Source organism: Parasteatoda tepidariorum, chromosome 2 (genome assembly GCF_982258835.1).
Source record: "Parasteatoda tepidariorum strain Cologne lab strain chromosome 2, Ptep-v5.0, whole genome shotgun sequence".
In the NCBI taxonomy this organism is placed as follows: domain Eukaryota; kingdom Metazoa; phylum Arthropoda; class Arachnida; order Araneae; family Theridiidae; genus Parasteatoda; species Parasteatoda tepidariorum.
Window position 1 is genome coordinate 96409349 of NC_141756.1, and position 144179 is coordinate 96553527.

The 144179-nt window shown below is 27.8% G+C and overlaps 4 protein-coding genes across 25 annotated transcripts in view; 2 read left to right on the plus strand and 2 right to left on the minus strand.

The window, feature by feature from the left end:
• Window positions 1-219: 219 nt before the first annotated feature.
• Window positions 220-49974, minus strand: LOC107438159 (cyclic AMP-dependent transcription factor ATF-1). Of its 9 annotated transcripts, none has more exons than XM_087157792.1 (10): window positions 49833-49928; window positions 40070-40212; window positions 28514-28615; window positions 15519-15704; window positions 12598-12762; window positions 11064-11156; window positions 8937-9225; window positions 6413-6544; window positions 3130-3295; window positions 220-716 (listed from the first exon to the last, which is right to left on the minus strand). In XM_087157792.1, the coding sequence occupies exons 3-10, from the start codon at window positions 28523-28525 to the stop codon at window positions 572-574; spliced, it is 1188 nt and encodes a 395-aa protein (XP_087013918.1). In that variant the 5' UTR covers window positions 28526-28615; window positions 40070-40212; window positions 49833-49928; the 3' UTR covers window positions 220-571. The 9 variants fall into 9 exon arrangements, with proteins under 9 accessions (XP_087013918.1, XP_087013916.1, XP_087013917.1 ...); XM_087157790.1 differs by lacking the exon at window positions 49833-49928 and adding an exon at window positions 49526-49801; XM_087157791.1 differs by lacking the exon at window positions 40070-40212 and having other exon boundaries at window positions 49833-49968.
• Window positions 49975-53867: 3893 nt separating this feature from the next.
• On the minus strand, window positions 53868-77866 carry LOC107438158 (glutathione S-transferase LANCL1). 12 transcript variants are annotated; one of them, XR_015431464.1, is made up of 12 exons: window positions 77578-77717; window positions 75304-75385; window positions 74311-74431; window positions 70512-70728; window positions 69367-69508; window positions 67531-67677; window positions 64227-64409; window positions 61776-61952; window positions 58272-58344; window positions 57460-57542; window positions 55620-56420; window positions 53868-54922 (listed from the first exon to the last, which is right to left on the minus strand). XR_015431464.1 is itself a non-coding variant. In XM_087157798.1 (11 exons), exons 2-10 carry the CDS (start codon window positions 75379-75381, stop codon window positions 57463-57465), a joined length of 1218 nt encoding a protein of 405 aa, XP_087013924.1. In that variant the 5' UTR covers window positions 75382-75385; window positions 77592-77794; the 3' UTR covers window positions 55883-56420; window positions 57460-57462. The 12 variants fall into 12 exon arrangements, 11 of the variants coding, with proteins under 11 accessions (XP_087013924.1, XP_087013925.1, XP_015905852.1 ...); XM_087157798.1 differs by lacking the exon at window positions 53868-54922 and having other exon boundaries at window positions 55883-56420; window positions 77592-77794; XM_087157799.1 differs by lacking the exon at window positions 53868-54922 and having other exon boundaries at window positions 55883-56420; window positions 77611-77792.
• Sec5 (exocyst complex component secretory 5) lies at window positions 77862-120786 on the plus strand. 3 transcript variants are annotated; one of them, XM_043044961.3, is made up of 27 exons: window positions 77862-77996; window positions 79595-79721; window positions 82505-82681; window positions 85099-85216; window positions 87081-87124; window positions 87199-87268; window positions 88481-88605; window positions 88689-88766; window positions 89756-89901; window positions 91215-91296; window positions 91647-91749; window positions 93164-93276; window positions 94139-94302; window positions 95909-95959; window positions 96048-96211; window positions 97243-97364; window positions 98981-99054; window positions 99397-99480; window positions 101072-101187; window positions 110178-110250; window positions 111738-111854; window positions 114319-114460; window positions 114545-114600; window positions 115846-115968; window positions 117033-117094; window positions 120394-120453; window positions 120538-120786. In XM_043044961.3, the coding sequence occupies exons 2-27, from the start codon at window positions 79598-79600 to the stop codon at window positions 120620-120622; spliced, it is 2673 nt and encodes an 890-aa protein (XP_042900895.2). In that variant the 5' UTR covers window positions 77862-77996; window positions 79595-79597; the 3' UTR covers window positions 120623-120786. The 3 variants fall into 3 exon arrangements, with proteins under 3 accessions (XP_042900895.2, XP_042900898.2, XP_087013920.1); XM_087157794.1 differs by having other exon boundaries at window positions 77953-78402; XM_043044964.3 differs by lacking the exon at window positions 82505-82681.
• Window positions 120787-137373: 16587 nt separating this feature from the next.
• LOC107438156 (apolipoprotein D) overlaps window positions 137374-144179 on the plus strand; it is a 7021-nt gene continuing 215 nt past the window's right edge. The window contains exons 1-4 of the mRNA XM_043044989.3: window positions 137374-137677; window positions 139347-139474; window positions 140252-140337; window positions 142910-143005. Coding sequence (XP_042900923.2) covers window positions 137558-137677; window positions 139347-139474; window positions 140252-140337; window positions 142910-143005 — 430 coding nt within the window. The 5' untranslated portion in view covers window positions 137374-137557. The remainder of the gene's footprint in view (window positions 137678-139346; window positions 139475-140251; window positions 140338-142909; window positions 143006-144179) is intronic.

A 144179-nucleotide genomic window follows, 5' to 3' on the forward strand; every position in this document is an offset into this window, starting at 1 on the left:
ATTAACATAAAAATTGTGCAAAATGTAAATACATTATGTAAACATTTATTTAAAAAAGAAGAAAATTTTTTTTTTCGAGGTAATAATAAAATTATACACTATTTAACAACAAACATTTATGAAATATCAAAACAAGCACACATTTTTTATTTTTGTCCAAAAGAAAGAAAAAAAAACATTTTAATTTTTCACTTATCCAACTATCGAATGATGCAATAATGAAAAAAAAATCATTTATACAAATAAAATACACTCTTAGTTCAGACTTAAAATAATAATCCACAAATACATTGCAAGTATACGTCTTGAGAAAGCAAAACAAAAGTGTCATCAGTCATTTCCCTAGTCTTCAAAAAGTGTTTATAAAGTAAATAAATGGAACATTCTTCATGATTTCTTTGGAAAATATCTTCTTTTTGGCACAGTGCAAAAATAATTCCTCAGACTTTATCAACACACATGCGGGTCGATGGTTAAAAGTGTTATACAAACCACTCCTTTAAATAGGCTAATGCACAAGGAGCAGTTCAGAAAAAGGCATGAACTTTCAAGATTGTTCCAGTTCCATTTATCAATCAGTCTTTTGACAATAGAGTTCTTTTAAGGATTTTAATTCTTCAATCAAAGCTTTATTTTGATTTTCCAGCACAGCAACTCTGTTTTCTAAACATTTGATGTACTCTTTTTTCTTCCTTCGACATTCTTTAGCTGCCTCTCTATAGAAACAACAAAACCACATTAAGTAACTAAAATAAAATCCAAAAAGACTCAAGAAAAATCTAAAGAGCATGTTTATATTGGGTACCTCATTAAAAAGAAATAATTCAGCACTAGTTTATGAGCTATTTTATTTTATAACCATTGTTGAACAGCCAACCCAATTTTGAGCTTACAACTACCAATGTTCAAGCTTGCAACCTTGTAATTCTGAACACCATTCAGAAGACAAGGGAACTCCTGGATCAAGTATTGGAAAAATTTGGCCTTCTTGTCACACTTTTTGATGGAACTAACCAAAATTTTTGTTACATGGAGAGGAAAACCACGGAAACCTTTTATGATTAGCTAGACTGCAAAGGGATGCTAACCCATGATCAGAGCTGCCAACTTTCTATGCATTTTGTAAAAATTTATTAAAGTGGTAGAGTATGTTTTAATGTATTATTTTTTATTCATTCATGGTGAGGTAGTCGGAAAGCTTTGGTTTTTAAATATCTGCCATTCAATAAAATATTTTGCAAAAAGCTTAGTAGTTGGCAGGAGGAATATCTACACCGGCACTGTGGTGCGTACAAGAAGGGTGTGGCATTATTATTGGCCAGCCATCGCTTTTATACGAACCAGGGTCACCTAACTGGGGGCTTTTTTTAAAATTTTATAACCGTCGTTGAACAGCCGACCCAATTTTATGGGTTTTACGACTACTAATGTTCAACTCCATAGCCCTGTAGTTTTGAACCCAATCCAGAAGACAAGGGAACTCCTGGAATGAGTATTGAGAGAAATTTTGCCTTTGTGGAGGACTTTTTGATGGAGCTAACCCGCATTTGCGTTACATGGAGTGGAAGACAACGAGAACCTCCCACGGTTAACCTGACAGCAAGGGGACCAACCCATGATTCGTCTACCACTGAGGATATTTCACATCAGCACTGTGGTCGGTGCAAGCCGGATTCGAACCCGGTTCATGCTCTATCCCCTGAATATTAAGAAACTAAGAGGGTTAGCCCCCTGATCCCTAATGTTCACCAATCCCTGGAACTGTGAAAGTACATACAGGAAGAAGGGGTTTGTCCGGGCTTTTGAATCCGACCTTACTTCACTCATTCAATGGATAGTCAATCTTTGTATACTTTTATGAAGACCAAAGTATTGAATAAATAGTCCATATAACTTTTCTCTGTACAAAATTATAAATATATATATTTTGATATTAATTTGAAATTGCAAACAGTTTACATATTTTTCTTAACTTCACAATTCTAAATTTAGGTGTTCAAAAGCACAAGAGATATAAGTAAGTCATTTATTTTATCACAGAGCTGTAAAATATATAAGAACCAAAGAAGAGTAAGTAAAATAAGTAAAGTCCTAAAAAAAGGTTAAAATTTAAGTTATGATTGAAATAACACTTTATGTTGAATCCAATGCTAACAATTCAAATTTCTCTGAGGCAATTCTTAACCACTCAATTTCATTTTTCTTACGGACACATTTCTAAATTTCAGTGTGCAGACACACAGCAAAAATTTGAAACTGTATAGAAAATCTTACGTCTCTACAAAAATGCACAGAATGAAAAAAGTTTTGGAGCACGAAAAATAAACTTTCGGCAATCTTATCTTTATACAAAACTTATTACTGAAATGAAGCAAAAACTTGTACAGAGAAGTATTGTACATTCAGAGAAGTATTTCATTCCTACATGCTATAAGTAAACTAGTTTTACTTGATATAATAGTACCAAAATAAACAAAAATATAACAGAGACACTAAATTATAACCGTAGATTGTCCACTATCCCAATCTTCAGTATCAACAGACTGTTTCTCTAAAGTGTTAACTTATAATTTGGCTTGTTTCAGATTTTCGTAGCCCATTCGATATAATGTAAAGTTACTTTTTAAATATTTTCTCTTATTTGTCACTAATGTATGAGCCTAGTATTAGTTAATTAGTTACTCTGTTACTATAATTAGAATACAAATACATTAAATAAAAGCATATTTTAAATCACATTTTTTATTATTATATCAGGTTATTGCAATTTTAATATCAAACAATTAACATTTATTGATTACATTCCACACAATGCACAGATATATAGTCATAAACAGTTTCTTACATTTTATTACTTAAAAGTGTAATGTGTAGTGTCTGTAATTACAGGCTACAAAATATGCTGCTTTAAAAAATTTATGAAATGCCCCTTAAATATATTTTAACTTTCACATGTTACAAAATTTGTTTTATAAATTAAATTCGTGTCTGAGTTGGAGTTTACCTTGTAAAAAATTAGTGTAATTTAACTTTGTATATTAAAGTCACCTCTTCCAAAATTAATACTTTTATAAGACTGAAGATTTGTAATTCAAATAAGAAAAACTAGTTTTATGATAATTCATTTACCTGTTTTTTAAAAGTCGGAGTTCACGTTTTCGAGATGCTTCTTCAGCTAATTGTTGGGGATTCTGAATGGTCTGAATGTTGGAAACCACGTTCTGTGTGAGACCAGAAGTCGGTGAAGCTCCAGTCCTTATTTGATATGCCTGAAGATCGGCAGCAGATACTGTCACTAATTTGAAGGAAAAAGTATATAACATCAGATAATTGTCAATCATAAAAACTAATCTATAATGTAGGACAGATTAGTGTTTTTATATAAATTATCTCAAATATTTATTCTATTTTCTTCAGCCTAACTGACAATCTGAGAATTAACAAATTTTATCAAACTATAAAGAAAGAAAAATTAGCACAAAATAACAACACCTATTGTTAGTAAAAAGAGAAGCATATTTTTTTCTGGTCAAATATTTATTTGTATCCATTATAGAGCATAATAATCGATCAGTATATAATTTCTGTCACTTTTTAAGACAAGGACCTTGGTGCCTCTCTAAAAAAAATTTCAAGACAGAACTTATTTTTTACCAACTAATACGATCTAGCGCTGTTTACCAGAATTTTCAGAATTCTCAGAAATTTTCCTTTCATTTTCTTAATTTATTTTTTCACAGCAAACAAGATAAAAATATTAGTTAACCTTGTAGATCTTTTTGCACCAATCATTGGATAATAAACCACAAATTTTTTATGAAGTTATTCATATTTACTTTTCTTCCCTTTCATCATTATTTATTCCTTGTCCTATCTCTATACATTTAAAAAAATAAATAATCTTAACTTTGTTCAGCATTTCAAAACGTAAGGTAAAAATGAAAACTTAAAGAAATTTAGATACAATAATAGAACAAATTTTTCTTTAAACAAGCAGGCAGTAAAGTTCAATAAACCTCATTCTTTCATTGCAGAGCGACATCATTACTGGATCACTTAGCAATAATTATGAAAAATAACAGTTTTCATTAAAATGTAATATTTGTATAAAATTAACTAGAAAAATAATAGAAAATGTTTGTACAAAATTAATATTTTTTTAAGGAAAGGACATTTTAATTTTAAGAACAAATAGAAAAAGAGATTAATTGATAAAATTTAGTCTCATAATTTTTTTTTTCTAGACTTATTTTCTAGACTTTTTTTCTAGACCCAGGGAAAAGGCAAGCCTATCCCAGCTTTTACAAATGCGCTGTTATTACTTATTCATTGTTTTTTAAAAAGAGGCTAAGAAATTAATCTATATGATTCTAATCCTTCTTTTTTAACATTTTAGATAATAAAATAAATATAATCTTTTAAAAAACAGAAAGAAAATACATAAAATATAAAAATGGGAATTTAAATACAAAACACCTAATTAACATAATTAAAAATAAGAACATTTACTAATGTAACTCAACAAAAGTAAATTAGGGACAGATCCCTTAGTAAGCAACTTAGTAAATTCCTTATTGTCAGCATCTAATCCTAATCTTTGTCAGTTAAGAGATTTAAATTTTATCAATTATCAAAGCATGTAAATATAGTGCTTACCTCATAAAATATTAATATAAATGTACTAAAAATTTTCTATAAAAGAACAATTAAAAAGGAAGCAAATATAAAATAAATTAGCCAAAGATTAAATTGTTTAAAAATTCAAATTCCCAGACCTTATTCTTTTTTAATCAACAGATTTAAAGTTTTATTTGACTCAAACATTTGCTTAGTTATTAATAAAAATTCAGAAATGTCATTATTTTTTAGCATTCTTAGACATACACAAGAAAGACTTCAATAATAATAAATAATTGAAAATTATAAAATGTTAAAAATAATTAATAAAGCTATGATAAGAAGACGCATGAATAACAGTAACAATAAGGATATAGAGAAGCAAAATATTCTCCCTAGATATAAATAAAACTAAACTAAATTCAGTGGCGCGACAGCTCATAGAGGGCCAAGGTCTACTGTGCTCATCTCAGTTTTCTTGACCTTGGGCTATAGGGTGCAGGAGTAGATGTTCCGGAGGTCAGCCGAACGCGGAACCCCCAGTGTTTAGTTCCCAAGTATGCTTGGTACTCATTTATCGACCCACTGAAGGGATGAAAGGCTGAGTCAACCTTGCCTGGCCCGAGGATCGAACCAGGGACCTGTGGCACGACAGCGCTACCGCTCAGTCACCGGGCGTAGATATAAATAAACGGTTCAATATTTTATACTAATGTCTTTTTCCTACTTTTAAAACAGTTAGTTGTAAATTTCTTAAAAAATTAAAGCTAAATATAACTTAAGATCAAAATTTGATTTTGGCATTTATGATAATGCTAATCTATATCATTGAAGATAACTGCCAGGCGGAGGCAGGCCTGGAGGAAGTTGATTGAGAAGGCCAGGGCCCACCCAGGGCTGTCGTGCCATTGAGGAAGGAAGGATATCATTAAAATAGCTATGCACCTAATGAATATTTTCACCAGGGGTGTAAAATATGTCCGATCACCTGAACGAGGTTTCAGGGAAAATTTGAATGGTCCTGGGGAAGTTTTTGGCCTAAACAAGTAAAATTGAATCAGCTGCAATTTGTTTTTGTACAAAAAATTGTCATTTTGAAAATTATAAATGATTACTTTCTGAATACACTTAGATTTCTATTACTTTTTATACATACGCAAGTTTATTCTAGAATTGTTTAAAATCATAGAAAATTTTCTTCTTTGTTCAAAAAATAAACAATACAAAGTTTAAATTCTAAATACGTTTGGAAAAAGATATTATTGCTGAAATAGAAGAAAAAAAATTCGCCATAATTTAGGAGGAAATTTCAAATCAAGAATTGTGTTCAATAAAAAAGATAAGGTTTTGAGAATTTTCTGCATCTTTGTCTTTCACCTACCAATTTTTAGTGATCTTTACAGCTTTATAGGCATAGTAAGTTTTATAAATCCTGAATACTGATATTACACACTATAATACTTATACACTTCTTTCTCTATATTGAACATTTTAATAAAGATTCTAAATAAATTATATGTTTTCATTCGACATAATTATCATACAATAATATCTTATTATAAAATTTGACGCAATAAAAATATTATCTTTAAATAAAACTATCACAATAAAATTATTTTCATACAATATAAATCATTTCATTACAAAGTTTAACAGAAATATTCATTTTTTCAAAACAAAAAATTGCAGTGATAATAACAAATTCATAATTAGTACTTTGTGTAAAATATAATACATGGTTATTTAATGACAATAAACAATAACAAATAATATCAAAGATTAATAAAATAAGTACCTGGAACAAAAAACTGTCCATCTTGCCCTTGAGTATACTGTACAATAGCACTTCCACTTCCAGTATTTGTCATAGTTAGCGTTTGCAAGCCTTGTATTCCACTATCTTGTGTAGCGGTAGCTAATTGGATGGCTGAAAATAAATGTTATCTTAACATTAATAAAAGTATACAAAAATTTGTAAAAGGGGAAAAAAAAAAAAAAAAAAAAACTAAATTTCTCATCAGTTGGAAATTGAGACAAAATTTCATAATCAAATAAAAATTTCACCGCAAATTTAAATAATAAATTATTTAAAGATAATCCACAAATCTAATAATTATCAAATCTAGATATACAGGGTGGTCGCAAACACTCAAGAAAAATATTTTCTGTTTTATTTTAAGTTTCATTCGTATGCATTAAATAGATAACAAAAAACTCAAACATGCCATTAAGGTTGAAAAGACATATTTTAGAAAAATAAAATTATTGCAAGAATACTTGTTTGGGAAAAAAATTATTGGACTTTTAGATACTACCTTAAACTCAAAGCAATTCATTTTTCAAACCTTTTTGCATGTTTTAGTAAATTCTTTAATTTTTCCAAATTGATTTCAAATAATTCACTTTTCCTTGCTCTGTACTGTACCAAACTGATACAGGTGCGTAGCCAAATCTTTCAACAAAAAATAAGCAACTTTTAAGTACTTTTTAAGCACTATATACATTAACAAAATGAAAAATAGATTTCAAACACTTTTTAGGATCATGATAAAATAACTTGTTTCTGATAAAGAATTTTTTTTTCTTTATTACATTAGCCACCATAAAAAGATTGAGAGATTTTTCAGCTCTATTTATGAGGGTGAGAAATGAAACCTGAAATTAAGAATATCTTGCAAAATGCAGCAGAGTTGCTCATGAGAGTGCAAGAATCTTACCAAACCCAGCTCAGTATATGTACATGCGGACCTGCAAGTATTTCATAAAACATGCAAAATGATAGGTGTTTTCATATGCTATGAACCGAAGGTACGACAAAATGCATCATGTATGAATGAATCGCGAAAAAGTTTAATAAAACAATGTGAAAACCACGCTTTTGCTTAATATATTGCGAAAATTGATATGGTGAAGAAAAAAATCTCATTTTCGAAAAGCGAAAATTAAGAGCTTTGTGATATTATATCAGACTCAGACAATTAGAAATTTTAAATATGTTAAATGAAAAAAAAAAAAAAAAAACATAGAAATTATATAAAATTTGTGTATTGCACATTATTAAATGATCAGATCAAAACATATAAGTGTATCAGTGTTTTATTTTCAGTTTTAAAAAATAGCTCATCACATTAAAAATGGAAATCGGATGAAGATTCCTAATGTCAAAGGAAAAAAAAAAAACTCAATAACCTGTAATCATTTCATTATCTGAATTTTGTTTACGGTGAAGGTGTCTAGTTAGTGTTTGTAGTGAATTATTACTTCAATATATGTAATTTCAAATTACTATACACAATACTTCAGTTTTGTATTCTGAATAATAGTAAAAGTTAAATTAGTGAAAAAAAAAAGTTTACATTTTTTCTTAGTGCATCAATAAATTTATTGTAAGAATGATATTTTTTAGATGTTGTGCAGGGTTGCAAAAAACCCACCTGCCCAATAAAACCCGCCCAGGTTTTACTGGGTAAAATCCACTCTGAAAAACCCACCCTAAAGTGGGTTTTTCTAAGATTGATTTCTTTTTTCATCCTCTGTTATATTAAAGAGCTATTCTATTGAAATATATATGTAGTCTAGCCTAAAAAAAATTAACCTACAGTGAAGAAACTAATTGTGTTGGAGACTGAAGAGTCACCTTGCTGGCTAGATTTGACTGTATGGCCATTGATTCGCTTTCTATGCAAATAAAAAATTTTCCTCAAACATTTTTTAAGATTAAAATATAAATAAAAAGTAAACCTGTGTTAAAATAAGTTTCAAATGTGTGATGTATGTGAGTACATATAACATTTTGTATTGTGATATCAGAAGAAACTTTTTTCAGACTTTCACATCAATTTATTTGTATTAATTATCTATATGAAGTCAATTTATAAAATTAAACTTAATTATTAATATTAAAATAAGCTTTTTTAAAATAAGGTACTTATCCCTGCCCTCTCTTTTGAAAAAGCCCCCCCCCCATAAAAACATGAAAAACCCAGAAAAGCCCAATAAAACCCACCTGGGTTGGTTTAATTTTTTTTTTTTTTTTACAAAAACCCGGGTTTTTGCAACCCTGATGTTGTGTCAACACAATTCAGAAATGGGTTAAACCTCTCTGCTAATATACTTTTTAATCACAAATCAATTATAAAAATCTATATTAAAAGGCTTCTTAAACAAAAATCTACAATCTCTAACCCTTGACAACGTTTAGAAAGTTCACCTTTCGGCAGTCAGATGGCATACATACATGTGCAAAAAAAGTCATTTATATAGTTAACACACAAGAAATTAGAAAGTTACGATTACAGAGTCAATACAACTTATAGTACCTTTAAGCAATCCTGTTGTGGAGTACTGTGTGCCACCAACAGTGATTGTACTAGCACCACTGTCCTGTTCTTGACTAGAGTCTGTCATAGTGTGGTCTGAGGATTCTTCTTTTAGTACAGCAGTAGGTGCACCTGTTAGGGTTGCTCCATGAGCTTCTGTCGCAGAAAGCTCGTTTAAGATTTTGCGGTAGGAGGGTCTTCGGGCAAGAATTTCACGTCTTTTCTTTGGATCTTCAGAGGATACTAAAGTAACGGTGCCACCATCCTCATCCTTTGCAGTTGTTATTAACTATAAAAAAATTTAACTCAAATGTGAATAAATTACTAAATAAAAGGAAGAAAAAAATACAGAAGGCTAAAAAAGACTATACTCCATGTTATTCTTTTCTCAAAAATAACAAATTAACTTTTTAACATAACTGAATAACACATGATGCTATATACTATATCCAATTATCAGGAAAAAGCATTGAATATTATCTACATTAGATCTAGTACTAATTAACATGGATAAGTATTCTAATTTAAAAAAATGCGAACATGCAGCTAGAGTATGAAACATAAGAGATAAATATCATTAAGTATAAAATTTTCTACTGAAATAAGAACTACCATCTCACAATTATATCAAAAACTTACAATATACAGCCCAGGGCTCGAAAAAACTCAGAAATTTTACCCGTCCCCGAGAACGGCTAGTCCAACAATATTAACCTTTGAAACTAACCCGTCGCTTCTAAATAAGTAAAAATATAATTTTCTCTTATTTGTTGCAAACATTTATATAATTGCACAATGAATTAGTAGACAATTACAAACACTAGGATTACATTATACAGTAATAAAAGATGTACTAGGTTACTAATAGTAACCTAGTATTTCTTTTATGAAATAATTTATTTCTTTTAAGAAATAATTTAAATGACAAAGGTCAAGTTATCTGGAATGTCAATTTATTCGATTTTACTGCGTTTTTGAAATTAATCAAATATGACGTTTGCCAGTCCGCAATCAAGCCAATGATTTACAGAGATTTCTGCACAGAAATCTGAAAGGGGTTTTCCATTTAGGTAGATGTTCATAATTGCGTTTAACGCTTCTTGTTTATGACCAGTACGTAATGTGTTTTTTTTAACACAGACGTCAAAAGCTGGGCAGTACGTGATCAGAGGAATTGAACTAGTAACAATATAAAATTACTTAAAAATGATTTAAAATTTTTTTTAAAAATATTGTAAAAATAATTTGAAGGAATTGTTAATTCCTTCGTTAGATGTCCAAATGCACATGCACAGAGCAACTTTTCTTCTGTTTACCGACTATGTGAGCATGCGCATTTGGTCTGACGAAAGAAGTAACGAGATTTCTAGATTAGAGGGTCATTTTAGAAGTGAGGCACTAGAGTTTTGTAAGATAACAAAAATTGAAAATGTATCACGAGCATTAACGGGAAAACAGGCGGACGTCGGATTCGAGAAATTCGTTGTCCGCGGGGAATTTTTGACCGCCGAGGACGGGCGGACATACTGTTTTTCGAGCCCTGATACAGCCAAACACATGAGTTCATGGACAACTCCTTAATTGTCAAGTAACATTGAACTAGTTTAAACAAAAATTTCTCTGCATAACATTGCTTTTTAATTAAATGTAATATAGTTACAGGATAAGGTTGAGTCCTGGAACATAAAGATCTGATTAATAGTTGCTTTTTTTGTGTACTGAAAATTTAGCTACTCAGGAAACTGAAATTTTCCTCAGCTTTAAAAATACTTATTTCTGTAGCAGCCAAGTATAATTGTGATATTTTCATTACCAAAGCTGATAAAGGTGGGCAGATCAGTATTTCTCAACAAATCTGATTACCATAATTTTGTTGAGAAAACGTTAGCCTCTGGCCATAACAATATTTTAAAGCCTGGCCCTACACTTTCTCTTTCTACTGCAATTAAGAAAAAAATAAAAAAATTCTTGTATTCTTTCGGACCACACTAAACGTAATGACATTTCTTTTATTCCAATTATATTACTTTAAATTGTATACTGATTAATTCAAACTAGATTGATAGCAATGAGATTCCAAAAACTAAAATTCTGTTTGTCTCTAACCGTGATAATATAGGATATTACCTGTACAGGATGAACACTAGCATCACCGTCAGTACTGTGTATCACTGATCCAGTTCCAGTCAATTTATTGAGTAAAATGACATTTTTTGGTAGCTAAAAATTGAAAATAATAATTAATTAAGCACATGAAAATTCAAAGAAACTGTCTTAACAATAATAGTTTATAATAAAAAAAGAGTTAATATAATACTGTTAGGGCAAAACAGACTAACAGAACTAAAATATCAATATACTGTTTGTACAGTATAATCCAATAATAAAATGTTTATGTTAACCTTTGATTTGCTTTTTATTAGTCAACTAGCATATTTATACAAGATTATGATTTTTTTATGTTTTACATAAATTTTTAATTTTAAAAACTTGAAAATGTAAGAAAAGATAACCTGTTGACTAGAGGAAGATGGAAGTATTTAAATACTCAATTGTAGCGTCAACAATATAACTAATTTTTTATTTATTTAAAAAGTAAAATGCATTTCAAGACTGAACTTGCTTTTTGACCAACTAACACAGTGTCAAGCTATTTTGAATTGTTCAGAAATATATAGCTCACTTTCCATGAGAATGGCCCACTATTATAGCAAAAATAGATTATTTTTTTCTTAAATAAAAAATATTATTTTTTTTACATCAATTGCTAAAGCCCACTACAATTTTTTTTCTTGGAGCCGTGCATATTTTTACTCATTTTACACTTCATCATTAATGCTTTGTCTTAGATCAATAAATTTGATATTTTTTTAAAAAAAATTTAAATTTAACTTTGCCCACTGTCTCAAAATGTTGGGGAAAAAATACAAACTCAAGCAGATTTAGATTCAACAATATTTTGTTTAGACAAGCATATGTTGAAAGTCAATCAATCCCATTCTTTCATTGCGATGTGACATTATTACTAAGGGATTTTGTTGGAGATCTGCTGCTTTTTAGCACATTTTTTTCAAAGAAGTCTTTTCAATTTAGAATTAAAAATATTTGTGTTTTCTTTTAGTAGTATTGTAATTTTCAAATTTGGTTTTTGCTGCATTTTGCGCTTTTTCTTACTTGAAAAATTTAAATTGATTAAATTTCTAGCTTTAGGTGTTTTCTAAATATTTTAAAACGTCAAAGGGGTTTTGTTGAAGATCTGCTGCTTTTTAGCGCATTTTTTTCAAAGAAGTTTTTTCTATTTAGAATTAAAAATATTTGTGTTTTCTTTTAGTATAGCGACATTATTACTTAATCATTTTGCAATAATTATAAAAAGAAAAGAAAAAAACATTTTCATAAATAGCAATAATTTATTTCAATTATTATTGCATTTTTAAAGAAAAAGTTAAACTTGCAAATGAAAACTTAATTTGGAGAACAAATTAAAAATAAACATTTAATGGGGGACAGAAAATCATTCCATTGCTTACTTTTCTTAAGACTGATTTCAGTCCTCAAGACTGAAGAGGGGTACTTATGTTTTTAGGTTCAGAATTTCATTTTGTATGCCATAAAATGCAACTGTTTCAAACATTTTCAAGATTGACCCCTGCTACTATACCTGAACGGACTGAAGAGTTGTTCCACCCGGGGCTTGTATCACAGATTGTTGGTTAGGACCAGGTTGAATCACTGACTGCACATGGACAGGTTGGTTCTGAAGGGCAACATGGACAATGGAAACACCTCCACCTGCCTGGGGGACAGCTATAGCCTGCGTATTTTGCTAGAAAAAATAGAAGTACATATTAGCATCATGGAATAAAAATGAGATATCTTCATAATATATATATATAAAATCAATTAAAATAACGACTTAATATATAACAGGAATTAATAAGCAAAGCATTTTCAGAAGAACATGATCACATTGAAATGATTAATATATTAATTTTGCAAGCTAAATAAAAAATGTGGTATGCTAAGCTTTAAAATTTGACACAATCTACAAACTATATAGCTGTAAAATTATTTATCCCTCACAAAGACTTATGAGATATATTTTATTTTATTACACATCAATCTGAATAATCACAGTTTAAGTGATTCTAATTCTAGATTTGAAGTTGCAACCTTTGTTGTTCCACTTGATGGACCCACTTAAGGCATGCAGATTAATTACTTACTATAAATATGTTTTTCGCATAAATTTTAAACTTTTTTGATGCTATGATCTTAATACCATGCTTTAATCTAATCCAATTTGTGTTGTGAATATTGGTAAAAGTAAAAAAAAGTATATAGATAAAAGGTTCTTTGACTAAGTTTGAAAAATAAAACATAAATCTAAAAATAATTCGAAATAAAAGGATTGAGCAATATTCACAGAGGATCCATCGTACTAAAAATAGGGCAATGCCCATCATAAGGCGCTGATCATTGGACCTCTTCCTGTTTGTTTGTTCAAAATAAAAACATTCAATAAGAAAAATAACTTTGAATACATAATAATCAAGTCCTTAATACATAAAACCATTTCAAGTTAGTGTAAACCTTTATGGAATTAAGAGGTCAGGCTAAGATCTAATACCTATTAGCTGTAATCAAATCTCAGACATGTAATAACAATACTTTACATTAAACCAATTTGACACTACTGTACATGCAAAAGAATTTATTATTTTATAATCCGCTGCATAAAATGCTAAGGTAGGTTAGATTAAATTATATTTGAATTAAATTGCTGGTCAAAGATTTATAACAATTTAGTACATTTAATTATTTTAACAAAATAATAAGAATAAAATTAGTCATAATTGTAGAAATAATTTATAAGCCTAATTTAGTTAAAACGGGGGTAAAGAGTGTTTAAAAAAAAAATTTCTTCAACAAGCCAAGAAAAATAATAATAAAAAAGGACAAACCTTAAAAACAAAGTGAAGCTTTTATTTCAACTAGGCACTATATTCTGTTGAAAACAATTGTTTGAACTTCAAAATGGACAAATAGCTTAAATATTTGTAATTTTTTTAAAAATGTTTTCAAAAAAAATTGCTAATTTGGCAAGATTTTTACACCCAATAAAAAATCATTAAAACAAAGAATAATTCTCAATTTTTGCATATTTTCATGTTCCCAAATAAAGCCACAAAGAAAATTTTTAATAAAGAAAAAAATATATCTTAAGCATTTTTCATTTCCATAAAAATATCCTTTTTTTCCTTCATGAACACAGCAGCCCTTTACAAGCTTTAGTAACAGCAACTACACGCAATTTTCAACATTTCCTGTCCTCGGTGGTGACTCTTCTCCAATTTATTACTTTCAAGACCCCTAGGTCTTTTACAATGTTGTCTAGCCATCTAGTTGGAGGTTTTCCTCTGGCCCGAGATCCCATAAAATTTTTAAAAGTATTGATTTTAAGTGCTTTACTTTTTCTCCAGGAATGGCTAAGCCATCATAACCTATTACTCAGAATGAACTATAGTCCAAAACTATTGCTTTCTCATAATGAGTGACATTTTACATTAGTTTGATAATAAGCATAGGAAAGTGGGCAAAACACAACAATACCTAACTGATTGTCAAGAATAACTGTTACAAATGCACAGCAGTTATAAAAATAGCATATTATTTTGCTGAAAAGCATTATTTTATACTACCACAGAGTCTCAAAACAGTCTTAATCCAAAATTAAAGACAATTTTGTGTTTCATAATGAAAAATTAAGACTATCTTAAAACATCTTCAACGCGCGGTGGCTGAGCGGTAGCGCTTCGCACTGTCGTGCCACAGATCCCTGGTTCGATCCTCGGGCCGGGCAAGGTTGACTCAGCCTTTCATCCCTTCAATGGGTCGATAAATGAGTACCAAGCATGCTTGGGAGCTAAACACTGGGGGTTTCAGGGTTCGGCTGACCAACTCACCGAAACATTTGCTCCTGCACCCCAGAGCCCAAAGGTTAAGAAAACTGAGATGGGCACAGTAGGCCTTGGCCCTCTATGGGCTGTCGCGCCGCTGAATTTAGTTTTTTTAAAAACATCTTCTCATTAACTAGACACAACATGTCACAAATCAAAAAATAAGAAGCATAAATGTAATATACCATGATTAACCATTGAGAGGCAACAAATTAGGGTGCATAATAATTTTTTAAAAATCAAAGTTAGTCAATCTGGTCACACCCTATCTTTTCAAGATATAATTGAGAATTAACCACTATAACACCTGATGACTGCCCGCTTGAAGCTTTGCCTCAATGTATACTCTTTTTACTTTTCATTTATTTTTTGCCATAAAAGAGGCAATACCGGATAGCAGGACAAGTCAAGAAAGCACATAAAATTTTTTAGCCACACTTGACTTCATTTATTCACACGAAAACACAAAATTGCCTTTGTATACATTACAGAACTTTAATGGCTCATTATTTAACTAAATGTCAAACAAGCATGCAAGAGAAACAGAAAAGCAATGACACAAAAAGCAGAAAGGGCAAAAGAGGAAAGAAAGCAGGCAAGTTAGCAAAAATGGAATACCCACATGCTTGACCTGTGCAGGGGCAGCAAGAACCACAGTTCCGTTGGCCCTCACCTGAGCTGTTGTGCCGGATGTCCGGTTTCCACCGTCATTCTGGCCAACGGTGCCACTGCCTACATTGGAGGATTGGTCCGCTTGTGATGTCTCAACCGTGGCACTTTGGTCGGCCACCAACGTCTCCATAGCATGCTGCAGAAAAGATAGAGGGAGAGAAGCTTCAAAGCGATGATCAAGCAAAAGAATTTTTTTTTTTCAATTATAGCAGGCAAATGAAGGGGTGATATTTTTTTTGCACATAAAATAAAAGTGTATCATGTAAAAAACCCAAAAGACAGGATATACAGGAAAAACTAGAGCACAGTGCAATATTCATAAATGTTTATTGTTCAAGAAACAAGAGGTCTTAATTAAATTGACTGTTATAAACAATTGACTAATTCCTAATATAAAATACAAGTATTTAACTGTTTTGTTTATGCCTAGCTCAACTTTTTTTTTTAAACAAAAAAAGTACGACATTGTCTTAGAGAATTTGTCGTTTTTTGTTTCCTTGACAAATAGATAATTGCAATTGTTTTGTATGATTATAATAGCCATTTTAAATTGTATAAACAATTATTTCTGAAACAATTGGGTAAACATAAAAGCGCAATATTAAAATTTGCCAAACTTAAATTTTAAAATGCGGAAAACTATCAAAATTATTAAATCTAATAATTTTATACAGTCATAAGGTTCTATGGTTACATGTAACAGCAAATATTCTGGGATGTAAATATAGAAAAGATTTATTTTTGGTATTTGAAAAAGCTAATATACTATAACTTTCAATATATATAGATATTTATGTTGAGTGAAAATGTGGAAAATAATAAAGAAAAGAAAAAAAAATTAAAAAATACTTAAAAAAAAATATTTTAAAAGAAAAATATATAATTAAAAATCAGAAAACAAAATAATGCAATTAAAAAAAAATATTGTTTTTGTCTATTTTCATTAATTTTTATTATTTTCCATGTTTTCTCTATATTTTTAACTTATTTTATGAGTTCTATATAGGTGCAGCTTGTGCACAGTAAATTAAACTTAGTAATTTTCTTTCTTTTTATCCTTCTTGTGTATATTATATATATATAAACTGAAGTCGAGATTATATATTTTCCTTTATTTCATTTTCTGGCTTTTTAATTTTATTATTTCTTTTAAAAAATTTAAAATATTTTTTAAAGTAATTTTTATTAATAATTTTTCCCATTTTTAAAAAATTTGTACATTTTTTCCCCACGTTTTTTTTCGGATTTTTAATTTATTTTATGGGTTCTATGAATTTGCAGCTTGTGCATAGTAAATAAAACTTAACATTATTTTTCTCTATAATCTATCTTCCTCAAAAATTATTTAGAGAATCATTTTATAAATTTAATAATGTTTCGATTAAGAGATTTCTCCTTTATATACAATGATGGTTAAAATTTTTAAAGGGTTTGAATAAATTAAAATGACAATAAATTAAAAACGGGGGAAAAAAGTATTTTTGATCAGCGTACGACAAAAAAAAAAAAAAATTTAGCAATTAATTTGCAACTTGTCATAGCTATTTTGGTTATTACATGCAACAATTGCACAAAATTCGTAAACTTAGCTTAAATATTTATGGAGTTACGGACATTTTTATAAAAAGCTGATATTTTTGGAGCAATTTTAAATTAATTACAAAATTATTGCCTAAAAATTTGCGAAAAAGTAGTTTAAAACTACGCAAGATATGAGCAATTAAAGTAGATATTTTATACTGCTCATACGCGAGGAAAACTAAAAGATATTTTGTCGTAATTTCGTAGAGAATCGTATTAACAACTAATAATAATAAAAAAAATTTTGACTTGAATATCTTAAAAATTTATTAAGTTTCAAGCAATTTTCTAAGCAGTTTTTGTAATTTTTTTTTTAAAAAAAAAGCTCAAAATGATAAGGGGTTTTTCACATAATTTATTTTATACTATAAAACAAGATTTATTAAAAAAGATAACGGCATTGTTAGGGATCATCCCCACAAAAGTTTCTTTTCTTTCCTTATTAAATCATACTTTGGTGCATGAATGTTTATTTTGAGGTATTATCATTTGTTTATAAATTTTGTCTTACGATACAAAATAATATTTGTAGAAATCCCCTTATCATTTTTAGCTTTCTTTTAGAAAATTGCTTGCAGCTTTTTAAATTTTTAGAAATTCAAATCGGAATTTTTTCACTTGTTGCTAAATACCATTCACTACAAAATTATGGAAAAAAAATTACTTTATTTTTTTATGGTGCATGCGCAGTATAAAAGAACTACTTTAATTACTTATATATATCACAGTTTTCAATAATTTATTTTAAAAATTTTAAAGCAAAATATTTGTAATTAATTTTAAATTGCTCTGAAAGTTTATTATTTTTATTATCATTTTTCTTCTTCTTTTTTACAAAAATGTCAATATTTTTCATAAATATTTAAGCCAAGATTATGAAATTTTGTGCTATTATTGCATATAACAACCTAAATAACTGTCACAAGTTAGAAATACATTGATACATTTTTTGGCATAAGTGTTCAAAAACTTTATTTTCCGTCTGTGATTTATTGTCGTTCCTTCAAATTTTGTTTGTTCCAATATTTCTTTCCATCTCCTTTTTAGAACTAATTTAAATAGATAAAAAAAATATATATATATATATATATATTAACTTGGTAACTGTTTAGAACTTACGTAATTTAACATGAATTTGCATGGTATAGTGCAATTTCCCTAGCTGGATAAATAAGTACACATTCAGTTTAAATTTTCCAATAAAGAGATGAATTATTACATAAGCACTTGAAAATAGGGATGCAACGAATAGTGTTGGCCGAATACCGAATATTCGACCAAAAAAATCGGCCGAATACCGAATGTTCGACAGTCGAAAGCAACATTTGTTCTTTTAAAAATTATCAATGAATATTTTTTATATAAATAAATTTAGTCATCATTGAAAAATAATCAAAACTTAGCTATATTATTGGTATGGGAAAAAGAGAAAAACTACAATAGAAATATTTAAAGATAAATAAAATAGCTGACTCACAGCTATTGAAAAAAAAAAAACTTTTCCTCTTAATTCAAAAAACAAAACATTAACGGTAAAAATAATATTTTCTGAGGAAAAAAAAAATCAACCATAAAACGTTAAAAGAGAGATAGTTTATCATAAAAGATCTTAAAAATGCCGCGCTATCATAAAAAATTAGAAGCAAAAGCAAATCAGACAAAATAAAAATCGATCTTAATTTTTGAAAGAAAATTTAAAGCTAAAGATCTCAGTTTTCCACTAATTATATTTTCAAGAAAAAGTGAAGAAAAAATAATAGTCTAATAGAAACCATCTTAATTGCTGTGTCATAATAAAAACCTCTATAAAAAAAATTTAAAAGAAAAAGTAAAATTGGAACTAAAACAAAAATCATTTTTAGAAAAAAGTGTCCATAAAAGAATAATGTTCATTAGAAACGCTCTTAAAAAATTCTGTGTCATTTAAAAATCGCGAATGAAAAGAAAAGTTAGAAAGCAAAAGTGAAACAGAATTTTTTTTTTTCTTAGTTCAAAAACATAACTAACTTTGAGAATCACAGTTTTTTAAGTCATTGGCTATCTGTTTTACCCGAATGGAAAAATATGACAATGAAACAAAGATCAGTACAAAGAAATCTTGTTCCAATTCTTCAAATTTTGCTTTACAGAACATAAACTAATAAGTTTTAGAACAGCATGTATGTATAAAAACTATTTCTAATAATGTGAATGCATAGTAAAATATACGATTTTAAATTATTTATTAAATGTATACAAATTCTTAAAAAAAAACTACTTTGCCGCATATCTGGCCGAACCCTTGGTCAAATATTCGTTCAATAAAATATTCGGCAAAAAGGCCGAATACCGAATATTTGTTACTTCTCAACTTAAAAAATCGGTTGTGAATTGCTTCTGTTACTATTAATAGGGAAGAGGAGTCAAGAGTAAGGCTAAAGTTAGATACTAAATTGCAAGGACAAATTTTCTATTGAAAAAAAAAAAAAATCTTACGGAAGGACAGTGGCTCACTCGCAAAAAATATTTTTACTTTATATTTTTACTTGTTTTAAAAACAATTTGAAAGATTTCGATTTTGTGATATCCACTAATAAGCCAATAAGGTAGCTAAAACAAGAATCTTCTGATTTATTTTTTAGAAATCAGTTTTAAAATATTTATTACATCTAAGGAAGTAAAATTTAGAGTTTTGAAAAGAATTTTTTCTTTTTGTTTAGTTTTCGATACTTCATAAAAAACCATGATTTTCTCTCTTTATTTTTCATTTTTATTCATTTTCAATAAATGTTTATTCAGCCAACGTATTAAAAACGGATCTAGCAGGAAGAGGTAGGAAGTTGAGTTTGAGTCACAGCCCAGAGAACCACGCCGACAGGACTGACGTCATATTTTGGTCATGTGATTTTCCTTATTTGGTGATCGCGTCACTGCCTGCGTCATCAAGAGGAAAAGAATGATAAAGGAGTGGTTCTAACAGAAATATTGTTTTAAGAAATTTAGGGAAATTAATATAATGGGAGCTTGTTCTGTTAATTAAGATAAAAGCAAAGCAATTTTGTAGATTTAAAATAATTTCAAACATACTTTTCGTAAAGAATACAAAGAATTTATATTTGCTATTATTTTATACACAACAAACTTAGATAAACAGTTTGCCTTTAAAATTTATTATAGAATAACAGTGCATAACTTTCGACCTATGAATAATCAATGCACTACCCCCAGTTTTTCGAACAAGAATAAGTATTATTAATTATGACTAAAAATGACATTACATGCTTAAAAAATTTATAACCGTCTTTCAAACTAACTTCAATAAATTAATAAAAAAAAAATATTAAAAATCCGCAATGTAGAGGTACTAATTCAAAGTGTAAAGAGATTTAAATCTTGTTACATTTTAATTTTTTTTCAAAATAAATATTTTTAGCCATACACAAGTTTAAAATAAATGCAGCTCAAAAATTAATTTACAGGAACAAAAATGCAAAAAGATTTAAATATAATATAGATTTTAATATTGATAAAATTAATTTTTCAATAGAGAAAGTTAATATTTTTTTATTTTAATGCGTTTCTAACACGGCAGCGGGCGCTGCAGATTATTTTCTACCTCATATTGATAAAAAAAAAAAAAAGAACAACCAAAAATTATAGATAAAATAAAAAGAAAAGATTTTTCTATCTTCATTTATGAAAACTAAGGAATAGTTTTTGCTTTTTTTTTTATTTTTAAATTATAAATAGCCAATGATCATTTTTGTGATTATTGTTTCATTTGTCTACAAAATATCTGAAATGTTATGGTATGTCGATGAAAAGATTTTATATTAATATTATCATTTGCAAGTTCATCTTTTCGTTCTGATTTCTTTGTTGGGCTTAGTATACGAGTCTGTCTTTTTATTCTTCTTTTTTTCTTTTCGGCAAAGCTAAAGTATTATTATATGAAATTCAAATTATACAACATAGACTGTTTGCGTGTAACTTTATTATATTAACCATTTGTTGATTAAACTAAACATATTTTTTAAAATAATAATCTTCGCATAATTTCGTTGAAGTAGCAGACAAATTTGAATTTTTACAGATAGCACTGCTGATTGAAGAATTAAATTCTGCCGCCTACCATGTGTGCATATATATACATTATATATATACTCACAGAGTTCTCCTTAGGAATATAAAAAAGGGCAGGGTGCTTTCTCCCAGAGAAAGACGCTATGAAAGGGGACTCACATAACACCGTAAAAATGCATCAAATTGTGTTATATTATGCAACAACTGAATTTAATAAGCAAAAATTTTTAAATTACCCTCGTATAATATTTTATGTGTATATTTCAAAAAGTAATTCTCCCTCATTATCAAAATAAGATAAAAAAAATAGTAGTTTATAAAAATAATTATAGACCTGTTAAAAGGCAATCTCTGTGCATATTTTTTATTTCAAATAAATAAATAAATAGATAAACTAACAAGAAATGATTATACCAACTTGAAAGCTTTTTTCTATAATTTAAACTGAAAATAATGAGAAAATTAACATTAAAAGATGCATTTAAAAAAAAAAAGTATTTACCACCTGAAAAAAGGTATCTATAAAAATTTAACAAGTTAAAAATAATCCTAATAAAGTAAATATTTGTAATCGTAATCAGAATTAAACCTATAAAAACAGATAATTTTATTAGTGTGTAACTATTATTTAAACAGTGAAGTTATTTTTTTTTTTTTTTTTCAAAACGGAATATGAATGTAAAGGCAGTGTTATTAAGGGCGGCTTACTTTTACAAAAAGGGCGCATTCATTGAGATAAAAAGGCAAGCAGGGCGTGCCGCCTTTCAAAAAACGCTTAGAGAGAACACTGATATATATATATATATAAACATACACTTAGTCTTTAATTTTTTAAAAACACATATTGATATTGTTCTTATTTCATCGATTAATAATGAAATCAATGCGGGCCGTGAGGACATTCTTTTATCCCCCGTGGCCTCTCTTCAAGAAAAAAAGTGCGGGCAATGAATTGCAAGAAATTTTGTAAAATAATCATTAAAATATTTTTAATAAAATATTCTAACGATTTTGGTTCATAAATACGACCTTTTGAATTGAAATGAATTTCCTGTATGTCCAATTTCTCTTCCTTCAGAATAATTAATAGGAAACTGCTGCAACATTTTCTGTGCTCCTAGTTTATGCAGTGCAACTTACAACAATATATCATTTATATGTTACAAAATGGTAAAACGACACCAAGATCGTATTTACAGAGGGATTTATTTAAATATGCGTCATAACAAAAATGTTAGAGATTAAAATGTTTATTATGAGGAAAATGACTGACTACACAGATTCATCTTATTTTAATAATACTGTCTATTTTAAAAAAAATATTGTTTTTTTTTCATTGAAACAGACAGTATAGCTGAAAATTTCACTCAATCATTGTGAAGCTAAATTAAAAGAATTATTGTCAAAGTTTCCTATTGCCTCACTTTTTCCTAATAACAAAGTAGAGTTCGCAACTAATAATGATAAGGAAGGAAAAAAGAATTACTCCAATAATAATAATTTTAGTTTCAGTTCAGTGGTAGAGGCAGAGTTAACCAGTACCTCCAAAAATCATCCGCACGAATTAAATCACTGGCTGGTCGATTAAAAAATAAATTTTATATTCATAAAAAACCATATCACAGCAATAGAAAATAGCAAAATAATAGTATTAGCATAATGCAATTACTAAAATTTTTCTCATAAATATTACAGTAAAAAAAAGGTAATACGTTCATGTATTACTAAAATAGAAAAGGAATAAGTGAAAAGAGAAAAATGATATTTTTTTAAGCAGTTAGGTCAATTATGTATAATGAAAGAAAAAGTTTAAAATAAAGATAAAAGATCGAATTTTAATTAAAATGAAAGTAAATTATAAGTAATAAACCTCATTTTGAACATATCTTTTGAACTTTTTTTAAAACAAATTTGAAATTGGTAAGTTTTTGTCCATGCTATGATCTTCACCCTTGCTTATTAATTTCTAGATGTTTCTTGCGCCATTAAATCCCATTAGGCTTACATTTTATTTTTTTAAATAAACACGGGATGCACAATCTTTGATGGTCTACGACCAGGTCATCCCTTAACAATCTTTATTTGTACATCTTTATGGCAGACATAGTTTCTAGCACAGTTTGCTTTGTTAATTTAAACACGCGTTATCGTCATTTATTATTATGAGTCAGTGCGCGGTCTTTGTCCAGTCCTATTTAAACACATTAAACTATAAAATATAATAAATGCATCCAACCAAATATATTTTTTCAAACAAATTGCAAAAAAAAAAAAAAAAAAAATTCTAACTCGAACAATTAAATTAAAACGCTAAAAGATAGAGCTGTAAGGTACACTGCGTTCTACCAATAAAATTAGAATAATCTCACACAGCATTCAAGTTAGATTTCTAGTTCATCGACAGATGGCACTAATTACTGGAAAAACTTTCGGTCTAATTTTCACATTTCTATGACAGACCGTTTCAACTAAAATATTTGGACAGGGATCTTAATTTTGACTTTGCACCAACGTAATTAAGAGCATTTTTAAATCATTGCAAAAGATATAGTCTTTAAAAACTTAAAAAAAATTTTGTTAAAAATTTTTTATACTACGAAAGTTTACTCCTATAAATAGGCCATACAGTCAAGATGTTTCTCGCCAATAAGAATAAAAAAAAAAAAAAAAAAAAAACTTTTTTTAATGAACATGCACAATTTATAAAATAAAAACTTTATGCTTAGTAAGTTCAATTAATAAGTAGTAATTAATAAGCTAATTATTTTTTATGAGACGGAAATACATATTGAGGTCTACGGTAGAGGCAGAAAGCCGGATGGTAAGAGATAAGATTAGGACTCGCGGAATTACTAATTCTACTTCCATCCCGTATTAATAGAAATTGTAACTTATCTGAACACAAAAAGAGATAATATATAGTTAGATATTTAAATAAAAGGAAATAAGCATATTTTTTGAATAGTTGTAATCAATGAGTCGGTTGGAAAAATATTTAAATTTTATTATTAACAATCGTTTTTTTAAGTTCTCAACCATTTTCACTTGTACGAATCAGAAAATTTTCTTGCCTCCTCTAGCTGAAATTCTTTCAAAACCAAAGCTCATTTTGAATTGAGTGATAACTAAGTAGTCAATTTAATTTGAATATTTACAACTGTAAAATGTTTAAAATATCAATAAAATATCTATTGATTATTGCAAAATAAAAGTTTGATCAAATGATTAAAATTTAAATTTTTGAAAAATTTAAACGGGAAAAAAAACGGTATATCCTCAGTTTGTTTTGCAGGAAAACACCCGTGTTCATAAGTCTATAGGTAAATTTCATTGAGTTATTTTAAAGTAAAAAAAAGAAAAGAAAAAAAAAAGCAATATCATACAGATAATTTGAGCAAGAAGGAAATCACATTTTAAAGCTTGTGATTTATATTAGAATACAACAAAATATTTTTCGTTTCAGTCAAAAATCGTAAAATTCAAAGTTCACACAGCTGGTTAAAAGCAATGACTGCAGTGCATAAGAAAAAATTAACGTAAGCGATACAAAATAAAAAATTTTATGTTCATAAATTTGAAATTTTTATATCAGCTATGTATATATATATATATATATATATATATATATATATATATATATATATATATATATATATATATATATATATATATTAGCGTTTATAGTATACTTAAGGAAAAGAAAGTAGCTGGAGCCTTTCTAGAAATCAATTGGGGAGCTATGTTGTTTTTTCTATTGCACTTGTATTGTATAGGACAGGTTTGTTTCCACAGTAACGATTCATATAGTTTAGACTCCACTATTAAACTCATAGCTAAAAATAAAACTATGCAGCAAATTAATAATATTTTCCAAAATTATAATTTTTTTGGACAGTTTTTAAATGGCAGGATTAGAATAAAAATTAGTTTTTAGTTGGGAGGGGGACATGAAGTTAATAGATTATAGATGACGAAATTTTATGCCTGTATGTTCAATATATAACCAGGGGTCTGTCCATGCCAAATTTAATAACTTTAGGAAATCACAAAATACTTTTTCTTAAAATTTTATTTTTGTGTTGATTTTCACAAAATAGGTACCTCTCAGAAAAACCTAGACAGACATACCCCTGATAATGTCTTTCGCATTTCTTCACCGTGTACGAAAAATTGCATTAAAATCGATTTACATTTTTTTTTTAAATATGCCTTTTTCTGATAGGTTTAACTGGAAACTTTAGATGGTTGGTATCCAGTTACCCTAAGAAAGTTTTTAAAAACTTTAATGAAAAATGCAAAAATAAAAAAATGATGTAAGCGGAAGATGTCTAACTGCATAACAGGCAGTCATCAGTTAATTATTAAAACTGGGGGAAAACAGAACGACTAAAGAAAGTGACAATTATAAACACCTGTTACTATGGGAGAAATAAATATGTCGAGTTGAAGGATGTTTTCGATTGTTAAAGATACCATTATAGAGAATAGACTTCCGTCAAATTAACTTACGGAAAACTTCATAAACGCAAATTTCCTTAAAAAAAATAATAATAATATTTTTAAATAGCTTTTCTTCCAAGGGATGAATCGAGTTACCAAACTTCAAAGTTGTTAATATTTTTAAAAAATAATTTAGAAAAAACTTACATTATAATTACTTTAAATTATTTACTTAATAAAAAATTTGAGTTCATATAAATCTCAGTAGATCTACAAGGGGGGGGGGGCGAAGAATTCATTTTCTGTATGAAGGAAACTCTTAAAATACAGATAACTGAATAATTTATTCTCATTACTCATTGAAAATGCTTTCTAATTAAGTCAGATAAGTTTTTAAATTATGTACAAGATGCTGCCTTATACATACCTCATTTTACAATCCAAAAAGTGATTATTTTATCGATCGTAATTTAATCTAAACAAGATTTTACAATTTAAGATCAAATTAAAAATAATATAAAAAAAGGGAAAAGATAATGGTCTTTAGATTGAATTATTTAATTCAGTAATTAAACTGATTCGCCCATTTACTGTTTCACTTCAATTTCTCTCTACTTTTTTTCTGGTAATTAGAAAATGTAAGTTTATAGTAATTATGTAGAGAGAAATATCTTTTAAATACCAAAAGAGATTACTTTCGCAGTTAGTTCGTAAATTCTAAATAGAGAGAGATCGCACATTGAATATTTCTTATCTTTTTGACGCGATAAATTTATTATTCATTTGTTTTTAACTTCGGCGGAAAAAGTGATTTAATTTGAAGCAAATGGTTAAAAAAAGCGGGAATAAAAAATGTGAACGTAGAAAATCCGTATACTTAGTGACTCAAATATTTAACGATTAAAAAAAAAATCGAAAGTGAGTGTTTTGACTCAATATCTGCAAACACAATAAATAAATAATAATACAGTAAAACCTCACTACAACAATATTTTGGGAACCAAATAAATATATTGTTGTAGGGGGATATATTATTATATCGCGGGTCTACATACTTTAGGGACACAATAAGATTTTTTTAATGTTATAGATGCATTAAATATAAATCTATTTATATATTATACAGGGGTGATTGTGAGCCCAAATCGAAATTCCGGAAATTTCTTGAGTTAAAAAAAAAACAAAAAAAAAAAAAAAAAAAACAGTTTAAATTGAAAAGTTAGCAAAAAAAAATTTAAACAAGGTTTATCTCCTTTTCTCAATATTTCTTAGTTTACTTGAAACATATTTAAAATTTTACACACACCTATACCATTTACACATATCTATGATGACCAGAAAAAGTAATTAAAATTTACAAATATGTCTTTCTTTCTTGATTTTATGATCATAACAACTATTTACTGATAAAAAATGAATATTAATCAGGAATGTAAGCTTATAAAGTATCTCTCTGGCTCTCCCTTACAAACAAATAAAATAAACTGTGTTTTTTAGTTCCACTTTCGAAAATTTGATTTTCGGAAACTTCCGGATCACTGTTAGCGAAAAATCCGGAAATCCGGATTTCTTCCGAAGCACAATCAGTCCTGTATTATATAAAAATTTAATTTGCAGAGTGGTAATTATGGTTAAATATGAAATCAGATAGGTATGTTACATCTGGGAAACAATTCTAAGAATGGAAGGTCTTGGGGTGGTCTAAGAACATCAAGGATAGGGTATTGAAATCTGAATACAAAAGCCATTCATAGCGGTGAGACTTCTCTTGTCAGAAAAGACTGAACAAAATGGCAAAATAGGATTGAAATTTGAAGGAAAAAAATCATTTTACAGGGGCTTATTGCTTCAGAGAATATCACAATATTGAAAGGTGGATAACATTAATTCATACGCAAGTTCGTCGCGACTACAAAACATTATTGATATAGCGAGAGTTCATTGTAATAATAAATAAATAAAACTTATGGCTGGAAACAAATGTTTTTTTTTAAAGAAATTAATAATAATCAATGATGGGTTTTTATTAAGATAAAAAATAAGATAAATATTTATCCACCGAGCGGATAATTAAAAAATAGAAAAATAATAAGTACGAAAACAAGACTTGAGCAATAGAACAGCTCTCTAAATAAATGTACACTGCATATTGCAAAAGACAAGCTCTCCTCGGTTGCAGATAAAATAAAGCGAGTTCTCAGGGTCACCGAGCGGCCCTGGAATGAATTTATAAATAGGTATAAAATATTTAACATTCTTATAAGCTTTATAATTTTGAACTTCAACAATCAGTTGAGACTAGTTTGATACTTCGGCAATTTCAACGTTTTCGATAACACCTGCTTGTTAAATACCTGTTTCAATTGTTAAGCGTGATTTTAATTTTATTCACTATACCTAATTTGTAATTTCTCGAACAACAGGTCATATTTGGCGTAACTATGGTTTCTTTATGTTTAAATTCAGGCTTGTATTTTTTTTAAATTCTCACATCAGCCGAAAATCTTGCATTTCTTCAACAGCAGCGAACAAACTCAGTTTTTGCGTCTTCTTATAATTTGGTGCAGGACTAAAAATGGGACTTTTGAGGTCTATTTTATGTTTTAGATAGTTTCAACTTTTGATTGAATAAAAATTTTCTTAAAGACATTTTTCAGTCAATATGTCGCCAATTTGGAAAATATATATATATATATATATATATATATATATATATATATATATGACTTTATAAAAAAAAATATGATATTCTGGAGGGAGGGTGTTCAATCATAACGTAAATTATAAACATATTTGAAAAAGTTATGGAACAATTAATTAGGAGAAGAAACTTAAGATAATTAAAAGTGAACAACATTTTACCCAAGAATTCATTTTTTCATAAGTTTGGTGCCCCTCTAAAGCTGCGCCCTGGTACAGATGCTCCCTCTGGCTCCCCGGCAGCTACATCAGTGGATTTCTTTTCTGTGTTTGAAATTACATAAAAAAAAATAACTTGAAATTTTCCTAACGACACGTCATATTGTGAAAAAAAAATTTGTCAAAAAATGACATATTTTGACAAAGTGTATACTTCTACAAAAAAAGAACAACAACATTAATATTAAATTATAGAAACATCTAAATAGGAAAAATTCTAATAACTAAATTCTACTATTAATGGTTAAACATCTTTTTTTTATTCGTTGCGGATTGCGTGCAGCGCATGATAGTCACTTAAGTTGGATGCTTCATTGGTACAGGATAGGTTAAATGCGGTTTTATTAATAATTCTTAAAGGAAAGGCGTAACATGGGTTAGAGTCCCCTTAGCCGTCAGGCTAACAATGGGAAGTTCTCGTGGTTTTCCTTTCCACGTAACGCTAATGAGAGTCAGTTTCATATAAGAAAGTCCTCTACGAAGGCAAATTTCCCCCAATACTTGATCCAAGAGTTCCCTTGGCCTCTGGATCGGGTTCAAAATTACAGGGCTAGAAAGATGAACATAGGTAGCCGCAAACTCAAAATTGGGTCGGTTGTTTAACGACGGTAAAAAAATATAAAATCAATTAGCACTTGTGTCACACCCAAATTTACGGCAGCGAAATTGAAAAAACAACATGCTTGCTTCACTGGAGATCTGCACCTACATTGTTTTTTTCCGTTAGTCTAGGATTATTTGCAGTTAAAATGATCTGTAACGATCAATGAGGTTTATATTAGTACTGAAAATATTTTTAAAAAATCTATGAACGCTAAGTAGATGATGATAAATAGTTGTGAATTTAAAAAAAAAATCTGTTCTAACATGAAACTAAATCCTACGCAGAAAGGATACTGTCCCAATAAGTCAAGAGCTGCCCACGACGCCCATCTCAAAAGAAACTTAAGTGAAAAACTGATTTTGCGTCATTTCCAAATCCAGTGACGCTGAGATCGGTTTTAAAAGCAAGAAGGCAGTGGACCGCGCTCAGGCTATATTGGAAGCCGTATATATTTAGACTGGCAAGAATTCTACAGTACTCTTGAATAAAGAGCTCCCTTTTTTTTTCTGTCTATTTTCTCGTTCTCCGTAGAGCAGCCGGCAGAGACACGTTTAAGTGGAAGAGAAAGTTACAGCTGTTGAAAAAGCTAAAGGATAGAATATATTCGTTCGAAAGTTATATTCTATCCATTCTATTCTAAAACAGGGGTTTCTAAATTACATGAGGCCGGGGGCCGCAATTAAAAATACCCAGTCAAATACCAGCCATTTTACATAGGACTCTTTAATGTTTGTATATTACTGTCAGATTTTTATCAAGTTGGACGAAACAAAAATATTGAATTACAAATAATAATAAATATTTTCTTGGATGAGAAATTTTTTTTCTGTACCGTTGGTATATTAAATTTCACAGAAACGAAGAAATAAGGTTTTTTTTTCTTTCTCTTTTTAACGAAGGAAAGTATTTTAAACCCATATAGATTTTTTAGGAAGATTGTCAGCAAAAAATGACAACTAATATATTTTAGTTCACGGGCCACAAAAAAAAGGCATCGCGGGCCGTTTATGCATTACTTTTACAGTGTTTGTTTTATAAAATTAAGAATAACATCATAAATATTTACACCATAATATGTACAATATGTTATGTTAAACATTTCCCATATTCTACCTCATCAAAAATAAAGTAATCTTATGTTTGTGTACCTTATTATGTTATCTGCTTTATTAGATAAAATTAGTTATAATGAAGTGTAGAGTATTGAGAGAAAATTGTTAGGAAATTAAATCAATCCCATAATAACCAGTATTAAGGGAGCGTGAAACATTGCATAGTTTTTACAAAACTTATTATGAAATAAATGAAGAAGTTGGGTCTTTTGAACCCTTTGAGTCGATGAGACTTGAAATTTTGTTTAGTTATGAAGGTCCAATTTAAAGCTTACTTATCTATTATACGAATTCAACTATTTTCTACATAATGACTAAAAATGGGCGAGAATTCAACTATTTTTGCTATTTCTTATCATTTTCAACAAGATAAGACACCCATTATAAACAAAAATAAGTAAATTTAGAAAGAAAAAAAAAATGATATCGGATTATTTTTCTTTCGCCCATTTAGTATCACACATTGGAATTACCTTTTCCCAGAAAAGAATTAGTAATATTTGAACGAATGAGATATCGATTGATAATCAGATAAAAAATTCAGCTACCTCTTAGAATAAGAAACATTGAAAACATACGATCTGCATTTAGGCATAAGGAAGAAAAAAAAAAAAAAAAAATGACAGCGATACAACTTGTAACTGAGATAATTATCTCTGTGATTCAGATTACTACTTAATTATAAGAACATACGAGGTTAAAATTTAATAATAAAACGCCTATCCCCCCCTCTAGTTTAAATTAATTTATTTTAAATTTATAAAATACTCGTTAGTTATTATAGATTCCTAAAACTGCTTTAGTTTCGAGGGAAAGAATCATGATCGTAGTCAACGTCATTAAATATCTATCGTTATTATGACGATTATTCATTTTTTTTTTTTTTTTATACAATTTTTTTTCATACTATAATCCAGTGTTTCCCAAAGTGGGGTACGCGTGCCCCCAGGGGTAAGGGAACAGTTTAGTGGGGGTATGCGTTCATATTCGAAATATCTCGCAACAAAAGCAAATTTCAAAAAAATTTATTTAAAAACAAAGCTAGTCATGAAAATTTATGATTCCGTATTTTTCTTTTGGCTATTTCTTGCAGAGTTAACAGTTAATAATTAGTGGTATCAACAGCCAGTTGTGATTTTTAACTTCAGTGCAATTTTTTTTATAGTAAAAAATACGTATAAATTTTTTTTTACGAGTGGTACACAGCGTTACGAAAAAATTTAGAAAGGGTACACAAAAGTCATACGTTTGGGAAACACTATTTAACTATCATCAATATCAAGATGATTCAATAGATATTTTACACCTGTTCATTTTATATGCATTAAAGCGAATTAATGCGAGTACACAATTCGGGGTATTAGTGAATGTGCGAATCAGCGTATTAGCAGGTGTGCCAATCAAAATAGTAAAAAGTTCCTTAATTTTTAATATTGCTGTTAAATTGCCAATTCTTATTACTCAATGCAAACTGCGAGGTTCTGGAATCGCAATCAATTTTGAACTACTTTTATAATTTTTTTTTGAGAGAGTGCTGTGTATTTTAAAAGAATAAGCGACTATGATAAATCAAGTCTTTTTCAAATTAATGTAAAAATCAATGCCCCTAAAAATGTATTTCTAAAAATATTCGACAGTGGAAAGATGAAAAGTGCAAGATGCAAATCAGTTTCTTTCCCTTATCCTTACAGCTCGTAGCTATAGAATTGCTAACGCACTGAAAATTTATAAAATACTCTTTTCATTATCTCCGCCTAACGCCGCTGTTTTTCAAGTCAAATCTTTTAAATTCCGTTTTCAGTTTTTAACTATGATTAAGTTTCCATTCATTTGAAAATTTTCAAATCCTATCACCGTAACCGTAAGAGCTGGAAAATTATTTTTAATATTTATTGTTGAGCACTATGTCTAAAAACAATTACATTCTTTTGAATGCTAGGCTTTCGAGGTGATCATATTTTGACTAGGTTATTTTATAATCACCATGCATTACGAGTTCAATTTAAATTAGGACAAAAGGTCGAACTTCAAAAATGTGTTTCGAAAATTGATATTAGTGAACTAAAAATAACGCAATTGCCACCAACTCTAAGAAATTTTTGTTAGCAAACAATTTTTTTCCCCGTCGTTATCGTAGGGCTGAAAAAAAAACTAAATAAATAAATGAGAGAAATGAAAGACTGCTGTTAGTTATCAAACAAAAGATAAAACGAGCTAATATCAGATATGCAAGGGTTTTTTATCAATTTAAACTGTTTTTGCAGGTACGTAGTCCTTCAGAAATTTTTTTCAGCTGTCTCAGCCTCAAATGTGTGTAATAAAAAAACGAAGATTGTATTTATGCCCTAAAGTTTTATGGCAACAATATATTAAGCACGGAGTGATTCAAATTTTAAAGTATGAATCATTGTTGGAATAACTATAAAAAAATACCAACTGGTTTTTCTTTCGGTCTTCAATGATCTAAAATTTAGATTTAAAAGCTTGGTATAAATATATATAGAGAGAGACAGACATAAAAAGTCAACATGGATAGAGAAAAATCCATTAGGTTCTACGAAATAATATAAATTTCTTGATAATTGTTACAACATGTACTAAATATTTCACACTTAAGGAATTTGAGAGATCAAAATAAAAGAACTGCAATATTTTCCAGTTATAGTTAACATTAAATGAACTTAAAATGTTATGTATTATCAGGGGTCTGTTTAGAAGAAATTTGGGTCCGTTAACGGACCCTTCACAAAATATCTTTTCATAAAAACGGACCCTTCACAAATTTGTTTATATTCATTATTGTTTTGTTAATCGAATATACTCTTACCAGGAAGGGGGGGGGGGGAAGAAAGATAGACGTAAACGAACTAAATTTTGTTTTCGGCAGACGCTTCTTCCTTTATTCGTCCGAAATGAATAATCAGCGTTCAGCAGTATAGGCTAAATACCAAATATTTGTATGTTGCATCTCTTAATTTAGTAGCAGCAATTGCTGTTTATTTTTTAAAATTTAATTTTTTTAATTATAATTTTACAGTGTTGAGCATAATCTTGTATGTCTTTACAATTTAAAAACTCCTTGAAAAAGTTTTTTTTGCAATAAGTGACCCTATTTGCACAAATTCACAAAAGCAGAACCCTGGTAGTAAGGTGACTTAACGTTTATATTATGTTCACAAATTATGAGTAATTTTTTCACAATTTTACAAGAACGAATCTTTCACAAAATGTCTGGACAGACCCCTGATTATGTTTACTCTTAATTTTGAATAGTAATAGGTATTTAATTCATAAAAGTTAGTTAACTGATTTTAATAAATGCGGCTCACTTCATTATATATTGGTAACACTAATTTAAATATTCCAGCAAGCAATAATCTGTGCAAAAATTTTATTTTAATAGGGATTTCTTAAGGAAACTCAAGTTTAGGGGATTTTCTGAAGTGTACAAAAACCAGGAGAATTTTTATTAAACTAGTAGAATTTGGCAAAATCAAGTAGTCTTACTTGAAAATCCCGTAGAGTAGGCAGGACATTAAAAAAAAAATTTACTGCAAAAAAGAATAAAAAATATATGCTATTTTTAATATTAAAATTACTTTGCTAAGTTGTAACAGTTTCTAGCATAATGCTATTAAGGGAGCACTGTTTGAGATTAAAATATAAGAAATTTTTATAGTACTGTTGTACTAAAAAAATTTATAAATAACTAGTACCGATTAGAAACATTTCTTCATATCAATATTTAATTAAAATCTGCCAGTTTAAAACTTCCTCAAACAAATAATTTTAAAATAGGGTTATTGCTATATCGAAATGAAAACACAGTAAACATATCACTTAATATTTTTGCAAAAAAGTAATACAGTGGACGACTCTTCAATTCACCATTTAAAAATTCACTATCACTGGAATGTTGATTGGAATTTTTTTTAAAATGATCAAAGAAACGAATTGTGAAAATTACAAAACCCCACACTATAAAGATTTGATACGGCATGTTCCTCGTAAAATTAATAATGAATTTCTACTAAAATGTCAAAATAATTCCAAAAAAGTTTGAAACAACGATTCAAGTCTGCAAAATGTGTATATAAACTGATGGATGATCCCTAAATTTGAATAAATCGAAATCCAGATCTTTTGATTCTTCAAATCAATTTCAATTATTTTATAGTCCGCATTTATAATAGTAAAAAATATGACGTTCTGAACACACGTTAAAATAAAAAAAAAAAAAACATCCGGAAGAAAAAGCTAAAAATCTATACAATATATTTTGCATCAGGAAAATCAGGACAGCTACGAACTTTGAAAATTAGGAGGGATCGAACGTTGAGAATTCAAGTTATAAAGCGTTCATGAATGCTTTATTGGAAATGGGTTGGAAGAAACCTTGGCCTGGTTTTAGATATATATATATTTTTAAGGTTTTGTTTAAACAGGACCCAATACAAATATCTTTTTTCCACTCGAAAAATGGGCTTACCCACCCCATAAAACTGTCTTTTTTTAAAACAATTTAATTGAAAAAGAAAGTAGAATTAAGTAAAAATCAAGAAAGCATTGCCAACTAACGTAAAGGAATCGGATGACAAGTGAAAAATAAATTTGACTTGTGAAACAATTCCCTTTTATGCCCGTTTAAAAGTTCACGAAATAAATAAATGCAAATAAATTTATGGAAGAAAAAAAAAGTCGGAATAAGCGAAAGTGTTAAGAATAAGCAATGAAGTGGCACATATTCTCATTTTCCTTCTGGTAATGAAAATGAGGTCATAGTTAAAAAAGTAAGAGCACGTGACGCTTTAGGAGGAAATTTTGCTGACGTCACGCAAAGCTCTGCCTCTACAAAAACAATGAATCACTTAAAGAGCACAGAAGCGAGTTTTTCTTTCCTTGATTCACTTTCTTTGAAGTTAAAATACAGACTTTTCTAAGCAGCAACTCGAATGCGCAATCAGAGACTAAACAGAAAACGATTACAATTATCTCAATTGAAGTATTAGACTGTTGCCAGGATTAAAATAGGTTAACAAGTACAATCGTTCTTTAATAAGGGGCGGGAAAAATTTAATCAGAAAACTATAAAGGAGAAAGTTATAATGCAATTGAATGATTTTTAAAATCTATTTTATTGAATAAGTTGAAATTCCTTACACGAGGACGGCCTTGTTAAGACACAATACTATTTATTTCATAGTAATCTTTTATTAAAAAGGATAACTCCGGATTTCAAAAAATGCCTTTAGGGAAACGGTAAAAGAAAACATTTTCCGTCTATAAAATTTGGGGGGGGGGAGGCGAATGCTTCGTAACTGATTAAAGCATGTTCGATTTATATGCTGGACTGAGAAACGAATTTGGAGAACTGATTTCTGAAAAGAAAAAATAATAATTAAATCAAAAATTTCTGTTGACGAGCGTTGAATAGATTTAGTTTGTTAGCGTTTTTTATTGGAGGGGGGGGGGCTGCAGCACTGGACGAGTTGAAAAGCAGTGCTTTAAAAAAAGGAGGAAAGCGGTCGGTTTCAAGCCTTCTCGGAGACTAAGGCTTATACATAAAGAATATCCTTTATCCTTGTAATAGAATATACAAAACTATTTTTAGAAACAACTTGTTTAAAAAGAAACAGAGAAAGGAACAGCTTATAAAACTGTCTAACAACCGACTAACTAATCAGTGAATGAGTTTGAAGCCTCAACATCATTTTTTTAAAACGATAATTGCTCAGCTGAATAGAACAAAAAAATGAATATTTTATATTTAGAAAATCAGAAATCTAAGAAAATTGAAAAATAATAACTTGTAAAGAATCCGCATGGACCGGGTTATTAATACGCTAATTCAAAAAAGTGTTACAAGCCTTAATAATATATTTTTAAACAATTTAAAAATCATTTGTTTTCGTAAAAGAAAGTAGCTTTCCCTTGTCCATTGGACTTCGTTACGTCATGAAACCAATAATTTCTAAAACAATCCGTGTTTTGAAACAGAAGGATCACTTGTAATTAATTTGTTAAAGTTCTCAATTTTTAACTAATGAAAGAATACCAAGCCACCATCTACATTCTGCTCGTTCTTGTTAAAAGAAAAGCAAATTTTGGAAGTTCAGTTAGAACACTTGCCTTCCATTTGGAGAGCACCTGTCGCCAATTGCAAATAAATGCGGGAACATGCGTTATCTCAGCTGATTTAATCAACTTATACTACCCACTTCATCTTAAAAGTAAATTCTCTCAAGGCGAAATTCATGAAAAATAGTCTTGATTAGTGGAAAAACAGCAAAAAATTAAAGCAAGCATAAAATGTAGTATGGAAAATCATTTCCGTTACAAGATTCGATGATATAAACAATTATCTAGACTAGGTGGATACTTGCAAATGCAAAAATTAAATAACTCAGCGACAGAGCTTTGATTTAATGAATATAAATTAGAAGCTGCGTTGATTAACGTTATTATAAATAACGAATAGAATCATTTGTAAAAATGTGTCATACTACAATGTTAAACACAAAGAAATTTAAAATCAACCGTCTGGATGATACCTACATCAATAAAATTGCTCCTACACCCGCGTTTAACGTGTTAACGAATAACTAACTTCTGTTATCCCCCCCCCCTTAAAAAATTATTGAGAAAAGTTCAAATCAAAATAGTTTTCAAAAAATTCGTCATAATTATTCAGCTGAATTCTCAGAAATAATGCCTATTTCATGGTTTCTAGGATTTATTTTATTTTTAGGCTCATTATATTTAATAAAAAAAAAGAAGCTCACAGTGAGCGAAAAACAACAACCATATGTCTATTTAATATGAGTTCAAAGTCAAGTGTTGCCACAAAAAGGAAAAAAAAAATAAAATATTAAATTGCACTCTTTTTTCAGGAAACAGAATTACATGCTAGATAATTTAAACAATTTTAAGCACAAAAAATTGATGAAACTTGTTTACAACAAATTTAGTGTTTACTGGTTTTCAGCAGATTTTTTTTTTTTTTTTTTAAAATTTTAAATCAATTTTTCGAAATAAGTCACGAGTTTGCTAGAATACTCATAAAAACTACATACTAAAGGATAAAATAAGCAGACAGTTTTTTATACACTTCAATCTTATAAGAGGTTTGAAAAGTATATTTATAAGAAGCATATTTAATTGAAAAAAAAATGCAAATGCTTTAGCAAACAATTTGAAAGAAATAATTAAGGAAAAATACAAATATTCGATGTTTTCGCAATAATAAAAAATTATAGCAAAAACTTATTTTCTTTATGATTGATTTCAAAGATTTACTTTCTTTTCTTAAGAACTTATGATCTTTAGAACAAAGGAGGAAAAAAGTACAACCAATTTACATATATATTATTAAGTTCAGAAAAAATTGCCTCTAACGAATTTGAATATTAAATAAAAAGGTAAATAATCTGAGATAAATTAAAACGAGGACTAATACAGGTATTTTTTTAACTCTTCAATGTAAAGGGACAGACATAAATTAAAACTGCAATCAGCAATTTTGAAAAATAAAAAATTGTATTCCAATGAACGTGACCAATATGAGTGACCATTACTTTTTGATTTATCAAGTTGTAAAAAACTGAGAAATCTATATCAAACGAGCCCCGTTTTTATTGCTTTAACAGAAAAATTTCAGTTTATTTTTTTAAATAGATTTTTAGACATATGTCACGAGTCTATACCGTGACAGATTGGCAAAATTTAAGAAAAATTCACTAAATGAGAGAAATAAATTATTCTTACTTTAACTTATTTTTAACTAGGTTTTAAAAGAGAATAAATAAGAAAAAATAGTCTCATTTTAGGAAATGATTTTAAGTAAATAATTACTAGAAAATTAAATATGCGTTAATGTTTTTATGATTAAAAAAAAAATTAGCACTATATTATTTTCTTTTTTTTTTTAAAAAAAGAGCCTGTTTGGATTTAATTTAATTGGGAATTTTTCTTCTTTTATGCATTTAAGAGTAGGTTTTTAATCAAGACTAATAAGAAACAAAAAATTAAAACATTAATTTTATTTTTTTAATCTGGGGCCGTGGAAAATAAAATAAAAAAAGTAATTTCATCGATGCTTTTTTTTTTTTTTCCATAAATAAAGAAAAGAATGTTAATTTAAAAAATAATTATAAAAATGAAAACCGCGTCTGATATTTAGCCTCAAGCAACCAAACTTGACTTTCATAGTCTGTAAGCATGGACAAAAATTTAATAGCTAAATACTCTGTAGTACAACTTAATTATTGATTGATTTTCAGTCTTAAATTAAGTTTTTCAGGCAAAAAAAAAAAAAAAAAAAAAAAAAAAAAAAAAAAAAACTAACAAAATATTGAAAGTACATTATTTGTGAATCTTTTTCTCCCCCTATTTTAAATGTATCTTTGTAATATATAGAAAAGTCAAGATATATATTTCTTTTAAAACAACAAACCGGATTTATTAATTTATAAAATTAAGTCATTTCAATTTGTCTCACATTAGCCCTCTATAAGGCGCAAAGACTATTTTAAACACGATTTTTGGGTAAAAAACAATCGAAAAATTTGCCGTTTTATAGAAGGGCTGAAATATATCTGCTTTCAGGAAAGCAGTATCTTTCTATTTTCCACTCAAAAAAGTTAAGTCTACACCCTTCATATTATCATTATAAAGAAATAAGGATGGACTTTCTTAATTAGTAACTAATCATATTTTTATTCTATTTTATTTATAGGAAAGTGTTCTATTTTTCATAGTGTTAATAACGATTTATTATTTACTTTTGATTTTATCTCGGACGTCAAAACGGGTAGTTTGGTATAACCATTTCCTATAAAGACATCTGAAGTCTACACCTTATTTATTATGCAGTTGTAAATATTATTTAGGAACGCTTTTTATTCTAATCGCTTAAAAAATTTCGACTTTTTTTATAATTAAATGTCAATTCGTTGTTTATGCCAATGTGTTCGGCCTAGGTTAAAACGATTATTTTAAAATGTTTCGCGTTCAAAGGGAAACAAAATTAAGATGCTAGTTAAAATTAAGATGCCTCTAAATTTGATTCATTTTTCTCATTTATAAAACGTTCCTTTTTTAAACCAAATTAATCATATAACAATGAAGTGTTTTTCAATAAACATATTTTAAAGAAATAAAAAATTTAATATTAAAAAAATTAACAAATAACTATTATTAGACTGTCTTTTTAATTGTGGTTGAAAACATGAGCAAGTCAGTATAAACTAAGCATATTGGTCTTAACAATAAAAAATAATTTTAAAAATGAGATAAAGATAATTATTTTTAAGGTTAATTTTGCAGTACTTGACACTGGTGTTTGAAAAACTATTGAAAGAAAATTGCGATAAAAATATTGAGTTTGTAGAAATCTTTAAAATCTTAAGATAGTTACTAATGTGTAACTCTACCCCATTTTAAAAAGTGTTCATTCCGCCGCTTTGCTAGTCTTTCGCCTCTTTGTTAGATTTTTATCCTTGATTATAATAGTAAATTTTTCACACAAGAAAATGTATTGCATATAACATTAATAAACATTAAAAAATTAATTTACTGATATGAAATATTACTTTCAACTTTAACAAAGGGGGAAATGTTATTTTTATACCATATAAATACATTATGAACAAATATTAGAAAGCAAATTAAAATAAGGAGATTACTTAAAATTTGAATATTAAAATATAATACTTTTTAAAAATAAATATTTATTTATTCTAATAAAGAATTTAAAAGCAAATAAAAAATCTGATCATTACATGCCTCTAAATAATACTTGGCCTTAGTTACAGTCATTTCACCAGCAGAATCCAGATTGGAAAAAATGCCAATGATTTCTTGGTTTCGACAGGCAACCAAAATTTAACGCATTTAACCTCCTTTTGGAACAGATTTAATTAGGGTACCTAGTTAAAAATCAACTAATTACTATGCAAATAACAAAACACTTAAAAATGAGATTTTTATTTTTGATTTCAATAATTAGTAAAATCGTTTAACACAATCAGAAAATAGTTTTTTTTAATGATATTTAAGATCTTTAGCAGTAAAAGCATTAGCAATAATGTGTCAAATTATAATATTAAAAGAATGTTTTAACCAATATAATTTTAATTCCGAGTGAAGTTGGATTTTTTTCAATTTTAATTGTGATAAGCCTAAATAAGGCCTGGTTTGAAATAATTATAAATATTGAGAATACAAAGAAAGAACCAAAAAATTATTGAGTAGTTTAAAGAAAGTCCATTGACCCATACCAGTATCCACACAGAATAACTATTAACTTACATCTACCAAATTTGCTAAGAATTATTATTTTTCCCTTTGTAAAGCAAACAGTTCAAAACTTGCTCATTAAACAGAAAAAAAAAAAAAAAAAAAAATTAAGTATAAAATATACAAGAGTGGTTGGCAAATATTTATATATTCATGATGGCATGAAAATACTGTATAATTAGGATATTAAAAATGCAAGATCTAATAGCAGATTATTATAGGTATACTGTTAACAAATTTTTTTGATTAAAGATGCAAAATATTATGTTATTACAAATGCTTACTATTCTTAATTTGATTATTAAATGAGATAATTATTAATTAAAACATATAAAACTGATGCAATTCAGCATATTGTAAAAAACAAATATTAATTTTTTAAAAATAATATAACGCACATGCAACATATCCTTTGAAATCTGTAGCACTTCTTTATGTTACACTAATTAATTTTTCTTAGGCTCCTTTTAAATTTTCCTAAATGAAAGTTTTATAAGGATAAATTTTTACATTTGAATAATTTTCAAGATTTAATTTTGGAAATAATTAACTAAATATTTAAATATTTTGTATTAGCTATTTTTATTTTTTAATGAACTTAATAATTTTGAAATCAATAATCAATTGAAAATCTTATTGATTTAGGTTTAAACAATATAAATGTTTAATTTATGAAATGACAAAATACTTTAACTCATTTTTATTTGTTCACAAAGCAAAAAAAAAAAGCAATTTTTTATTAAATAATTAATTTAATAACTACTGTAAATAAATTCCATAACTTTCTTCAAAATATTGGAATGTCTGAAAACTCAGCTCTTTTGACCTCGTAAATAATACCTCCATATTTTGCATTTTTAAAGTTATAAATTCAATTTCCTGTTTCAAATATTATTGAAATTAAAAAGTTAACTGAATTATAAAATTCCCTCTCCTTTATCTGTAGGCTTTTCCAATGAATTTTTGCCTGAAAGGTATGGGAGCATAAATTGGCATTTCAAGGGTTGCAGATTGTGTACCATTACTGCAAGTGAGAATTTATGCAACAAAAATTATTTTTACTTCCAGTAAAGATGCAGACTCATGTGTAAAGTCTAAACAGAAATAATGAAAGTTTTGTAATTAGACAACTCTTATTTTTTCAAAATTTTCATATCTTATACCATGATTCTTGGCATAAATGTTGCTCAACTACTTTTAAAGTTACTGTAACTGTTTTTAATACAATAAACCTGCATAAATTAAAATACAGTGAAATCTATAGGAAAGACCATCTGTGTTGCGACCCACTCTATTTACAACCACTTTTGGAAGGGACAGAATTTTTTCCAGGGATTTCGGATTGAAGAAAACACGAAAAAATATCGAAATAAAAAATATTCACAAAAGAAATTGGATTCACATGTAATCAGAATGTTTGTGAATGATTCTTAGTTAGAGAGCTCTTTTTGACAATTGCTGAAAGAGAACTCTCATGTTACAGTCAGACTACACTAAAGACAATGTTATCAGTGATTTAGTTTTAGAGTTAGAAGCAAAATTAAAACTAAAAGTTAATTTAGAAAAAACTATTTAACACAATCTAACAACAATCAGCCATTGGTCCCTTTTCAGCAAAATTAAAAAGAATTAGTTTCATAAGCTCTATTATTTTCTCAGGCAAGGAAGGGGCAAATATATAATATATCCTAAAAATAATGAAATAATTTTATTACTTAATCTATAACAGCATACAGAATTATTATTGGAAGATATGTTTAAAATAAAATTATTGTAAAAAGCTAACAATTCCCTAAGCATCATACTTATTATTAGATAAGAACTTTTTTCTCAATGTCAATTAATTTAATCTCTTTTATATAGAATTTTGAAATAGTTTGGTGATAACTGCATAAAAGACAGTTCTTTCAAGGAAAATATATGTATATTTTCCCTTCTTCTTTCAACTCAGTAACTCTTATTTCTTTTCATTTTAGTTTTGACCATTATCAGTAAACACAAAATGAGATGGCCTTTAACATTTACTTATCAGCTACACCTGCAATTAGAAAATTAATGCTAGCTAGCTTGGGAGATATAGAATGCATGTGCTCAAAATGTGGACTTTTTAGTTCCAAATTGAGAAACAGTTTCTGTCTCAAAAAAGAAGTCAAGAAGCTTGTTTAAGTTTATAGATATTTAAAAAGTCAATCAGAACCAAAAGGGACTATTAACTGTAACGAAATGTAGCATTCACTTTAACATTTACTTATCAGCTACACCTGCAATTAGAAAATTAATTCTAGCTAGTTTGGGAGTTACTAAATGCTTGTGCTCAACATGTGGACTTTTTAGGTCCAAATTGAGAAACAGTTTCTGTCTCAAAAAAGAAGTCAAGAAGCTTGTTTAAGTTTATAGATATTTAAAAAGTCAATCAGAACCAAAAGGGACTATTAACTGTAACGAAATGTAGCATTCACTTTAACATTTACTTATCAGCTACACCTGCAATTAGAAAATTAATTCTAGCTAGTTTGGGAGTTACTAAATGCTTGTGCTCAACATGTGGACTTTTTAGTTCCAAATTGAGAAACAGTTTCTGTCTCAAAAAAGAAGTCAAGAAGCTTGTTTAAGTTTATAGATATTTAAAAAGTCAATCAGAACCAAAAGGGACTATTAACTGTAACGAAATGTAGCATTCACTTTAACATTTACTTATCAGCTACACCTGCAATTAGAAAATTAATTCTAGCTAGTTTGGGAGTTACTAAATCAGGGATGAGATTAGCCAAAAGGCAAAAAAGCTGAATTTCTACACTAGTAAATTTTACGCAAGCGCAACCCTTTAATAATAAATTCCAGACAGTTTAAGATAATAAATAATGTGTTGACATACAATTGTGTACTAATCTATTATTATATAAATGATTACATTGATACTTAACATTTAGTGAAAATAAAAACTACCAATTGAAAAAATAAAGCTGGAAATTATATTTTTCCTCAGTTCACATAAGAGACTTATTACTTGAAAAACTACCTGGTTTAGCAAATTAAAACTACTGAGTATATACATAAATATTTCATTTCTTTTAATAAATACTGTTATGTGATTTATAGCAAATGTATCAGTAATATTACTTTTTAAATTATTTTGGGGCAAAAAAAACTACAATGGGCAGAATCATTATGTTCATATTATAGTCTAATCTAACTAGAGCCCTGTGAAACATATCAATAACAGTGAAGTAGAAATATATAGTAACTCCTTAACATACAAAATTGCTATTGGGCCATTCTCCACTGTAAACTCTCTAAACCTCAATTTTTATCTTACTTGTACATATTTTTAATTTATTCAATAATAAAGTACATAGGTCAAATCTTAAAAAATGAGATACAATAATAGTTATATTTAAATTTTTATTATAGAATCAATTCTTAAAATTTAACATTGTACTTTTTAAGTTTTCTTGTTATAATCAACATATTTACATTTATTTCCTTAGCTGAAAAAATATTATAGCATTTCAATTTTCTACTTTTTTTTCCATATATCTATATAATGCTCTTATTTAAAAATAAATTAAAAATTTAAAAATCATATTAAAATTATGTAAAAAATAAAAATTTATTAGAGCAAAAATTGGTTGTCCCGTGCATAACACAAAAACATGATAATTTTTATTTTTCTCATTTATTTTTAGGGCAAAATAAAAACTGCTTCAATTTTACTTCCTTTCTCTTAGTACTGACTTATATTACAAAGGAAGTTCCTCTAAGTTTAATATTAGATAAAAAAAATTAGCACTTGCTTTCATGTCCCGTGCATAACTTAGATTTCTCTAAAAATCGGGAAAATCAAAAACTCCAAGAGCATTTATAACTGTAGGTGGCTGAGTAACTATAATAACTTCCTCATGTTGTAAAACACTTTATCTTCTCGTTTAGGCCATTTCCAATATTTTCCAGGCTTTACCATGGCAGAAACTTCAATATCATTTCCCAGCACTTGCGTAACTTCTCCAGCATATAAACTATTATCATATTTCACAACAACCCAATTTCCTCCAATACTTTTTGTGGTGTTAATTGCCCTGGTATTAAGATTTCTTTTTATTGGTGCTACAGCATTTTTATAAAATTTTAAACCAGAAGGCGAAATGTAATTCCATGCATTTTAGAAATTCCTGGTATTACTCTTGCGTTGGCGCACACATTATTATTTCTGTTTATATCTTTATCTAAAAATAGCATCACTGTAATAAGTGGCATAGCTTTTTTTACAACATTTGCAAAATCTTCTGCAGACTGCACAATTGGAACTGTCTTAGCTGCCTAAAACTGTCCTAAACTGTTTTAAAGTGTCCAAAACCTTAAACATTGGTAAAAGATAAAAATTCTATATGTGAAACTATTAAACACATAATAATTACATACATTAATAAATATTTTATATTTTTTATACAATTTACTTTAACTTATTAAAGGAAAATAATTTAATAGGAAAAGATCAATAACTTTTGAAGCTGCACAATTCATTGAATAACAAAAGTGAGTACCTTATCCTTTAAATATGCTTTTAGTACTGATAAATTATGTTTTTGCATAAGGATAAATAATGCAATATTTAAAGTAATAATAAATTTTTTAACAAAACAAAAACTTGTCTTCATTTTGTTCCTTGTTCAAAAATTAACCTTTTATTTTTCGCATAATTTTTTTAAAATTTTAATATAATTTGATCCATAGAGTTTTGGACAGGACAGTTTAAACCGTTGATTAATCCTTTCTTTTTTAAACCTTGCCAACTCTGATGCTTCATTCAGATATGTTACCAAATAATATTTTCTTAATTTAATTTTCTTACCATTCTTCCAAACTGTAACATCATCTTTCATTCCTGGTACTGTAAAAAAAAAATATCTGGACGGAAAAAAAATTATCGTACTAAATTAGGTGACTCTTCATCACTAATAGTATTTTTCTGACTAGCTTGCATGTTTAAGCCAAAATTTGTTGCAATTACAGAAACTACTGTTTTTTTTTTTTTTTTTTGGTTGGAGATTTAGGTAAAGATTTTAATGATTTTCTCATTGCTTTTCCGACAGCTTGATAAATCTTGTAGGCATTTTCAATTTGGCTTCTTGATGGTGTATTATTCCTAAACTCTGTTTTCTTTCTTTGGCGATACAGTTGTAATTATCCTTTATAATGATTTATAAAGCTTCTAATTCAGATCACCAAACTAAATTCAAAGTATGAATTAATGTTGCCACTTCAAAATATACATAATTAAATCAAGTGTATGCTTCCGTGTGTAATGAATTGCAGACATGTCCCGTGCATAACATTAGGTATGTCCCGTGCATAACACAAATAAAATAAATTTAGAATTTTATCAAATAATGTATTTGGAAAACATCCAGCATAATTTAATAGAAGTAATATTTATCAGCTAAGAAAAAAATACAATGACAATATACAAGTTTTAAATTCACAGAGTTTATGAAAAATAGAAGTCAGGGTAGAAATTAATCTTTTTTCTGAGTCCCGTGCATAACGACTATATTAAATCCCTTTTCAAATATTTAAACTTTAATTTTTTATTTGTTTTCTATGCAGTCTTTAAGAAACAGACTTGTTTTGAATTGAATTGTAAAAAAAAAATTAATTACCCCATTATTTTACTATTTTTATAAATTTCAAAGGCCTGCAAATGTCCCGTGCATAACAGGAGAATGGCCCTATTTTAGTTTGAAAAATTACATGACAATCAGCAACTGTTTAGATAATTATTTTCATTTGATAAGAATTTTGCATTTTATAGCATAAATAACAGCAATTATAATTTAAAATTTTGATGATGAGTTAATTAACTCCTTTTCCAAAAAAAAAAAAATTAATCACTTTTTAAGTGATTGCTTTTGTTCGCTATATCTTTTATGTTTGCTATATTTCGTCGTTAGTCCATCTTCAAACATTTTGTGACAAATCTTACTTTTTCTTCCTTGCAAGCACAGAATGTTAGTTTTGAATATATTCCCTTCCAGTTTCTCAGATGTTGATACTAATAATCGTCGTTAGAAAAACAGTCACCTTTATAGCAACTAATTTTTAAAAAATTTTTTACTTCTTACAAGAATCACGATAGTTGATCTTAAAATTGCGTGAAGATGAATAACAATTATGGATTTTGAAATCACATGAATATGAAACTAGATATACGATTTTGAAAATGAGAAAATACAAACTGGGATATAGAATTTTCAAAACGTGTAAATACAAATCACGATTCATAATTTTTAGATCGCGTAAATACAAATCTTGATGCGTAATTTTTATATTGCATAAATAAGAATTATGATGCATAATTTTTAGAATGTGAATTTTAATGTCTTATTTTTAAATCACATGTAAATACAAAAATTAATGTTTGATATTATAACCGCATGAGCAAATCAAGACATTGAATTTTAAACTCGCGTGAATACGAATCGCTACATTGGTCTTAGAAAGGCGTAAATACAAATCACAATATCGGATTTTTAAACCTCGTATATAAGAATCGCAACGTACAATATTCAAATCGAGTGAACAAGAATCGCAACATGCAACTTTTATATCACGCAAATCTGAAAAGCTATGCTTGATATTAAAATCGTGCCGGCCGATGGTCGAGTAATTAGCGTGCCTGACTGCAGGCCATTGGCTGCTGGTTCGAATCCGGCGCAGGGCATGGATGTTACATTCTGTGTTTTGTTTTCTATTGTGTGAATGTGGCCCGCTCTGTAAAACAGGTATGTGGCAGTGTGGCGTGGGTAATGTCGCTCGCCTCCGTGACTTAGGTTCACAGGTGCCCACTGGATAACGTTAAATGAGTAACATTTCTGGCATCTTCCCTGGTGAAAAACGTTAAAGTTCAGTGCCTGCCGTTAGGAAAATAATAAATAAATATTAAAATCGTGTGAATAAGAATCGGGATATCAGCAGATTCCAGGCTTGGGACCTCTAAAAGGCTTGTCAGAAGCAGCGTCGTTTGAACTACGAAAATCGGAGCTATCTGGCGGGCGGGTAAAAATGCGGAAAATCTCATTTGCTGCATGTAAAAGGGGAGAAAATAGCTAAAATAAGTAAAAATGAGGAAGGATTGGTAACTATGTAGTTTGAATTTTCTGTTTCTCTTTGAAAATCGGTGAATTTTCTGAAAAAGCGGAATATTTATTAAAAAATGTGAAATTTTTAAAAAATCTGAATTTTTGATAAAAAGCTGAAATTCAAGAGATAAAAGTGAAAAAGGCGGAAATCCGCTAAAAAGCGGAAAAATCTCATCCCTGCTAAATGCTTGTGCTCAACATGTGGACTTTTTAGGTCCAAATTGAGAAACAGTTTCTGTCTCAAAAAAGAAGTCAAGAAGCTTGTTAAAGTTTATAGATATTTAAAAAGTCAATCAGAACCAAAAGGGACTATTAACTGTAACGAAATGTAGCATTCACTTTAACATTTACTTATCAGCTACACCTGCAATTAGAAAATTAATTCTAGCTAGTTTGGGAGTTACTAAATGCTTGTGCTCAACATGTGGACTTTTTAGGTCCAAATTGAGAAACAGTTTCTGTCTCAAAAAAGAAGTCAAGAAGCTTGTTAAAGTTTATAGATATTTAAAAAGTCAATCAGAATCAAAAGGGACTATTAACTGTAACGAAATGTAGCATTCGCTTTAACATTTACTTATCAGCTACACCTGCAATTAGAAAATTAATTCTAGCTAGTTTGGGAGTTACTAAATGCTTGTGCTCAACATGTGGACTTTTTAGGTCTAAATTGAGAAACAGTTTCTGTCTCAAAAAAGAAGCCAAGAAGCTTGTTCAAGTTTATAGATATTTAAAAAGTGAATCAGAACCAATAGATTTAACTGTAACGAAATGTAGCATTCACTTTATATTTAGTTAACTGATGCATCACCAATAACAAAATGTGAATTATAGAATTTTATCATAAAATGAATATGCGATTAAAATATTCTAGTAAAACACCGAGTACAATGCGTTCTATTTCTGCTATGTTGAAATATTTTTTAAAACTTAACAAGTTTTCCAATAGTGAAATTTCAAAAATAAATTAAAAATGCTTTGATCAACAACTTTTTAAAAAGTAATAAAGATTATTAGCTTAAAAATAGAATAATTTGAGAAAAATATAAAAAATGTGGAAAATTATAATCGCTGTAGTAATAACAGAAAAAAAGGTTGCAAACCATTTTTTTTTTTTTTTAAATTTAGGATTTAAAAAAAACGCTTATACATGGGGTTATTTTAGATGAGTTTTTTCAAAGAAACCCACCCAGTTATTTTTGGCAGGTGGGTGGGTAGTAAAAAAGGCATTAAGAAAATACAAAATAAATATACAAAAAATAACAATCAAAGGTTTTGCTTTAAAATTAAATTACTTTGTAACATTATTTTCTAAGAATTTCCCAAAATTTTTTTAAAACACCACATATTTTAATTTTCTGTTGTTTATTGTAATTCATTGCTTAAATTCCAAAACTATCATTCATAACATGGTTTCAAAATATTAGGCTCGCACTAAACATTATGTGAATCACTTCTGATAACAATATCACACAATCATATTTTAATAATGAAATTCACACAATACAAAACATTTACGATGAAACACTTGTATGAAACGTTCATATGTTAGGGCTTAGCCCACTCTGGAATGCTGGAGTAAATAGCTTAAAAGCGCATATACCTGAAAAAACATCGATATCGCTACAAGACTGGATAAATCGATAAAATTACATTCATAAGAGCTGATTAAACAACCATTATTTCAGCTACGAGTGATATTAAAGTGTTTTATTCCAATATTTGATGTTTTGGAACAGAACATATTAAACATATTTTATTCACTATGGTGATTTTTCGAATACTCCAACATGTATAAAATTAGGCTTACGCATTGGTATTAAATTCCAAGAACATTTTCCGCTTTGAATTGTGCTATATATGTGATTTTATTAATAATGTCTTTTAAAAACTTCACTCAAAATTTTTTTTTCATAACATATGCAACACATTTTAGAGTAAACCATTTTATTAGTCAGAGCTCTCAAAGCCATTTTTCAAAGTGGAACATTATCAACTAATATAAAAGGTTTAATTAGAATTAATTGCAATCATATATGAAAATTATAATGAAAAAAATAGCCTGACCCACGTTTAGACCATGTGTGATTGTTATTATTGCTCAGCTGAGTACTTACCAGTTACGTATTTCTCGTCACAAACTTTGCCGCAACCCGACTGGATAAATTGGCAGAAACGTAGCAGCCACGTCAAGATGCCTCGACTTCGTCACTGAAAAACGTCTCGTCACTTGCATAGAAAATGTATTACTGCGCGAATCAAGGCTTCTTCGGCTCGTCCAATTGGTTCTCTTTCATATTACGTAATCGAACCGCTTTTCTCAATCTCTTCATTGGTTACAGCGCTAACGCCAGATGAGTAAATAGTAATGAAAAAGAATGGCGAAATTTCGTCACCACTTTTTTGATTTACTATTTTCCATATCACGTTTTATCCTATGAAAAGCTGAGCAAAAAATTGAAACGATTATTTATGACTTAATGAAGCGCGGATTTTATTTTAAATTTTATTGAAGATATAAAAAGAAATGAATTTTTTTGAAATCATTTTTACACAGATTTTTTGTAATCCAAAACTTTTCCCAAATAATAGTTCCTTTTTCAAAACATTTCAATTTTTTAAAAAAATAAATACGGAGTATAACCTTTTTCATATGCAACATTAATCTATTGTACTTTCGATATTTTGTTTCTAAAAAAAAAGTTATAAATTTATTTAACTGAAACTTTAAATGAGAAACTTTTGTAAATACATTAACTCAAGTAATCATTTATAAATATCACTTGGATATAAAAATATTATGAAAAAAAAGGAAAATTAATTCTTCTTGAAAATTTTTAAACTGACTGTTGCTTCTTTGTTTTCAATCTCATAATCACATAGAAATAGAAAATTTTAATCCCTTATTGTTATTAAAATAACTGTTTAAACACTTTAAAAAGCATGCATTAATGGATAAATTTTATTTCAGAATAAAAAAGGTGTATCAACTCTCTTTTAGCAGCAATTAATTTAACAGAATTTTTCAAAGCTGGAGAGTTAATTACAACATATTTCTTATCGAAACAAATTACGAACGTTTAACTATCAAAAGAATCACCCTCCACCAAATTTTTCAAGATCAAAAATTATATTATTATAGATAAATGTATGTTCAGAAACTTTATAAAATCATAGCTGCCAACATGGATAGGAAACAATCTAGTAGATTTTACAAAATAATATAAATTTCATGAAAATTGTTGCATCATGTACTAAATATTTTACACATAGGAAATTTTAAGGTTTTTTATAGACATCAAAACACAAAAACTGGAATATTTTTCGTTGATAATTGGCTTTTAATTCGCAAGAAATAAATTAAGATTTTTTATTTTTTTAAAAAAGGAGTTCTGAATAAAAATAAACTGAGCATTTTAGAATTGATTTCCATAAATGCAGCTCGCTTCATTATATATTAATAATACTTATTTGAATATTCAAGCATGCAATAACCTGAGCAAAAATTCTATTTCAATAGGGATTTTTTTAGGACACTTACTCAATTTTAGGGAATTTTCTAAAATGCACAAAAACAAGAATTTTTATTAAACTAGTAGAAACTAGAAAAATCCAGTAGAGTTGGCAGCTATGTAAAATATATTTGAACCCTATTCCCCAAATATTGTCACCTAGCTATGAGCTTGCTGATATTTAATTGGATAATTCAGAGATTTTGGTATAGATAAATAAATAGCAGTGGTTTAAATTTTTTTCTGTACAAGAAAAGGTAGTTTCTAATGGAAAAAAAAATTTGTACAAATAGTTTGTAGACATTACAGAACCAAGCTAGATTACCCTTCCCCTTTAGATTTCAATTCTTTCATTTTTAAGATTTTTCTGTTATTTTTTCGTAAATGCAATCTTAAACTTGTATTTTTACTAAGTTCTTTGATTGGAAAAACCTTAATTTCATAAAATTTCACAAATAATCTATTTCGTATTAAGAATTTAAGCAGATGAATAATTAAGCAAGGTGGGATGATTAGTATTTAATATTTATGCATCACCAAAAAAAAAAAAAAAAATGGTTCAATAGAAGAAAACTGCAAATAATTAATTACCACTTACATAAGACATTATCAAGACAGTGAAAATATAATTTTCCAAAAATCAAAAAGGAATATTGAAATGAGAAATAACTTTTATCAGAACTCGAATATTTTACTTTCAAAATAAGAGCAATAAAAAAAGATTTTTTAAACTGCACGGAATTATTTTTGTCAAAACTTTTTTTCATTTGAATCATCTATTTCAAAGCCCTTTTTAAGAAAACAATTACAACAATTTTTTCTTACAACAAAATACATAATTTTGTACCAAAAATCATTTTTACAGTTTTAAATCAGCATAAAAAACTATTTTTATATTAAATTAAGCAAAAGAAAAAAATATGTTTTTTTTTCATTTGTGCCTTTTTTAACATTAATTCAGGAAAAAAAATTTGAACTACTTAATTACAATTTTTCTAGTGAACTTATTATATTGTGAACAGTATAGAGATTTGCTAAATGTATAGAGAAATATACTTTGATAAAAGCTTTAAGAACGGTATCACCTGTTTTCTTTTAAAAAAAAAATAATAAAAACTTTTCTCCTGTTAGGGTAAAATAAGGGTCAAAATTAAAGTATAAAAATAGAAGCTCGTTTTTAAGATACAGAGTTGAACTTTTTCAGGATGCATGAACTCATAATACATTGTGACTCATAAAATAAAAGCCATTGTTAGAAAAATTACTAAAAAAAATAATTAAAATATTTTTTTCTCAAAAATACATTTTCTTTTCCTAATTGAAATATTAAAAACTGTTTCTCACTTTATATTTGGGTAACAGAAAAAAGTATAAGTTTTAGTAACATCTGAATAGTTTCTGAAGAAATATTGAAACATGTCTCATTAAATCATTTATAAGAAATATATTTCTTTAAACTTTTAATTATTTAAGATTTTTTTTATCAAATTCTAATCAGTAAATTATAGTAGAATCACGATGGATGTTATTTTAAAGCAAAATTACAGTAAAACAAAAAACTGATTAATTTTATAAAAATGATCAAAAGAAAATCTTAGAAAAACAATCCTTCAAAAAAGATATAATAACAAAAAGATTTTGAAAGTAAGCGTCATAGTTTCCTCAAAAACATCAATGCGGTTTGACTTTCTCAGTGCATTCACAAAAACATGTCATTGAGGTATAGAAAATAAGCTTAGCGCTTTATGGTTAACATAAAATAAAAATAAAGCCTATGTAAAATCTCTTGATTAGAAATGTATTTCCAATTAATAAGAAGCTTAAGAAGTTCTTGAACTATGTTTGAGCAGTATAAAACTATGTTTGCAGATGAAATCTGCGGAAATTAAAAAACATACTGGACACTTGTTAATATAAATTCAAAACTCACATTTAGTGAAAATAAATATTTTGCTTACAAATATATTCTTAGAAATTTTATTCCAAGGGGGTAATTGTGAGCCCAAGTCAAAAATCTTAAAATTTCTTGAGTAAAATCATTAACGACGCATTTGAAAAAATTAATGTCTTTATAAATTTAAATCATTGATATTTTTTCCAACATGAAATTCTAAAGAAATTATATGCAGCAAAATTCAAATTAATGTTTAAGTTTACTTTTATCTTTAATCACATTTATTATTCTACCAGAAAAAAATATTTACAAATGAAAGAGATGCTAAGTATAAATTCTAGTTCTAATATTTTTAAATAAAATATACAAGAATTTTTATATATAAAAGTGATAGATGATTTCTTGAAACTTCTGGACCTTCAAGAAATCCAGATTTTTTCCGGAGCACAATCATCTCTGATTCCATGAAAACTACTATACTGAAATATTTAAAAATAACTAATCTTCTTAAAACATTTATAACTGATATTCCCTCAAAAATATTTAGGTAAGAATCTGATCTCCACCTCTTTTCTTTTTAAAATTATTTTTGTGTTTGCTAGAAACAGTCCATGATAAACTTTATTTTCACTCTTGAATACGTTTGGGAAATTAACAATTTCATATTTATATAGATTTAATGCATATCACACAGTTAAAGAATAAAATAGTTTTAGAAATTTTTGCTTAAATAACACTTGGAGTTTACACTTATTAGAATTCTTATCAACTTATAAAAAATTAAAATTCATCTAAGACTAAAAAAAACTGGCTCTTACAAACACAACACATTGTGTGAAGTCCTTAACACACAGTTTTTAATTTCTAAAAAAATCTAATAGTTAATAAAAATTGGAATAAGTGTAAATATTGGGAAAAAAAAACTAAAGATATTGGAACGTCTTAGTTTTTTTCTGTTGAAAGTGAGCTATAAACTTATAAAGTCAGCACGTATGACATTTCGCAAGTGGTGAAATTGAAAATTTGCAAATTACATAACTGTCTTGTCTGTTCTTAACAACATTTTACGCAGTAAAAAGATACTTTCTTATGGAAAAAGTGAACTATGAAAGAAATGAGCTGGATGCTGTGATTTTCTCTAAATTATATTTTCATCAATAAATAAATGATTTCAATTAGTAACACAATATTGGTTCAGTTAAGTTTTGAGTAAAATCATAATAAAATACACATATTAGAATAGTAGACATTTTTTCATATTTTGTTTTTAATTTTAAATAAAAGTTCGGATTAAATTATGATAAGTTTTTTTTATGTATAATTTTTATATTTAAAAATATTTTTTCCAACAAATGTTAAAATAAAGTTATTTAGTATTTGAAATAAAATCAGAAAAATTTCAATGTCTCCATATAATTAAGAAAAATTTCATAAAGAACTGAAAATTATTTTTAAATCATTGGAAAACCAATAATAGAAAAAAAAAAAAAACAGTCCAAGGAAAAAAGAATTATTGATGAAGAATTTCACAATACCGAAATGCAATTGAAATAAACAATGAGTTTTGCAGTAGATTTTGAGAAAAGTGGTTTGGCAACTATTTTTTTACATTGCTAACGTTATCAACTCTAAAATAGAATTTCAGTAAATTAACGGGAAAAAAAATTATTCTCTTTAAATTTGCAATATATATTGCACAAAATAAACATTCAAATAAACAAAAATGACAAATATATAAAAATATAAATTTTGAGTTTTTTTCGTAACTTAAGTTGATTTTTCTATTGCACAGCAGAATAGGCTTTTTTTTCTTCTTTCCTCCAGACGTGGACACGTACCTAGGTTTGCAAAACCCTTACCCGTATAGTCCACGTCTGGCTTCCAGTCCAGCTCGCCACAACCCGGCGAGCTAGCCTGATCAGTGGGAGTTTATTTAAAAAAATTTCATATTACAAAATAAATATAAACATTTTTACAATGAAAAAACAACATTGGAAGTCCTGCAGAAGACAATGAAGTGCAACACATTTGCTTAAGAAAAAACAATGACTGAAGCAAAAAAAAGAACATGAACAATAAAAAAAATGAATTTTGTTATATACATAAAAATTAAAAAAAAGAGAAATAAAAAGAATTAAGAAAGTGTACATAAATATAATGTATCATGTTAGACAAAAAAACATATTTTAAATATATGAATATATATATTTTATATTAAGACGATTTTTTTTTGTAGGCAGACCATAATCTTAATGAGGTTAACATTAAAATTTTATTAATTTATCATTAATGGATAAAAAATGCATTGTGTTTTTAAGTTTAGTATTTAAAGTCTTGTTAGTTAGGAAGTTTTTCTGCCATTTGTATAGGTTAGATTCATTTGGCGGACGGGTATGCCAAGAGGCAGTGTAAATACATTCAGTAAGATAATGCTCTGGAGTGCCCAGTTGGCCGCATGTACATTGATCAGTGTCAGTTATGTTTAGAGCAGAATAGGCTTTGGGAAAATTGTTTAGTAATACAGAATTGCTTTAATTTTATTTTTAAATTAAGTAGAATTAAAAAAGAGCTACGTAAAATATCTGCCAGCAATAACTTTAAAGATGACTAAAGTTTTAATATGGCAAATTACATTAATTTCGCAAGTACTTCACTCATATACAAATAAAAATTACAAAAAAAAAAACTATTTAAAAAAATGAATTTTTTTAAAACTATCCATAAAAAGACTTCAAAAGTTTAGATAGTAATTTGACATCCATTAAAAAGTATAATAACTCTAATATTACCATCAGTAAAAATTACAGTAGTTATAATTTAAATTAAGTGAAAATGTATGTCAATATAAAACAAACTTTTTATGTAAAATTCCATATTAGTTAACGACATAAATTTTTTTTAAAAAAAGGCCATTAAAAGGAAAAGAAATGAAATGTTTGTTTTAATTCAAATAAATATAAAAGTTAACATTTATAGCAGGTTTAAAATGACAATGTAAGAATACCTTATAATTCAATTTTGATAACACATTCATAAACAAGTTTGTAAAAATAAAAATCTTGTTTATGCAATAAGTACAATTTTAATTTTTACATGAAAATAAGTTTGAATAACTCAAATATAAAACGAATATGGTGATTTTTTAAAACTACACTAGAACCTTCTTATACCTTCTCTGGATATAAAAAGCTATTATTTTTTTTTTATAGCAGCAGTATATTTCTTTGATTTTTTTAAAAAAGCACCATATATATGTAGAAAACAAACATCCTTATTATCAGACACGAATCTTCGAAATCCTGAAATTAACAGATTACAATTACTAGAATCTCAAACATACATACCACCAATTTTACACATTTGTAAAATCCTCAAACACATCCGAGAAGTTAATTAGGGAATTAAAAATTCATTACAAATTAAACTGTAAGCATATTAGCAAAATGAAGATTTTAATGACAAATGAATGAGTTGTAATGACTTGAACTGCCTGAAACCAGAGGAGTATGTCAGAACCTAAGCTTCGTGCTATAGTTGTGACTTACAACTTAGACAGCAAATTGGTCCTACAATGGAAATTTAGTAATTGCTACCGTAGCTAACTGGGATTACTAAACATTTCAAGTAAGACCTTTTCTATTGTTTCATTGGTACTGCAGTGGACTTATCGTAAAGACACGGCTCCCAGTAGAACACTGAAGTCAAGCATCACTGGCTAGTCAGTAAGCGGGTGAGTGACCACTTTGATCAGCCTGTGTAGGGACTGAGGGTGCACAGTATTGGTCCTCGTTAAACTGTTCTACCATAAAATGCTCGACTTGTGCTCAGGTTGTCGAGCTACCGAAGCAGGAGAGCCTCTGCAGAGGATCAAAAATTGCGATGGCATGTCTTTGGATTATCTTCAGAGATGGTTCTCTGACCATCACCAATAGCCCATTATGTAGCTCTAGTGAGATGTAAATAAATTACCTGCCTAACAATTGTTTCAGTGCTGCTTGGGTGAGATCCGTGTATTTTTGGGTTAGGAGTTTGTTTACTGCTGATGATTAGCACTTCAAAACATTGTTTACATTTAGTGTAATGAAAGGTTATGTTGTGTATGAATTTTGTCTTAGGTTTACTAGTAATAGGACTTTTGAGCGCTTTAAAATGCCTAAAAATAATTACGAAAATAATGAGAAATAAGAAAGAAAAAAAACAACAGAATCTTGAGATAATTGTCTTAATTAAACATCATATTAGCAAATGATGATTTTCAAGAAAAATGAATGAGAATGATGAATGAGGGAGCATTTTTATTGATAAATATACAAATGAAAGGGGTAAATACAAACAGACCATCTAAAACAGCTGGAATGCAGGAAAAGCTGCATTAAGAGGCTCAAGGAGATCAAGAAGATAATAAATTGTACCAGCAAATCCTAAAAAAGCAAAGAATAGTTTAAATAAATAAAAATGAAGTAACAAAAAAAACTTAGTTTAGAATAATAAAGTCACTTTTTATTAAAATGTAGTTAATGAAGGAACTAAAAGATTATCTTCAACATTCCCTACAGATATAGGACAAAATTAGGACATTTTGGTACTGACCAAAAACTAGTTTTAGCACTTTTAGCAGTGACCACTTTTTCAGAAATTAAAATTTTTTAAATGATTTAAAAAAACTTTCGACATTAACAATAAGGCAATTTTTATAAAATTTTTAAAATATGGTAAACATTACCAAGGTATATTTTTAAAATGAAGAAAATTTTTAAAAAACAAGTGTGAAACAAAGTAATTTTTAAAATATCATAAAGTATTCATAATTTATTGAAGACAGTATATATTTATTGAATAGAATAAAAATAAAATGCATATGAGGTACATTTTTGACAAAAAAAGTGCTGATTGGTTGGAAGTTTTCAAACTATTTTTTTTTAAAATCTCCATTTGTTCATACTGTGGGTGGAGGTGATCATTAATTTTAATCCCTTCATCATTTATTTTGTTCCTTAAGGACAAGGCATCAAATTTTCAAAGAATTTTCATTCTCCATTAAATAATTTTAACTCTGTATTAAGTTGATATCAATTTTATATGAAGTAAATGAATTTTCTCTTTAGTTTCTATTTTCATTAAATATTATGAAAGTTTTTAAGAAGAATTACCTTCAAAAAGTGACAAAGGTCGATCAGGAGTTCTGCATCCATGTTTTCCATAGTCAAAGCACCATTCAGCAAACTGAAAAATATAAATAAATATATTTTGTTGTTTACAGTTAAGACAAAAAATCTCCCGCAATTAAATTTTAATTCAGAAACACGATTTTTAAGCAATAATAATTTAAATTTGAACAGAATTACAAAAAAGTATAATTACATCAAAACAGAATTTCAATGCAAAACATAGAAAATTATATTTAACCAATTGTAAGAAATGGATGAAGTGAAGGGAAAAATTACATTTAACTATAAAAAACCCACAAATATTTCTCATTAGTTTGAAACAGACTTAAATCAATGGTTTTAGAAATTTTATGACATATAAATAATAATTTTTATTAATAAATTATTATAATTTAAAAAAAATATATAATTATAATTTTTAACAATAAAAAAAATATTTTTTAAGCTGCATTAAAATGAAGATTACAAGAAATAATAATAATAGTACAATTTTTACTAATATATGAAAACATTTGCTGAAATTTTTTCATAAAATTTTTTTTAATGGGGTAACAAAGCTTTTAAATTAAGTACGCATTAGAGATGAGCATTTTTAGAGACCCAAATCCAAAGGAAAAAATTACATTAAACTATAAAAAACCCACAAATATTTCTCATTGGTTTGAAACAGACTTAAATCAATGGTTTTAGAAATTTTATAACATAAAAATAATAATTCTTAATAATAAATTATTTATAATACAATAATATTTTTAAAAAAAATCACAATAAATTATTATAATTTAAAAAAATATATATATAATTATAATTTTTAACAATAAAAAAAAAAAGAAATATTTTTTTATCTGCATTAAAATGAAGATTATAAGAAATAATAATAAAATTTTTACTTTTCATAAATTTTTACTAATATACAAAAAAATTTTGTTGAAATTTTTTCATAAAATAAATTTTAATAGGGTAACTAAGCTCTTAAATTAAGTATGCATTAGAGATGAAAATTTTCAGAGGCCCAAGTCCACCTGAGCCTGAAGACTAAAAATGGCAGCCCGTCCACGTCTGACATTTAACAAGCTCAATAAATGCCAAAATTTGCTAAGATTTAAAGCCGAAAATTGTTGACAGGAAATTCAAAATAAAATATTTTGCTGAGACTAACTTATTTACAGATATAAAGTAATATTTCAGAAATTTTTACAGTTGATGATTTTATTTGAAATTAATAAAAAAGTGTATGAAATTTTAATCATGATCATGTTCAAATATTTATTTTAATAATTGGATACATCTCATGTGTAGCATGCATGTATAAATAAAATTATCCGAAATGCATAATGATAAGTAGCGGTAACTAACCAGTTATTCTGAAACTAAGAGAAAGTATTTTGCTATGAATTATAAATAAATAAAATTGTATTTTCGTAGAATCAAAACAGTGATTAATCAAAGTTTTTAATTCATTAAATTCTAATACGTTATGAATTTAGATGTGATGATGTTGCAACATTATGCACTGTTCAGAAGAAACTAATAGGGAATGAGTGGAAGTAAATATAACGGTTTGCTGTTTATTGCCACCATTAAGTCAGTTCTTCATCAGTTGGTAAATCTCTTCTTATTGACCACGATTCAGAATATCATTGTTTGTCGTGACTTTGGTGCCAATCAGCCAAATTTAGTGTCAAGAGTCAGGTTGTTTGAATTATTTTTGTTGTCATTTTTTTCCCAGCAGAGAATGAACTTATTTTTTCTTTTAAATAAAGAATAAATTTGTCTAATTTAATATCAGAAGAAAGATTGACTTTTTTTAACATCATAGAAAATATTAAATCCGCAAGTAGATAATATTTTACTGTAATATTAATAAAACAAAAAAATAATTAAAAGAACAAATGAATAAGAAAGTATTGCATTGTAAGGCACCTATTGAAAATGGTGAAACCTATAATTATTTGTCTTAATGTTATAATAGAATAGTAAAAAATGTAACAAACCTATTAAAGGTTAAACCTAATAATAAAAATTAAAAAAATGAAGAAATGTATTAAAAAAATTAAGTAACAAATTAAAAAAATATTAACACATAAAAAAATATATTTATACATTTGAAAGAGAAAATAATATTTTAAACACAAAGAAAATTCTTGAAAATGAGTAAAAAATGCAATAAAATAATATGTGTCAAAACTACAAATTTCCTCATTTCAAGCATAATCAATAAAATCTCCAGGGATGAGATTGGTCAAAAGGCAAAAAAGCTGAATTTTCACACGAGTACATCTTACGTGATTTATAGCAAAAATATCAATAACATATTCTCATCCAGTTTTGCTGATGTTGTAATGCCTATATATAGCAATAATCGCCGATAAAAGAACTGCCACATTTATAGTAACTAATTTTAAAAAAAACTTGCTTTTTACACGAATGGCGCAATAATTAATTTTAAAATCGTGTGAATATAAATCACGATATTGATATAAGTGAATGAAACTCGATATTAAATTTCAAAAATGTGAAAATACAAATCATGATGCGTAACTTTCAGATCACGTAAATACTAATTACGATACATAATTTCTAAATGGCGTTAATACGTATCCAAAGCCTAATTTTTAAATCAAGTGTAAATACGAAAATAGAAGTTGGATATTTCAACTGCAAAAACTCGCTGGATAAACTCGCATGAATACGAAATCGTTACATAGAACTTTAAAAACGCCTGTATACAAATCGCGATATTGGATTTTTAAATTTCGTAAAGAAGAATTGCAATGAACGATATTGAAATCGCGAGACTAGGAATCGCAACGCGCAACTTTTAAATCAGGTAAATACGAAAATCGATGATTGATATTAAAATGCAGCGACGTCTGAATTACGAAAATACGAGCCATCTAGCGGACGGGTAAAAATGAGGAAAATCTTACTTTCTGCTTCTAGAAGCTAATAACTAAATTAAGTAGATATGCCAAAGGGTTGGCAGCTACAAAGTTTGAATTTTCCATACATCTTTCGATATATGATATCTATATATCAAATCGGAGGAAATAAACATAATTATATTATTTCAATGGCTGAATTTTCAGAAAAAACCGGAATATTAACTAAAAAAACTGAAACTTTTAGAGAATCTGAGTCTTTAATAAAAAGTCTGAAATTCGAGAGACAAAAGCGAAAAAGGCGGAAATCCGCTAAAAAAGCGGATATATCTCATCCTTGAATCTCTAAAAACACACATAAAAAAAATCATGTGTAGTTAAAAGTATTAAAATAACGTGTTTAAAAAAATTATTAATTAAAGACTCTTCTTAGGTATAAATTATAATTTTGCATTTAACATCATGTTGCCTATCAGGAGAAAATTACATTAATTACAATTAAATAACTGTAATGCATAAAAAAATTTAATTAGATTCTTATTATCCTTTAAACATATTAAAAATTTCAATCTCACATTAATTTGTATTTTAAAAATAATCTAACCTTAACAGCACGCCATAAGTATTTGACATCTTTTGTGACTTGAAAGAGCCTCAAATGAGTATATCCATTGCCTGCAACACCGTGGCAAATACCATATCCTTTTCTGAGCAATCCTCTTTTCCAAACAACATCACTACACTGTTTTGAAGCTTCTAAATACTTTTCCTCATGGAATGTCTAAAAAAAAAAAACTTTTTTAAACCATCGATAAATATTTTTATAAATAATGATAATTTTTTTTCAAAATATTTCTTTATAAAAAATAAATGACAAACTTTAAGGCATAATAAATAAGATTTTATTTTATAACCGTCATTGAACAGCCGACCCAATTTTTGCGTTTACGACTACCAATGTTCGACTTCGCAGCTTCGTAATTTTGAACCCAATCCAGAAGACAAGGGAACTCCTGGATCAAGTATTGGGAGAAATTTGCCTTCTTGGAGGACTTTCTGATGGAACTAACATGCATTTGCGTTACATGAAGTGGGAGACCACGAGAACCTCCCACGGTTAGCTTGATGGCAAGGGGACTCTAACCCATGATCTGTCTACCACTTAGGATATTTCACGTCAGCACTGTGGTCAGTGCAAGCCGGATGCGGAATTTGCATCGACCATCCATTGCCGGGATCGAACCCGGTTCACCTCATTGAAAGGCAGTAAATAAGATTTCAAAAATTTGGAATAACTCTCTCGATACATAATGAGAAACATTTTAACATCTCCCTAAACCAATTTTTTATATATATATTTATAAGCAAAAGGCTTGTATACACAAGCTTTATATATATAAGCCAAAGTTCAGGGTAGAAATGGGCAAAATAAAACAAGAATTACAATTTTTTGTAATATCTTCCATCCAGATTAATGTTGATAGAAAATTAGAGTAGGTGTTATGTAAAGAATAAAATTAAAGCTTTTAGTTAACTATCAGAAAGAAATCACGCTTAAAATTTTCAGATTGAGTTGTAAATCAACAGATTTGTTGTCTTAAGATAGGTGCTTTTTAACGTAAAATATCTAAAAACAATTTATTCTTTCTTAAGAGGCCCTTCCTATTCTGATCAAACTGCCGAAGGAGTGGAAACAAGGAGAGAAAATTCTAAACATATTGTTAATCCTCTATATTTAATTTTTTCAAATAAACTGATGATGTAGAGTTACTCAATTTGGCAGTATCTTTCTATGCATACAAGTACGTACAAGACCATCACCCAATCACAATTTGAGATATAAAGCATGTGGTATTTCGGATTCTTTATTAACTTTTTATGACAAAATTATGTCAATATAGTTTTGCAATCAACAATTTAAGGTAGTTAAATAATTTACAGTAGCCAAGTTTCTAATTTCTGATAAGAATACTTATCTTTATACAATTAAAGATAAAAGAGTTTTTCAGCATGATCCAAATCGTTTTTTTTAAAGCTGTAATGAAATTCAATTTTAAAAAGAACTAAAAACTTGAAGATTTAAATTACTTACTCAAAACCACAAATCGCACCATTTCATTGCTTTAAAGTTTTGAGAAAACATTCATAAAATTATCAAGCGTTATTTCGCCTAATTTAATAAAGTGATCCCTTTATTTTTTACCTACTTTGAAAAGTATTGTGTTGTCTATAGCATCAAAAGTTGGTTAAAAACAAAAACTATTTTAAAAAAAATGTGAATTAAAAATTAAACCTAAATTCGAAGATGCCCAGGGTAGAGGATGACACTGATTATAGCAAATACAGTGGATACTTCTCCTTAATTTAAATCATGATTTCATATTGACCAAGTTTAGGACAAAGCACAGCTTTTTTTAGTTTTTGTGCCAGGAAACGAAAACTAACTAGCTACATTAATAAAACATATAAGTTAAAAGAGTTTGGACAGCTTAAAACCATTGCAGTAAAATACCTTTTTTTACTCAAAATTTGTCTTATTACAATTTAATTTCAAATAATAATGAAATAAGAGCCGTGTGACAAACAGCACTAATGTTAGTGAAAACTGCAACACTATAAAGAAATTGTCAAACATTAGTGAAATTTATTCCACATATTTATTGATAGTGGTACAATTGAATATCCACAATAGTGACACAGGCTATGTAATTCTAATTATTTAATTGTCTAACTTCACTATTCAAGTAAGTTAGGGTCAATCAGCATAATTTCTTTATGGAGTTGTAATTTTCACAATCATTTACACTTTGTGATCAAAAATTTCAAATCTAATTTAACATGTCTTGCATACATGTAAGGACAGTTTTTCTATCCTTTAACAAAATATGACAATTTGTTTAAGCTATAATCTATCAAACACTAGAATGATATGAATGTATAAATTTTTATAACAATGATAATAAACACACACATGAAGAAATTAGCTGTTTATAAACAGTGACAATAGAATTAAGGTTAAAGAAATTAAAAACAAACAAAACAAAACTCAACTAACTTCATAAGCCAGTAGAAGAAGATGTACAACTCCAGGAGCACCATGGCACCAGTGAATAAGTTTATCAGTTTTGCTTCCAAGTGATGAGGGAAAATTTCCAGAAGGATACTGAAGGCTTAAAATCCAATCAATACTTGGTTTCACCAAATCAGTTATTTGTTCAGATGTTAAGTACTCTTTGGCCTAAAAATGAGTCATAGCAACCTTATTATATTTCATTAAAAATAAAATCAAAGACTTTTTTTGGAACAATGGCAATTCAAATAGCAAAAGTCTTTTTATATTTAACTAAAAATAAAATCAAAGACTTTTTTTGGAACAATGGTAATGCAAATGGCAAAAACCTTATTATATTTCATTAAAAATCAAAGACTCTTTTTTTTTGGAACAATGCAAATAGAACTTTTTTTTCTTTTTGCTCACTATGAGGATAAGTATACATAAGGACAATCAAATATTCAAATCATTCAAAAACGGGCACACTAACAATATTTCTTAAAAAAGAGAAAAATAATGAAATATAAAATGAATTATTCATTTGTTTCAATAGAAAATGAATTATTAATTAAAATAAATGGATATTATTCATTTATTAATTTTTTTAACATTTCTAAATAACTTTTTGTTTATAAACATGTGAAATTTCAAGAATTCATAAATTGTTTCACACAAACTTGGCAGAGAGAAAGAAGCTTGAGAAGGGCATCTTAGATATTTCTAAAATATTTTTGCATAATTTCTAAACATTTTTTTATTAATATAAATATTTTCAAAGAAAAACATAGTTATATTAGAGAACAGCATTACTCGATCAGCTGTTAAATATAAACTTATGCTGAAAAATTTAGTTTTTATCAAAATTAAAGGAGATAAAAAATTCTAAAAGCTAGGAAAAAAAACACAGTTGTTTTAACAGTAATAAATTATTTCTACTAGGGAATAAAAAGGGTTCATTGATTTAAATCAGCTTGATATAAATTACAACTTGAATCAAAATTTTTTTAAAGATTCAAATCAATGCAAAAATTAGAAAGCATTTTAATGTGAAACTATTTTTGTAAAAATGATTTTCACATTTTTAAAGTTTATTACAAACGGGTTGGTCGCTATGGCCTCCGGTCACGCTCCAACCAACCAAAATCACCATAGTGATATTTTTCCTCCTCTCTGCTCTTGTTGCTGTTTTGTTCTTGTTTTAAAATGTTACTAAGTAGTGTGTTGTTAGAAGGGAGATTAAAAAAACTATCTCCTATAATTGTATGATGTATAAATTGTGTTTTAACATTTTTAATAAAGTCTTATAACTGAAGCTTTTAAAAGTGTTATAAGTTTACAAATATTGCTGCCCTATTCTGATTTTCTTTTCTCATAGTGTGATTTTTTTTCTTTTCGTATTAGATTTGTGAGTCAAATTATTCCATACTGCAATATTTTGACAACTTATCATCTAACTATTATAAGGCATCACAATTCATCAATTTGTTGTCATAGCAATTATTTATACTTAAAAAAAGAGAGGTTTGTGACAGGGTTGGCAGGTTTTTGACATGTGACAGTTTTTGACAGTTTAAACCATGGTTTAAACCGTCACGTCAAAAACCTCACTGTCAAAAATGTCAAAAACCTATATTCATATGTGAAATTTAATTAATACATAAAATTTATATAAAGGATAGTGTTTCTAAATATGTTCTAGAAAAAATAAATTTAAAATTTTGAAGAAACACTTATATTTTGAATAGTAACCAAAATCTTGTACTTTTGAAAGCTCACATCTTTTGTAATATTATGTATTCATTTTCATGTGTTATTGAAAATCTGCAGTGATATTATTAAGAAATTTATGTATAACCAAATTTAGTGTATAGTATAGATTATACTAAAAATTAGACATTTTTAAAGATAAACATTAGCAGTTTTGTACATTAGACATCTTTTAAAGAAAAATCTTTTTAATATTCTTTTAAATTTTCTTAATAATCTTTTTAACATAAGACAATACAAATTTAAGTGCTTTCTGTTAAATACACAGAGTAGTTAGTGTCGATTTACAGTATATTCAGCCTATTCATTTACTATGCTGAAAATTTAGTTTATCCAAATACTTGTGAATTTCATTTTGCTGAATACTATATACATAGTTTTGTTGAATATCTAAATATTCAGCTGTTGAATAATTACTTCTTGCTTTCAAGATATGCATTATTTGTATTCTTAATACAAGTGGGGGAAAAATTAAGAGGTAAAAATTGTTTCAAAATGATAAGTGTAATAATTATAAATAAATATAATAAACAATATGAATTATATTTATCATTATTCACAAATATAACTACTTTTAAATTCAAATTAACATACTGGATAATAAAGGTATTCGGTATAACATTAAATTTTTTTTTCATACACTTGTATCAAGTTTGTATTTATACAACATAACTTGTAAGTTCCTTATAAATATTAGTTATATGTTCCTTATATGTCAAAAATGCATAGTAATAAACTTTTAATTTTCTTAAGTATCAAAAAAAAAAATATTTTTTTTCAAAATATAAATATTTAAAAAATTTTGTGCAAAATTTTTCTGCATATGCATTTGAATATAAATTTCTGAGATTTTAAATCTGTTATTTTACCTTAATTTTAATTAAAAAAATATTTTAAAACCTGCTGATTACCTATAGTATAATTAAATTTCAATATGATGCATGGCAACTGTTGGTAGTTTTGAAGTTTATATATTTTTTTGGCAAACTTTAGTTTTTGACATTTTTGACGGGTTTTTGACGGTTTAAACCAGTATTATACCCTTGTCATGTCAAAAACCACTTTTTGACGTCAAAAACCCAACCCTGGTTTGTGATTTCTTTTTAACCTGTTTTTTTTCAGTAGCTAATAATGATAAATTTTGATTCCATTTTCATTAATTTTAGTTTTGTATTTGCATACATTATGCATTGCTGTAAAACAATTTTCAATTCAGCATTGCTTGAAATGTATTGTTAGAATTTACTTTAATAATATTTCACTTTTAATTACACTTATAAAATTTAGTTTACTGTAAAATAAATATTCTCAACGTACTTTTCTCAAATCTGATTTAAATTTTTAAAAACTTTGAATCTAGGGAGTTAAGTGAAATCATAACTGGGTGATTGAATTTGAAACATTAAGAATACTTTTAACATGAAAATAAAAAGATAACAAACTTCTCAAATATTGTAGATTAAATAGCATTATTACAAAACATTAGGAGAATTACTTTACATTTAATTATTATAAATAAATTAAATGATAAAAAATGTACCTGCAAAAGCATGTATAAAATACCAGCGAATCCATGAGCAGCTCCAACATATGGTGATCCATGCCACTCATAAAATAAGGGAGCCTTATCTGTATTGCTAAACTTCTTTGCCAACCTTTGTCCAGATTCGAAAATTGTTTTAATCACCTTAAACAAAACAACCATTATAGATTTCAGAAATAAAAATGCAAAGTAATAAAATAAAAATAAGCGCAAAACAAAACATTAAATCTACAAAGTGTTAAATGCATTACATTCTTTCGTTGTTAGAAAAAACACACAATAGATTGTTAGTTTAAAGGAATAAGATTTTATATTTGCAAAAGTACTAAGGTTTTTTTTTCCTTTTAGAGAGCGATTTCTTTTACAAAAAACTATAACTTCCATTAGTATTCGATTTTAAGGATCCCAGTTGTCAAAAAATCAACTAAATCAAAAGAGCCTTTTTTGCTAAATTGCGTAAATTATGGGAAAATATATCCGTGCATGATTAAATAAGTTCAGTCGATCTAATTTAAAATGAAAAGGCCATGGCAGATTGTTTATTACAATATTGTTGATCGAAATTATCAATAATAAATGCTGTAATCACAAAAAGAAGACACAGAAATATATGCATTTTCTTTACGATTAAACTTAGTAACTTTCTTCAGCATTTTTCCATATGCAACACTCGGCATTAAATATATTATCACTAATACCTGCTTGGGACACAGCAAATGCAGTACTATGCTGAGCACAAATCAATTTTATCAATACTCTTTTCTCTAGTACTCTTTCAACATTTTAAACCATGTTTTCTACCATAAAAAGATTTCTAATGTTTCTATAAAGTTGAAACTATATTATGAACTAAGTCACACTGTTAACTAGAGTGTTTAAACTGGCATAAAATTTCCACTTTTATTTATTCCTTTTTTTTTTTTTGTATGAAGAACATTGAATTTATGTCTCATTAACTATGTAGATTTTGATAAAATGAAGCCCTCTAAAATGTAAGAGTATTTCTGAAATATTTGGTCAAGAAAATACAAACAGACACAGGAGCAACAAGAGGTAAAAACTATTTAAAGATTTGCATTGCAACATCTCCTGTTAGTCATAGTGATAACCATCCATGGTTTTTTATACATCTTTTGTAGAGCTGTCTATCATTGCTATCAAGCAGTCTATTTCATTATTACAGATTTCAGCTGTTTTATTATCATTATTAAAACTGTCAGTGGTTATCCTTCTTTTTACAAATAATCAGAAGAAAAAATATCTTGAGTTCATTTAACTTAAAAAACACATGAATAAAGCACAAATAAAGATACAAAAACTGATATATTATAGTTCTAATAACCATCCATGGTTTTTTATACATCTCTTGCAGAGTTGTCTATCATTACTATCAAGCAGTCTATTTCATTATTACAGATTTCAGCTGTTTTATTATCATTATTAAAACTGTCAGTGGTTATCCTTCTTTTAACAAATAATCAGAAGAAAAAATATCTTCAGTTCATTTAACTTAAAAAACACATGAATAAAGCACAAATAAAGATACAAAAACTGATATATTATAGTTCTAATTCTGTAAACAAAAATCTTCCTTGGTATTGAGACACAGAATGACATCAATCCAAATAACATCAATATCTCACGAGTATTAATAATTACTAACAATCAATATTTCATTTAAAAGACTGTTATATAATTTAAAAAAAAAATAAACACATTTCTCAGTTTCTTTAGAGATAGCGCACTTAGAAGATCACAAAATAAAACATACTGCAATAAAACATGTACTAATTTAAACAGGAAAAAATATTTAAATTGGTAACTTCATAATACCTCTTTGATTATATTATCTCGGAATTCATCTGCTCCAAGATGTTTATTTAAGAAAAGTAAAGAATACAGAAAACCCACTCGGCCATATAGAAGTTCATCAGGGCACTCAGAAGCACATGCTTCACGCTCCAAATTTTCAAGCCTATATAAAATAGGATAACTATTTTCACAGAATAATACTTTGGGTAATATTTAACTAAATATAATAGATCAGGAACCATTTAAACTTACTCCAATTTTAAAAAATTAAAAAACTGGCTGTCATGTATTTAACATATTGTGTTACATACCTAACACCAAGCTTTTAATTTTTATACTTATGTAAGTTACAAGAAATTAGAATAAGAGTAAATGACATCAAGATTTTTTTTTGCAAGAGCTATTATAACTGCTTGATTATTATTATCATTATTTTTTAACTGAGTTACAAGTTTTTAAAATTCGCAAGATACAATATTTGAAAATGGAGGAATTGCTCTCTTGTAAAAGTTTCCAACTCACTCAACAATCTGTAATCAAAAGCTACCTACTCTAGACATAGATATTTTGAATAAAAATAGCTGCTCAAAATAAAAGGGAAAAAAATGAATGGGCTTATTTTATTTTTCAGATATTTTAAAAATAAATATGCGTGTTTGACAAGCTTACTATAATGACAATTTTACCTGATATTGTGATTATAATAGACTTTAACTGCATTATTTTACAAATATACTGATAAACTAAGCATTTTTATGGAACTTTATGAAAACTATAATAACTTAACGAGTTCTGCTGGTTGTGGAACTAATTCAAATCCCTGTTAAGTATTTTCTGTTTATATAACTTAAATAGAATATTAAGATTTCGTAAAAAAATTGCTTCTTTCGTTCCTTTTTTAACAAATCAGTGCAACTTATAAATTATCAAAAGTTATACACTTCTCTTTATTAATTTTCTCAGGTATTTTTTTTTCAAATGGAAAGTATGATTTCCTTCTTTCTTTGCTTGTTATAAATCACCCATTAAATATTAAATGAATTTTATTATAATTTAAAACAATTCAAGATTTATGAAGTGATTTTCTTTTTAAAAATATTTCTATCTTTTAAATATAGGTTATTTTCAATACATACATTAAAAAAACCTCATTGCATATACTGTACCTTCTAGCCAGGTCCATACTTTCTCTTGTCATTCCTTTACGATGGAAAAGGGCAGAAGCAATAGCCATGGGACCTGAGACTCCACACAAAAAAGTCACATCCCTTTTTCTCAAAAAAGTAATGTAAGGTTCAACGTATGACAGAGCATCTTTTAAGAAATCTTTCTTTCCTGAACATAACTTTATATCCATAAATCGCATGTAAAGAAGTGCAATACCTAAATAATTCAAAGAAAATATAAAAAGAACATGTGAAAAAAAAACTTATCATATTATTTTAAATAAAGAAAAATCTCAACGTATAATAAATAACAAAACTAACTATTCATGATAATTACAATTAAAAAAATAAGTGGTTCAAAATTTAAAAGAGCAGTAAAGGTACTAAATTCTAAAAAACTGATATATATATATATATATATATATATATGCTGATACTTTCTACAAAAATTTAAAATTCGACATCACAAAATCAGCATTAAATTTTAAACATAACTGAAAACTAACAATTGTTAAAATAATATCAGACGTGCCAACCTAGCAAAATTAACATTCAGGAGTTTCCCTAACAAGAATTCAGGAGATTTCAGGAGGGGTAAAAAAAGGTGCATGGTATGCAACATTTAGCACTTCTAAGGAATTTTAAGTAAAAAATTTATTAAATATAAGAATGCAAGAAATTTTACACACTAATAGAGCAATAATTGTTTAAAAATATTAAATGGAAATAAAATAATTAAACACAGATTTAGCAACACAAAACTATATTAGGTAGATACTCTTTAAATAAATACCATTTCCTTAATAAAACATTATTCAAAAACTCTTGACACTGTAATAAAAATGCACAAAAACTTCTAAAAAATAAACAAATTGAATAACTATTTTATTTTAAAAAACCAATTCAATACTAATGTATAAAAATACTAATGTCTGTACAATAAAGAACCAATTATCCGGGATGCTCGGGACCATCGCTATCCCGGATGTCTTAATTTCCCGGTTTCCTGGATCGACAAAAAAGTGTCGTTAATTGATGTTTTATCAAACCCAAATTACAAGGAAAAAATTTAAACACATTTTAAAGTAAGAGAAAAAAGAAAAGCACTCCTAAATCTAAAAAGGAAAAAAATTGTAGTAAAATAAAATTTAAAAGAATAAAAAAATTTGCAAGTTTAGACAAGAAAAACAAGTTTAAAAAATAATTACGATTCCTAAATCAACTAATAAACAAAATCAATGATTAAATAACGCAATATATTTCATGGGGGGCGAAAATAAAAGGAAAACCTATTAATCTAAATAAAAACACTTGAAAATTATCGAACCGAAACGATAGTTAAAAAACGGCACTAGCATAAATATTAAAACCTAGAACAAGGCAAGATCAACGGACTTTAAAAAAAAAAAACTAATGAAAAAATTTGGTAATACAAATAATTTTATTGAGTGCAAAATTTATCATGAAAAAGAAAAAAAAGAAAGTGGAATCAGAAAAACGAAACTGCAATCTGCTTCATAAAATAATTGTATGCTTAAATTAATAAACAATTGTCCTTTTTCTTATTTTTATAAAAACGCGATTTTTAATTAAAGTAGGTGTGATTCCACATCAAGAAAAACTTGCGAATGATACCGCACTTCAAAAGAAAAACATTTTATTTTCATTAATCGATGTCAAATAGATAAATATATTTTTCTCTATCATCTTCTGTTCACTGATATGCATGTGCAATGCATTTCCCCCACCCCCTCGTAAATCAAACAGCAAACGAAATCATCATGCCACTCCTTTGAGTTTAACGACCTAAAAGAGAATAAAGATCTAAAATCTTCAAGGTCGCGGAAGAAATGACGTTTCTCTGGGTAAACGGGGAAAAAAATTCTTCCCTTCCTCACATTTTCCTCTACTCAACTTCAAGGATTAGTCCAGTTTCCGCTTTTTTTTTCATATCGTTATAGTTCAAAATGGCGGGAGAACCGAGCAAATTTTTTTTCCGGATTATCTGGATACCAGATAAATGGTTCTCTACTGTATGCATGAAAAAAAGAGTTGCAGACTTAGCTCTCCGCTATTAAGTCTTGCTTAAGTCATTGGTACATGATTTGTTGAAATTGATCTATACTTCCGTTTCGACTTAAGACATCCTGGAAAAAAAAATTTTTTTTTTTTTTAAATATACGAAGACTAAACGAATAATTGATATCACGTTGCTAGTTTACGAGCTTGTTGCCAACCGTGGAAAAATATGCATTAAAAACTATAAAAACAGCAAGATACTATATCAATTCCAACTATCGAGAGTACGAGTTTCCCCTCTCCTGAACGGACGTCACTCGATAACGACATGTGACGTCATTGCATTCAACTCCACACGAAAGAAGAGGAAGATTTCACCCGCCCCCAGTGTAAGGGGGCGGGTGAAATAGGAGTGTTAAGAGGTAACGTTGAAGAGGGGGGGAAATAAAGCATGTTCAGCTACGCTTCAGGCAGATGGTAGTTTGATAAGAGGGGATGGAATTCAAGCTGAAAGAAAAACTTACTTTCGCGGAAAAATTAGGTAATTTTGAGTTTGGCCGTCGATTGCAGTAAAATTCGGGAGTTTTTCAAATCAATTCCGGAGGGCGGGAGAATAACTCAAAATTCAGGAGACTCCCGCAAAATGCGGGAGAGTTGGCACGTCTGTAATATCAATTTAAATATTTTCTTTTTGAATCTTGTAAGAAATCAAAGCCCATATTGTCATTGGAGATAGAATAATAATCTTTAAATTATGTGAAACACTAGCTTGAATTATTTTACCAATAACATATTTTAACATTAAAGATTAATACATAACAGGAACCCATTAAAAATATGAACAGCCATTTTTATTCCATATTTTCGACAGTTAACATTTGAAAACTTTGGAGTATCAAGAAAACTTTTGCATGAATAAACAATAAAGAACAAATTATAGATACAAAAATTTAATCAGTTAAGATGGGAGAGCAGTTAAAGACTGAAGAATCTCTTATGCTTCAGCTGGTTAAAATTAAGACTAAAAATCTCTTAAGCTTGAAGCCAATATTAAATGTTATACAGGCAATGGCACTTTACCTTTTTTTTTTTTTTTAAAAAAAGTTAAGAGTTTGGGACACAACGACATACCAAACAATGTCCTTTAAAGTAAAAAAAAAAAAAAAAAAACTTAAGCGCAAGAAGGACTAAGCAATGTCCATTAGACATAAGTGTAGTAAATCCTAATATCTATGAGACTCGTAGGTATGGAGGGAAATTATAAATCGACTATGTCAACCTTCATCTATCAAAAGGTACCTCCAGTTAAAATCAAGTTAACATGTCTTATATACTAGTGATTTGGTATTCAATATTTATAGTGGTAGTTACACTACAGTACCACCTGAGGAAAGGTTAATTAAGTATTAATGTATTGCTTTATTAATATATAAACTTGTGCTTAAACTGAAAAAAAAAATTGGTTGACCTTGTTTTACCTAGATTAATAATAGAGATTTTAAGATAGGTTTACCAAGATTGGATTAAACTGTGTGGTAGCCATTTAAAGATAAACATATTGGAGATTCTTTCAGGGGTAACCAACTAGAAAATGGAACTTTAACTCATCAAATGTAGATATATCTTTAATTCTTACTTTATAGGTAACATATAGAAGCAAATAAATTTTATTCTTAATTTTTTTTCTTCAGTGAACTGGTTACAATAGCTTTTCAGCATTTATTTTTATGAAATATATTTACATACATATTACATACATTTAAAAAAAGAAAAAAATTACCTGATGTGCCTGTATAGACACTTGTGTCAGATGTAGTCGATTCTGCAGCTAAATGCTTTTCCAGAGTTTGGAGAAGTACAAAAACATTTTCTTTTAAAGGTCCTTCAATTTGATCAATGAGCTACAAAAAATAACAATAATAAGTAATTTTTTGTTATTTTATTAAAATGCATTTAAGTAATTAAAAAAACAATAAATTCATATACATATTTGAATCGAAGTTCAAAATAATGAAAATTATTTATATCATTCAAAGGACAGGGAAATTGGGACAGATTATTTTTATATCAGACACAAGGGTTTTTCAATTTGAAAATGAATATTTTGAACAAAATCTGATTTTCATAGAATTTCTTTTAGACTTGAACATGAAAATTTAAATTCAATTTTTTTAGTTAATTTTAAATATGATACAAGAAAATTAAGTTCATTTTTAAATTTATAAGGTATCGCTTTTCTTGTTAAGTAATAGGTTAAAAGCTAAGCAAGTTTATATAAATATTTTTTTTTTTTTAGAAAAAACTAATCAAACAACAGAGTGGGTGATAAATGGATCTGGCTGTAGTGATGTAATGCTTTTTTCTATTAAGAGGCCCTTGATTAAAGTCAACTCTAAATACTGATTTTTACCTTTTTCTCCATTTCATAAGCGTGGATTAAATTTGACAAAATATTTTTAATTTTATTTTTACAATAGTAGCAAATTTGTTATTTCAAATTATGTCTAAACAAGGAAGAATTGAACATGACAAACAGAAAATTTACACTTTGAAATGCACCCTGTTTAATTTCACAGAGTTTAATCAAAATATTTATTTAAAATACCATAATTAGCAACTTGAAAAATGTGCTAATTTTATCATTTTCAAACATTTAAAACAAAACTATGAGTACAAATTTCTTAAAAAGCAACATAAGAAATACATTTGATTACAATAGGTTAATCTAGTTGGAAAAGACATGAAAACAACATGAATTATTTAGCAATATTACCCTATTTGTTTCAAAATCAAAAACCTCCAAACTCTCATCATAATCCTGAAATGGATTTTTAAATTCTCTGTCACTCATATTTCTGAAATTAAAAAGTGAAAATGTATAAAGACAGCTCAAATTAATTACAAACATTTAAAATCAAACATTATGATAAAATGTAATTTGTAAAGGAATCTTAATAACAAATTATCAACACAATGAAATTTTTTAATAAAAAATACTGCAGCTAAATATCCATAACCTTTAACAGTCATTAATGAGAAGGGCCTATATCAACAGCAAGAGGCAAAGATTATTTTCATGACAAGTAACATGGTTTCCCCATTAACAAAGTAAGAATTGCTCAATATTCACAATGTGATCAGTTTCAATTACCGTAATATTAAATAAATTTTAATTTTATAAATAATTATTAAACATTGAGGCTTATATAATTAGTTAATTCTAAACAGTTCTTAATTCCAAACAGAAATAAATAATTTTATCATTAGTTAACTATGATTTACTAATTAAATCATATTTTAATTAATCAAATAATTTAGTTATTAGTATATTGAAAAATTTTAGAATTTAATTTGACAGTTTTTAATAATATTCAGAGATTGGTGTTCAATTTAAGGGCATTGCAGACAGCAAATTAGATCACTCCGAATTAAATTTATATAACTATATTATAAATAAATTAACAAACATAACAACAACATGTAATGTAATAATTATTTGAATAACCATTAACTTTAAAATGGTTGAAACCGAAATAAACAGCATATGTATTCTTTGCCTTTAAAATACATCACCAAATTCATCTTGCTGTAATATTGGAATTTAAAAAAACTATTAAGGAAATTAATTGCATTAACTGCAAAAGTAAAAAAAAAGATCAAAACATGGATTTACGATGGTATTGAGTGGGTTAAAAAGTGATTATTTAAATGCATGATTCAAAATTTCCATGCGAAATGATCATATTAAAAACTTATTCAACCTGATTGTAGGCAAATAAAAAAAGTGAAAAATATATCACATTGATAAAATAATTTTTCTGTTACAAATTGGAATTGGCACCAAAAATTGCTACTCATTGAAATATAAGCTTAAGAAAAATAGGGGAATTTTTTTTTTTTTTTTTAACAAAAAACCTTTTAATTAATTTTTTGTCATTAATTCTTAACATTAAATTTCTTTGCTATTTTAGAATTACTTTTTAAATTATCAATTTTAAACATTTGTGCTTGCCTCAGTAGTTCATTAATTCAGCCGAAGTTGTAATATAATTTATTTCTTCAGTCTAGTCTTTTGAAGTTTATAAAAAAAGTAGTTAGTCAAGAGAATGAGAATTTAAGAATAAAAAAAAGGGGTGCTGGTACAGGAAGAATAAATGTCTCGTGAACGAGATTTAATAGAAGTAACGAAATTTAAATTTTTGTCTGAAATATAAATTATATTGAGGGGAGAATTCCGTATCCTAATCTGTAGCAGAATGATCGCCAAGTCTTGGAAACATCCAGGCGGCGGCCCGCAAGAAACTAAAAAAAAAAAAAAAACATCTCAGAAAGGGACCAACTTCAAAAGGTATAACTAGTAACCACCCCCGGGCAAACATCTACATGTTCTTTTTTTAAAAAAATGTGCAAGTTTAAAATCTATTTGGCACCTTGGCGATTGTAGTTGGCGTGACAAATCAATATATGGAAACTTGTTATTGATTCATGGAAGAATCACATATGCCTAAAGAGTGATAAAAACAACAATGGTGTATCATGTGCTTTAGTGTTGATGATAAAATATTTATCTATCCTGAAAACGAAATATACATATCTTTAACTTTTATACAGAGAAATCCTTGTCTGACACAGAAAAAAACCCCAGGCATTAGGTGCTGGACAATGTAGAAAAAAGATCTTGGCCTGTTAGGTGTCCGAAATTGGAGAACAGTGGCTTAGGATAGACAGCTATTGCGGAAACTGACCGGGTACGGCCTAGGCCTGTTCTAGGCTTTAGTGCCGAAAATATTTAAAAAACTAAAAATATTACAAATGATTTTATTTTAAAATTTTAATTAATATCGAAGATTAATTTTTTTTTCTCCATTTTACTTGTAGTCTTAGAATATTTATTGCTACTGGGAAAATAAGATTGGCCTTAATAATAATACAGTACTATATCAAAAATTTGAAACAAAAGTGACTTCAAATTTAAAATGCACCACATGAAATGACTCAGACACAATAGGAATGAAATAGAAATAAAAGAGAGCAATTTTATACCTACAAAAGAATTCTTACTAATATACGTTTTGTTTACATTAACGGTTAGCGGTGTCGCGAAATTAATCTTTAGATTTTATTTCCAGACAAACCAGCAAGATTTAAACCAGTTGTCGTTCGCAAATATTTCAAATCTATCGAAATAATCGGGTTAAATAAACCGAAAAGTATGAAAAAGTCGAAACAGCTTCAGTTTCAGTGTTTCGATTAAACCCTAGTACGCTGTTGATTGCTTAATTTTGCTTTATTTTTCATTAGACAAAGCAAGTTGCAGCCCAAATAATTCTGCTTCTATTAAATGATGCAGTCAATTATGTAAACTCGTTTACTTGGTAAAATGATTATCAATCGAATAATTGATGTAAATAGAAAATTGTTTGGTTCCGGTATCCGCCTTGAAATATGGTTCATTTTAAAATACTTGTAAATATTATTCATATTTACTCTGTTAATTTTATTACTTATTCTAATTTAATTTATGCATCTTCTACTATTTCTTAACTCTGTGAACGAATTTTGAGAGAACTGAATGGTTTATTTTTCAAAATTTCTTGATCTCAGTTTATTATTGCAATGCGTTCTTTCGTAAAATGTCATACTATTGTGGAAAATAAAATAAAAATCTGATATTTTCTATAATGTCTGTTGACACTTCAGAGAGCGGGATGTAGATTATGCTTTTATTTTTGTTATGTTGGTTTTTCATGATTTGTGCTTCTCATCACAAATTTGATATTTTTCGGAGCAGAAAAACCTACTAAATAAAAATCCCCATTGCATGTATTAAAAAAATTCACCTTTTACAAAAAAAAAAAAAAAAATGCCCGAGGTCAGATATTGTACTATATTTATATATATATAATTGCAGGTGCTTAATTATTAAAGATGCTAAATTAAGAGGTGCTTAATGGGGGCATAATATGGTTTTCTCCACAAACCACGAAAATTACTTCTAAAGCTTGGTATGAGCTAAAAATATAGCAACATAAATAAAATATTCCTATACTTATATACTTAGATTGTGTTTGTAATAAAAGCGATAGAAATTAGAGCATTTATACTTATGTATATATCATGCCGCATATTTCCCCGTAATATTATTGAAACTCGGTCAGATGTTATAGTATAATATAAGATGTTTCTTTACCAAGCAAAATAATTATAGACTCAAGGGGTGCACAGGGGGGCATAAATATGGTTCCCTTGGCAAACTGCAGAAATTACTTAAAAACCCATTGCTCCCACCTTATAATCTCTTAATATTTAATTTTTGAAGTGAAGTTTTTAATCAAATTTCTTAGTCAACATACACGATAAGACGTTTGTTATTTTCTAGAAATACTAATCATTTCTGTCAAAGCGTAAATTTGCAAAAAATTAAGTTAACATAATGTTTTTTTTATTCTCTTGTTTAATAATTTGAAATGCATAAGAATATTAGTTAAGTAATTACACTTTGAACAAAATAAAAGATAATATATTTGAGGTCAAATTGATTATAAGTTTTAAATTATAATTTTATTTAATTAATAGTTTTTCAAATTATGTATTGTTACACATTATTTGAAGGCTACTCAGTGGTTGGAACCAATATACTACAAATAATAAAGCAACTGTAGTTGCTACTTTTTTTTTTTTTTAATTTAATTGTGTGATTCAAAAGATCCCTAGTTTGTTTAAATTCCTGGCATCTTCTGATGATATTAGTTTAGTTTTCAAACAATGCTCAAATGCAACGAATTTTTCAAATCTGATAAGCAACAAAATCAAGCAATAATAAAGGTGATGTAAACATGAAATAAACTACCATAATAAAATAATTTCATAAATATTGTAAAACATTTTAAAATTTTAAATAAAATTTTTCGATAATGAACTAAAATAGAAGACAACCATATTTCACATTTTTTATTTATTTTTTCTATCAAAAAGAAAAGTTAAAAATTTTTATTTTTGCCCTTCTATAATGTTCTTAGTTTCCTTATAAATTATTATAGTAATTTGTATCTTTTTAATTTCAGTAAATGCCGATAAAATTCGATATGGATCCCCCTAAAGTTACAGGACTTTCTCCAAAGGAAGGAGAACCAGGAACTAAAGTAGTTTTAAGAGGAGAAAATTTAGGAGTTTCTCAACGTGATCTTTTAAGTATGAGAAATTTTACTTTTCATAAATATAGTTTTTTTAAATTTTATTTAATTTTTATATTACTATATATATTTTTAAGTATTTTAGTACCTCTTGCAATTTTTTGAATTTAATGTTACATTTAGAAACCTTGAATTTTTAAATATTGTAATTTTTAAATATTATTATCAAAAATTAAATTTTCTGTATTCATTAAAAATTTATTTTTTGTAAATTTCCAGATTTTATTTCGAGTAAAATTTTTAAAATTGTTGTTTAATTTTTAGTTTTTTTTTAACCCTTTTAAAAGGACAGTTACTTTATTCAAAAAAGAGAGAAAGTGGTAAGACAATTGCTAGGATTTATTTTACAGAAACAAGGAAGTTTAGTCTACCATGTTGTAATGTTAGCATAAATGGACTTGCAGTAAGTTACACTACTTTTTTAAAGTGGCAGGTAACAGAAAAAAATGTCCACTTGGTATAAACAAATATGATCTGCCACTTTTTTCAGATAGTAATTTTTCATATATGTAGACTTGGGCATATTGGTTAAATTTCATACATATTCTGATTTTATTTATCTATTTTTAATCTGCTTACGTTAACTGTTTTTTTTTTAAATATTATTAATAGGAAGGTTTGCTTTTGCTTACATTAAGTCTTAGTATCCTTTAAAAATCAAAAATCAAGTTACAAACCCTGTTTGAAAATATTCTGATTCCTTTCCTTGTTAAAACCCTGTCCATAAGGATGTTTTTTGAAGCTCTTTTGCTTAGCAAACTAAATTTGAGAGCATTTAACTATTCATATACTTTGAATCAATTTAAACTATTCATATACTATATACTTAGTTTTAAATTCAACAAATATTTAAGATTTTATTAAACTTTTTAAGAAATCTCATTGACAAATTTTAAATTTTTGCATTATTTTATGAGCATTAAAAAAACAGCTGTTGAAGCAGCTGTTCAAATATTAAAAAATTTGGTCACTAACTTTTTTCATTTTCTAAAAACTTTAATATTCTCTCTTTAAATTGATATTTTGCACTTTTTTCATATTCAACAAAGACTAAAGAGGGCCGAAATACAACATAACATTTATGAACAGGGCTAACATATTGATAATAATTTTTTTATTGAGCATTCATTTTTTTTCTTTAATTTTTTAGATGTTTTTCTTTTTTTAATCATTATTTTATGAATTTGGAATAATATTTTTCAGTGTAGAAGTATTTTATTTGTGAATTAAAATTTGAAAATTTCAAATATATGTAAGGTTTGCATTGAATCTTGTTATTTTAAATTTAATAACAATAATTTAATAATTTGCACTTTAATAACAGTTGTTGATGTTGAACAAATTTTTTCACGATACGGGAATTTTCTTTTGGGTGTGGGCAATCTTTCAGTTTCAAAAATATCAAAAAAAATATCTAATAATAACAATGCAATTCTGATGTTCTAGATCAGAGATGGTGAACATATGCCACATGTGCCACTAGGTGGTATGTGACATGTCTTTTGTGGCATATAAGAAGTACTTATTAAATTGCCCCATAGATAAATTCAGAAGCAAATACGACTTTGAGTGCCATTGTGACTTTTTTCAAAATGTATGTAACAGGCTGTAAAAAACTGTCTGGTTTCAGATTTAAATAAATCTTGCGAGTGTTGTTACATACGAAAAGCTATGGTCCAAAGATAAATGACATTGCTGAAAAGGTTCTGCAACAAGTGTCACACTAAATGTAATTAATTGTATGAAGTTTTTGAATATGATAGAGTATGATACACATAAAAATAAAGGTAATAAATAATATATTTCGTATTGTATTGATTCCTCTAATTTTTCATGCTATAAGATATTTAAAATATTTGCAATTAAATACCTTTATTTTATTGCCACACATGCCTTACCACAAATATCTTACCTTAAATACCTTGCGACAAAGAGTGCCCACTTTAGAATATTTTATATTAGCTTGGTATTAAACTGAAAATTTTAAAATAGTGTTTAATCAATTTCCATTTAAAACAAGTTAATAACTAAGCAGCAAATATACTTTAAAATTTTAGTGCAACAGTTTGTTTAAAGATTATTATTTATAAGAAAGGAGTGACACACAATACACCTGAAAATAAAAAATCATATTTTATCTGGTACTCTAATCAAAAAGGTTTGCCATTTCTGTTCTAGATAAATATTATTAAAATTTAATAAATCCTTTTTTAAATTTATAATTTTTTTTTGCATTTTATTTTATTCATAAATTTCATATTTATTTTAATTGTTACTTATTTTTATTAAATTTATAAATACAATTTGTGATTTGGTATATATATTTTAAACAGAATGCCAATATAAAACATGTTTTCAAAAATTTTTAAGGGCATTTTTCATTTAAGATAATTTTTGATGTTTTTTAAAGGCATTTTTAAGAACTTTCCATCCTAGACTTGGCATTGTCAGCATCCTAACCATGGTTATGAATAATGTTTTTTTTTTTTTTTTTTTTTTTTTTTTTTTTTTTTTTTTTTTTCGAAATTACAACAATTATAAAAGCCTTCAAAGAACAACCTTAATATAAAATCCTTATTTATAACCACTAATATCCTAATCCTTTATATCCTAAATCCTTATACAAATCAGTCTTAATTCCTTTTGAAACCCACCTGAATCATGGTTCTTTGTAAAATTCCACTCAGTCATATTGTGAATCCCAAAATATTTGTGTTATTGAAATATATGTCATGTTCTCTACCTTTGTTTTCATCCTTTATCTACAATTTATGTAATTAGGTCTGACCATTTGTGGCATAGAATGTTTAATGTATGCGGAATGGCATTCACCTAGCAAAATTGTTGCTCGGTGTGGAGCTGCTCGAGTTGCACAGTTTGGTGATGTTATAGTTACCACCAAATCTGGTGGTAGAGGAACCTGCACAGTTCAGTTTAAAGTATTAGTCAGATGCATTGGTAAGTATATATTCCCTTTTGTTTCTTTTTATCTATCTGAATCTTTTTGTTTTGTCCTTGTTCAGTTAAAATGTTTGATAACCTAATTACCATCCGACATTTTTTCCCCTTATCACTGTTATTCCTTTCTGATTTGCCATTTAATATACCCAACATCAACTTTGAAATTATCTAAGTTACTTTATAATCATCAAAGTAAAAAAAAATATATGTGTATATAATAATCAGGGGTCTGTCCAGGCCGAATTTACTACCGTTCAGCGGTACCTTCACAAATTCAATTTTAGGTAAAACGGTGGTTTCACAAATTCAACTTTAGGAAAAACGGTAGTTTCACAAAATACTTCTTCTTAAAATTTTATTTCTGTATCCCTTAAGAAACGATAAATCTATATTTTTACCATGTTTTTGTGTTGACTTATTAATATAATTTTTAATTTTTCACAAATTATGTCAAAATTTTCACAAAATAGGTACCTTTCAGAAAAACTTAGACAGACCCCTGATAATGGTTTTATTATTGTCTTTCACATTGGATTTTTTGGGTAAATTATTTTCATAATGACATCACATTTGTGTTTTAAATGTGATACAATGAATTTTTGTTTGTTGTGTTTGTAAAGTAAAAGTTTCAATATTCAAAGATTAAAGTGGGCAGTACACCTCATCATAATGGAAGAAAATAAAAATGTGAAAAAAAGTTTTTATGGTCAAACCATATGATGTACAAGCTAGAGGAAGACCAAGACTATGATATATTGATTGCCTTGAACAGGATTTTAAAGTAGCACTTAAAATTAAAAATTGGGAAACAAGGGCATCAGATAGGTCAAAATGGAGATCTGTTCTAGTGAAGACCATGATCCATGCAGAATTGCTGTGCAATCGAAGAACAAGAAGAAAATAAGCTTCAATATTTCGACCCTGCTATGTCTAAAAATCCATCAATCCATTTTATATTATTTATAAATCATATTCCAGGAATATATTTTTAGGAATAGCTTATATGGAAAAAATTCAAAATCTGTGTAGAGAAGTATTCTAAAAATGTGTAAAACTTTTTAGCGATAGAGTTGTAGATAATGATGGAAAATATATAATTTGTGAATGTTTTTTTTTTTATAAAAATATATATGGAAAACATATATATGGAAATATATGTGAAAAAAATTTAAAATGTTTACTCAAAATCTGTGTAGAGAAGTTATCCAAAAATGTGTAAAACTTTTTATAGATAGAATTATAGATAATGATAGAAAATGCATAATTTGTGAATGTTTTTTTATAAAAATATTTTATAATTCAATTGGTTTAAAATGGGGCATTATATAAGAGAATTAGCATAATTTCAAAAAGCAAGGAAACCTCTAACAACCAATATTTGTACACTTTTTCTTGTTTGCAAATTTGCAAAATAGAAAACTAGAGTTTTTAACACATTTAATAGATGCTACAGACTTTTTTTTTCTTTAGAAGAGACAAAATTAAAAAAAAAAAAAAATTCACGATACTTCTCTAAATTTTAAGCATGAAAAAAAATGAAATTTTTTTCTTCTACCTTCTAAAGATCTGAGAAAAGGCAGGCTAATTACTTTTATTTCTTTTACTCATTTTAAATTCAGTTAAATTTAAATCAATAATGTTTCATTAAAGTTCTTTCGATATATTGAGGAGGTTACATATTGTGGAGGTTTCTGAAATATTGAGGAGGTTACATATTATGAGCAACTTATACCCTTTGTCCCTGTTGCCCTATTTGTAAGACATATTTTTCTTTTTGTTTTAAAAACTGATCATAGGTTTTAAGATGTTTAAATTACTCTTTTAATTCATTTTTTAGATTTATTTTGACCTTAGCAACGCATTTAATTTTATGCGAGAAATATTAATCTACGCATGGTATTTTTTATAATGATAAGTCTTATGTTAAATAAATGCTTGAATATTATTGATCAATTTATACAGATTTCATTATAAAATCTGTATTGCTTTTATGTATAATTTTATGTTTGAAGTATAATTTTCATGTTTGATTAAATTTAACCAAATGCAAAATTTACTTTAATACTAAATTTACCATAATATTTAATATTAAAGTTCATTATATTTTTTTTCTTTGTTTATTTAGTGTTTTTCTGACATTGAAAGCTTATGATATTTCTTCAAATTTAATATTATGTAATTTAGCTGTATTAATGTTTAAATAGTACGTTGGTTTATTGATTGTTGGTTGCTTCCTAGAATGAAGGAATTTTTGTTTAATTTCAATAAAAAGTCTCAGAGTGATCCAATATTTTATTCTGTTTCTTACTGTTAAAACTATGATGAAATAATTTTGTCTGCATCAACAATATGAAAGCTTTATCACTGTTTTTGTACTATGTCAAGTCTTTAATGTAGTTTCTTAAATGCTTTAGGTCTTACTGATGAATCAGCTGTTTGGGTTGATGAATCATGGTTTGGAAAGAACAGGCCAACTTCACCTTCTCAATTATACCCTGATGATCCTCTTCGTCTCTCAGATGAATCTAGCGTGTAAGAAAAATGTACCCTATATGCCTGTAACTTTTAATCTATTAAAATATAAACAATAAAATGTTTTTAATTTATTTGCATAACGAGCATTTCAATGAAATTATTTCTTAGATTTTATATTATTGGTTTAATAAGTCATATGTTTACTGACTTAGCACAAAGTCTATTTAAATTTAATTATCCAGTTCAAATTAAATTTTCCGATTTTAAAAAATGGATTTAATTTTTATTCTTCATTAGATTAACTTATTGACGATTGACTCTTAATTTTCTTAAAAATGACAATTTTTGTATAGGACAGTTTTTGTTTTGTATATATATCTTCAAATTTTTGGGTTGTAAATGAAGCACTGCTTGTATTTTTGAAAGAGGTCCTTTTTTGGTAAATTTCCAGAACAATGAATTAAAAATTATTTAGTTTATTACATTTTTTGCTCTAAATAATCACTAGCTTTTTTGCATGTTTGACCTATTTATTTCTTAATGGAACTAATTGTGCTTATAATGAATTGTAATTTGAAATTGTTTTTAAATTAACTGTAATTTGAAATTGTGCTTAGGGGCCATTCTAAAAGTACGTACATCCTGAAGGGGGGAGGGGATTTGCTATTTTGTACGTTTTTGTACGATGGGGAGGTATTATACAAAGTGCGTACATTATAATCATACACCAAATTTAAATTTGACTTTTTCCTACACACTCCTGAAATAAATATTTAATTTTATTTAAAACATAATTATTTTAATTTTTATGAAAAAAGGTGGGTAGACTAATAAAATGTAAGTACTCTAAGGGGGGGGGGTAGTAAGACCTTATGTACGGTAATGTACGAAAGGGGGGAGGGTTTAAAATTTCTCCATTTTTGTGTTCATACTCTTTGAACGGTCCCTTAAACTAACTGTATTGTGCTTTTAAAGTGAAAAAGTCTGTTGGCAATAATGTCTGAGGATCGTATGAATAATTTATTTTGTTATGCGTAATTAACCATTCTTAAACCAAAAAATCTAATTTTTTATGAAAAGATGTTTTTGATATTATAGTTATAATAGTGATTAACAGTCTGTGACTTTGGAGACTTAATATGGATAATCTAATGATCAGTATACACACCTACCTTGTGGCCACAACTAATTGGAACAACTTACATGTTATACATCTAATAAATTTCAAATAACTTTTACAAAATACTTAAATTGTAACATCAATATTCCAAAATGTGATGGTGCTTATTCAATGTTTCAAATGATTTTTATCTTCAAACCTCCCTTTCATTATTATTTTTATTATTTTTTTAAGAAATTTATGAATTATTTTTATTAATTGTTATTTTTATTGTTATCATTTTATTTTTATTTAAACCAGAATATATTCATAACAAATGCAGTTTTCAAAGATTTATTTTAAAGTTAAAGAGCTGCTATAAACTCATTAAAAAAATAAGTTTTTAAAACCTTTAAAATGTTTTTTATTTCTAAAACAAATATTATGCTTTGTACATATTATGTATATAATTTGCAGAACTTGTCTTTCAATTTAAGTTTTTTATGACACAAATTGATTTTCATATTACGTTAGCAGATCAGGAAATTATTATAAAATAAAGTAAAGAAAGTTGCGTTCATTGTTACCTCTAAAAGGTTCTACAACCAGAAAAAATTTTGCTTCTCTTACTATAAAAGTTTGATTATCATTAATAACTATTTTAATTCTAAAACTAAAACACTAAAATATAATAAAGCAGTTAATGTTAGCATCAGTTTTATGTTTTACATAAATCTACGTATATTTGAATGTTTTAAAACTATGCGTAAATGTTTTTAAAACTATGTTAATATGTAAATTATTTTTTTATTCTGAAAACAGGGAGAGATTTCCTGTTGATGATTTGCAAGAAATATTTCCAGAAGGTTAGTTTTTCTCCATTTCTTATTAACAGAAATGATTTTGCAAATTATCTGCTAAATTAATTTTTCTATTTTAGGTTCTGGCAACATATTGTCTCATAACTTTGAACCAACTTGGTATCTTTTAGAGAATCATCATGGTGCTCGGTACAGATCTTTTTTTTTTCTTCCGTACTTTTTTCTGTATTTAAGTTTTTTTTCTTTTTTTAAATTTGAAATTACAAAAAAAAGCTGAAAATATTTTTAGTTGTTACTCCTGGTTTAGGGGCTAGAAATGTTGAAGTATTTTTGATTGCAAAATTTTCTATTGTGTGAGTTTTCTTTGGAGAGTAACAAAAGCAGTAACCTCTGTTAGTTAACACATAATTATTTAGCTCTAATAAATCAGAGACAACTTTCTAGTGCACATGCTCTGGTATAAACATTTGGCAACAAAACAGCCTTTTTTTCTAAAGTAGAGTATAACTAAGAACTGGTGGTTTAGAATTTAACACATTTTTCAAAAGACTTGAAGGTTCTTTGACATTTATTCACCCTTGATGCCCAGTTTTTATTAAACATATTTTTCACACTTTTTTCATTATTTTGTTTTAATTAAGGTCAAAATAGGTAAAAAATATTTTATTTAGCATTTTAATAATTTATGGTTGTGAAATACAGCATGAAACAGTTGTGTCTTTTTCTGCAAAGACAAAATCTTCTAAACAGTAATTTTTCAAATTTGCAGTTATTTAGATCTAAGAGAAACAGTTATTTATCATATAAATTTTTTTAATTTACAAAATAAACTTGTGAATATGTATGAAAGTTTTATTTCTTATTTTTTTAATCATACTACTTTTTTGGATTTTATATTTTAGTATGAATATAATTCTAACAGATTTTTTTAGTAACCATTAGACTGTTTTTTAATAATTTAAAAGAACCAAAAAATATTTTTGATTCTAGGTAAAACTATATAAGGGACACCAATGTCCCATTCGTGCCAAGGGTTAAATCCCTTTAGTTTAAATGTTTTTATAAATTGTATCAATTTTTCTTATACATATTTTTAAATAGCTTTAGAGATTTAAATATTAAACTTGAATTTTTATGTAAAAGAAAAGAAGAAAAAAAAGTTGAAACTTATGTTGAAGATTGTTTAGCCATGAAGCCCCCTTGATCATATTCAAAATGTTTTCATTGCCTAATTTCTTTATGTTAAAGTTGTTTTTAAACATATTTTTCGAAAGTTTTGAATTCTTGAATTATAGTTTTACAGACAAAAACTGAAACCCTTTGGGATGCTATTTAAAAATTATATCTTATTGTGTGTAATTTTTTATTTCAAGTTAGTTATATTTACATATTTTTGAATAGCTTTGATGATTTAAAAACTGGACTTGCATTCTTACGAAGAAAAGTTGAAACTCACGATGAAGGTCCTTTGGCATTTATGAAATCTAATGTTAGCTCTGTTATGTCCTGTTTAGATGCTCTTGATAGTGAGTTTATATTATATTATTAAAACATACTTCGTATTATAAAGTTTAATCAAATATGTATATCTGTAACTCTTTATTTTCAGATTTAAAGTCTGGCTTAGAAAAAGATGTTCAAGCTTTGGGTAACAATCTTGCTGTACCTGCAGATCAGGCTATACAAAGTAATTCTTTTTTAATGCTGTTTATGCTATAGAGTTTATTAAAGAGATAAACTGATTTCTCTCAAAAGTAAAACATAAAAGTAATATCTTTTTCTTTGAAATGATTGAACATCTAAATGGATGCATGTTTGAAAGGGACATTTTATTTAATTATTTGATTGTATACTTTAATAATAGGAAACATAAACTATGCCATACCTTTATTTTTTATCCTCTGAATTATTTGAAAATTTATACTCTGATAAAAGGAAAAATTAATGCTTTAAGCTTATTTTTTATCCTCAGAATTGTTTCAAAGTGTCTAACTTTGATAACAGGAAACAAAATTTATGCCTTAGTATCTTTATTTTTTTATTCTCTGAATTATTTAAAGTGTATACTTTGATAACAGGACGCAAAAGTTATGCCTTACTTTTATTTTTTATTGACAACTTCCAATTGCCTAAATCTTACAATTCCTAACACACATTTCAATTACTTATATTGTAGGGTTTACACACTTAAAATTTATTTTTATAACTAAATTGCTTGTTATTAGTTTGATTATATTGAACTATTGTATTAATAAACTTTAGTAATCATGAGAATATTGAAAAAGAAAAAAAAAACATGATTGCTTTAAAGATTTATTAAAAGGGGTGTCAAATAATATTCTGTATTTAGTTTAAATTAAGATATAATATATTTTTTTTCTCCAGAATATTATGCTTAGTAGAAAATTTTATTTTTGGGAGAAAAAAAAAAGAATTAACAATTCTCAAAATCTGATGTTTCAAAATGATATCCATTTAATTTTCGTATCTTTTACTTCAATTTATCAAAAATCATCAGTATATGTACATTCATAACTATTTATACATCTTAAATTGGTATGTTTACTTATGTGTCTACTTTTATTAAATATGTATGTGTTTATCTTTAAAAGGGAGGGTTTATATAAACCGTTAATAAAAAAGTTTTTATTAAAATTTTAAATTATATGTTTTTAGAAGCAAAAGAGGAAGCTTTTGATCTTTTTGAAGAAATGTTATCTCGTAAAGAAAAGGCTGACTCTACAAGAAACGCTTTGAGTGTTTTACAGAGGTTCAGATTTCTATTTAACTTGCCTGCCAACATTGAGAAAAACATCAGAAAGGTAAATCCATACGTTTATATTGCTCTTCAAACTTTAATCCTTAAAAAATTAATTTTTTTCATCAGTTATTTACTGCTTGTTAATTTGTAACTTTTTAATTTCTGTTATAGAATAAAAGGGCACCATTACTTTTTTTATTTATAAAAAAAATGGTTGAGAATTTATAACTTCACCATTAATAACATCCTATTTTACAAAATTAGTAAAATATAAAATGTATTGTCAAACAATTTACTGTTATTATTATTTTCATTTGAACTAATAATGCCTATGGATTTTGAGAAATTGGTTGATATGATAAAAAAAATTGGAGTAGATAAAAAGAGTATTGCTTTTTTTCACAAAAAAAGTTAAATATAAACAAGTTCTTGTATTTCTTTCTCCAAGTTTTCTTTCACTCTTATTTTTCTGGAAAATTTAATCCAAAGTTTTTGCTCAAAAAAAATTTTTCTTTCAAAAGAAGAATTAAAAGTTAAAAAAAATATATGTATAAACTCATGATATTTTTATTTTTATTTTTTAAGAAGGAAAGGAGGCTTTTAAAATGAACTAAAATTTCTATAGTAATTTAACTTTTTACTTTGTATTTTTTTCTATTTCTTTTGGAAGCTTAATTTGTGTGAATAAAATTTACTTAAATTTTTTAATCATTTGTTTCGTTGTTTTCTTTTTTATTAATTATTTTCGTAATTTAAAAATTAAATTGTATAAGAATTAAATTGCACAAAAATTATATAAAAACTGTGTTATTATTATGTTTTATTTAAAAAAATGATATTCGTATATTGTTTCTTTATTTATTTTTACCTTAGAAGTTTATAATTCTGCCTTCATTCAAGTATTTAACTTGAAATTTTGTTCATTCTTTTGTTATCTTATTTTTGTATCAAAATGTTTCGTTTAAATTTAGATTTTTTTAAAAATTTATCAACTACTTCTGGGAAATTTAAAGTAGTACTGTTTAAGTCCTTATCTTCTTCAAATAAAAAAGTATTGAAATTAAATTTCAAATTGGTTTTTGAACTTATTTGCTAATATCCTTGAAAATCTAGAACTTACATTAAGTTCTTGTTTCATCTTTTCATTATCATATCTTCAGATAGAATATTTGTTTTTAAAAAGTGTCTATTTCTGAAATAATATTAGTGTTGTAATTAAAAAGTTAATAACATTCTTTCTTCATAATTCTTTTTCTTTTATATAACAGAGTACTGTAGTTTTTAGAATTAATTATTTTAAAGGAGTTTTTTTTATGGTTAATTAGCATATAATTTAATGAAAAAAATTAAGGCCAAATATTCTGTTATTTTTAGGGAGATTATGAGATGGTCATTAATGACTATGCTAGAGCTAAGTCCTTATTTCACGATACAGAAGTTGCAGTGTTTAAAAAAGGTATTATTCTGATAATTTGAATATTTTCAATTTGATGACATGTTTATGTCTAATCTATTTTTCTAATACATTATTTTATTATGTTTTGTTTAAATGATATTTTTTTGGATAATTAAAAAGTTTGTTTCATTTTTAATGCAAATAATCATTTCACTCTTTATGAATTCTTTCTTTATCTTTGTAATCACATTACATTGATACTGCTAGTACATCTCAGTTTTGTGCAAATTTGTATACTTTATACATGTTTTATTGATTTTATCTTATTCATTTTCACTAATTAGTTAATATTCATCGCTTATCAAATAATCTAATTATTCTTATAAATCATCAAATTGTTTGTATTTTAGTTTATTCAGAGGTGGAACAGAGAATTGAACACTTTCGAGCAATGTTGCTAGAAAAATTAAAGGACCAGCCTTCAACTGTTGAAGAGCAAAAGCGATTAGTAAAGTAAGACTGACTTGACTATAGCTATAGTTTTATATATTATATTAAACTAAACACAATTGTTGTATTTTTGTATCTACATTGCTTAAAAAGTGCAAAATTACCGTCAAAAATATTTTATCAAAACTAAGTTATATAAAATATTATTACCCCAAAAAATATCTTGATTCTATTTTATTGACGAAAAAATATTCTGTAGTGAGAAAAATATTTCAAAATATTTATTAAAATGAAGTATTGCATTTTTGAAAACTTTTTCTACTTTTCAATTTTAAACTTTTGCTTTTGCAAAAAAACATCAAAATTATGTTGGATGCAAAAAAAATAAAAGCTATTTTATCTATATAGTGATTTTTAGAGCAAGGGAGGAAAAAAGACAATAATTAGCAATTAAACTTAACAAATTAGCAATTAAACTTAACAAATTAAACTTTTAAAATTAAATTTAATAAAAAAAAGTATAACAGCGACATCAGTAGCAGAAAACTGTCTACACACAACGTTGCAAGACAAAGACTGAATACAATTTCTTAAAAAACATTATAAGTCAAGGAAAATATAACTCTGGAGTTTTCCCTTTACGACTCTCAAGTGCCATTGAATCAGGAAGTTGATGGTTGCAAGATGAGCAATGATGGAACGAATTATATATATAATATCAGAGCTACATCCCTGTTATCCTGGGTTGTTTTTAGCTCAAATAATTAAGTCGTGAACCAAATACTTCTTCACAAATTTTATTTAAAAGTAGGCTGGCGACTGTAGCAGTTCACACCCACTCTCCACTCTGGAGGGGGATGGACAACACTCCGGATAATTCTGGTACAGCTTACATGGAAAACATCATATAGCAAAAGTCATGCAAAAACTGTTGTTCTTGCATTAAATGCTGCAACCAAAAGGGGTAAAAAGGCCAGTCGTGTGCATTCCTTGTATCCCTACGTATCATCCAAAATCACTTAAAACTTCCTTTTATGGAAGTGAAAGAAGGAAAGATTTTAAAATAACTCCTCCTTTGAAATATAAATCTAATTTGTAATTCATTGGTATGTTTTCAGCCTTGAAGTCCCAAAATAGAATATCTCTACACCTATTCTTTAACCAAGACATTTTATGAAAACGAAAGAGTTTCAATGCTACTATTAATACAAAAATATTTTTTATAATTTTTATATATATATATATATATATATATATATATATATATATATATATATATATATATATATATATATATTAATTATTTAAAGCATGCTTATACTTTATTAACATTTTCAGTTTCAGAGTGATAAATGAAAGTACAAAAACTCATTGTTTGGATTTATAATTTGCATATTACTATTTTTTACAAATTATCAGAAATTAATATGTTTATAATGCATCTGTAAAGCAAAACATTATCACCAATTATTTCCAGATTTTTAGTGAATTTAGAGACACCCAGCGATCCTGCTTGGCAGTGTGTCATTCACACTAAGATGTGGCTCCTGAATGTTCTGAATGAGTTGAAAGATACTCACATTACATTAGGTATAGTGATTTCTTAGATTTCACTTTTCATACTTAATATTCATATGTTAAAATTTAATAGCTCTGAAAATATTTAACTGAAAGTCTTTTTTTAAAAAAAATATTGTATCATTGAAAAAGATTTAGTATTTTCAAGTTATGAGATTGATGCAGAAGTTAGTTTTGATTTTTCCTGTAGCTCACAATCTGATTTAAAGATAACTTTTTTTTTAACTAAACAGACCTAAATATACAGATAAATGTTCAAAAATAAATATGCAGATAAATATACATATAGACCTAAATATCAGAGATGCCAACTTGCTCCAGACAGCAAATAAATATTTTAAAGTGGTAATTTATCAATTGTGATTCTTGGCTTCATAAATTCAATTTAGTAGATTTTTATCCACCACTATTTCTAGATAATTCGTAGGCTTATATGATTCACCACTTTATAGTAATTATGTTATGCTATACCTTTTAAAAACAAAGCAAAAATAGTCAAATATTTGCAAAATTTACTTTGTAGTTATTTGCCGTTTTTTAAATTATTTTGGTGTGTCCGGAGTAGTTGACATCTCCGAAATATACAAAGCATGTTTTAACTAGTATGAGTAATATGTCCAATTTAAAAAGCGTTCCAAATTTCTGTTTTTCTTGTAATATTCACAGTCAATTAGATCGAGATACCATTTGATTAAAGGGATAAAAAATTTTTTATTTATTTATTTCTAATTCAGTTTTTTTTATTAATCTAATGTTATTAAAGGAATGATTCTCCTAATATATTTTTTAATTGCTTAAATTCTATTTGTACATTACATTGTTATTTTCTTTGATTAATTATTTTTAATACTCAATGTCTCAAAATATTTTTCAGCTTCCTCTCATGAAAAACGGGAAGCAGGAAATAGTCTGTCTCAGCTGGATATGCCACAGTTAGTCAAATTCATAGTTGAAATTACAGAAAGATTTAGTGAGCACTTCCCAAATTTGTGGAAACTTGGACAAGCATATCTTGGAGGGCAATTGCATATTAGAGAGGTTATATGTTTAAATTTTATTCGTGAAAATTATTCTTTTGTTATTATAAACTTATACTTTTTTGTTTTTATAAACTTATACTCTTTTGTTTTTATACAATATAAGTATTGTTATTGAGAGAACACGCATCTGGTGTGCCTATTGGAACCCAAGTTTTATTATTTAAATTCTTCAAAATACTGTTTAATTCATCAAAATTAGCTGTCAACTTTTCTTTTGAAGCAGAGGAATCAGTTGGATCTAAAATCATCTTTTAATTTATGGCTGAAATTGTATTAAATGTCACAATTGATCATCTGCACACATTATTCAGTCAGAATCAAAAATTTTGTCTGTTTTTCTGGGCTGTATCATTTGACAGACAGCTACTCACAGCTTTTTAGGAGTGGCAGTCCTTAACCCGCCACACTACTGGTACCCTTTTGCACCTGTACATAACTCACGTGGTGGAATAGTCATGAGTTCTTTTAGAATATTTTGATCTCTGATTTCTTCTTATACCCGTTGGTTTGTCAATCAGGCTGCCATTGTGTTTCAAGGAAAGCAGACTTATGCACATTTTCCTATCTTTGGCTCACAGATAACTGCAACTGTATAAATGGTGTGTGAGATCTAGATATACTCTCACACATTACAACTCTTTTGTTACAAAATAAACAGTGACCTTTGAGACTTTCTGGCAATTAGTAATACAGTCAATAATGAACTCCTGAATATAGTGAACAAAACGTTCACTCCCGTGCCTTGCTATACACACATAATGTTATTTTTTGTGGATGTAGTGAACCAAAAAGAGAGAGGAAGATGGATATTAATAACTTTTTTCTGCCTTCGGCTGATTTATTTTCTTCATTTATTTATAGAATTTTTGAGATTTCTACTTCAAAATAAATACATATGCCAATTTTTAAAACCATCTATAGCATTATTGTATTGGTTGAACATTTAAAGAAGTCGCAATCTTCCAGTATCTGGACAAATGCTTCAAGTCAAAGCCAATGAATTTGCTAAGCTATTTGGTGAGACTACTTTTATCTGATTGAATCGCTGATTAGACAGGTTTAAAAAGCGGAATAATATAAATTCAGGAAAAATTATCGGAGAGTCGGGAAGTGTTTCCATATCTGTTGATGAGGATTGCTTATCAGCTAAAGATTACAATTTTTTTTTGTAAGCAAGACAAAGAGTAGTAAAAAATAGAAGTTAAGAAATTTTTGTTACTGTGTTTTATGTTTCATTCATTTCTGTATTTCATTTTATTGGTCATTTATTTAAATAATGTGTAATAAAAGGGGAGGAGTTTGGAACCGTTTGTTAAAATTGTTTGCAGAACGGATATAGTGAAGTCCCAGTTTTAGTGAACCGAAATTTTGGTCCCTTGAAGGTTCACTATAGCATGGTTTGACTGTATATATAAAGTTTTATATCTTGATTATGGAAAAGAAAGACATTTCAAGTCCATTTATATGAAAAGAATTATATTTTAAAATTATTTAGGGTCCATTATAGACCTGTAAAATTTTTAATACTTCATCAGTTGTAATTCTAATTATGTATTCATATAAATATGCAGCAATATTATCTCACCTGGACTTTAATGTTTTAGAATTCTGATGCTTCTGATAAAGTAGGTCTTCCAAAGAATATTCAATTTAAAGTATGTAACATTTAACATTAAAATTTTTAATATTAGCTTTCGTGAAATTGATGTTTGCTATATTTTTATGGTGTAACTATTTGCTTAGAATATGGTTCTGGAGGTATCTCAAAAAGTGTGTTGCCTTATTCGTATGGGGATTCTTCCTGATAGCCTTCATGCCCTCTCAGTGCAACAACTTCAAGCTTTGGGATCTTGGCCTAAAACTGAAAATCTCACTCCCTGGCTACCACATTGCTTACGTTGCATCAGGTACTGTAATAGTCAATGATGGTTTATGTAGTCTTTTGAAGTTTTAAACTCATAGTTTTATATTTAAATGCCTGTGTAGTTGGATTTTTTTTTACATTTGCTCAACAATTTGAGCATTGTTACCAGGGCCAAATGTAGAAATGTGGGGCCTCTAGGCATATAATTGTCACTCCCTCAGGTTGTTACTTTAAACAAAAAATAAAATGTACATGAAAGCTGTTGTCTCTTGTAATGTGTATTGTCTTTATTGTATTATGCCTATCATCACTGTACTTCGAAACTATAAACTACCAACTAAAAATAAACTGTTTGGTCATTTTCTTAAATCTCTGCTAGACTAAATGCCTGTTACAGGGTGCATCGCCAAAACTTTCAGCAGAAAATAAGCACATTTTAAGTACTTTTCAAGCACTCCAAAAATATTTTTAAGCACTATATCCATTAACAAAATGCAAAATAATTTTCAAAGACCATGGTTATGATAAAACAACTGATTTTGGACAAAAAAACCTCTTTTCTGGATTATATTAGCCATTGTAAAATAACGAAATAAATAACAAAAATCGAAAATAAGCACCTTTAAGCACTTTTTAAAAATACTACGCACCATGTGTTATATAAATGTCTAATGTCTGTTAGACTGGCAAAATTTAATCGTTTGCCTTTTATTGAAATAAATGCATATAAATCTATTATGCATGAAATAAAGATAAACTTAACTGTTGAATAAAACAAACCAAGATGAATATGAGCTTTATTCATATTTTGCTTTTCATAGATGGTGCAAAATATTACGCTCTCTTTTTTTTGACATAATGCTCTATTACTAGTAGTTACAAAATTCTATTTATGTTTACAATATTTTTAAACAAAATGTTTGAAAGTCTAATTAAAATTATTGCTTACCTAGCCCAACTAAATTTTTGTTCAGTATTTAGCAAAATAAAACTTGCATGAAATGCATCAAACTGAAATTCTGTTATCTAATTACATAATAATATATTCTCGATACACTTTTTTTTCTGATTTAGGAATTGCTACTCTGCTCTGTTAAAACTTGAAATGCCGGATGATATGCTCAACTCAATTCAGATGTTAATATTTGACTTGAAAGTGCATGCAATGAAAACTCTATTCCAGCAAGCTTCCCATGGTTAGCTTAATTTTATTCTTATTGAAAAATAAGTATTCAATTTTTTTTTATTGCTGAATTTTTAGCAACGAAACAATGATTATTTTTTGTGTTTGAAATTTTATTAAATATTGTAATAGAAATTTTTTGTTTCATCAGTATAAAATACTTAAAGTTCTTCTTAAGCAAAGCATAATAATTTAAACAAAGGTGACAGATTCAGTTGAAGAAATGTATCCTTTAAGTCAGTCAACATAGAGGCAAGAATTTGGCTGATTTTATTGCTTTTGAAACTAGATACACTATGTGTAAGGGTTTAGTTCTTATGGTGTGTTTAAGATACATTTTAACTGTTCTGTCATCTATTACTTTATTTATTTATGAATTGAATGCTAATAATAATTTTTGAGTAAAAATATAATTTAAGTTAGTATAGTATTTGATTTAGCAGTTGAAATAGTTTTCTTCTTATTATTTCATTAAACATCATAAAAAAAAGATGGCCATAAATAATTTAAAGTTATAAAAAAAAATCATAAAAAAAAACCTTTTTAAAGTCAATTCCTACTTAGGTAAACAATCCTGCTAAATATCTTTTTCTCCCATATAAAACTAAAATTAATTAATTAAATTTAATTAATGAATTAAGATTTGAAAAAACTGTATTAAAATCTAGTGTCATTTACTACAAGTTTAAGAAAATGTATTTGTACTAGAGTGGATGAATAAAAAGTATTTTATTAATGATTGAAAATTTGAACAAGATATATAAATATAAGTAGGGAGAGCGTGAACTAATAGTAGGAATTGAAAAAAAAAATGTGAATAACACACAAATGAGAGTATAATAAGTACACCGAGCATTACTTGCATTTTCAAGAACTTATTGAAGCCAGATGCCTTATTGTCAGGTATTGCCACAGTCTTTGTAATACATATTATGTTTTGGGGAGTTATTTCTGATTATGAATGGAAATCCTAATCATTCATTTGTAACTAATATATAAAATTTTCGCCAGTAATTCAAATATGATTATTTGATGGAAAAAAAAAACATAATTTGAGATATCATGTTACTAACATAAAATTCTGATTAAATGGGATAAACGTTTTCGTTTTGCTTTTACTTCTTTTAGATATATGTAAGAAAATAGTTCAAAAGGAGATATTTGTTTGGGAATAATTGCATTACCTAAAATTTTGTTTGCCACTTATTTTATATAGCTGTAGATAATTGTTTTTTATAGTTGGAATTTTTAATCTGAAACTATTTTGAGAGGATTGTAAGAAATAGTTGAAAATTTCAGTTTAATTGTTTAGCTGGTTCTAACTGTGCATATATTTATGTTTTAAATCCACTTAATTAAAGCTCTATTAGATCTCATTAAATGGCTTTAAATATGTAATGAAATAATGGAATTAAAAGTTAGAAATGCAAATTTTTCGCATAGATTTCAACTCTTTATCATCGGTCTGAAGGTTGAATTATTTATAAAGACAATTATTTAATCCAAAAATACTTACAAAATTCTCACCTTCATCTATTATTTATTTTCAGCAAAAATTGAAATCTAATTTTATAAACCAAACAGACAATAATTTTGTTTTATGTCATTTTTATATTAATTACTTTACAGATATTCAACATTTGAATGAACGTGAAACTTGGATTGTTGAAATCGATGATACAAATGGAGGAACAACACAATTGGTGAGCCTCAAATGTATTAATCAATTTTAAAACATGAATGAGTAGTGATTATCTTAATATGTGACAATTAGTGTGGCTAGTTAAAATCTTGTTAGGTATAATAAATTTTTTTTTACCTGCAAAAATACTACACAGCAAATAACTGTAAATTGTTTGCAGTTGTGTATAGCACCTATGCAGTTTTGTATATGAAGATATCGTAATTTTGAGTGGTTGTTAACGTTAGTAAATTAAATTTAACAATTTTATTATTTATATTATAAGATTCACTATATTGCATCATCGTGCTTGAAAAGCTAAATGCTGTTGAAATGAGTTATAGTAATGTTTCTTTTCTCTTAGCCTTTGCTTTTTGAGAATAGGGTTGTAGAAACACTGCAACTGGTGCGTGAGAATGTACTACAACATGGACCAAAAGAAAATGATGTAAGTGTGTCTTGCTGTATTTCCCTGTATTAGGCCTATTACAAAGAAATATTTTTTAAGGAGACTTTCTTAGTTAATTTAATATGAAAAAAAAGTTTTATTATTTTTTTTAAAATACAAGTTTTATGGTTTTAAATGTTTTAAATATCCATAGAGTACTCAAATGGGCATACTTTAAAGTCTATTTCTCACTAATGCATCTTTTACTTATTTATTAAACTTATGAGGTATTTATTAAACTTATGAGGTTATATTGTCAATTTAAGTTAAAGCTGTTGCAGCCCTGCCAACTCTCAGGCTTTTGAATCCAATCTCAGTACCTCGAGCCACCAAAGTATTTTCTCAGACTTTTTTCCTAAGAAGTATAATAATCGTAGAACCTGTGTACAGTTTGCATACAGCTCTCAAAACTTTCCTCTTGTCAAAGATTTTCTAGTTTAAGTATATTTAGTTTATCGTTTTAATTCCTTTTTCGAATTTTTTTTAAATGTTTTGAAGTGCTAGCTAAACTAAAAAAAAATGTAATGAAGCATGTACTAACTGCATTAACGAAACCAATGATATCTTGAATTCATGATAAATTAGCAAACTTTCGAGTAATGTTTCAATTCAAAACAGAAGTTTTTTATTCCTTTGATAGGATCAACGCAAAAAAAGTCAGTTTCAGGAAAACTTATACTTTCCGTACGTTGCCCAGGTTAAAGCTGGCAATATCACATATCCGTCACAAAGATGCAATCTCTGAGAGAGTAGTTAACCACATAAAATCCTGATTTAATTTTGTTCTTGTCAAAACAAACTTTCAAGAATTTACTGGGAAGGCAAATCAGAAGGTGTTCTAGAAAATTTTTTATTTAACGTTTTTAAAAATTGTCAATTAAAGCATTCAATCTGTTTTTTTTCTTAAAAAAGTAGTCTCATTTATTTTTATTTTTCAAAGGTAGGATTATTTACATAAATGTAAATTTTTTATTACTTTTTGTTATTTTTAATTTTTTGATTATTACACTATGCTGTGATTTTATAATATGTCTCAGACATTTTGCATTTCTACGGTTATGGGGTCTACAGTTATGGGATGACTTTTTTGTGTATTCAATGAGAAAAAGAGTGTATAACAAAGAAAATTCTGTTTCTTTTTTTCCTGTGGGGTAATGTTTGGAGGATTATATGGAATTAGGTGATCTTCCTTTTAAGAAAAATTGAAACTCCAAATTCAATTTTTTTACATGTAACTGCGAAAGAGTTAAATACATTAAATTTTCTTCATTTAATGTTTCTTTTCTGAAAATGGACCAAAGTTTACTCTGTGCCACTTGAAAAGGTAATAGAAGCTTCTAAATATTACATTTTAAAGTGGATTAAACACTAGAAAAAGTCCCCCCCCCCATTTTTTGCTTATATGTCTTATTTTATTTTTAATCTCAATTCTGTGTTGTTAGCACGGCTGAAATGATTTTTTATTTATCTTTTTGTAGATTCAAAACTACTGAATTAAATTTTTATTTATTATAAATTTTTTTTCCAAAAGACTAATTTTGTAATACACTAATTTTGTCTGAATGAATTATACCATGTTTATTTTTGACAGATATTTCTTCAGTTAAATGTACAAGGAGCTGTGAAACAATCTTCTCAAAGTATGCTTCAAGCATTTGCTATTTCTTTGGAAAAAATGGTGCAAGAAATCAAGAGTAAAGATGATCGGTAAGCTCTTATTTTTATGAGTTATGTTTTGCATGATTATCTGTCTTTCTCTGTATAAATATATATATATGTATATATATATATATAATACAAGTATATACAATAATACAATATATATATATGTATATATTGTATATATATTACTTAGCATCAGAGACCGCTAGGTCTAAAAACCTATGCAGGTCTGACTTGCCATCAGCCAAGCTGACAACCTCTGTTTGAATTAATTAACGATCTGTTGTTCGATGAACAGTAACAAGTATTCACATATTGTCGCTTTGAAACTAAACCGTGGTACCGTAAACCGGGGTGAGTCTACCCATTTTTTCAGTTTGTCAACTTTCAAGTGGTCAAACTTTTGTAAATATTAAAGAAAAAAGACTTTTAATTGGTGTTTCGGAATCGCTATTTATCCCTCTTTAAAGCTGTGAAATCGATTTTAGAAAATATCAACAGTTACACTGTTACTGTATATTTTTATAGAACTGCTGACAAATCTCTCATATGGGGCGAGTCTACCCATTCTACTAAAATGAATGTTAACATTGTAAATAATCAAATTTTACTATTAAATTGTTATTTTAGTTACTATATAGGATATTTATGAAGTAAAATTCATAACTTTATTATATATTCCATTTTTTTATTCATAAAATAACACAAATTGAGTATTTGATCGATTATCACATTTTGATCACAGTTTTGTTTTTATAATCATTAACATTATAAAATAACATTTTTTTCTGATTATTGTTGATAAAAATAAATTAAAATTAATATAAATTTACAATTAAATAATTAATAAATAATAATAATTAAAGATTATTAACAAAATCATGGCATTTTTTTGTAACATTTAAATCCATTTGTTTTGCGAATATAATTTCGAACCATCTGTAATAATAAATAATAATTTATTTAACTTGCATTAAATAAAAAAAGTTAATATTGTAATATAAAAATTGAAAAAATAGGTGAAATAAACATATTTTATATTTAACCTATAAATTTACTTATTAATGATAAATTTATCAATGCAGAATTAAAATAATATACTCAAATTCATTTAAAATGACTTAATTTTAATATAAACAAAGTTCTAAATTATATTATTATGCTTTATTAAAACTAAATACGAATGGGTAGACTCGCCCCGCGAATTCTGGCTTTTTCTTTACAACAACAAAACTTACATTCTTTTTGTTTTTTTTCATATAAAATTAATGTAATCTTAGTCTTAGATAAGTTTATCACTTAACCAAAGTGAAAATAGTAATAATAATAATATACTTACGGAGCACCAACTAAAAGTTTACTGATTTTCAATACAAATCTCTCAAACGACGTTTGAACAGGTCGGTTAAAAAGACACCAAATAAATAAAAACGGATCAAATTACTACAGCGCCATCTTCCTTAGAGTCTGAACTAAGTCCTCCGTCGGTAAAAAATTTTTTATTTGCACTTTAAAATAGTGAAAATTAAATAAAACTAAAATGGGTAGACTCGCCCCTGGATGGTAGACTCGCCCCGGTTTACGGTAACTCAAAAAAGCAAGTTTTTCAGGAGAGCGATTTCAAACTTTCCACGCTAATGCTAATCGCGGCAATGCGATGACGATTTATCTGCTTTCTAGATTAACTTTATGGAACTATAAAGATAACAGGTTGTTTTTCTAAAAGGGTGACTTTTTTTTACACAAAATGACCCAAAAATCTCGTTTTTTGACTTTTTTGAGTTACAACGGTTTAGTTTCAATGCGACGATATGTGTTATTTAGGAATGTTTTTCACCTGTTCTTAATTTACTTATATTTTACTCACCAAATTTAATTTTGTCTGTAAGCTTTCTGTTATTTTTCAGATTATTTTATTGATGGTGGTAAAATAAAATAAAGTCAAAGTAAATTTCATTCTGTAATTTCAACTCTTTTAATTTTAATCTCAAATTCATATGAAGTTTTTGGTGAATTTTAAAGCAAAATTTTGTGAATATAAGAAATTCTTTCAACATAACTATTAATTCTCGTAAACGTAATTAAAACACAACTTCAGTATATTTTGAAAAAGAACAACATCTACCTTTATTTACAAACGACTACTAACTAAAGTGTTGCCATGCAGAGACAACTAAGTTCTTTTACTTAATCTCGTTACTAGGTAATTACAGGCGTGCAACATCCTCCCCGCCCTGGTCGACCTCCAGGGGGATGACCAGCTGCACGGGTCGGGAAATTGTCCCTCCATTTACACGCAGTATGCATGTACGGGCTTTGTTGTCACGGCCTAAGATTACTGACTCGACGCGTGCTTTCCTCCAGGTGTGCCGAGGTCTGACGTCCTCCTGCAACAAGACCACATCTCCGACCCGGATTACAGTACCTTTAGATGGGTTCCTCACATGGTGAAATGTTCTCAAGTCCATCAAATACTCCTTCTGCCATCTTTTCCAAAAGGAGTCCATTAATTGTTGACGACTTCTCCATATGCGTGTTAAATCAGAGTCCGAACTCGATGGGCCAGAAGGGATAGTTGTGAGTCGTTTTCCTATTAGAAAGTGAGAGGGTGTCAGTGCTTCGTCCGGATCGTCTGTAATACCATATTCATGAACAATTGGTCTGCTGTTCACGGCGGCTTCGATATCACATAGAACCGTGACCAGACTGGTAGTGTCTAAGCAAGCTTTACCAAGGGTCTTCCGCATACATTGTTTGATGGTACCAATCATTCTCTCCCAAAACCCTCCCCACCAAGCCGCATGTGGGGCGATGAATTTCCATGTCCTGTTGTGATGAGCATAAAACTGGTGTACCTTGGAAGAGGATATGATGTTCCACAAGGACCTCAACTCCTTGTCTGCAGCGCCGAATGTTGTGGCGTTATCTGTGTACACAGTATGAGGAAGGGAACGTCGAGATACGAACCGTTGTAGCGCAAGTAAGAAAACATCAGTGCTTAAATTAGACACTACTTCCAAGTGGATGGCTCGAGTTACAGCACACGTAAATATGACTATGTAGGCCTTTGTAACCAATTTTTCGTTTTTAACATAGAGGGGTCCGGCAAAGTCAATTCCAGTTGTTTCAAATGGGGTCGACTTTTGAATTCTTTCAGCGGGTAATGGAGCTTCTATCTGTTCACCACGCTTTTGCTTCAGTATCTTGCAAGGAAGGCAAGTGTGTATGACCTTTTTAATGGCTTGTCTTGCTCTTAATATCCACCATTTAGAACGAAGCTGAGAAAGCACAATCCTAATTCCTAGATGGTGCATTTTTAAGTGTGTGTGGCGTATGAGCAGGCTTGTAAAAGGGTGAGAACCTTCCAATAAGATGGGATGTTTTTCCGATTCTGATAAGTCAGAAAATTGCAGTCTGCCTCCAAGACGTATTATGTTGTTGTCAAAAAGTGGGTTGAGTTTTTCTATTTTTGAGTTCTTAGGAAGTGACTTTGATTTCGACAGGGCTTCATATTCTAAAGGAAAAGATTCCTTCTGAACGGCTTGTATCCAATAGTTGCAAGCTTGATTCAGTTCCGTGGCATTCAATTCACCAACCATCTTTTCTTGTGTTTTGCAGTTGTGAATAAAGCGAAAAATCCAAGATGTCACGCGTAACAATTTAAAGTAAGAGCTGTAGTTTCCAGCATTGATAATTGGCAGAGTAGAGACAGTGTAAAGAGTCTGCACTTTCTTCTTCTTTAATTCTAAGTTGTGAGTGTAATCTTCATAAGTGTTTTTAGAATCAGGCCAGTTTTCAGGTTTGATTAACCACTTAGGACCGTGCCACCAGATTTCTAGATGTCTTAGCGTTGATGGTGAAGTACCTCTTGATAATATATCACCAGGATTGTCCTTTCCAGGGCAATGTCTCCATTGGGAAGGATTAGTATGAGAAACAATTTCCGTTACTCGATTGCAAACAAATGTCTTCCATTTATTTGGGTCACTGCGAATCCAACCCAAAACTACTTGGGAATCACTCCACAATATTGCATTGGACATAGGAATATTAGTTTCAGCACAGAAGTATCGCAACAATCGAGCTCCCATCAGAGCCGCTAGCAGTTCCAAGCGGGGCAAGGTGACTTTCTTGATAGGTGCAAGTCTGTTGCGACTACACACTAAATGCACGTTTGCTTGATCACCATGAGAACTAACTGTGTATAAAACTGCTCCATAGGCTCGTTCAGATGCGTCGCAAAACACATGAATAGTAAAGGGAACGTGTGATGAAACGCCTATAAATCGAGGAATTTGAAAGGAGCAAACGTCATCAAGTTCTCCAACAGCAGCATTCCATGAAGTTGCCAAATTACAGGGCAGTATTTCGTCCCATTTAATTCCTAGAATCCATGTGTCTTGAAACAGAATTTTTCCAAAAATTACAAATGGAGAAAACAGTCCTAAAGGATCGTAGAAGCTAGCAATACAGTGGAGTAGCCATCTCTTTGTAAGTGGTTTGTCTTGAACAGCGCAGAGAGAGGTTTTGAAAGTATTTCCGAGGGTGTCAGTTTCTGTATTCCACTCTATGCCTAAAACTTTAACAGTTGTTTTGAATCCTTCATCTTGATCTCGTAATTGGTTCTGAAGCATTGTTGAGTTTGTAGTCCATTTCTCCATTGGAATTTCAATCAATTGCATCAATTCTTTGACTTCTTTATGCAGTGTGGTGATTTCAGATTCTGTTTCAACACTAGCAACAAAATCGTCCATGTAAAGATGTTTATCGATCATGGGAGCAGCAATCGGGAATTCATTCACGTGCTTTGAAGCCACTTCACGTGTTGCAGCACATAACAAAAAGGGGCAGCACATAACAAAATTGATTTTGTAGGCTTCCTAGGCAGAGACACAACTCTACGATTTCCCTCAGTTTGGTAGTTTTCGTGAAATTCTCTCATAATTTCATTTTCTCGAACAGTTTTGTTCCTGATTTGAGTGTCTTTGATACCAATACTATCCAACTCCCACAAGCAACGCACTTCGTCATCCAAACAATCATCAGAAATTTGAACAGAAACATGGTGAACTGATGAATCATGTTTGATGGTTGTGTGTGTTCGTGACCCATTAAGGATCCATCCAAAAATAGAGGGTACTATGGCAAGAGATTCTGTAACTTTAATCGGGGGTTCCGTAGTGACCACATGCCAATAATAATCACCACCAATGAGCAATTCGATGGGTAAGTTGTCGTCTCCTGGAGGGTCTGCAAGTGTTAGTTTTCGGCTTCGAGCAAATCGAACAACGTCCGCAGGGGCAGCAGGGTGTGAGGTATATCTGTTGGAACTTTCGAAAGCTGTTATAGAAACAGAGTTTTTGTTCCATAAACTTGAAAGTGAAAGTTGCACACATCGTCGCATGTTTCGTGAAGTACTGGGAGATTCAAAAACATGTACATTTAGTTGCTCAGTGCTTACAATTGGGAGTTTCAGTTTGTCAATGAGGTTTGCATCGACAAAGCTTGTCTGGCTACCTCCATCCAAAATGCATCGGGTTAACTTCGTAAGACCTGTGGGTCCAGTAACATACACGCGTGCAGTTTGTAAATGGGTAAAGCTAGTTTTAGGTATGTTGATGTGATGAACCTCGCTATTTTTGATCGCAGTGTTTAGTGCAGATGAACAAATGGATACGTGGTGTTTCTTCTTGCATTTTGTACAGCGAGCAGTATCTTTTCGAGGGCAATTTGTCATTCTGTGTCCTCTATTAGTACATAAGAAACAACGGTTAGAGCCTTTTAACTTTTGTATGCGAGTGTCATAGTCAGTTATGGTTTCGCATTTCTGAGCCCAATGACCAGAAGATTCACAAAAGGGGCAAAATGGGGTATAATTCTTTTTCTTGTGTACAGAAGTGGACTTATTATTTACGTTAAAGGCAGAAGTTGGAGTAAACGGTTCAATAACGTCACCTTTTATTTTTGACGTAGTTAATGCTCCTTGTACTTCTTGTGATAAGAACTCCATCATTTTCGTAATGTTTCCCTCGGCCAATTTTTCTCTTTGGGCATGAATGATCCACTGTTTACAAATGTCGTCTGGAAACGCTCGTAGTAATTTTGGAGCTAATACACGACCGTAACTGTCAATGTCTTCACCAAGTGCGCGTAAGGCCTGCAATCTTCTATTACATTCAATGTAGGTTTCATTTAAGGCTGTTGCCGATGAGTTGCGTACTGGTGTTAGATTTTCCAGAAAGTCCAAATGTGCTTGGATAATTCTATTTTTGTCCCCATATCTATCCATTAGTAGCTTTTTAGTGGTTTCATATGTGGCAGCAACAATACTGATACCATCAACTAAACGTCTTGGTTCGTCTTGCAAATAACCTCTTAAGAACACATGTTTGTCAATAGTTGAAAGGTTTGGATTGGAGTCTACAGAAGATTGGAATTGTTCCCAAAAACTTTGCCAATTTTCAATTTCACCGCCAAATGGTTCTAATTTAATCGTCGGTAGTTTCACTGTGTACGTTGGGCTAACAGGTGTTATCTGACCAGCAAGTGATGGATTAGTAACCGAATTAGTCGCCAAATTGACATTTTCAGTGCCCAAATTAAGATTATAGCTAGCGTTAATAGTTGGCGATAGTTTATTTTGGATGTATTTTCGGGCTTTAAAAATTGCGCGCTCAGCATTTTCTGTATAAGTTTCACATTGAGTAATGTCATTTTCATATTCGTCATCCGTAAAAAGAACATGGATTTCATTATCAATCGTTTTCATTTCATTTAAAATAGTTGTTAAACGACTTACCGCATATTCCATATCTTCATTCAAAGTATCGTCTGTCATGTTGTCAATCTCAGTTGAGACACGAGTTATGTTGCTTCGAATAGTTTTTCGTTTCCGCTTCAATTGCGACACTTGTTCTTCTTTCGTCGCCATTTTTCTTTCGTGGAGATCAAAATTCGCAATAGTAATAGTTTCGTAAAAAACCTTTGGCGTAATTCGTAGTAATTTTTGGCGTAGTTCCAAGTCGCTGATTCGTATGAGTATTTCGGCACCAGATATTAATTCTCCTAAACGTAATTAAAACACAACTTCAGTATATTTTGAAAAAGAACAACATCTACCTTTATTTACAAACGACTACTAACTAAAGTGTTGCCATGCAGAGACAACTAAGTTCTTTTACTTAATCTCGTTACTAGGTAATTACAGGCGTGCAACAATAACTGCTGAAATTGTGTAATGTACAGATATCGTTTTGAAATACAAAAATCTTCAATGAAAAATTTTTTTTTTAAATTTAATTTTTTGTTGAAATTAGTAATGAATAGTGATTTGGCCAAATACCGAATGTTCGGCCAAAAAAATCAGCTGAATAGCAAAATATTTTTTAAAAAAATCTTTAATAACTGCATTTTTTTATATAAAAATAATTTTTGTCATTATTAAAAAATAATAAAAATATCATTAAAAGAAATGTTAAGATAATAAAGATAATTGCTTAAAAACATTTAAGGTTAAAAAAAACTGAGTGACAGGTATTAAAAGAAACTTAAGTTGTGAAGTTGAAAATAGAAAGAAGTAAAAGAAAAAAAATATTCTCTTAATTCTTATAAAAAACTTTAATGTTAAAAACAATATTTTCCCCCAAAAAATTATCCATAAAACTTTAAATATAATGTCTATGAGAAACACTTTTGAATCTGCAGGTCTATCATAAAAACGTCTATAGAAAACTAAGATTATATACGAAAGCAAAACACAATTAAAAAAAATTGATCTTAATATTTGAATCAAATTTCTTAAGCTAAACATTTCAGTTTTCGAATTGGAGAAAGGAAAAAGTGAAGATTAAAATCAAATAGAGACCCTTTTAATAGCCGCGTCATAATAAAAATGTAAGATTTTTGAAGAAAAAAAACTGAATAAGAACTAAAGAAAAAAAATTGTTTTTAATTTTCAAGCGATAGATTTAGCGTTAAAAATCTTAGTTAAACTTTTTCATACTGCTGTATTTATTATATTATTATAGTATATTATATTAGTATAGAAAAAAATGACCTTAAAAGAATAACGTTCATTAGAAATGTTCTTTAAAAAATGTTCTCATAGTAAAAATATTGATAAAATGATTAAAAATTCAAAAGATAAGTAGAAAAAAAATGTTCTTAGTTCTGAAATATAACTTTAACATTGAGAATGACAGTATTCTATGTTACTAGTTATCTGTTTTACCCTTCAAGAAAAAAGTGACAATTAAAGAATAAAGTCTATGAGACTGCTCCGTTAACATGTTTCGCTTTAGTTAAAACAGACCAACTAACAAAAATGAAACAAAAATTTTTTTTCTTCCCATTTTTAAAACATAATGTGTTGAAAGAACAATGAAATTGACTTGCCTGAATATAATTAAAAAAGGAAAAAAAAAACGCCTTTATGTTTCAGTATAAAGTAATCTAGTTCTAATTCTTTAAATTTCACTTTTCCATGTGTCTTCCAGAACATAAATTAACAAGTTATAGTACTTAACAAATATGTGTAAAAACTGTTTCTAATAACGGGTAGCAAGGAATAGGATTTTAGATTTTTCTTTATTCATTCTTTGAAAGTTTTCCTCAAAAATACTTTATCTAAAAATAATTTTCCAAATAATACTTTGCTGAATATTCGGCAGAAGAGCCGAATACCAAATAGTGACTGAATATTCAATGCATCTTTAGTTGAAGTTAAAAGAAAAATTGACAACTGAGCTGCAAGTGGGACCATCTGTTTTATTGCCAATTTATTTTTTACATTGCAGAGAATTGATTATGATGCTTTGCTCAATGCTAAATAGCCTATCATTGTTTTAGGCTATTTTATTCAGCTTGAAAAGTATCCATGCAAAATTTATCAACATTTTATTCTATTGTTTAACAATTTAGGTAGCAAGTAGAATCTGGGTAGCAAATGAGTTCGGCATAAAATTTCTTTCTTTTTTTATTTAAAAAGTGATTTAAGTTGTTAATCGGTATAATTAAAAAAAATTTTTTTTACCCAGATCTAGGTTACTTTTGCAGAGGTCATTCAATCAAAATATGTTTATGGATGAGGACAATGAAGTTCCTTCTGATGTAAGTGTTTCTGCTATTTAAAAATCGGAGTGGTTTTTAAACAAATAAATTATACAAGGGTTGGCACTATCTATTTTGCTAAGTGTTAAGCTATGTGTCAGAAAAGACGTAACATAATCACCAAATAATTTTGAAGTAATCATTTAAAAAACACCTCTTTTTTAAAAAAAAACTGAGAAAATAATTATTTTTAAATCAATTTTTGTTAGCTTATTTGTATTAACAGGGTATCTGCTCAACTGGATAGTCATGAAAAATCATGGAAAGTCATGGATTTCGGTATTGAACAAAATTTGTCAAGAAATGTCATGATTTTAACTATATTTTTTAAAAAAAATCATAGAAAGTTATGGATTTAGGTTGCCAAAAAATCTAATTTTTAAAATGGAATTTACCCCCCTTCTAATATCAGTGTTATGAATTTCTGAATTTGTAACAGAATCCCCACTCATAGTCATATTTTATTAAAATATAAAATGTTTTTATCTTGTTCTTTAAAAATTATGGTGTTCAAAAAATGAAAGAAAGAATATCAGTTCTAGAGCGAATTATCTTTTGAACTTCCCTGATTTCAGAATTTTTTCTATATATTATTTATTATTTTTATTTTATCAATTTAAAATTCTAGTTTAGACTTTTTATATTACACTTTTAAGAAGAAATAAGGTTCAAATAACTACATATATTTTCTTTTAGCTATTTTATTGCTTCAACTCTTTCTTTACTCTGTTTTTTTTTTATTTATTATTTTTTTTTAAAGTTTGAAATCAATAAATATGAAGATGCACAGTATAACAGTTTTGGTTATACCTATCATTTCAATTAGTGTAATTATAATGCTTTTTTAAATTTATTGTTTTTTTTTGTTAGAGAAAATAGTAACCTTTAAAGGAGTGATTTTTATTGTAAAGTTATAGGGTAAAAGTATTTTTAATATTCTAATATATTTTAAATTAGATCAAAAATTTTAAAAAAGCACAATTTTAAAAAGCACACCCCATGTTTGACTCACCATTTTTTAATACCAAAATTTCTAATACATTAATATATGTTTATGCATTTGTAATTAGTTCTTAGAGTTATTTCAGTAATATTTTGCTCCCTTACATTTTTATGTTTCTTTCAAACAAAAAAGTGTGTGTTTATAAAGTTATAAAAACATAGAGAAAGCATTAAGAAAATCAATGAAAAGAGAAGAAGGAGCAAAAATGATCAAAATAAAATATTAAAAAAAATATATGTATATTGAAAAAATAGTATTAAAAAGCTGGCAACCCTGAGTTCTGAATTTGTAATTTGAGTAGCAACCCTGGGTAACTTCAGCAGTAGAAAAGAGCTTGTAACATTTCATATTGAAAACAATTATAATATAAATTTTTTTAACTTATGGCAGCTTTGATGACAAATAATTAGGAAGATAAAATCTTTCGTAATTTGTGAATTTTGATTTTTGATTGACTCTGCTTTTTTTTTAAATTTCTTTTTAGGATGCAAAATGTCTTATAATATTGAGCAATTGTACTTATACTGTAAAGAATATCATTCCCAGATTGCAGGATAGCTTCATTAAGTATGGATACCCTGACATGCAACTAGTTATAAAGGTATTTATTCTTAGACTTCCTTAACATTAAATATATTTTTTTTTAAATCTGAGTATTGCTAACAATTTTTCTAAGCTTTCACAAACTTCTGTATAGTTTAGGAAAATCTTTAATAAAAGTTATGAAGATTAATACTGTAGGGAAAATTAATACGACATATATGATAATCAAAATTTTCATTATTCTATTTGAGTAGTTTTAAAAAATTTGTGTTCTCTTAAAATACTTAAGATTTTTTCAAACCTGTGAAGATTTTTTAAAATCTGAAAATTTTGTTGACTCTAAATCTCCTTTGCTGATTTTTTTCTTTCACTAAGTGGCACCTTCTAGTGCTTTAAAAATGTAATCCGACCATACAATGCATGATATTTTCTACTGATGTACCCCTTAATGTGTGCGCTATAAGTTTAAAAAACCCATATATATGTTTTGTATGCTGGCTGCTAAAGTGAACTTGTTGCATGCAGCATATTAGTTTGAATCAGAGTATGAAAATTAATGTGCATTTTTTTCTTGGATATTACTTTGCAAACGAGGCTTTTTTTTCTTTATTAACAGCTGAAAATTCAGACCTATTGCTAAATGACTATAAACGCTCATACCTTTTATATGTAAATGAGTTAAACACTTTTTAGAAATTTCAGGGCATTGAGTGCTAGTTAAACTGCCAGTCAATATATTGTACTGCAATACGTTAAACTTTTAAATACCTGTAGCAAATATTTTCTAACTTTAAGGAACAAAAAAGGAAAAATTACTATGCTTTATAAAACAATAAAAACAATGACTCATGAAAATAATGATAAAATTATGTAATCTGATCTACAAATTTGATATGTCCTTCTGCTTAATTGTGCTTTTTTTTAGTTAATGTTAAATAAAAGACTATATTTTGATAATTCTTTTATAACTTTTACTGTTTTTAAGTATATTTAATGACAAATTATCTTAGTTTTAAATTTTTTTTAATATTAAATTAAAATACCTATGTAAACAATTTTAGTTAAAAGGAATGAAGAACTTAGCGGAAGAAGCAGGGAGACACATTTTAGTAATTTTGAATAAATGAGAAATAAAATTTATGTTTCTCATTTCTGTTATTTCACTCAATATTTTTGTTTTTATTATATTTGAGAAGATAGAACTCGAATATTTTATTTTTACATATTTTATATATAAAATTTAGAAAATTATATACATATATAAAATTTTTTATACATAAATTTTTTTTAAATTTGTATATTTATTTGACACTAACTTTTTTATATAGGAGTATTTTTAATGATTATCATGCTTAAAACCTGCTTGTTTTCATGGTGGATTTTTAATGTTTTTAAATGAATGTAATTTTGTTTGAAAAGCTAAACCAAACATGCATGTATTTAGACTTTTGCGAAATAAAATTTCAGCTCAGTAGTCTCAGTATGAAACTATCATTAAGTTTTATCTAGCCTTGTTAGTCTGAAAACCATTCTGAAAAGAGGCAGTGGGAGGTCAACATTTGTGCAGTAGATGTTTTACTGATATTTATTACTTTTTGCCGATTTTGGTCAAAATGTTATATAATTTTGCTACATCAAACGGTATGTCTAAGATTGGGTAAAAGTATTTTTATTAGTTTGAATGCAAAAATATCTGTTGCTGTTGAAACACAGAAGTTATTTTCATTAAAAATTATTAGTTTCATTCAAAAATGACACTTGTTATTTTATAAAACTTCAAAAAATATGTTTTGCCTAATCTAATGATGTAAGGCCATCAGGATAACAAATAATAATAAATAAAAAAAATTGGATTTTTTTTTTAACTGCATTAATTTTGTCAGTATATATTTTTTAATTTTGTGCAGGATTTTGTATGAGAATTCAGCTAGTAACAATAACAATGAATTGAAAAATTTTCATATGCATAAAATAATATTTATTTTCAATGTAACTTTCCTTTTGTAAAAAAATTAAGTTTATTAACAGGGCAGTGTGTCTGAGACACAAAATATTATTTACTAGAAATAATAAAATTATATTTTTTAAGGGCTATTTTTTATTTTTATTTTTTAAATATTGATTCCTAAAAGAATCTACATTCTTTATTAATGTATCAAAGCTACTGTTTCAAGTTTCCCATTTTCTCTGGAGTAACTTCTGTCCGTCTTATCGTTCGATACCAAATAAGTGATTTTCTTGAGTTGTTTGTTGACTATTTGTTGCCTAAAGCATTACCATTTTCTTCCACTTAAGAAAATATTCAAATAGTGTCACTTACCTCCTTATATATTTAAATAAAACTAAAATGGGAACTTTACCCATGAAATAGAAATTTTTTTTAAAAATGTTTCATACCTGTTTTGTCCATTAAACTCTTAAAATTATTTTCGCTTAACCGCTAAGCTAAAATTAAGCCCATGACTGAATAAATTCAATATTTTATTGTCATTTTCAATTTTATTTACTTTTCTATTTTGTAGAGCAGTATTGCCCGCTTTCAAGAGGTTATTTCTAAACTATTTGAGGCATATGTGGAGCGCAAAGCTGATCCAATTGTTGGGGCAATAGAACCAAGAATGTATGCTAGCTGCTTTAGTTGGGAATCAGATTACAAGCCAACAGGTCTGCTTATATAATTCATTTCGGTAGGAAAATATTTTTGCTCAATTAACATTATAACTGATTAAATTTTTTTTTAATTTCTAGGTGTTAGTATTTACATTAAACAGACTATTCTAGACATGAGTGAAATCCATGCAGAGGTAAATATACAATATTATATTATTTCATGTTTTTCAGTAATAAAACCTTAAATTTTAAGTTTGTTTGCAATTCTAGCGTAACTACCACTACAATTATTAAGCAACAATTCACTAGTATGTATATAAGACATGCCAACTCAATTCAATCTTGGGTTACCTTTTGATTGAACGAGGTTGGCATGGTGGATAACTCTTTTCCCCACATTGGTGACATGCATATCGAAACAATGGACAGATATTCTGACATCCATGTGTGGTCCAAGTTGTGTTGATTATACCTGTTTTGATTTGCCCTTGTATAAGTATAATAGTTGGAGAAATGATTAGCCTTTTGAAAAGAAGTAGATAACATTTTATAACCTAGTAACTCAACAGTGTAACAGTATCAGATTTAAGTTTTAAAAATTTGCTATTCATGAAGAAATTTTTTTCTTTATTTTTAAGAGTTTTTTATTTATTTATTTGAAAAGCTTATGTTTTTTTATGAACTTCATTATTTAAATTATGTTTCATTATTTAATATCATTATTTAAAATATATTTTATTATTTTTACTTTTGAGCTATAAAAGAAGTGAAAATCTAATTGATAAATGCTTTACTTTTTTTTTAATTCAAAATATAATAAAGAATTAATTTAAAATTTTTTTTATCTTTTAAATGCATATAATTAATACATATGGTCTTTCATGTATTTTAATAAAAAGGTAGTTGTTTTAGATATTTAAATAGATATTATGACAATCAAATTGAAACCTTATTCAATTATGGGAAATTTAGCAGTGCACATCTTACTCTTATTTTTCCTGGTGTCGGAAAAGTCAGGTTTCTGTTTTACTTTTCCTAAATTATGTTTTCATTTTTCCTTCCCAATTTTTTTACACCTTTTTATTTTTTATAAGTTACTTCATATTACATTATAGCTCCTTAAATATTTTATATAAAAGCTAAGATTTTGTTTTATTTTAGCTTGTGTTTTCTTTTATTGGCACATACTTTCCCATTCCTTTTTTGAATTTTTTTATGTGCTATATTTTTTTTTATCGTCATACATATTTTATTAATTTATAAAAATAACATGAAATAATATTATTACTTATGAGCACTGCTTTATGTTTTTCAAACTTTTAAATATTTTGTTTGAAAAGTTTGAAAAACATAAAGCAAAACTGTAATTTTTAAAATATAGAGCTTTGCACTTATTCCAAAATGTTTATTCTTTTTTTTTTTTTTACAAATTGTTGCAGGTGTTTTCTGTTTCCCCACCTTTTGTGAGTAAAGTCCTCACCAAAGTGGTTGAAGGTGTTGTAGAAGAACTAGCCAGATTGTATGAGTGTGCTGAAAGCTTTCAAGGAAATGGTAACATTCAAGTAAGTTTCATCATCTTCATCTACAGCCCAGGGTAGGCCTTGGTCTTCTCAAAAAGTTCTTTCCAGGCCAACCCTTTTCCTGCTAGTGTTTTCCAGTTTTTAGTTTTAAGACGAAAGGGTCTTTTTCTAGGTCATCTATGCATCTCAAATTCGGCCTGCCTCTTTTTCACGTGCCAACTGGTCCGGCATTGAAAACTCTTTTGGTGGTACGCTCTTCGCCTTTTCTGATAACGTGGCCTGGCCATTTTATTCCTTGTCGTTTAATAAAGTTAATAATGTCAGATTCATTATATGAGTGATAAAGCTCTAGATTTGATCTTCTAAGCCACACGCCATTTTTTTAAATTCCTCCAAAAAAATTTAATCAACTATGTAACTGTGGGTGTACATAAAAAAATATTGCTGCTCTAAACTTGTTTAATTGCACTTTTTGCTGTAACTGGTAATAAAATACATGATGCAGCAATTTTATTTTCTTTTATCAGCACTACAGCCTTTGCTGTCTCAAGTAGTTTATTCTATACTGATTGATCCGACATTACTCTCCATCTATTTACCCCTACCTAGCTCAGCAACTTTTTACATAATCTAGTATGTGGTTCGCCTCTTTTTCTATTTCCCTCAGACTTGTTGAAAGTTTTTTTCCCTTAAAAAATGGATTATTGCCCTCATACCTATTAACACACAAGGGAAAGATAGGTATAGCTGCTCCAGGACCCAAAAATTCCCAGAATCTGGTCAAAATTCTTTGGGAAAAAAGATGTATGGATATAAAAAATAAATAATTAATTAAAATAATTTCCCTCTATAAAAAATAGTTTCAATAATATTAGATAAAAATCAAACAGAGCAATGTTACATATTGCAACTCCTACAGCGATACCAAGTTAAATTGACTCAAAGTATATAGAATTATTAAGTTAAACAGAAAATATAGAAATCAGATCCCTTCTAATCTTGTTGCCAACTGTTTATTCATTGAAACTGTAACTTTATAATAGTAATTTCAAAGAATAAGAAAAAAGGCAACATGAAAGTAATGATACAAATTTCTTTCTTTTCAGGCTACCCTTAACATTCGAGCTCTGGAAGATGTAATGTCAGCATACAAGACAAATAGTACAAAGTATGTCTAATAATGTTTGATATTTCTTTAAAAAAATGTTTGGAGCAAAACTTAAAGATAAATTAAAAATGTTTTGAGTCAACATTCTGAGACGCACTTTATACGTCTACTTATGATACATTGCAATAGTACTTGTGTATTATCCTGACGATCATTTTCACCAAATCTGAAAATAAACTGAATGTGGTTTAAATTTAAATATTTTCACATTTTTTTTTTTTTGCAATGAGTTATTTTTGTATTTTGTCTATTTCTTTATGATCAATTGCTATATAAAATTAAATTTGGAAAATACCAAAATGACTTTGGATAATATATAAGTACCGAATAGAGTTATGCTTTGTTTCTTTTTATGCATAAAGATTTTTGCATGATGTTGAAAATATTTTGAAAACCTAAATGCATATCTGCCATCTCTATTGGATTTATCGGTAGACTACTAGATTTTGCCACTTTCTCCTGGTCTACTGGTTTAATTAAAATTCCCTAAAAGTGAGTAAGTTTCCGTTAAAAAATTTTTACACAATTTATTGCTTGCTTGAGTATTTAAATAAATATTACTTGTACATAATGAAATAAGCCTCATTTATAGTAATCAGTGTAAAGCTTATTTATTTTTTCTAAATTTTATTGTAAAAATGTTCAGTTTATTTTTATTCAGAACTCCCTTTTTAAACTGATTGAAAAAATCTTTCTACTATCAATGATGAATTATTTGTCTGTTAGTATTCAAAATTATGAGTAACATAGTAATAAACATTTCAAGTTCATTTATTGTTAATCATGAATGGAAAATAATGCAGATCATTAAAAAAGTTTTAGTGTAATAAAATTCTTGTATTTTAATGACAGTAAAAATGCCTAAAATTTTCTTTTTGTGAAATATTTAGTATACTTTTCTATTGTTATCGTGAAATTTATAGTATTTCATAAAATCTACTGGATTTTTTCCTATCCATGTTGGCAGCTATGTGAATACCTTTTTAGAAGGGAAAGATTTGCCTCTACTAAAAATAAAGTAAATAATAATATTTTTTAACTTATGTGCCAGCTGACACAAAGAATATAGTTAGGTTGGTAACAAACAAAATAATTATCATTTATTTCTTTTTCATAATTTTGTTTATTTTTTTAACAATGTTTTTCTAGTTATTTTTAAATGTGTGAAAAACTTTTGCACTTGAAGGATTAGTTATTTATTAAAATACTAGCTTTGTTCATCTATTTTTGTAAAAATAAGACGTTGTTAATTTTGGATGTACCTTTTTTATGTATTATATTATTTGGAGGATTTAAATTCATTTTTAACTTTTTGCTTTGTGAGCTTACATAGTTATTTTTAAATACGTTTTAAAGTTATTTTTAAATATTAGTGAATATTTCTTGCTGAGTGCCTTTCTTTTGTAACGCTTATCTTTATTCATTTACTGTTCAAAAGTAATAAGTCACTATTTTTGGACTTGCCATTTTTATAAATATATTTCATTTGGAAGGAGATAATTATTTTTTATTTCTTTAACATAGTTTTGTTCTGTGTTCAAGCTCAAAAACTAGATAATGTTTTCTATCATGTCTCATTTATGTTATATATATATATATATATATATATATATATATATATATATATATATATATATATATATATATATATATATATATATATATATATATATATATATATATATATATATATGTATATATATATCAGTGGTTTCCAACTGGTCTCCTGGGGGTCGCATCTGACCCGCAAACTAAAATATATTAGTTGCCATTTTTTTGCGGACAATCTTCATAAAAAATCTCTATGGATTTAAAATACTTTTCTCGTTAATAAAAACCTAATTTCTTCGTTTCTGTGAAATTTATCATAATAACGGTGCAAAAAAAATTATTTTTCAGGTTTTGCATCTAAAAAAATATTTATTCAAACACAAAAATAATCGCGTATTTTGCTCTTTTTTATTTCATTTTTTTGTATTTTGTGAATATAATTCAGCATGTGTATATCAGAAATTTTCACGAAGAAATTCTCCGATTTAACTTTTTGAAACCACTCATTTTGGACGAAAATATTTACACACACAATTGTAAATTTTAAATTTAAAATGTAAATATTTACTTTTTGGTGGTTGCAGCAGACAAATCTCAATTTTGTCATGGAACATTTTGTGTGCTACTATGTAAGTTTTAATACCAACCTTTTTAAAGTTTGATATCTTAACAATTAAATATCTGTTGCACATTAATTGTTTAATACATGGGTGCACATTAAAGTTATTGTAGCGCGAATTTTTAATATGCAATTAAATATTTTTAAAAATCTACTTCTTATTTTAATTTGTAATTCAATACTTTTGTTTTGTACAACTTGGTAAAAATCTGACAGTAATATTTAATGTTCCTTCAAACATAAAAGAGTCCTACATAAAATTTTGATAAAGTTGCGGCCCGCCATTTGATTTTTGTTTTTAATTGTGGCCCCTGGCCTCATGTAAGTTGGAAACCCCTGATATATATATATATCAGAATATTTGATGCTGTGAGTGTTGTTCTTTTTTAACTTATACAGTTGTTTGTCTTCTGTTCAAAAAATGGAGGTGGACATAGGGACTTTTTGCATGGGATTTATTTATAATTCTCTTTTATAACCTTTTTGTTATGGTTATCTTTAAACATGCTTTAAAATCATTTTTAAATATTCAAAAACGCTTATTTCTAAGTGAACAATTAACCCACCTAATCATCAAGCATGCAGGTCACAAGAAATAAAACAAAATTCCTAGATGGAAGCTGAAACTTCACTAATATTTTATTATAGATAAGAGTTAATTTAATATTTTATATGACAACACTGCTGCCATCTATATCAGCGTTTGTGCTTTCATCTTGTTACTCTTGTGCTTTCATCTTGTACATGTTAAACTCATTCAACACTGAGAATGTGGGTTTTCAAAGACAGCTTTGTTTATTCACAACTCAAAAATTAAAAGTAGCTCAATTTAGATTACACTTTCTTTTATTTATCTTTCTCTGTATTTTTCAAATGAATCAATGTTGCTGTTTGTTTTGCAATGTTGTTGTTTATTTTGCAAGATGAGATGGTTATTTTTGTTTGTTGTTTAAGGATATTCTTAAATATTTAAAAATATTTCTTTCCATTAATATTGTCCTTATTGAAAGTTATAACTTTGTTTATCAATTTTTCAAAATTGTTTTTTGTGAATCCTTACTTACAAAATTATTTCATTATTAAAAGGTTTGTTTTACAAACTCTGATAATTTTTATTTATTTATTATAGTAAATATTTCATGTCATGCAGAGGAAAATTGAAGCCATTTCCAAACCCTAAAGATGCCGAGTATGCCCTGATTTTTTTTCTATTGTAAAAAAATATTTATTTTAATCTTAAAATTACTTAAATCTGTACATATTTTTTTTCCAGGTTGGTAAATGATTTGCTGAGAACTTTCAAAAATCAGATTTGGTTACAACTGCTGTGTTTCAAAGAGAATCTTGTTAGTGTTTAATAACATTTTTGTACTAATGGACTGTGATGTCTTGTTATTCTGATTATTATGAGTTTATTAGATATTTTTATGACCAAAAATGGATGTCTAAATTTATGATGTCATGCTATGCATTTTGAAAATAGCTATGTATCTAATGTAAATTATTAAAGTTTATTTATTTATTTATTATTGATTCATTTTAAATGTGTTAAGTTTTTATTAAACGATATCAGTTTGAATGATTTAAACTATAAGTTATAAATTAATTTTCTTGATTTTTCCCAAAAATATTTATAATTTGTATTGACAAAAAAAAATGAATTTACCAAAAAATGTCAATTAATAAGAAATGTATCATTTTTTTATTAATTGACCAAACATTTTGTTAAAAACAAGAAATCGAATTTTTCTAATTGAAGTCAAGTTGCAAAATTTATTATACTCAAACAAGTATACAAATTATAAAGTCAATGTTTTGCACAAGAATTTCCAAACTCATAGTTTAATTGATATATGATACTCAATATGACATTCAATATATAATAACATAATTTTCAGTTAGCTGTTATATATCTTACTTGTGATTAAGAGCCAAAACTAATTTTTTCCGGTAGCCTTCTTTTTTCACATAAATTATTACCAGCCCATTGAAAAGTGTAGTTTTATTTAAATGGTTTCTCTTAAGACAAATTTAAATAGAAATTATGAAAGAAAAGTTTTAATGAACTTATATTATAATTTTAATAAATGTAAGAAAACTTAACTATATTTCAAAAATTTTTTTTTCAAGAAATAACTACAATTTATAGCAACTACAATTTATAACTACAATTTATAAAATTTTTTATTAAAATCACTTTCATTTTTAATATTTTTGGTCTTATAAAAAAAATTGATTCAACTTTAATTACTTCTTAAATATGCATATACTAGGTCTAAAAATACATTAACTCTCAGATTTCTTTTACAAAAATGCAATCTTAATATTTCAACAAATATTACATATGCAATATTTGATTATTTTACCCATTAGGCGCCAAATCTCCCACTATAAGAAAAACTACTCTTCATTTTTCTCTGCTTCCCCTCATAGATTAATTAAAATTCTATTAATGTATCATTGAAATAACGAAAATAGGTTTTCTTAATATATTCAAATTTTTTAATAAAAATAGGTCAAATGCAATCTTAATTTGAGAATTTTTTTTTCTTCTGTTAACTTTTTAAACTCAATCCTTTGCAGAAAATTTCCAGAAGTATGTTATTTTCAATCCTGTCGAAAGAGCCGCAATGGTTCAGGGGATAAAGAGTTCGCCATCCAATGAGGTGAACTGGGTTCGAATCCGCATCCGACTTACACCGACCACAGTGCTGGCGTGAAATATCTTCAGTTGTAGACGGATTATGGGTTAAACAGTCCATTTGCCGTTAGGCTAGCCATGGGAGTTTATCGTGGTCTTCCTTTGTAACGCAAATGTGGGTTAGTTCCATCAAGAAAAGTCCTCGGCGTAGGCAAATTTCTTCCAATACTTGATCCAGGAGTTCCCTTGTCTTCTGGATTGAGTTCAAAATTACAAGGCTACGGCGTTGAACATTAGCAGTCGTAAACCCCAAAATTGGGTCGGCTGTTCAACGACCGTTATAAATCCTGTCAAAAGCTGTTCATGTAAAAAATTTATTATAAGTAGTTTATAATGACCTTACTGTTCGAAGGTCCCGATTTGGGAGATTCGGCAGGATTTATGCAGAACAAATAATAAAACTAAAATTAATTTAAAACAAGGGAACTCCTGGATCAAGTATTGGGAGAAATTTGCCTTCGCAGACGACTTTTTGATGAAACAAAACTGCATTTGCGTTACATTTAGAGGAAAACCTCTCACAGTTGGTCTGACGGCAAGGGGACCCATCATCGACTTTGTAGTGTATCTACCACTACAAAAATGTAATTCCAATTCACTAGTATACAAGACATGTTAACTCGATGGATGGTCTACATTGAACAGTTGACTTACTACTTGTGACTAGGACTGGGCTATAAATCGATATATCGCGACATATCGATTTAACGCCTATATCGGCAAACAGATACAGCAACTTTGATTCCAAGCGATGCATCAGAAATCTGATTTAAGCCGACGAGTGAAGAAGACGATATAACGATATAGCGATACACGCAAGGACTTTCTCTTACGTTCCGATGCCAACTCGCGCTGTGGAAGACGATATTGTTTCGTTATGTTGAGACGACCTTGACTGATGGCAGAATCAGAATCACTTTTGAGACCTTATATCGTTATATCACATGTTCGTTTTCGCACCTTCGCGATTTGAAATCGTTTCTTGTAGATTATTTTTAATGGGATTAACTGCGTGATCGCCGTCGTAACCTTGTTCTGAACGCAATCTATTATTGAAAAGAATTTATAAAGAAAAGTTTCTTCATTAATTAGGTAAGTTTTTTATTTATTTTCTGACAAAACTTTTTTTATATTTTTAAATGTGAAAATTATCGGAAATCTAATTTAAGGCATCCATAAGGAATTAAATTACAAAGTAAATAAATTTGTTAGGTTATTTTTTTACTTTCTTTTAATTTATTAAAAACCTTTCGGATAAAACTTCTAATATTTAATGGGCTTCTATTACTGATTTTAAATTTATAAATCTTGAGTTGTTTTTATTTTTAGAAATAAAGTTAAAACAAAACTTATTTTTTGGACATAAGTCAATAAACTTTATTTGTTCAAAAGAATTTGAAAAGTTTGCGAATTTTATTCATTTCTTTTTATCAATTACTACTTCGTTTTATTAGAGAGTAAAATCATTATTTTTTTTTAATTTTCGTTTTATATTATTAGTTAATTAGCTAAATATATTACCGAATATCACAATTCTTTTGTTTTTATTTTTAAGAATTTAATTAAGAAACTTTGCCTTACTTTGTTTTTTGTTCATAATTCGGTCATTATTTAATTTAATTTAATTATTTATATGAAATAATAATAAAAATAGTGTTTAAAAAGCATTTTTTTTCTAAAATTTATTTAGCTCTTTGTTTTAAGCATACAAATAATTTTTTAACGAACTTATTTTTTAAATTTTGTTCCTATGCTGTTAGGTAAATATATTGATAAATTTCACTTTTATTTATTTTTTTATTTTCAAACTAAGAAATCTTTTGTTATTTGCGTGATCATTTTTAGAAAATATAACAAAACTTGTGTTTACTTCTTCATTAAGAATTTGAACATTAAGATCGAACTTAATAATTCTGTAATTATTTACGCATAATAGTACAAGCAAATATTAATTTGTTAAAAAAAGTTTCTTTTTTAAAAAAAAACAAACTATTTTTAACACTTGTTTTAAATGTATAATGAATTTCTTAACAAACTTTTTTTTTAATTTTTTAAAATTTCTTTCAATAATTTCAGCTAGATATCTTTATAAAATTCCCTTTTTATTTTTAAACTGAGAAATCTTTCAGAGAACGAAAATTTTAAGAAATTATTACAAATCTTATGTTTACTTTTTAGTTTAAAATTCGAACATTTTTAATTTTAAATTTCGGCTTTTAGTCAATCTAACTTTTATTTTAATTAAAATATATTTTGAAATTTTAAAATCAGCTTTTGTTTAATAACAATATTTTTTTTCATTAAGGGTGTTTTAGGGGTTAACTTAAATTAAGACTGCTTATACCTTATAAACGATAAAGAAGTGCAAATATTTCATTCTGTATCTACACACATTTTTTCAATAAATATTTTAAGTAAGATTTGTACATCTTAGTCAATTTATTTAATATCTTTCTTTAGCAAAACATATATATTTTCAAATTTATAAATTGATTTAAATCAATATGCGTATGAAGTCTTGATAGAAATCTGACTTTCTGTGCCTTAAAGTAAATGAAATTCAAAAATACTATATCGCGATACATCGCTATATCGCGATGCAAAACTGACGATATATCACGATATATAATTTCTAATATCGCCCAGTCCTACTTGTGACTGCTACATTATTCACCTCCTCGTGCTGTTGCAACTCAGTTTCACGGATTCTCATAATCCCAGAGTTAATCAACTAGTGGTATTCGATCATCGAATTCTATCACAGATATGTACTTTAGTGTAGAATACTTTAGCGTATCTACCACTACAAAAATATAATTCCAATTCACTAGTATATAAGACATGTTAACTCGATTCTACGGTGGGGTACCTTTTCATAGATGAAGGTTGACATTGTCGATAACTCCTTACCTCACCACATTCATCACTATTACGAGTAATTGATTATCAGTAATCATTATTTACTACAGAACATTTAATAACTCTGATACATATGCTATGTAAATACAGATTATACTGTTCTCAACTCAAAATTCCACTTTTACATTCATAACCTTCTTAGCCATTATGATGTAAGAGAATGTCATTCATGTATTCTCTGTTTACAATCATAATGTTGCCCAGGGAACGCCAATCGAGGAGGCGAGGTTATTTTATTTTGACTGCTAAAACAATAAGCATAACTCATGATAACAAAAACAATATGCTAATAACAAACAATATATGTGTTTGTGAATAACTATGTTTTTAAAATTGCGAAAACTAAATCTTATTCATAGAAAATAATGTATATGTTTCAAAGACATATTTAATTTTAAAAAAAACTGACAAAACTAATTTTAAATTTTCTTTTTCAAAGTGGAAGGTGTGTGATAAGAATATATTTGGCTAAGCCGAACAAACGTCAATCGTTTCATACGATTTCCTTTTTGACTAAGTGCTTTACTTCATTAGTTTTATATCTATTTAATAGATGCTTTCCGAATAGTTTCTACACCTCATCAATTGAAACTATTCAAATTGTTTTCGCAAAATTTATGTGAAGTACAGAAACGTAAATGAAACATTTTTAAAATGTTTGCTGAAAAGTGGACTACTTTACGTCAAAAAAAATGTCCCTGAGTAATTTTAAACATATTGCAAATGGTCATATATTTGATACGTTTTTGAAACTATTTAAACAGTGTCAGTTAAGCGTGGCTAATATTTAAGCAGTCAAAATAGTTCCCCAAAGGGGCTGTCCGTTTTGATGTTATTATCATTCCAGATGTGACAATCGCAACAGCCCCCCGAGGAGTAGAGAGAATCAAGGACCCCGTGTATCCCACAATAAAATATCCTTCCAAAGAATGCTGCACGTTCTTCCAATTAAAAAGACATTCCACGAGAAACAATGCAAAGATATAACAAGAAACAATACAAAGATAATAAATGTAACTAAAATATTACTAAACACAAAATGTGGAAATCAAAAGTACCGAATAAGAACTTAGATATTTTATGTTCAACTTCAACAACTTAAGATATTAAGCCAAAAAAGGGAAAGGTGATACAGTAGATGGAGAAGTACTAAATCTCTAAATAAAGGGACAATGCTTTAAACTACAAAGTGAAAAGATCAAACGATTTTTTAAATAATTTAGAATATGCCAAACCGCAATGATATCTTTCTAATGGAAGAACGCACCACAAACTCTTTCGTGACATGATAATGTAGGACGAACGAAATCTTTGATTGTCATCTCTACTCCTCTACATTTCTTTTGTGAAATGGAACTCTTATTAACATTATGAAATGCTAATAAACATATTTAATGAAAAACAATTTTACATTTATGCATTTAATATTTACTTATTCATGATTTAATTAAAACTTAATATTTCATTAGCAACTAATTTTACAGTTATGTTTAAAAACATTAGTTCGTATTTAAAAATGAGTAATAAATTGTATCTAAATTCAAAAGTATGAATATTGCCTAAACAAATTGTGATACTGGATTAAAAATTAACTGGATTTTTCCACGGAACCCTATGGTTTCGCGGAACACTATTTGGGAACCGCTTCTCTAAGAATTTAAAACTGTTTAATTTTTCTCAATTGGCCTTTTGTTGTTCTTCTAACTTTCAAAATAAAGATTATTTTGATGAAAAATTTCTTATATTTAGTGTACAGATATGTTGAGATCTCTCAGAGATTAACAACACAACAAATTTAATGTTTCAAAAGCTTATTTAGTTGTTCTAGGTTTAAGTTTTTTTCTAATTTCAAAGTGCAGAGAAATCTAAATTTACATTTACACAGGACTTAACTGTCTCTTAAGTGCTTTAGTGGATGATTGGTAATCCTGCATTCGAGATCAAATAAAATTTCAATCTGTGACCTCGGATCAAAGTTCAATTAGAAAAAGACAGGACATAGTTATTGAAGTAGTTCGACATTATTTGTGTAATTTTTGATGAAACAGGACATTTTGATTGGCGAGACTTTTTAATATTTTAAGTGACACAGATTTAACTTTAAAACTAACTAATATTTTAGTTTTTGAAATTTATGTGTCAGTTAAATCTTAAGACTGAGCACAAATTAGCTATCACTATTTAAGCCTTGCTGTATATCTGTTTTAGAAGAATAAATTGGGATTATTATTACATCACATATTTTCCTACATGGAAAGATTATTAAGACAAAGTCATTATTGTCTAAATACAGTTATTGTCTAAATATGGTTATAGTCTAAATATAATTATTGTCTAAATATAGTTATAGTCTAATTCTATTGTCTAAATATAATAACAGTTTAAATATAGTTGTCTAAGTATAATTATAGTCTGATTATAGTTATTGCATTATAGTTATTGTATAAATATAATTATTGTCTAAATATAATTATTGTCTTAATATAATAATGTTCTAAATAAAGTTATTGTCTGATTATTGTTATTGTCTAAATATAGATATGGTTGCGCGTTTTAGAAAAAGAGTAAAAATTATTCTAAGTGAATGTAAATGAAACAAATCGGAGTGGTATTGTGTAAAATGTTAACGTAGATGTATAAAACTAATAATTATTATTAATATAAATTGCATTTAATATTAATGAAAAAAAGGGTCTAGGCTGTAATATGATGCAATTTCCGAAATGATTACAAGTCTTCAAATCACTGCTTTTGCGATGAGATAATCTTTTCTAGTTCCACTTACCTCCCTTGACAGGTGAGGGCATCATGGGCGAGAGTGCCGTTGGAGTTCAGTATACTGAGGTTCGTAATAGTGAGCTTCTGTAATAGGGAATCTCACAGGCTCTGCACCGACGACACACTCACAGGAGTCGCCCTTTACCTTGAAATATAATTCAATCTGTAAAATAGAGAGAAGCGGAAACATGGTTAAATTTAAGGCAACAAACATTTAATTCTTAATATTCCAGAAAAATTATTTTTGCTCCATTTTATTCAGAGAAATGCACGTTATGGAACTTGTAATTATAAAGTTCGAAATTTTAGGGTTTCAATTATTTTTTAAAACTTGAGGGAACTTTTTCAAATTCACTGTTAATCATTACAATTATAATCGGTGAAAAATAAATTTTGTTTTTTGAGTTTCGAGAAATGCATTCCAATGAGTTATATGACACAAAAAATGAGCCAAAGCAAAATATTACTGAAAATTGGAATTTGAGTTTATATAATTCTCCATACTTAAACATGAAATATGAAGAAATATAATCATGGGTATAGGAAGATACGTCTATGGGCACAATGAGGGATTTTTAAGATAAAGATTTTTACTTTTAATCAAATTCTTTTAAAATGTATTCCAAACCTTGCGACATTAAGCAAAAAGTAAATCTTAAATATTTAAGCGCTCATACTATAAATTAAGAAGTAAATATTAATTTCACTTTATTTTTTTTTCAATTAAAATGCATTGTTATTAGGGTGATTCTCACGAAACATGACAATTCAGACCAAAAAATTTCTTCAAATTTAAAGTCTTCAAAATAATCTAAATTTTTTTTTGTATACTTCTTTAGCTACACTTATTAATATCTTATAGACAGCACTGTAGTTTATTGACATTTGCTCGAGAAAAAAAAATAAAATAGAAATTCACCAAATCTTGAATGCCAGGAAAATGACATATTACCTTAGAAGTTTAAAAAACAGTCATTTTAAGTTAATAGTAAGTAACTCAACTTAAGTCTTTATGTTAGATGGACCATAAATTGCTTAAATTAATTCTTTTTATCCGCTGTAGAAAGAAACAAAAAAATTTTTGTTGCTGATATGTGCAGAATAAAATTGTGTATAATAATCAATCATTAAATAAATAAATAACTTTGATTACATCCAAGCATTCATACTATTGTCTGATTATTGTTATTGTCTAAATATAGATATGGTTGCGCGTTTTAGAAAAAGAGTAAAAATTATTCTAAGTGAACGTAAATGAAACAAATCGGAGTGGTATTGTGTAAAATGTTAACGTAGATGTATAAAACTAATAATTATTATTAATATAAATTGCATTTAATATTAATGAAAAAAAGGGTCTAGGCTATAATATGATGCAATTTCCAAAATGACTACAAGTCTTCAAATCACTGCTTTTACGATGAGATAATCTTTTCAAGTTCCACTTACCTCCCTTGACAGGTGAGGGCATCATGGGCGAGAGGTGTTGCGAGAGTGCCGTCGGAGTTCAGTATACTGAGGTTCGTAATAGTGAGCTTCTGTAATAGGGAATCTCACAGGCTCTGCACCGACGACACACTCACAGGAGTCGCCCTTTACCTTGAAATATAATTCAATCTGTAAAATAGAGAGAAGCGGAAACATGGTTAAATTTAAGGCAACAAACATTTAATTCTTAATATTCCAGAAAAATTGTTTTTACTCCATTTTATTCAGAGAAATGCACGTTATGGAACTTGTAATTATAAAGTTCGAAATTTTAGGGTTTCAATTATTTTTTAAAACTTGAGGGAACTTTTTCAAATTCACTGTTAATCATTACAATTATAATCGGTGAAAAATAAATTTTGTTTTTTGAGTTTCGAGAAATGCATTCCAATGAGTTATATGACACAAAAAATATGTCAAAGCAAAATATTACTGAAAATTGGAATTTGAGTTGGTATAATTCTCCATAGTTAAACATGAAAAATAACGAAATATAATCATGCGTATCGAAGATACGTCTATGGGCCCAATGATAAAGGATAAAGATTTTCACTTTTAATCAAATTCTTTAAAAATGTATTCCAAACATTGCGACATTAAGCAAAAGGTAAAAATTAAATATTTAAGCACTCATACTACAAATTAAGAAGTAAATATCAATTTCAAAATTTTTTTCTATTGAAATGCATCGCTATTGACATATTTTCCCTGTTTTTTTTAATTTTTTATTTTTATTTTGTGAGACGACTCAATCAATAAATGAAAATAAATGCTTCTGTGCTTAACGAATGAATTAAATGTTAATGTTTAAAAAAGCTTTTTTGCACTATTTAATTTAAATAAAGTTTAAATTTAAAAATTAGTAAAATAATATTTAACTCAATAGTTAAACAATGAAAGTTAATTTAATAAAAAAAAATGTTGTATAACATTTTACAAGTTGAAACCAATTGTTAATATTTATAATATTTTCTTTTTAATTTTATAACCGTCGATGAGCAGCTGACCCAATTTTGACTAGTTACGACTACCAATTTCAACTCTGTAGTCTTGTAATTTTGAACCCAATCCAGAAGACAAGGGAATTCCTTTATCAAAGATTGGGAGAAATTTGGAGGACTTTTGGATGATACTAACCCTCGTTTTCGTTACGTAGGGAGGAAAACCATGGAAACCTCCCACAGTTAGTCTGACGGCAAGAGGACTCTAACCGACTATTCATCTACCACTGAGAATATTTTTCATCAGCACTGTGATTGGTGCGAGCCGGGTAAGGAATTCCGTCGACCAGCCATCGCTGAGCGGCGAGCCCTCTATCCCCTGAGCCACCACGACTCATTTTTATAATTTTGTAAAAATTGGTAATTAATTTATGTTTAAAAATAATACTTTCTACTAATAGTTTTTGGTTATATATATTCTTCACACAGTTGCTTGTTACATTTTTGTATACCTTTATCAACATTCTTGTAAAGTTCTTGAATTAAACTTTATCTAACTTTTTCCATAATATAGAAACGCTTTGAAAGTGCTTATTCGTTAATATTTAATTAATTTAAAAACAACAAATTAGTTTTTCTCCCTTTTTTTTTAATTGTTCAAGGTGAAAATTCTTCACAAAACTGAACAAATATTATAAAAGACTTGCTGCCAACGCTTAGAGGCTTGCTAAGAGATCTAATTTTCCTTACCTTTTCATGAATCTCGAAGTTGTCTCTCCACCAATCAACAATTGTTTCCGGAGTGATGTTTCCGTAGTCCGCCGTTGTGACATCTGAATATCTCTTGATGTCCTCAGAGATGGAAACGTCACTATCACTTTCCTCGCCGATATCAAAATCGGCTTTCCAACCCGGATCCTCTTGCTGATATTCTGCACTCAACCTGACTCCTTTACCTGTGTCTCCTTTGATGGAAATGTCACTTTCATTCACTTTGCCGAAACCAAAATCGGCCACCCAACCGGGATCTTCTTGCTGATATTCCTCCGTCCATATCAGAAATCACAGTATCATTCACTAGAGTCAGGAAGTCACTCTAGTCACTAGAGTAACTTCCTGACTCTTAGGAGTATCTTCCTACAGTTCTTCCTCCAATTCCAAAAGAGTGATGTTTTCTTTTTTCAACTCCTGCTCGCCCATGATGCGCCTCCTGAAATGAGAAAATGAAAGAAATCCCATTTTAAATGAATTGTTATATTCTCATGTTAATGATATTTACAGGGCTTCCAAAAAACTTGCAAATGGTCCTATGTCTGGTGAAATGCTCATTGTGTTAACTAAGAAACTTAGAGCCAAATAATTAAATTGTAAATAATTTATAACTAAAAAACCATCTCTTGGCTTAAACAATAATATGCTTAACCCATATGTGCAAGTGCCTTAGCAGCAAAATAATTTGGGCCCTCATTGAGCCAATATCCACGAATCTTGGCTCAATAAGGGTTCAAAGAGCCGTTATTTTTCCGATATTGGCCCTATATAGAATTTTTCGATTCTCCCGATATTTTACAGTCACTTTACAACCAATATCGGTCCTATATAGAATTGTGAGATTCATTCGATATTTTATATCCGTTATTTAGCCATTATAGGCTCAATATTGTCCAATGTAGGCCCTATATAAGCCATTCTAGGACCAAGGCATCCCAATATTGGTCCTTCGGTCCATGAGACCGATAAAGACTGATATAGTGCACATTTTGAGAACAAGTGGGTCCAAGGTAAAATTGTTGCTTAGGTGATCTCTTTTTAGAGATTGTTTTAAAATATTTCCGTTAACTGAGAGTAATGTTTGCACATAAATTATTTCTAAGTACTTCTTTTAAATTTTATTAGTATTTATATCAGCATATATCAAGCAATTTCAAGTTCGATTCAAAAGTAATATTTTTAGCTCCTTACTGGTTAGCTGCGAAACAGACAACAATTTTACATACTATGAAGGAAACAGCTAATTTGAAATTTTGGTTCTAGTGTAGAATCAGGCAAGGCTGAAGAATTGTGCTAATTCACTCCGCTCTTAGAGCTGAAACTACGATTCCCTCCTCATGACGTCACTGTGTCCACAGATCTCGGAAGATCGCACGCAAAGATATTATGCTAACTTTGCATCTTTCTCTTTGTAAAAATAAGTTACACTTTTTCTGGTTATTAGCTTTCAAACTTTACGTAATTAACACATTATTTCCGTTCATAAACATAGTTCAAAAAAACTTTCTTGGCCATTATATTAAAAAAATACTATTTTAAACTTATAAAAATATTTTACTAGTTGGCGAAAATGACACTATAAATACTTTATTTTGAAAAGTCCAGCTTTAACTGTAATTACTAAGAAAAATGAAGACATATATCGACACTTTTTTATCTACATATTCTTTTATAACAATAAGTTGAGTTAAATTTAGAATCCCCGATTTTAAAATATGCCGTTAATAGCAATTAATCATTAGGAAGCATCAACCTTAAACGCTAATTATTGAAACAAAATAATAATTTAGGTTCATAATGACATTAGAAATTTTACAATTGTTTATAGATATTTAAATTTAAGATGATATAATTTATAGATATTTAAATTCAAGAGAATATAATTTTTAAAAGAATCATAAATATTTAGAATAACTTCATTAAAAAAATAAGTTATGAAATTAGAAGAATTTCAACTGTACACCATATATTTTATTTATACTTTTTACTTACGTTTTAATTTCTTTGACTTTATCCATTTTTTAATTTTTTTCGCATGCCTTTCTTTTTGAAGTAACGAGGCGGTTTCTATTTAGATAACGAATTTTTGTAAATGTTCTTAACGATAGAAAAACTTATTGCTGTTTTAAATTAACTGTGTCATTTCGGAATTCATTCTTTACATAGTTGTTCATTTACTTTAGGGAACACGCGGAAAATTATATTTTTTCCTTTTGTTTTTCTATCAGAATTTTTTCAAGTTGCAATCGCTCAAACTGGCATTTCGTTCATATGTTTAAAATTCTGTAAATTCACGGCAAAAACTGAGGAAAGTCATTATAGAAAATAACAAATGTCTTAGAATATGTCACAAAAAGAAATGCTCCAATATTAGTTAGAGCTAGTAAGGCCGAACGCTCTGTTCTTGAAGTAAAAGTGCGAGCTTTGCGCCAAAGTGAAGAGAAAATCGGAAGATTGGCGCGGCGAGAGTTTCTTCAAAGCAGGGAACCAGCCCTTCTATTCTCTTTAGCCCTGAGAATCAAGTGCCCCTTTGGTTTAGCGATAATTTTCTTTCAGTTTTGCTGAAATGCCACTTCTGGCTACCATGATATACTTTGCGGTCTTTGCTTTCAATGACGCTACCGTCATGTTAAAGCAACACCTTCTAGAAAAGAGTAGGCCTCTGCTGCACGGGTTACCATAAATATCCTTTAGTAGTCCAAACGTAATGACATTTATCGTATTTTCAACCACTGCGCAGCTTAGTACCCCGAACGTAATGACATCTTTCTTATTTTTCATCAACTGCGCAGTTAACTTCGTCACATCGGACTACTAAATTGATCCGTGCTGAGGCCTTCATACTTCTAGGAGGTGTTGGTTAAAGCAACTTTTCTTTAGCTTTGTGTGATTGGTTCTTGGTTTATTTTTATATATATTCGTTTATTTGCAAATCGCCAAAATTGAGTAGGGGCACCCGATTGTAAATTATTACAGAAATTTTAATAATTAAAATTTATTAATAAATTAAAAATTTGTGTGCTAGTTTATAAAATGATAAATTAAAATTATTATTTAGTGAATATCATTTAAGTGTTAAACGTCTAATCATTTCTTTTATTTTAATACCAGTTATAAAATGACCGTTAGGTTTTATCCAGAGAAACAAAATAGCTCATTCATTTTAGATCTTAATTTCACATTAATAAAAACGTCTTCAGACACCTGAAATTAAATACAATTATAATTAGCTAATTTTTTGTTGTCAGTTGTTGTCTTTGATGTAGCTTCAATAATGAAACAAATGTGATGTGATGTATATAAAATCAAAATAAATGTCATACACTATAAACAAAAGAAGAAACTTTACCCATTTTTCTTTTATTAAAGTTGATGGTAAAATTCTAGAATAGCCCATCTCTTGGCGACTTTTTGAAATCTCGCTAAATTGGTGATCATTACTGGGATCACCGTCGCTTTTTAATTATTAAAAAAAAGTAATTTAAATTATTACAAATTTTTTAAAATATTTTTAATAGAATAAAAAATGTTCAGACTATATTTGAGGATGCCCCTTGATTCTCGTCTAGTTGTGATCGCGGTTGATCGCCAAGCTGGGCGATTCTGTTTTATTCATGGGAACGTCTATAGTTTTCTTGGAAACCCAATTATGATTCAGATAGGTTTAGATTTTAGGGTTATTTTTGAATGTTTAACGGTACATGTAATTTCAGAGATCAGTTAGTTCTACGTTGGATGTCGGCTGGTAAGGTTAATTTTGCTTATGATCCTGAAAATGAATATTGTGTTCATTGCAATTTTATTAAGTTTTGGCCGATGTTTTATTATATCCGTCGTTGAACAGCAGACGCAATTTTGGATTTACGACTACTAATGTTCAACTCCGTAACCTTGTAATTTTTTGAACTAATCCAGAAGACAAGGAAATTCCTGGATCAGTACCCCCAGAGGTATTGATGTGCTATGGGAACATGGAGAACTTTGCGACTCGACAGATTTAACGTGCTTCTGTCACCATTTACTACACGGGGAGTCTTCGAAATGCGGGGATCGAACCCACGAACTCTTGGACATGGGCCCAGGGCTCTACCAGCCAGGCTATCCCGGCCCTCTGATGTTTTATTGAAGTTTCATTATGTTTTTGCCGCCATTCCTGTTTGCACGGTGATCCACGAAAACAGGAATAGCGCCAAGCAGGAAAAAAAAAACACTCTCCAATTTCGCCAAGGGGAACCCTCAAATATATTTTTAATTTTTACCTAAAAAATAACTTACTTTAACATCTTCACCCGGAACCACATAAAAAAATGAAATAATAACGGTAATAATTGAAATAATGGTTAAAAAATGAAATAATAACAATAATTCTAACAAGAGATCAGACGCATAAATGGCGAAAAAATAAACCTTTTTACCTCTTTCCTAAGGAAATCCAACTTTCGCGTAGGTATACATAACAAATTACCAATCAGGTTTAAGAATTTTGGTGGTGTGATCGGACGTTCAAAATAATCTCCCCAAAATATCTAGTTTACCTAGAAACCTAGTTCAGCGAGATTTCGAAAACTTGCTTGGCGAGCCATGCCACGGCGTGGGTCATTCTAGGATCCTTCCAAATTAAGATACAAAACTTTATAAAATAAAACAAGACTTACAAACTGAGTATAAAAGCGATACAAAACATACTATAAAATAAACGAAACATAAGATTATAAGGCTAACAATAAAATTACTAAGCGGTTCTGAGGTACAAAAACATTTAAATAATAAAATAAGTAAAATACAATACATTACAAAAGTATAATTATTAAATTACTAGAAAAAGTATTCTAAAATAAAATTGTAATAAAAATTTCACTTACACCACCTTTCTAATACGCTTGAATAACTTCATTGTTTTTCTCAGTAAAGAAAATTCAAAGCTTTCAGATCCGCTTCTAAGTTTAAACGTCAATCCATTAGTTAAAAATGTCGTTTTTGGAATAAAAAAGTTTAGTTGTTTTTCGCTGATAAATTTGTGAATTGAATTTAAACTGATGCGTACCAATTAAAAGAAAATTTCAGTTTTTTATTTATCTATTATTTAAATTTAAAAATACATTTTAACAAAATAATTTTCTCGTCTGAGCTTTTCGAAATTTTTTTTTAAAAATAAATCGTACGTTTACCAAGGAAATACTTAGTTTTACTGAAATGCATTTTCTTTTTTTTAATCTATTTTAGTGAGAGCAAGAAGTTCGAACAGTTATTGTTTTAAACACTAATATAAATGGTTGAATAGTGTTCATTGCAAGGTTTATGATCATGTGTGACCATGACCATGTATGGTCGTATGTAATCCTCATGACCATGTATGGTAATCCTCAGAGCATTGTGTCCTCTGAGCAATCACAGAGATATTAAAAAACGTAGCTAAGAATGTTTGCGTTCTCAGCTAGGAATCATCGCAATTTGTGAATTTTTTGATCAGAAATTTTTCGAAATTTTCCTTCAAGGAAGCATCAGTTCGCTGAAAATACCCAGGCACGAAATCTTTATTGAAAGGTATTTTTTTTTAAAAAACTTGTTTTGTCCATATCGTCTTAAGTTCTGAGAACGTATAGCGCTAATATGAGGATGGTCAGTTAGCAATATTTTTTTCTTCACTTTTTTGAAGTGCAAGAAACATTTGAAACTAGTTAGTAAAAGTTTGATTTTCTTTTGTAAAAGCCTAAATATGCTAAAAAAGAATTATCGAAAATTTTTAAAAAAAAAAATTTTGTGTTCGAAAAACCTTATTTTAAGAGCATAGGTATTGATTACATAAGAATGGACAATTTTCGAATTTTTTAAAAGTTTTTGACTTCTAAATACAAGGAAGGAAGCGTGATTCCTTAGAAGACATTCATATATGGCTAAAAATATAATGGAAAATTAAAAAAAAAACTTGTTTAGTCCATATCGTGCTAAGTTTGGAGAAGGTATATCGCTAGTATAAAAGTGGATACTTAGCAATTATTTATTTTTTTTTTTAAATTTTTGCAAAGCAAAGTTCATTTGCAACTGATTTTATTATTTAAAATTTGCTCCAATTTGTTTGAAAACCCCCATACATGTTAAGAAATAATTATAAAAATGTTTAAAAAGATATGCTTATTTAAGTGCATGAATATTAATTATATAAGAGTGGACAGTTTGCAATTTTCTTAAAATAATTTTTTAATTGAACAGTCGACCCAATTGTGAGTTTACGACTCCTAATGATCCTTTCCGTAACCTTGAAATTGTAAACCCAGTCTAGAAGACGAGGGAACTTCTGTATTAAACATTGTTGGGTGCCCCTGAAAGAGTAACCAGCAAATCTGCCCAACTAATACCCGAATGACAAGTGTCAATCGGGTGGCTATTAAAAAAAATAATAACTTTCACTAATTTTAATTTATCCCGAGATTTAAAATAGATATGACGCTTATATAACTATACCTTATCAGATTATCAAACGCTATAAATTGTAGAATGACTGAGCATGATAAGAACAGCTTATATTTATAAAACCAATGATATTTTGATGCACTTATATAACTTTTTACAACACCTGTGAAATTTCTTATAAATAGATAACATTCTTATCAAATCAATGGGTAGATAACTTTGTATTTAAAGGAAGGATCGAGATATTGCAACTATTTTGCCTCGTTTATTTGAATTGCATCAACATGCAACGGATTTTTATTTTGGCATTTGTTGCAGTAACTGTAGGAGTGGTAACTGCGCAAAAAATAAGCGGCGGTGGTTGCCCTGATGTTCCTGTCAAAGAAAATTTTGATGTCAACAAGGTTTGTTTATTTAGATTTTTGTTGTATTTAATTAAATTTATATGAAAGTGTTGAATGAATTTGTTCGTAGATTTCAAAATTAAGGGAAAGTGTGATGAGTATTTTAAAAATTAATTCGACTTGTTATAAATTAAAATAAAATGAATAATAATCATAATAAGAAAGAATAAACGAATGTTTTGATTCTCTAACACTAAAACACTCCTGAAGTAACATATCAGATAACTATTGATTAACAGGAAAAATAATTATTGTTAAATATCCTTATTAGATACGTCGACATTCAACTAGTTATTAAGTGACAACCAAGAAAGACAAAATCTGGTGAATGTCGACTTTCTCTGGTGAGTGTTAACATTGAGAGTCACCAGCTATAGATTGTACATTATAAATTGTACGAAACAGTTTTAAGTGTCTTTCAAATATTATTGTTTTGTTAATTTCGTATTATTTTTTTCTTCATTATTACAATTTTGGTAATTTGTTATTATTTTTCAACAAAACAACACGTTTTGAACTCTTTTCAAATATTTTACATGCAAATCTTTCGCCATTAAATAACTGTCGGCAACGTCATATTTTTTATAATATTTTTGTTAAACTATTATTAGTAATAAATTATTTATTATTAAGTAATATATTCTTCATTAACCATTGTAAATTCTTATTTATCATGAGCAATTATTTATTGTTAATTACAATATCATTTACTATATATGTAAATTAATTATATTAATATAAAATATAATATGGTACGTACTATTGAAAATTTTTAATAAAACTTTTTTATTATTTTGAACTTTTTTATTATTTTTGAAATAAATTACTAATATGGAACATTTTTCATTTTAATAACTTAGATAGTTGGTGTTTTTTTTTTAACTGTAACTAGGATCCTTAATAAATAAAATTTAGGAAACTTGTTATTAATTTCAGGTAAAATAACATTTTTGTAATTGCTTTCTCGTTTAAGAGTGATGGAAAACTTTTCAACGTCTTAAAATGTATGCATTAATAACTAAATAAATGGTTAGGGGTTAAATTTCCAAATTCGAGGTTATTTTTAGCTTAAAAATATTTAAAAACTGTGCTTGTACTGTTTGCTATTTTTTAAATTTTTTTATTTACTAATTAACTTTAATAATTAATTCTTTAATTTATTTATTTACCATTTAATTTTCAAGTTTATGCTTATTTAACTTTAGCTGGAAACATGAAAAATTGAAGATAACACTCAAAATCGGGCTACCCTTACATGTTATTTACGTCATGATATTACTTTCCTTAAATCGATTTATGACTCATAACTTTTTAGAATTTCTAAAACACAGATAAATATTATAAAAAATTAAGCACAAATTTAAAAATAATTCCAAAAATAAACTTTTTTAAAATATATAGTATGTCTATATCTGAAGAACTTTTATGAGACGATATCGTCTCCGCTTATCGTCTTATAAAAGTTAAATGAGATGATAAGCGGAGTTATACACCGGAAGTTATCAAGAATCCATATAGATTTTAGAAACTTGCTATTATTTGCATTAAGTTAACCATCCGTATACTATAACACTCCTTAGATTATGAATTTGAATGAAACAAATGATGTTATGTATTGTCTTATTGTGTGGTATATTTTAGATAACATTATGTATTTTATTGATTTCAGTATGTTGGAGTATGGTATGAAATTGAGAAATATCCAATGCCATTTGAATCTGGGCTAAAATGTATAACTGCAAACTACACAGCAAAAGATGATTATGTTGTAGTTGTGAACGCTGGAAAAAGTGAAAGGTAACAAAAACAAAGTTAATTAGCACTCTATAAAATCTAACGTAACATAATAAACATAATAAATTAATAAAATACGTAAATATATAAAACATACATATGATGCCAGGAAATTATGCTGTAAATTTTTAATATTCAAATATAATAATGTTAAAATGCAGCTAAATATTTTTGAACTATTAAAGGATGAGAAGAGGACGATATAGAAACGATATTTCTGTAGTACCAAACGATTTAAAAGAGGACGATATAGAAATGATATTTCTGTAGTACCAAACGATATAAAAGGGGACGTTATAGAAATGATATTTCTGTAGTACCAAACGATATAAAAGAGGACGATATAGAAACGATATTTCTGTAGTACCAAATGATATAAAAGCGGACGATATAGAAATTATATTTCTGTAGTACCAAACGATATAAAAGTGGACGATATAGAAACGATATTTCTGTAGTACCAAACGATATAAAAGCGATCAAACGATATAAAACGATAAAAAGATATATAAACTATATTTCTGAAGAGGCCTACAATATAGGAGGAAACGATATTTCTGTAGTATTATGAAGGTCGGAGATTGATGTGATAGCTCGTGATGGTTTTGATGGCCAAGATAGATGTGATAGTTCGGGATGGTCCTAGAAATTGGAAAACTTGGATTTTTTCATCATTGTACCAACCAATACAACAAATCAGAAAATCGAAATTACTGTAATTTTTGTAACCATTCGTGATAATTTGACGAGACTAATAATAATTTCTTTATTTTAAAATAGAACAGGTAAAGTTCAATCTATTGAAGGAAAGGCTACTATTCCTGATAAAAACGTTCCTTCAAAGTTGAAAGTAAAATTCAATTATAGTGAGTATGAAATTTTGAAGTCTTAACTAATCTTTCTTGTTAATAGAGTTTAAATACTAATGTTTAAATAATATATCTTAACAATACGCAGAATTTTAAACAAAACAACTTGGAAAAGACTTTTAATAATCATAATGCTTTTAACATCAAAATAATATGAAAAAATTTTACACATTTTTTATTTGACTGTATCATTTTATGTGAAGATTAAAGAGTAGCTTTTGAAGGATTTTGATAACTAATTTTTCCGGATCTCATATGGACTTCAAGCAAAATACATGAATCGAGAAAAAATATTTTTTATAACTACTTAACGACATTTTTTTCTCCGAAGTATGCATTAATTATTAAAGTAATTACGACTTAATATGTCTTGTATATATATCACTACAATTACACATAACTCAAACAGTAATGAAATTTAACTCATTTTGCTGTTTAAAAGTCTACTACTAATGACACGTAGAAAATTTTAATTTTTATAAAAGAAGTTTCATTATCTATTTCAAAATAATTTTCTTTGACATACTTGGAGAGGAATGGTGATGTAATAATTTGGATTTAATTTTTACGCATTTTCTTGTTCGGTTGAATCTGAAAGCCGATAAAATCCTTTGCCATACCTACAGATGAAAATCATCAATTTATCCTCGTTAATTTTTTAAACAAATCTTGAATAGCAGAGACCATTATGCATCACTAAAACTCCCATTTTAATCTTAAAATTGTTTTAGTACTATAAATATTAAAACTTGATGCAAACCATAATGGTTGCACACTTCTGTTGCAGCACATGTAAAATAGTTTAGATACCAACACTTCATGCATACATAATAACATACATATTTTTCTGATAGTATTTGGTGAAAATATAAATAAATTAATTAATCGACATTAAATGAGCAATATCAAGAAACAGAAGCGTGGAAATATACTTGATGATATAAAACTTCATTTGCTTCAAAAAATATGAAGATGGTAATAAAAGTTCATTTATTTCGCCTGCAAAAAAGCCCATGGGAATGAAACGCATTTTGACTTGATTTGCTTCTTTTGACCACTGCTGTTTTTCTAGTTTTTTTTTTTCTTCCATCTTTATTTATTTTTCATTTTCTGTTTCACTCTCAACTACAGTGGTTTTTCTTGTATTGTTTTTCACTTTTACTTTCCATTTTTCTTTCGTTGGCGACTTCACGATTTCTGTTCCAAACCACTTTTGTTTTTTTTTCATTCACAAGTGGTGAGTCCAGAGAATAGACGTCTATTTTTGAACGCTCGAAACATGTCTACTTTTGATACTATTTTCATATTTTTTAAAGATGCTAATTTATAAATTTGCATGAATAGTGACAGTTTAAGAAGCTTTATATGGGTTCCTTATAGATAGTTTTATTTTTAATCTTTTACTAAATTTCTTTTTATTTTTAAAAAAAAAACAAACATTTTAAGTCAGTTAAAAATTATCAATTGCTGACAATGTCCCTCTAACCGTAATTAACCATGCTTTTAAAGGGACAACTAAACCTTTAAGGGAACAACAATTAAACAATGTTGAAAAATACTATTTTTCCAAAACCTAGTTATAGTCAATACTCTCATTATTTTGAATTTTAACCTTAGAAGAGTCATGAATGATAAAATAAAAACTTATAAAAGTGAACTATTATGTCTCCAGTTTAATTATACTAAGGGATAAGTAAACTGAGGAACAAATAAATTAAAATACGACTTAACTATGTGAGAGCATTTTTACTGTGAAAATTTTCAAAATAAAAAACATAATTAACCTTTCAATAACTATTCTGTATAACTAAAAAACATGCACAATATATATTTGCTGTGCTGCCTGTACTTTCTGGTAGGCAGCAATTTATGAATGACACAAATTGAACTGTAAGACATAATATTTATCGTATAATTAATTTGTTGCTTTAATTAAGTGTAATTTTAAGGCACCTATAATTTAATAAAACAAAGAATAAGTCAACGAAATGTCAATTAAGAATTATCTTTAAGTTCAATAAACTGAATTATTAAATTAGTATTCAACATTTTTTTGAAAAATGACTAAATCTAAATTTAAATTTGTATTGGTTTTGACTCAATATTCGGTGAGTTCGATCCTCGGGCAGGGCAAGGTTGACTCAGCCTTTCATCCCTTCAGTGGGTAGATAAATGAGTACCAAGCATGCTTGGGAACTAAACACTGGGGGTTCCGCGTTGGGCTCACCACCTAACCGGAACACCTGCTCCTGCACCCCAGAGCCCAAGATCAAGAAAACTGAGATGGCACAGTAGGCCTTGGCCCTCTATGGGCTGTCGCGCCACTGAGTTTAGTTTTTGACTCGACATTGCAAAAAAAAAAAAAAAAACAAAGAAAAAACACGACTTTAAAAGTTTTTATTACTCTACATTTTTTAAAATTGAAATCAAAAAATTGTTTAATCTGAATTTGCACTCATTCAATACGCATTTGCACGCATTTTCATTCAAAAATCGACATTGTTTAAATCAATTTTTAAAATTTTTGATTTGTAGAAAACTAATTTTTGATTTTTTTTTTCTTCCTAAGTGCCATTTAAGTCTAACTATTGGGTATTGGATACCGATTATGATGAATATTCAGTTGTCTACTCATGCTTCAGCGTTCTACATCTTTTCAAAACAGGTAGAGTATTTTTTTTTTTTTTGAAAAAGTTTCCTAACTACTTTTCTTCATAAAAAAAATGACGATTCGTAAAAATAAAACATCAAATTTAAAATCAAATAATTTTTATGTTAAGTATGAAAGCAGGCAAACTTTTGTATAAAAAATAGATTTGAATTTTAATAATTTTATAATATCAATAAAAAAAAACACGTGTGGTGGTTCAGAAATGCATACAAAATATCAAATTTAAAATAAATTGTTTTGCATAAATTATGAAATAAAATAGAAGCTTTATTACTAATTATTTAAATAGTTTTTGGAGCGAAATATCAAATGTAAAAATTATTATTCTTTTGTTAACTAAAAGAAAAATACACGCACATTCAAATATTTTTTTTTACATAAATATCAAATTTAAAATAATTAGATCAAGTGCGAAATATTCGACTCTTCAAAGAAATGTTCTTTAGAGAACATTAAATTTAAATAAATTAAAATACTCTTTTCGAATATTCGAAATATTAATTATTCTTCGGTAAATTTTAAAAAAAGAAACATATTAAATGCTTCGTATTTTCGTTTTACGCAAAACATAAAATTCGAAAATAGCTAATTTTGTATTAAATGTAGTGAAAGAATCATAAAGTACACAAAAAAACGTTTTACATCACACTTAAAATAATTTATTTGATGTAATCGAAAAAAAAATAAATAAATAAAAATAATAAAAAAGAAAAGAAGACATACCAAGTACCGAAGGAAGAAACACAGAACATGATTTTCCACTAAATATTTGAAGTTTTGAGAAAACAGACTATTTCTGCTTAGTAAATCGTGAAATTGTTTCAAAGAGTGATTGAGTTTTGTTAAGGTATTCACAAAGATTTAATAAAATTTCGTATAAAAATGAGCTAATTTAGGTAGTTTTTCTACGAAAAATAAGCCTATAGTTGTAGGGTGTATGTTTAATATCATAAAACTGAATTAACAAATTACATAATGATTCTTTACAACAAAAAAAAAATACAAATGCAGTTTAAATTTTTAAAAAACGAAACAAAAATAAATATTTCTTAAGAATGCTTATTATTTGGTAATTTTGCACATTAGAATTTTTAAAATAAGATAATGATATGCAAAAATAATTTAATACAATCAGAAAAATTATTAATTGAATGAATCATTATATTTT

Coding starts and splice junctions, on each gene's coding strand:
- LOC107438159 (XM_043044972.3), bottom strand. CDS start 40,102: ATGACTGTAACTAAGGCCAAGTATTATTTAGAG. Junction 15,705..40,069: donor AGGCCAAGTATTATTTAGAG/GCATGTAATGAT, acceptor TCTTTTCTGCAG/CATGCTATGGAGACGTTGGT. Junction 9,226..11,063: donor CTAGTGTTCATCCTGTACAG/GTAATATCCTAT, acceptor ATTTTTTTATAG/TTAATAACAACTGCAAAGGA.
- LOC107438158 (XM_087157798.1), bottom strand. CDS start 75,381: ATGAGTGACAGAGAATTTAAAAATCCATTTCAGGATTATGATGAGAGT. Junction 70,729..74,310: donor TGTCTATACAGGCACATCAG/GTAATTTTTTTC, acceptor TGAATTATTTAG/GTATTGCACTTCTTTACATG. Junction 67,678..69,366: donor GAGATAATATAATCAAAGAG/GTATTATGAAGT, acceptor GTTTTGTTTAAG/GTGATTAAAACAATTTTCGA.
- Sec5 (XM_043044961.3), top strand. CDS start 79,598: ATGCCGATAAAATTCGATATGGATCCCCCTAAAGTTACAGGACTTTCT. Junction 99,055..99,396: donor ATGGAGGAACAACACAATTG/GTGAGCCTCAAA, acceptor CTTTTCTCTTAG/CCTTTGCTTTTTGAGAATAG. Junction 110,251..111,737: donor ACAATGAAGTTCCTTCTGAT/GTAAGTGTTTCT, acceptor ATTTCTTTTTAG/GATGCAAAATGTCTTATAAT.